General features: G+C 41.4%; 4 protein-coding genes and 1 long non-coding RNA gene across 14 annotated transcripts in view; 4 read left to right on the top strand and 1 right to left on the bottom strand.

Annotated features, from left to right (window-relative positions):
* LOC309335380 (uncharacterized protein) overlaps window positions 1-3,291 on the top strand; it is a 10,878-nt gene extending 7,587 nt beyond the window's left edge. For both annotated transcript variants that reach the window (XM_081850428.1, XM_081850427.1), the window contains exons 2-4: window positions 1-138; window positions 827-1,312; window positions 1,981-3,291. The exon at window positions 1-138 is cut by the window's left edge and continues 24 nt beyond it. In XM_081850428.1, coding sequence (XP_081706554.1) covers window positions 1-138; window positions 827-1,312; window positions 1,981-2,310 — 954 coding nt within the window. In that variant the 3' untranslated portion in view covers window positions 2,311-3,291. The remainder of the gene's footprint in view (window positions 139-826; window positions 1,313-1,980) is intronic.
* A 26,773-nt stretch (window positions 3,292-30,064) lies between these two features.
* SLC25A48 (solute carrier family 25 member 48) lies at window positions 30,065-52,925 on the top strand. 7 transcript variants are annotated; one of them, XM_081850436.1, is made up of 9 exons: window positions 30,312-30,347; window positions 33,277-33,362; window positions 39,006-39,049; window positions 42,324-42,395; window positions 43,509-43,761; window positions 45,032-45,292; window positions 48,329-48,462; window positions 50,962-51,088; window positions 52,445-52,925. In XM_081850436.1, the coding sequence occupies exons 5-8, from the start codon at window positions 43,530-43,532 to the stop codon at window positions 51,079-51,081; spliced, it is 747 nt and encodes a 248-aa protein (XP_081706562.1). In that variant the 5' UTR covers window positions 30,312-30,347; window positions 33,277-33,362; window positions 39,006-39,049; window positions 42,324-42,395; window positions 43,509-43,529; the 3' UTR covers window positions 51,082-51,088; window positions 52,445-52,925. The 7 variants fall into 7 exon arrangements, with proteins under 7 accessions (XP_081706559.1, XP_081706558.1, XP_081706560.1 ...); XM_081850433.1 differs by lacking the exon at window positions 33,277-33,362 and having other exon boundaries at window positions 30,065-30,347; window positions 50,962-51,100; XM_081850432.1 differs by lacking the exon at window positions 33,277-33,362 and having other exon boundaries at window positions 30,065-30,347.
* Window positions 52,926-61,468: 8,543 nt separating this feature from the next.
* LOC309335389 (uncharacterized protein) lies at window positions 61,469-70,041 on the top strand. Its single transcript, XM_081850447.1, has 5 exons — window positions 61,469-62,637; window positions 62,738-62,770; window positions 62,861-62,887; window positions 67,580-67,714; window positions 69,816-70,041. Exons 1-5 carry the CDS (start codon window positions 62,542-62,544, stop codon window positions 69,936-69,938), a joined length of 414 nt encoding a protein of 137 aa, XP_081706573.1. The 5' UTR covers window positions 61,469-62,541; the 3' UTR covers window positions 69,939-70,041.
* Window positions 70,042-72,045: 2,004 nt separating this feature from the next.
* On the bottom strand, window positions 72,046-80,719 carry LOC309334818. Its single transcript, XR_014153284.1, has 3 exons — window positions 80,043-80,719; window positions 73,501-73,657; window positions 72,046-72,740 (listed from the first exon to the last, which is right to left on the bottom strand). It is a non-coding gene; the product is annotated as an uncharacterized lncRNA (long non-coding RNA).
* A 1,908-nt stretch (window positions 80,720-82,627) lies between these two features.
* On the top strand, window positions 82,628-96,928 carry LOC309335367 (F-box/LRR-repeat protein 21-like). 3 transcript variants are annotated; one of them, XM_081850387.1, is made up of 7 exons: window positions 82,628-82,830; window positions 83,636-83,721; window positions 86,348-86,447; window positions 91,445-91,904; window positions 93,152-93,274; window positions 93,748-93,919; window positions 95,070-96,928. In XM_081850387.1, exons 4-7 carry the CDS (start codon window positions 91,533-91,535, stop codon window positions 95,711-95,713), a joined length of 1,311 nt encoding a protein of 436 aa, XP_081706513.1. In that variant the 5' UTR covers window positions 82,628-82,830; window positions 83,636-83,721; window positions 86,348-86,447; window positions 91,445-91,532; the 3' UTR covers window positions 95,714-96,928. The 3 variants fall into 3 exon arrangements, with proteins under 3 accessions (XP_081706513.1, XP_081706514.1, XP_081706515.1); XM_081850388.1 differs by having other exon boundaries at window positions 86,353-86,447; XM_081850389.1 differs by lacking the exon at window positions 86,348-86,447.
* The last annotated feature ends 28,136 nt before the right edge of the window (window positions 96,929-125,064 follow it).

Raw genomic sequence — 125,064 nt, forward strand, 5'->3', positions numbered from 1 at the left:
AACTCAGAGGCTAAAGTAACCCAGGATGAAAGGAATTATAAGCACAAAGCACGCTGCCGATTCATGAGGAAACAGAAAAATGGGATTTCACCCTGGAAGAACACTGGGAAGTTAAAGAAAAGGTTGCAGTCAAAAGAGGTATGGCCTCCTCTAATTCTGTGAAAAAAGTGCAGGCACCCTCCAGGTCCTAGCCCTTCAATGTCAGGGAGCCGACAAGGAGAGCACGTCATTCACAGATGAGAGAAAAAGAGTGAAACACTTGGCTAACTTACAGTTAGTTTCTTTATGAAGGAAAGCAGAACAAAGAACACAGAGAGACTTCTACAGGTTGCCCCTGTCTTAGTGACACTGTTGTCCAGACTGGCTTGTGGCTCCCCTTTCACTCCCTAGCCCTCTATGTCAGGCCCCTCCCTCCCTATAGCATCCTCCAAGGGACCCTCTCTATGCCTGCCTGGCTCTCTGCTCAGCAGCATGCAAAATATGCCTCACTGGGTTTAAGGCAGGTTTCTCACCCAGCCCTACCTAGAGATGCCAGAAATTGGACCTGGGACCTTTAGCATGCAAAGGAGATGCTCTGCACTGAGCAATAGCGCTCTCCCCATCTCACAATGTTCAGAGATGTAATATTGGTTTCAGCATAGAACAAACTGCAGCAGAGTGGAAACAGTGTTGCATGAGACGGTTACTGGGAGGAATGGAAAACAATGCATTCTTACATCTCTGCTTACAAGTGGTGTGATCATTGTTATTAGATAATAGATCGTTGATGTATGAAATTATGATTGTGGACCTTTCAGTACGTTAACCTTTGTCATTTTCTTTCTAGAAAAGCCAAGAAAGTTTGAAAGAAACAAAGGAAAGAGCACCAACTCTCTCCTGTCAAGAAACCTCCAAGTCAGTTGAGAATAGTGCTGAGGATTTCAATACCGAGTGGACCATTTTTAATGACTTGTTCTTCTCAAGTGATGTGGCGCCCTGTAATGAGTTCATACCTTATTACAGGACATACTCAAACCTTGTGGAAATCCCTCTGCAGGTAAATATAGAATTGAGCCATGAGAACGCAGAAGGAGAAGAAGTTCAAAGCGATGGCTGTGTCTTTAATCCTAAGTATGAAGATGAGCCTCTAAAGGACGTGAGTCTCACCACGGGATATTTTCCATATTATAGAACATATGAGGAATACTTTGGCAGCTCAGATCTTCCCAGTGAAATACACAGTGGAGCAGAGAGCGAAGGGAGTGTGGCAAACAATGCAGAGGAAATCAAGAGTGAAATTAGCTGTGAAACTGAGGAAGTATCTGAAGGTCCTGTAAGTACAAGAAAGGCCAAATCTTACACTGAACCCAATATCATACAATAATTTCCTTTATATCTTACTTTTAAAAGACACCTGAAGGCAGCCCTGTTTAGGGAAATTTTTAATGTTTAATGCTGTACTGTGTTTCTCATATTCAATTGGGAGCTGCCCAGAGTGGCTGGGCGGGGTATAAATGATAAATTATTATTATTATTATTATTATTATTATTATTATTATTATTATTATCTTTATGGATGGCAGAACATCATTTTTGTCACTGCTCACCTATGAGATTTAGGGCCTAACTGAATGTTACATATAAATATGTGTATTAAAACACTTGTAGTCTTTTTTAAAAAGAGAAAAGCCAATATGCAAGTGGGCAATTTAGATGTGTGAGGTTGTCTAATCACTCCCTGGGAACTCTATACTCTTATCTGTTTATTATTTTGGAAGAATTATTGCTTCTTTTGTCAAATTCATTATTTGTTACAATATTTTCATGCCCATTAGGGATACATAAATAATAATGACAGAGAGGTTCCAACTCTCACACTTCACAGATCTGAGGCCCACAGATTTCTGAAAGAGCATCCCAAAGTAGTCCACAGTTATTAGGGACTGGTCCTTAGTTCACATAATCCATGAATTTTGATCATGCACCCCTTTATGTTTTCAGGATATTCAGGAAAACTGTGAAACATCAGAGGATACCAGCCAATGTTCTGAGAGTCTTCAGTTCACTGAAAACCAAGTATTAACTGACTCCATCGTTGAGTCCTGCGATTCTGACCTCTCTCTCTTCGATGAAATTTTAAACCTGAGGCAATCACCTTCCGACAGTGGATATTTTCCATATTATAGAACGTATGGGAAATTGCTTCTCGGTCCAGAAGCCTCAAGTAATGCGCTCTGTAGCAGCAGAGATGCACTGGAAATGTTTGGTATGGAAAGTGAAGAAACTTTACCGGAAACTAGGGACAATGAGAATGGCTGTTTGGTGTGCTGACTCCACTGGGATTGAAACCACAGGCATGGTTTTAAGGACTCTTACCATTGCACGGCCTAGTAATAATTTATATTGAAACATTTTAACAAGAAACTGTTATTCATATTAAGTTGAGCCATTGAAAAAATGGGAAAAATGTTCAACTAGCTTTTGCTTGAACTTGGAGAAATTGACCATCTCTGGCAGAAGATAAAGGAGATGAAAAAGTTATCGTTTTTTTTAAAAAACTGCCAACCCTATAGATGATCAATCAGACTCTCAAATTGTTGAAGGAAAGAAGAATTTTGTCATGATCAAGGCAAGCTCCCAAAATACGCCCCCCATACCACTGTTTAAAATAAGAAGTTGCTAATATGTGGTTTGAGATTTAGCTTCTCTCTCTACCACAAAAACTCAAGCTGAGAAAATCTGAGAAGAGAAGTCTTTCTGCAACCAAATAGTTCAGGGGCAAAAAGTGTAGAATTTGCATATTGAGGCATGGAGGATAATATACTGCAGATGAAAAACTAGTGTACTTAATCTAATGAGCAATCATTTCTGGTTGCTGCCACTGACAATTCCCTCTACAAGCACTCCTGTTACAGAAAGAAGACAGGGACAACCTGACCAATTCTCCATCCTGGCCAACAGCATAACAAAGATTCAGTATGTAACAGAGGTGTTGTAATTGCCCACTAAACAGCAACTTTCAGTCTGTAGGAATGAAAGATGCATTATTCATTGCCATGTTTACCAGCTGATTCTTTGTCAGAGTTTAGAAAAATGTGGGAGAAGAAAGGAGAGGCATGGAGCCTTTGAAGAGGATGTAGAAGTCTTCAAATTACTAGTATGAATGCTGATAAGACATCTTTCAAGCAATTTTTCTCCATGATAAAAAACAACAAAAAACAGTTCCTGTATTTTGTTATATTTGATATGAGCTATGGATAGGGAGGGACTATTTTGTATAAAAACTTAATAAATACAACTATTTATTAATGTGCCATGTTTTAAAATGTGTGTTCTTCGAGACTGTTCATAAATAACCCAATATGTTCTAGCAACCACATAATTGGACAAATTTTTCCTCCAAGAAGCCCAGAGCAGCTTAAAAATGGCCTTGGACATTTTTGTACAGGATCCTTGTACAGGATCAGACCTGTTTAAAACTGCATCATGTGCTGTAAGCAATTCCTTAGGCATAAGCAATAAGCCCAACTGGTTTTAGGGATGCCAAAAAATCTTGTGGTAACTAGAGTTGCAGCCAAAATTGGGAACGGATAATGGAATCTGTTTTGATTTTGACACTCAGTCACTTTCAAATACAGTGGTACCTCGGGTTACATACGCTTCAGGTTACACATGCTTCAGGTTACAGACTCCACTAACCTAGAAATAGTACTTGGGGTTAAGAACTTTGCTTCAGGATGAGAACAGAAATCATGCTCTGGGGGCGCGGCAGCAGCAGGAGGCCCCATTAGCTAAAGTGGTGCTTCAGGTTAAGAACAGTTTCAGGTTAAGAATGGACCTCCAGAATGAATTAAGTACTTAAGCCAAGGTACCACTGTACCTTGCTCAACTGCTTTTTTTCGGGGGGAGTGACGCAGGGGTATGCATACCCCTAAACATTTTGTGAATCTAAGTTTGGCCTCATTGAGGGGCAATATTTCAATCTGAGTAGGAAAATGAGACTACCCCTAAACATTTTTTTTAGAAAAAAAGCACTGCCTTGCTCTAAGATTCTCAGTGGTCCCACTGTGGTCCTAATCTTGTCAACACTCAGCCTCCTAAATTTTCTGTTATAGGGAATGATGCTGAAGAGTTGTACAAAAAAAAGACCCCTAAAAGATTATCATGAAGCTTAATTTTTGCATTTCTAAACATTCAGAGGATCAAATAAAGCCCTCATTTCTAGCTACGGGATATACCGTATCTAAAATTAGCTCCTCTATACTGGCTTTTCTGTATGATTTATGTGAACAATGAATCTAAGAAATCAAGGATTTTGGAGATAAGTGCATTATAGGCTTTCTGGATTATGAAAGTAAATCTGAAGCAAAATCATTAAGCACTTCACTTCACATTATCATATGGAAAGTTATTTTTTAAATATTTCCCCCATGGAACCATGCAATGGCAGAATAGAGATCATTAACAAGAAGGCTAACTGCAGTTTCCTTGCGTAAAGAATACTCACTAAACAAATTTTCATTTGTGTTGTTCTATGTAACAGAGTTAATAGAGCACAGGGTGAATTTCTCAAAACTTTCTCAATATGCCAGCATTGAATTAGAAAAGGGCATGTTATAGCGTTCACCAAGGAAAACGCCTCATTTGGGAATGACAAATATGTCAGTAAAGTCTTGGCAGACTGGAGCTTGTTTACTTTTATCTTTCTACTTGAAAAATCCATAATTATTGCTCTGAGACCTCAATATTTCAATATTATTAGTGGTTCTTTCAAGTTTCCAAAACAATCCACAATTACTTAGAAACACACCATGTAGTTTCCATTGATCTCATATAATCCTTTAATCTCATGAATCCACAAAGTTAATTTTTAAAAACAAGCCTCAACAAAATGCTTTCTTTTAATAATGAAATGGGTTATATTGGTGGATCTTCAGGGACTTCTCACAAGAGACTGGATGGGCCTCCATTTTGAATCAAAATGAAAAAGTACCCATCATCATCACCACCACCACCACCTTTTGTTTCCCTGTTAGGAGTTTGACTTCCATCAAAAGTATTTAGCTAGAGGGGTTTTGTTTGTTTTGTTTTGTGGCCCAGTCACTATCTCTCAGCCAAGCCTCTGACCTCAAAGAATTATCAGAGGATACCTTGAATCCCCTAGGCAAAGTGGGAGGGAAATCAAAATAAATAAACCATTCTTCCCTGTTTCTTTATCTGAAAATAAATGCAGGGAATATGGCTGAATCTAAATTGCCACTGCTACATACCCAGTGTTTATTGAAATGGTTTTGACATTGTCCAGGTATTATTACCCACAAGACTTATCTCAAGCTCTCTGTTATAACATGATGGAGTGCTTCTAATCTCATGCATGCAATACATTCCCCATATATTTGTCATATATACTATCTGGGAGCAGCATCTCTGCAAGGTTTCAAGCAGGGGATTTGCCCTGTCCAGAGTTGCCAGGTAGAAATGGGCAGATCTGTCAGTTTTGGATTTGCTCAGTTGCTCATTTTCCCAATAAGTTTCTACTTTAAAAAAAAAAAAAGTCCTCATGCATATTCCTCAGCATTGGAGTGCTAATTTCTCCTGATATGCAGATATGTATGCAGTTTTGCCTAATAGGATTCATTTTTTGTATTTTATTTTCACAAATACAGTGGTACCTTGGATTAAGTACTTAATTCGTTTCGAAGGTCCGTTCTTAACCTGAAGCTGTTCTTAACCTGAAGCACCACTTTAGCTAATGGTGCCTCCTGCTGCCACGCCACTGGAGCACAATTTCTGTTCTCATCCTGAAGCAAAGTTCTTAACCCGAGGTACTATTTCTGGGTTAGCGGAGTCTGCAACCTGAAGCGTATGTAACCCGAGGTACCACCGTATATACATTTACCTGACTGGAAAATTACTTGACTGGAAAACTGCATAGCAAAATTCAGAAAAGTATAAATTTCAAGGAATGGCTGGGTTTCAGTTCATATAATGTTTCAGAAAGTATGGATTAGGTAGGTTCATTTTTAAATACAAACTGAATTGAATTTCTCACCCGTTCCTACAAGCCAAAGATTGGATCCTGGACCTCCTGCTTATCTTGGTCCAGAGTAGTCTTGGCTATCCCCTGTCATGCAAATCAGGTTCCATTGGAAACCTCATGTGCCTTCTGGGACTTGAAATCCCTCTCAAAGTATAGAAGTTCTCTGTTGGACAATGGCCAGACTGCCCTGTTTTACTCTGCTTTAAACCCAACTTTAATCCTGCACTGGAGGAATATAATTTCTATCCCCGTCTTCCAGGAGCAGCTGGTAGGAGCAGCTCCCCATGCCTCACTCCTTCCCTTTCTCTCAGTAAGTGCAACCAACCTTCTTCGTTGTTGTTGTAATTCTCTCTATCATCGTTATCATTACCATTCAACAAAACCCACATTTCTGCCCTTTCTGGAAGACATGAGGTCAAATTACATCAGATCTTATATTCCTTAGGTCATCGCATTCCAGCTATGTGGCAGTTTCCATTACCACATGCAGTCATGGCAACAGAAATATTTTGTAACGTGGAGATTCCGTGCGCTCCTCTTCTGCACTGCACATAATATAAGTGTGTTGATCCACTCAAAATGTGTCTCTGTTTTGTTCCCTTTGATATTTTTAGTTTAGTAGTTAATTTTTACCTCAGCTGTAATCGCCAGGTCCTCCACATGTACTAATGTGACTCCTACTCTGTGGAGAAACTGGAAGATGAACTGAGCCCTACCCAGGTCACCTCACTGGCTGCCACTGATGTCTTCTTGGTTGCAAGCATAGTCAGTCACAACACAGAGGTGTCAGCTTAAAACTCAAGTGGCATGATGCATCACAACTTCCAATAGCTGCCCCAAAATAATCTTTTTCTTTCTCCTCTTATTTGGCCAATGTAATGCCACCAGGAAACAACAGAGCATGTCAACTGCAGTGGAATCGTGCTCCTCATGACTGATGAATAAAAAGTTAACGCAGGGTCAACCCACCCGTGAGGCAAGGCGAGGCAGTCACCTCAAGTGGCTGAAGCCCCAAAAGTGGCGCCCCTGTGGAGAAACAGCAGTGGAACTGATTTCTGGAGAGATCTCACAGAGCACATGAGATCTCACAATATTTCAGCAAGCTGGCACTTTGTGGCCCTCACTGGGGCAGCATATTCCCATTTTGCCTCACACAGTGAAACAGGATGTGCCATCCCTGAGTTAATGGCAAGATTCTTGCTGATACAAGCAGTTTTTGAATCCATACTCCATAAGGGCATATTTAATGAAATAACCAGTTGTGCTCTGGGAAGCGTTGGTGCTGGTGTCCACTGCTCCAGTGAGGTTTTCTCAGACCCCAGAGTTTTGAAAATGAAAGTGCAAAGCAAGCTGCAGAAAACTACCGTACATAAAGAGCTAACAGGGTGAGTTTTAGGCTGTTTAACGGACTAAATGGTTACACCGAAATGCAGCGCCAGTACATCTAAGCTCTTGCCTCTCCCCGTGAATCTGACTTAATAACTTAGCTTTGAACTCTGGTTAGAAACTAAGCTTTGGAACGTCACACATATCACAGAGCTGCAGAACTTGGCATTCAACAAAAGAGGCTTATAGAGTTTTCCCCTTTCCGGTTCGTATAAAAATGGAAAGGATTTTTTTATTATGAAGCTGCCTTGCATCCATTCAGAGATTCCCTTGTTATTTGGATGGTTTTAAGAGCAGCACCTTGACCTGGGATTGCTTTGTCCATTCAGCACTAAATGAGCTTCAGCCAATGCATTTCTGCACTATTTTCACTAACAGCATGTTGAAAGTACCTTGGAATTTTGCACAGATCTGAAAGCTCTGCAAAATGTCAATTTGGAACTAGGTTTGCTTTTTAGATCCTGATTCACATGATTTGTTTGGTTCCTCCAAAGGGAACAGCTGTGACACTTCTTGTGGTTCAATTTCAGGGATGCACTTTTTATGGTTGAACCATTCCACAAATACATTTGTTTAGGAACTCTGGCTTGATTGCCAATAATTCCGAATAAGAGATAAAACAGTAATCTCTCACACTGGGTTTGTGTGTGTGTGTGTGTGTGTGTGTGTGTGTGTGTGTGTGTGAGAGAGAGAGAGAGAGAGAGAGAGAGAGAGAGAGAGAAATCTATTAAGTTATTGGGTAGAGCAATCCAAACTATAGGAAGCCAGTGTAATTTATGCCAGACTAAATCAAACCAGCGAAACCAGGGATGCGGATGGCACTGTGGGTTAAACCACAGAGCCCAGGGCTTGCCCATCAGAAGGTCGGCGGTTCAAATCCCTGTGACAGGGTAAACTCCCATTGCTCGGTCCCTGCTCCTGCCAACCTAGCAGTTCAAAAGCACATCAAAGTGCAAACAGATAAATAGGTACCGCTCCAGCACGAAGGTAAACTGTGTTTCTGTGCGCTGCTCTGGTTCGCCAGAAGCGGCTTAGTCATGCTGGCTACATAACCCGGAAGCTGTACGCCGGCTCCCTTGGCCAATAAAGCGAGATGAGCGCCGCAACCCCAGAGTCGTCCGCGACTGGACCTAATGGTCAGGGGTCCCTTTACCTTAAATCAAACCAGCGAAATTTACCCCTATTCCAAACTCAGTTCAGCAGCAGGCCATCCCAAGCCTGGCAGAGGGAAAATAAGCCTTTAAAATAGGGGTATACTTGTACCACCCTTTTTGTCATTATATCTTTTGCTGAGTTAGTCACATGACCAAGCTGAATGGAGTTTCAAATTGGGTACCGGTAAGTCTCCCCCTGTCCACTGAAATTAATGAATTTAAGTAAGTCATGCTCATTAATTTGAATGGGTCTACTCCAAGCTGTGATAATCCTGGATACAACCCCATATGTGACAGGTAAGCAGCAGGCCATTTGGACTGAATCAGCTTCTCCTACATCTCTCTCTGCTTTTATGACAAGTTTGGCAAGATACGAGATCATCGCCCTTATTCTTTTTCACTTTTGCGCCGCTTACTGCTTCAAAGGGAAAGCAAGTGGCTTGCCGAAAGTCACCTAGTGACTTTATAATAAAAGAGAGGTTTGAACAAAGGACTTCCTAATTCACAGCTCACAGTGAGTCAGAGTTGAAAAACCAGGAGAATATAAAAATACAGGATGACTGGAATGAATCTCCCTCCATAAATATAGCAGTCTCTAAAGGCATTGCTGAGACCTCTGATTAACAGCTCCCGGAATTCCCTCACCACCTGGAATCCTTTGACTTGCACCAGACCTGCAGATGATGAAAATTGCAGTCAGAGTCAAAAGAAAGGTAGCTTCTGCATCATGTTCTCCTCTTGATCATATTGGTTCAGACTCCTTTTATATATTCTACCTTTAAAGCTCAGTCCAAAGAAAAGAGTTGCCCTGAATTTGGAGTTTTGTGCTTTTTAAAATACTTTTTTTAAAAAAGATAATTGTAAGTGGACACTTGCTGGGCAACTATGAGTAGAAACATCTGGGAGACGTAGAGCTAATTCTTATCCTATGCAGTATTTATGGTGCCTGGTCATATAACATTATTATCTCAGGTTTAAAAGGAGAAGAATAGAAGCACACAAAATGAGACAGCCCAGCCAGCTATGATCCTTATCCCTCCTGTACCATTCTGTACACAATAATATGATTCCCATAAGCTCTCTTGTCTCCCCATCTATGGTGCCACATGCAATGCAAGCTGTTCCCAAAGATGTGAAGATGTCCTGATAACTAGTGGGCCTCCTGCTTTCCAGGTTTGCAACACAAATAGTATTTATCCTCAAGCTTGTACGCCAGAGAGAGTGTGGGCTGCAGGATAACTGCACGTAATTGTGGGCAGGAGAAGGGCCTCACATTATCGGGAATGTTGGAAGATGTTGTGTTGTGTCTGGCAGTGCAGCAGCATCCCCAACTGAGGGGAGAAAAATTCTCAGCAGAAGCTGACAGAGATCTTTGTGACACACACACGGAAAGGAAAGCTCATGCTGAAGATTTTCGTGAAGAGGAGATGGCTTTAAAAATAAACAAACACATGAGCACCCTTTAGGCGTTATCTCATTTGACTAATACCAACTTGGCCTAACGTATCACACGCATCATCATCAGTCTTCACCAAAGAAACACTTATTTTAATGAGCCGTGCTGTCGATACTGCATTGCTGTGAAGGACCTTAGCTCTCACTGCAACTGAGAGAAATGTTCCCCTAGGTACGTACTGTGAGAGCAGCTATAAATAGCCTTTTTTATGTTTGATTAACCACAGTTAAACATTTTGTCTGAACCCTAAACTATGGCTAATTTGAACTATGGTTTCTTGAAACAAGCCAGCTTCATAAACTATGGTTTGAAGCTGGCTTCTTTCAAAGAAACCATAGTTAAGATTAGCCACAGTTCAGATGACACAACAAACTGTGGTTATTCAAAAACAGATGCAAACGATTTCAGATGCCTCCTCATGGCACTGCCAGAGGAGGATGTGGGCAGGAAGTGTGGCCTGAGGCTCACCAAGTCTCATTTCTATCATGCTAAATCATAGTTTATTGTGACATCTGAATATAGCCTTAATTAATCAGTTTTCTCTTCTTCAAATGGCTCTGGGTATTATTCATTTTTAACAGTTATAAGCATGAGGTATAGTATCCAAGCTTTTATTATTATGTGTTAAGGGTTTACTTAATTGTGTATTACATAGATGCTTCCTTTTCATCCCAGAGCTCAGCTAGCAAAGAAAAATAGGAATTTTTAAAGTGATTTACCTCCTGCTTATTTGAGGCAGATATTCAATAGCATTGGATGGGATTACACTGTAACTTAGTCCTTGGAGGACAATATTTTCTTACTCTTTTTTTATTTTTAGACCAGTCCTAATTCTGCTTCCCTGGGAGTAAGCCTCATTGAACTCAGTGGACTTAGTTTGGAGGAGACATGCATAAGATGACACTGTTGGTTGTGGGGTTGTGTGTCAGTGTCTGGTTCCAAATGAGCCTCGCTAGCATCTAATGGTTTATGATGAGAGATGATTAATGGTCCTTATTCTTTCTTCCCCGTTTTCCTTTCATAAATATTTATATCTGGCAGATGTATCCCCACTGGACTGCTTCAACTATTAGGTCTTAGTCATCAACGCACAGCTGAAATATTACGCAGCAACCTGGAGGATGCTTTTCAAAAGCACCACATGTTATGTGCAATTGTATCTTTACATCATTTTTATGACACTGTTAGACAAAAATGTTTCGTTCACATAAAATGAACAATGAAATAAAAATATATAAAGAGTGAGAACTAAAAAAATGACATTAAATGCTTAAATAAGCTATTTAGAGCTAGTTACATCACCACACACAGTCAAAGCCACAGAATATAATTTAAATAACCTTTAAAGATTACAGCTTTTCTACTTATGGAAATATCGCTCCAATTTGTTTGGGGGGGGGGAAGCTTGCATTAAGAGAAGCTTAGCCACTCTTTTACATCATCTGCTTAAGATGTGAAGATCTCCTGTTAACTGAGTTAATGCCTGTTCATAGGTAATTTATATGACTGTCTCATAAATTAATCAGAATTTCATTTGAAAAAACATATGGTGCTTTGAAAAGCATGATCCTCCAGACAAAATGGCAAATAGTTTCTGTCTTGTTTCTTATTGGCAGAATTTATTTCTACTCAAACCTCTGAGACCCAGTCATTTGATGATGGGAATAAATTTTCTATGCCATTGTGTCAAGACGTGTCAAGCCATGGAATGTGAAGGGTGAAAAACACCCCCCCCCCGTAGTTGCAACATAATCCTATCCATGTTTATTAAGAAGTAAACCTCACTGAGTTTGTGGCCACTAATTTCCAGGTTAGTGGGATAGAACTGCAGTCCTGGTTGGCATCCGTCTATCTCAGGAAACAATGATGAAGTGCGCCTTTGAGTCAAACTGTTGGAGAGTTACAGCACCTGCTGTGGTGTAGAGATTGATACAGGAGAGACATGTTTTGTTGCAGCTGGGGCAGATGAAGGAATCTGGTTGTGCTATTGCATATGCACCATGGCGTTTCTCCTCTCTGCACTCCTCCCAGAGGCCATTCCTCCTCTGGTCACTTCTATGGATAATGACCTGTCTGTCTGTCTGTCTCCAGGCACTGTGGTTGTCTGCAGGGGATTCCCACATGGAGGGGTTGATGTTTCCAGCCTTCATATCACATTTGCAGATGTCTTGGTAATGCAGAGTTAGTCTGCCAATGGGCCTGGGGCCTGAAGCCAGCTCTCCATAGAGCACGTCCTTGGGGATACGACCATCTTTTATTCTGTGGACATGGCCAATCCAGTGTAGATGTAGCTGAGACAGGAGTGTGAACATGCTGGGTATGTGGGCTTAGGACAGCACATCTTTGTTTGAGACTCTGTCCTGCCATGTAATGCCCAAAATTTTCCTGACGCAGCAGGCGTTGAGGCATCGCTCCTGATGGTTGTAAATTGCCCACGACGCACTGCTATATAAAGCAGCCTGCTTGGCATGCAAGGCTGGTATACCTTCATCTTGGTATTGGACATTAGCATCACATTCTCCCATACCTTTTTGGAGAGGTGAGCCATTGCCGTAGCTGTCTTGCCAACACGTTTGTCCAGCTCAGTGTCAATGGAGAGATTACTGGTTATGGTGAAACCCAGGTAGACAAAATTGTCTACCACCACAAGTGTGTGGTCCCCAATGCTGATGTGTGGAGTGCTGGCGATGCCCTGACCTAGGATGCTGGTCTTTGTCAGGCGGATGATAAAGCAAAACCCCCTGCTGGCTTGGGCAAAATGGCCAATGAGTCTATGCAGAGCTTCCTCGGAGTGTGTGGTCAAGGCTGTGTCATCTACAGACAATGTGTCTCAGATAAGGACCTGCCACACATTTTTCTTGGCACTGAGACATGTCAGGTTGAACAGACTCCCATCTGTCCTTGAATGGATGTACACACTGTCAAGCTGAAGGCATATGAGAACAACCTATTTCTTTGTTAAACAGGGTAAGAAAAGGGGAAGCCAGTTTACTTTGTTAGCTGGACTTGCTCAAAAGGAGGCTTTACAGCCTAATTCCTATGCTTTCAGTTGGCTGTCAAGAAGGGGATTTTAAAACTCTTCTTAACTCACACATGTGGATGCCTGGAGGCATAAAAGGGAATTAAGATATCCTCCCCTACCCATTAAAACCCATCCTATACAGCTGACCTAAATCTTGCTCTTTAAATTTCCACCCACTGGAGTCTGGTGAAGCTCAGCTATTGATTCATGTGCCCCTTAAAAAAAGAAAGGAAAAAACAAACAGGGTCTCCAAATTTAACTGGCTGTAGCGGAATTTGAGGGAAGCTAGGCAGTAGTATATAAGTAAGGAACACATGGGGAAGAGCCCGACTCCATGAGTGCAAGGCGAGCCCCAGTTGACAAAGCTCCGTTATGGGAGAAAGGCAGCGTAGAAATGGAATAAATAGAAATGAATCAATCTACATGGTGGTGGTTGCATATTCACATGTAGGAGCTCACTCTCTATGTCACTACAAAATTGTGTTGTTTTTTGTCATGGGGGAAGAACAGTTTTATTCTATTTGTTGTAATCAGAACTTGAATAGCACAGAAGTCCTCTTGAATCAGTTTGTTCCCGTCTTCGCTTTTTATTTGTTACAATCGGTTGAAGAAAGCAGGTGAACAGGTGCTGGGGCTTGTTTGTTTATTTATTTATTTTAGAATATGATCAAAATATAAGCACACACTGCTGCCTAAAGGATATCTGAGGAATGACTCAAAGCAAGCCAAGGGAAAGTACTGGTGCTCTGGATATATTGTATGATATTTGCAAATATACATCACCAATCTAAGCAAATAGCCTTGAATTTTAAAAGCTCCACAGTGTGTTCAACTTATGTTTCAGTTACAATTTTTTTTAAAAAACACACACACACCCAAACCCATCAAAACTTAGAGAAACAATGATTTTAGGCAATGCTTTGTCAACAATGCTTTGAAATACAGAAAATTAATATTTCCAGCATGATTCCCTGTGAGCTTGATTTCTGGCCTTTATTCTCTCAAGCCAGTCCTGCTAGTAACATGCTTGGGATTGGGCAGAATCCCACCCTGTTCAGCGTCACTGCACCAAACATGGAGGGCTTCTTATGAAGGATCAATAGAGTGCAATGTGTCTCCAAACCACCTCAGGAGATGCTGGGGCATTCTCTCTCTCTCTCTCTCTCTCTCTCTCTCTCTTTAAAAAATGATATTTATTCAAATTTTAAAGGTTACAAAGAGAAACAAAAAAGAAAACAAAACAATACATAAAAACAAGTCACATCAAAGAAAAAAGAAAAAAGAAAAACAGATAAAAAAGAAAAAAATACATACAATCAAAAAAAGAACAAATCAAACCTTTACATAACTTTCTTTCTTTAGCTTGTTTCCTTGACCTCCTCACACCTCCCCTCTATGTATTCTAGTTCAGTTAAATATTTCAGCAAATCCTTCATCCTTGTTTTTATCCTAATACAGATAGGTAGCCGTGTTGGTCTGCCATAGTAAAAAAAAAATATAAAAAAATTCCTTCCAGTAGCACCTTAAAGACCAACTAAGTTAGTTCTAGGTATGAGCTTTCGTGTGCATGCACACTTCTTCAGATACACTGAAACAGAAGTCACCAGACCTTTCTATCTTAGAAAGGTCTTCTTAGAAAGGTCTGGTGACTTCTATTTCAGTGCATCTGAAGAAGTGTGCATGCACACGAAAGCTCATACCTAGAAATAACTTAGTTGGTCTTTAAGGTGCTACTGGAAGGAATTTTTTTATTTTGTTTTATCCTAATAATTTATCTTAATATACTGTAATTTTACATTCTCTTCTTTCACCAATTAACCATCCATTTTTACTTTATTTAATCTTATATCTCATTAAAACTAATATATTTGAACTTGATCTCTTAAGACATTTCCCCTAGGGTCATAAAAATTTCATTCCACGATTTTTCCATCTCTCATTAATTTCTTTTTTTTAAAAAAAATCTCCATATATACACTTCAAATTCCCAATTCTCTTCCACCGTCTCCCCTCCCCGGTCTCGGCCCCTGCCGTCAGTTCCATCAACCTCCAACAGTCCATCAACCTGGAGATCTTATATCCGAGGCTCTTAACTCTTCTTGACGTCCCTTCTGCCGATCTTCTTGATAATCTTTGATGCTAAAAAGCAGATCTCAGGGGAGCTCCAACCCAATGATGCTTAGATTCCTTCTTAACAAGTCCGCCAGATTTCCATAGTTGAGGCTAGGGCCCACAAAGTATTCCAAATCTTGTTTCACAATTCCTCGAAGTCCAAAGGCCCCAAAAGCTCCAAGCTCCTCCAGGCCCAAATCCATATCCCAAAAGTCGATTGATCCCTGCATAAGGGGATCTCTCCCACTTTCCTTTTCCAAACCATGCCAGGCTCCCATCTTTACAATCTGGCTTTTCCTAGTTACAGTCATATAGGGCTTCAACTTATAATCCTCCATTTGCCTCTGTAGGGTTAAGGCTCCCCCTTGTATTGCATTATATTCAACAAGAGCGACTTTCTCCTTCTCCAATTCATCAATTTGTTCAATTAAAATAGATTCCTGTGCCGGATTTTTGTCAACTTCTGTACTGCTGCCCACTTTTATTCCCAAGATATCAATATTGGTAGCCATGACATCTATCTATTTATGCAACTTTCCCAACAAATAGAATGTCCTATTCAGTATAGAGATTACTTCTTCCTTAGCCGACATTCTTGAGATGTTCAAGGTCAAAACTGGTTTCCCACAGTCTTTATCTGAGCAGCTGCACTCTTGTAACAATGTCCCAAGGCTCCCTCTAGAGGAAGCCAGACTTCATTTGTATCAATCCTTTCCAGTACAATTCCAAAAGTAAATTTAGTAACAATTTTTAGTTACTTTTTCTTCTTTTTAAGCGCAGAAGCAGACAATGGAAACAATGTCCTTCTTTTAGACTAGCTGTCAAATTTATCCTGTTCACCGTCGATGGGCTTTTTGCAAACTGCTCCCAGGTTCAGAGACGTGGTGCTTCAATTTTAAATTTTCACCTTCTCCTACAAATTCTCCCCCTGCTTCCAGGGGGGATTAAATAATTTCAATCAGTGGAGTTTTGGTCCTTTACATAAGACTTCCCAAGACCTTAGTTAGCAACTACTTTGCTTCAGTCTATTTACAGAAAGGGAAGGTGGACTTCCTGTTTGAGCCTTCCCCGTTCGGTGCCAAATTAACTTATTTAAAGGTCCAATTTTCCGTTCTACTCATGGGTTGTTGTTTAAAGTCCAATTGTCCACAGGAAAAAAGTCAGCGCTCTCCGACAGCAGCAATGCGGCTTCACTCCGTGAAAGAAGCGGTCGATTCAAAGCACCGCGCCGCTCACCCCACGTCGCTCCGGATTCCCGTTGCCGGGTCTCCCCGCAAGTAGGGGGGGTGCAAAAGGTGCCAGCCGAATCCCAAGTTCACAGACTTCTTCTGCCTGTGATTTCTGGGGGTCTCCGCCTTCGCCGTGGCGGTCAGACCCTATTTCTCACGGAGCGGGTTCCTCCCGATCGGAGGAGCTCCGCCATTGCCGGAGGCGCTAACCCGGAAGTGTGATGCTGGGGCATTCTCAATGAATTTGTCTAATGCTGGGCCATTCTCAATGAATTTGTCTAATCCCCTTTTAAACCCTCTAACTTTATAGCCCTCGCTGTGTCTTAAATGGCATTGTTTTAACCATGTGAAGAGGTACTTCCTCGTGTCTGTTCTGACTCTCTTGCCATTCAGCTTAATTGGCTGACTCCAGGTTCTAGTATTAAGATAGGAGGAAAGAAATCTCCCTGTAGGCAGCTGATTGGCCACTGCCAGAACAGAATGCTATAACAGCAGCAGCAACAACAACAGTAGTACCCCACCCATCTGACTTTTCTGTGATCTTTCAGGGCTATTTTTATATTCCTGTCCACTGTATAAAACTTTTATAAACTAAAAACCAGGGAACCAGGCAGAGGGCCTTCTCAGTAGTGGCGCCCGCCCTGTGGAACACCCTCCCATCAGATATCAAGGAAATAAGCAACTATCTGACTTTTAGAAGACATCTGAAGGCAGCCTTGTTTAGGGAAGTTTTTTTAATGTTTTATGTTTTACTGTGTTTTTAATATTCCGTTGGGAGCCACCCAGAGTGGCTGGGGAAACCCAGCCAGATGGGTGGGGTATAAATATTTATTCAGTCAGTCAGTCATTCAGTCAGTCATTAAAACATTATAACCTTTCCTCACAGGAGCTGTGCCCTGTTTTCTATAGTTGCCCCTTTTCTTACTCAAAATCTGCATCATATCCATGAATCTTCAGTTTCCTATAAAATACCTGACATGCACAGAAGTGGAGAGAGAGAGAAATATATGGCCACATGGACACCCTCTATGGGTAAGTGCTGCATTTTTAATGGCAAAGCATTTGCTCCTACTATTCTGGGATCTGTAAATAGCTACTTCTGCAGATTCATAATCAATTATTTGTTTCTGATCCTTTGTACGTGTGATATGATCCATTTTGGTCTGCATTTGGTTGGTGCAATGGAAGGCTTGGAGCAGGTGTGGGGTGCCTTCTGACCTCCCCATGATATTGAACTACAGTTCCCACCATCCCATGTCATCTGCCATGCTTGCTATGGCTCATGGGATTTGTAGTTCACCAACTTCTGGAGGTTTGAAGGTTCCCCATTCCTGGCTTAGAGGATACACCAGTCAGGAAACCTGACAAGTACTTTATTGTCGCTCTCAGTCAAGAGCAGAGCAAAACCAGAAAACTTTTGACACTACACAGATACAACCAAGTCCAGTGCTACCTAGTGGCTAAACTATATAATAGCACCATCCCAACAGAATTCCTGATTTCAAGAGTAAAATGGACTATAGTTAAAGTACTACTGCACTTTTAAAAGTACATAAATACGTTTGACCCCTATCCTTGCTTTTCACATAATTTGCAGTACATGCTCTCCAAATGCTTTGTATTTCAGCCTGCAATAATCCTCTGTGCACATGTTGTGCCTTTCTGTGGAAAATTACCTTTCATTTTTGAAAGATACACCCAGCATTTGCCAGGAATATTCTCTGTTAGAATTAAACAATAAAAAGTTAATAATGGGATAGATAGACTCCTGCCTTTATACCACAACAGGCAAAGGAAATGTACTCTGTGTTACAGTAATACATAGCATCCAATAATAAAAAATAGCAGATGTTTATAGTTTATAATCAATATTATTTATACCCTGCCCATCTGGCTAGGTTTCCCCAGCCACTCTGGGTGGTTTACAGCATATCTAAAAACATAAAACATCAAGTGTTAAAAAAATAACCTTGAGGTAACATTGTTACTGTGGCAACAGGGAAGGTGTGCGGTTATTTGTGGTAACAATATGTTTCCGTGGGTTTAGGTGGCACACATTTTATGGTTATACAACTGTGGCTAAAGCAAAATTTTGGGAACAGCAGCTGAAATGAGAGGAACATATGAACAGAAACAGATTTGTAGCGAATTTCCACTGAATTTTTTGCAGAACTGAACTTTTGGACTGTTGTGGAGGTGGCCTTTTGCAAGAAGATCTTCCCATTTCTCTCCCAACTTTTCATTAAGGATAGGTTAATTTGTGGAAGTAATAATGGGCAAATATCAGAAACCTCGTTAAAAAGTTGGCTACTCCCTTTGCCCCACCTATTAAAAAATAAACACTCCAGTACATCAAATCTCAGGTCCTAACACCCTTGCTCTGCATTCCAAATTGCAGCAAGTGAAAAGATGCATGCTTGAGTTGCAAGATGTGAATAAGAGGAGACACCACAGGAGGGAAGGTTTGTGCTTAGTGACAGAGCACCTCCTTTGCATGCACATGGCCCTGGGTTCAATCCTAGGTAGGGGTGGGGGAGACCCCACTCTGAAACCCTGGAGAGCCTCTGCCAGTCTGTGTAAACCAGGGGTGGGTTACACTCAGACCTGTGGGGACAAATGCAGACTTCAGAACATTCTATCTTGACTCAGGACTCTCCTGGGCCATGTTCCTGTCAGTTTTCATTTCTTAGTACAGAAAGTATTGATCTGATGTGTAGAGATCTTTCCTATTCTGATTAGTTCAGGAGGATTCTGGAAGGTTTATTTCTATGTGAGAGAAACGGGAAGAAGGTTTCTGATAGAAACCTTCAGTAGAAAATAAAGCTCTGCTGGATGAAGTAAAGGTCAAGGGACCCCTGACCATTAGGTCCAGTCGACTCTGGGGTTGCGGCGCTCATCTTGCTTTATTGACCGAGGGAGCCGGTGTACATCTTCTGGGTCATGTGGCCAGCATGACTAAGCCACTTCTGGCGAACCAGAGCAGCGCACGGAGATGCCGTTTACCTTCCCATCAGAGCGGTACCTATTTATCTACCTGTGGTCTTTTTTTTTGAAACTCTGCTACATGTTTAAGTTTTTTCCTCCTCCGGCGCTGGTGCGACAGTTCCCTCCCCAGTCAGCATGGCTTAACAGTCCTGCTCCACACACCCCATCTGCCTGGACTATTTCCTTGAATTATGATAGTGTCTCTAGCTTGGATGGATGAATTGAAGTGTATATAAAAAGGGGGAGTATTAAAAAAAAATACTGGCCTTTGCATAACTGTAATGCAGCCTACTGTGCAAAAGTAAGAGTTGCATCCATTGCGCTGCCCCTTTTTAATCTCAACTGCTACTCCACACTAGCAAATGGTTGCTCTTGATCCTGTTAATGCCCTCCCTGAATCCGTACAAATGTTTCTCCATGCAGATGTGAACCATACTCATAATCCTACAGACAGCAATGGCCATTTGCTTTGAGGCTACACTCCAAAGCACACTTACCTAGGAGTAAGTCCAAATGAACTTATTTTGGAGCAGGCATGTTTAGGAATTGAAAGCAGAGAGTTTAAACAGTTTTAAAGATAATTTTGCTCACATTTATCTGCCTTGGGGATCTTGTAACCTTCCCTTCATTCCTCAAATAAAAGAGCAACAATAGGAGGGGAGAGAAATGTAACTCTGTAAGGAACCAGGGAATTTGTAGTGCTGAAATGGACATTGGATATAGGGACAGAGTCACGTCTGAGACTAAATAGGAATTAGAGAATGTGTGTTTTCTCCTAAACAGAAATGGCCATTTTCTGTCTATTCTGGTATTTCCTTTCTTCCATAAAAATTCTCAGTGCTATTCAGGGCTTTTCATAAGTCTCTAGGAACTCTCCTTTTTAAAAAAAATGCCTTGTGATTTCACTGTAGCACTGTATTTCCCCCCATTATTGTTTGCCAATATGTCTGTGGGTAAACAGAAACATTTGCCTTCAAGACAAGCCAGCTTCTCCTTCCTAAACGATGACCTCAGGCTGCCATTGAGCCCCATGTTGGCACCAACACAATCCCATCCATGGAAAGCAAACAACAGAGTGAGAAAGGGGGGAGAACGCTTGGAGAGGCAAACATGGATGGAGCTATATTTAGCTTTGACAAATTCCCACAGACTTATACTATTCCTGAATTAAATATTTCAATAACTTTAAAATTGGATTTGCTTTGGCATTTGAAAGCCCTTCTCCCCAAAGCTGTGCATATAAAGCTACTTAGCTAGCTTGGTAGGTTTCTGGATGAAACATCGGCTCTGGATCCATTCCAGTCCGGCTTCCGTGCTGGTCATGGGACTGAGACGGCTCTGGTCGCCCTAACAGATGATCTCCGCAGGCAGCTGGATCGAGGCGGGTCGGGGCTGCTGATTCTTCTAGACCTGTCAGCAGCCTTCGACATGGTCGATCACGAACTCCTGGACCACCGCCTTGCCGACGTGGGGATCCAGGGCACAGTCCTTCAATGGCTGCGCTCGTTTCTCTCCGGTCGGGGACAGAGGGTGGCGCTTGGGGGGGAATTGTCATCCCGCCACTCCTTGGTGTGTGGTGTGCCCCAGGGTGCAATACTCTCCCCAATGCTTTTTAACATCTTTATGCGCCCCCTCGCCCAGCTTGTCCGGAGTTTTGGGCTGGGCTGCCATCAGTATGCTGATGACACCCAACTCTATCTGTTGATGGACGGCCACCCGGACTCTGCCCCAGACACACTGATCAGATGCTTGGAGGCTGTGGCTGGATGGTTACGTGGGAGCCGGCTGAAGTTAAATCCTTCGAAGACAGAGGTCCTCTGGCTGGGACGGGACGACAGGGGGCTGAGGGGGCAACTCCCATCTCTTGCGGGGGTGCAATTAGTGCCAGCACCGTCCGTTAAGAGTTTGGGTGTAATCTTCGATACCTCCCTCTCCATGGAGGCGCAGATTGCAGCTATAACAAAGGCGGCATTCTTTCATCTCCGCCAAGCTAAGCAGTTGGCTCCTTACCTCTCACGCCCTGACCTAGCCACTGTGATCCACGCGACGGTCACCTCCAGACTGGATTATTGTAACTCGCTCTACGTGGGGCTGCCCTTGAGACTGACCCAGAAACTCCAGCGGGTGCAAAATGCTGCAGCGAGACTCCTTACGGGGTCTTCGCTTAGAGATCACATTCATCCGGTGCTATACCAGCTGCACTGGCTCCCGGTGGAGTACAGGATCAGGTTTAAGGTGCTGGTTTTAACCTTCAAAGCCCTATACGGCCTAGGGCCCTCGTACCTACGGGACCGCCTCTCCTGGTATGCCCCACAGAGGAACTTACGATCTTCAAATAAAAACATCTTGAAGGTCCCAAGCCACAGAGAGGTTAGGCTGGCCTCAACTAGAGCCAGGGCTTTTTCGGCTGCGGCTCCAACCTGGTGGAACGCTCTCTCACAAGAGACAAGGGCCCTGCAGGACTTGACATCTTTCCGCAGGGCCTGCAAGACAGAGCTGTTCCACCTGGCCTTTGGTCAGGGCGCAGCCTGACTCCCTCCTCTGGCAATCTTTACAAACTTTAGTTTATGGTTGCCATCAATTTTGATTTTAATTCATTTTAATCCATTTTTATACTGTTTTATAATGCTGTACTGTTTTAGTGTTGTTAGCCGCCCTGAGCCCGGCTTCGGCTGGGGAGGGCGGGATATAAATAAAATTTATTATTATTATTATTATTAGCAAGTAAATATGTTAGTGAAAGTAACATGCAAATAGGCATTGTATTATTATTATTATTATTATTATTATTATTATTATTATTATTATTTGTTAGTTGCTTTATCTTGACCAGGGCAAACCAAAGAAACTTATAAACAGACAGACAGACAGACAGACAGACAGACAGATGAACAATGAACACCTCATAGATACATTAAAACCAAGGGGAAAGAGAAATACAATAAAAACATCCCACCCACTTCTAAAAAGCCAAAGATAGCTAAAGGCCAAAGGCCTGGTTATAAAGGAAAGTTTTTGCCAGGCGCTAAAGATATATAATGAAGGTGCCAGGCAGGCCGCCCAGGAGAGAGCAGTCTATAAATATGGAGCCACTGCAGGAAAGGCCCATTCCTGTGTTGCTGCCCTCTGTGGAGTGGGCAGACATAGAAGGGCCTCAGCTGATGAGTGCATGGTAGGGTTAGTTCATATGGGCAGAAGTGGTCCTGGAGTTATTACAGTCCTGAGCCATTTATTGGGTAAAGAAAGGGGCTTGCCAAACAAAATGTGCACATTAGTCATAGCTACATACAGAAATGTGATTATCAGGAGAAATTCAGACATGAATTTTCATGCGGATTATAAATAAATTGGAAAATTCTGTGGAAATGTGGAGAACTGAATTTAAGATTGGAAACATGAGAAATTGACAGCCTTGACTGTCCCTGGGAGTGAGCATTTCATATCAGCATCTTTAGTGTGAATGTCATCATGAGCTCTATGCAGAGATTATTTGTGTGCAAACAAAGCGCTGTTTGCAATCGTCCTTAGTCCTGCCTCAACAGCAAATAAGTGGTATAATACTTCCAGTAAGGCAGGAAGTGATTGGGAACCTTCTGGTTTGCTCCCAACAACAAACACCAATCTCCCCCATGACAACTGAATGATGTCAAATAACCAGGCCGGCAACAACCTGAATAAGGATAAGCAAAAGGTTGGGGTCAAGAGAGGAGTTTCCAGTTCTTCTGCTTTAAAGTTTTCTCTTTCCACTCATACAGAGGTAAGAGATGCCTGAGAGCGGGCCTACAGTGAACTCATGCCTGCAGCCAAAAACTAGCTGTTTTATTTCTACCCCTCTCAAGTTTTCCTTCGTGATAGATCCCAGGCTTAGAGGCTTTGGCTCAAGAAAGCTCACTTCTAGACACATCTGCAGAAGGAATTGCAGCACACACAGGAGACAGCTCCACTTTGTATGTGCAAATTATGTTAGACTTAATTCTCTTGATCATACTGTAGTTCTGTGAAGTCTGAGCGCAATAAACAAAAGTCTGCTTGACAGCTACACTTTTATATGGAAAGAATTTGGGATTCAGAACAAAACACAACATCTCTGGACATAAAAGCACAGAATTTTGCACCCAGTTTGGAATGGAGAGCTTCCTGTTGTTCCGCTTCTGGCTATATTACAGTACTGTGTGCTCCAGTGTGTCTTAAAACTCAGCAACGATGATATGCTAATCCCGTATCTCTTTGGTAATCTCCAGGCTTCTTATTAGAAAGAAAAGATGACTTTGAGTTCCACTTGGGACAAAGGAATATTTTCCCTCTGTGTATGAAGTCAATATAAACAGAGAAGGGAACTCTGCCCAGAGGCTGGAACATGAAAGAAATCCAGGACTTTAACTGATGAATGTTATGAATATGGGAGTAGAATGTGTTGCAGTAAAGCAGGTGCAGAGACATGAATTATAACTGCGGATAAAGGACCTGAAGGCCTTGATGGCATCCAGGTGGCTTTCTTTCCCCACCCAGAGAGTTTCATATCCTCAGCAGCCAACTGGATTGAGAGCTTAAAACATCTCCATTAGCACAAGTTGTTGGCAATGCAAGTGAAGGCAGGAGAAGAGTGGAACTGGACAACTGGGGAGAGAGCCTGTCTGCCAAAAGTCCAAATATCCTGTACTAGTTCAAGCTCTCACACTAGTCCAGACTCCTACATTAAGGCAAGTTCTTCAAGAGTCCATACCCAGCATGTATTAAAGTATTGAAGGCAAAAAAAGAGGAGGGGTTGCAGACAAAGTGTTGTTATTATCTTTCCTTTGCTTCAAGACATTTGAGCAAGTCGGTACCAGAGTAATAGCTAGGCTCTGGCATTAACTGACACGTTGATGAAAATATCATCTGCTGAATATTCTCATGTGTCTCATTTGTCTTTTTAAAGAAAATTTAGCACTTCAGGGCTGAGACAGATATGACAACAGAAGGAGATCTCTGATCTGATCTCCCTTTTTTTAACTTTACAACACACACAGGGCCCTCTGGGTTTGGATGCAAAAGCAGAGCTGGTAAAGATGCTTAATTCTTTTATCGACACCAGTTTCCTGATTAAATTGGCCTCCTAATTAAATTGTCCTTCCTCACCTGCTGTTATATCCACAGCAGGGATGATAAATGAAGATACAGCATTCTACCTGTATTCCACCCCCTGTGTAGTTTTGGGGGAGTGGGAAGTCCACCCCACACTTGTTTTGTTTTGGGTTTTTTTACATACCGGTAATTTCAGAGTGCCAGTCACGTATTTAATTCCTCATCGTGTCTTATTTACCAGCCCTCAGTTGTATTGGACAGACTTGGTGTTCACTAAATGGGATAATAAAGGCCCAGGGAAAATCAGCTCTTGCTGACAGCAGATGGCAGTGTGCTAACAGTTTTCCTTTCTTTGTTTCTTTTTCATTTCACCTGCTGCTTGAGTCAGAAGCAGTTTGTGGCTTGTCGCTGATGGCCCAAATGCAAAAGGCAGACAAATTCCTTGCAAGTCATGACTTGGAGCCTAACTACAATGATGCTAAATGCATCACTACCAATAGCAGGGCAGGGGAGGGGTTTTCATGGATATCACAGCGGCGATTTGGAGATGTGAAATCACCTTGCATCATAGTCTTGATAAAAAGTGGGTGTTCACTATTAAATAAACAAAAGCCACTGATGTGGATGGGCAGTGACCCATTTAATATCACATGTAGTTAGAGTTTTAGGTTTGTGGGGTCATCAGAGCCAGGATTTCTCTTTATTTAAGTGAACTTTGAGCTAAGTTTACAGGCACATAAAAACAGTTGCACATGTACCCCTTTCCTGGGAAAAGCAGCATTTCAAGGTGGAGTGTGTGTGTTGTGATTATCTTATTAAATGAAGTTCAGTGAAAATGAATCAGTTTTTGGAAAAGTTGCAAAAATATGGCACATGTGTTTTGAAAGTTTTATCTAGGCAGCTTAAGGAACCATAAAGTAATTTAACACATATTTTTGAGCAATGGTGTGCAACGATTTTGGTTTCCCTCAGTTTCTCATTTGTCCAATCTTATGCTCCGTTCTTTACATTAGCACATCGGTTTGTGAATTTTTTAACTCCTCATGCAAAATCAACAGCATTTCAGTGCGGTTTTCTCCTAATATAACATTTGTATGCAATTTTACCTATTAGACTCATTTTTACAAAGCAATTTTTTACTCTTCACAGATATATGCTTTTTTAATATACCTTTTCTCCTAGTGTGTGACTTTTTGCACACATTTCCTGGCTGGAGAACTGCATTGCAATGTTTGGAGAAGCCTGAATTTCACAGGATGGCTGTCTTTCAGTTTGCACAATGTCTCAAAAAATGTGAAATAGTTAGAACTGAATTGAATTTCTCTTCCCTGTCTGCTCAGAACTAAGAGATGACAGAATTCAATCAGTCTTACCTTCTGGTATTTGTGACTGGCAATATGTCTAAAGAGCTGGAAAGGCGAGCCTTATTAGACTTGCTATGTCAATTATTCTTGAGACGGCTGAGAAGATATTAGAGAAGCTGTTAATCTGCTGATGTAATAAAGTAAGCCCATTGCAGAGTATTATCCCTTGGCACTTTTTCTCTCACAGACATTTTTGACAGGTCATCTTTCCTCTGAGCTGCTGTTGGACAGCAAAAACCAAACCCCCTCATTTAATTTTAGACCTGTACTATATTTCCAGTTACTGTTTTCTTTCACTGTATGTAATTCAACTTCATGTTGCAGAAGAGCTAAGAATAGTCACCAAATCCATTCTGGCATGACTTGAAGTGTGGGCACAACAGGAGTTTGGATTGGGTAAGAACTCAGACTGTCACAGCAGAAGTCTGGAACATATTCTCAAACAGAAATTCAGAAGACTGGTTAACCAAAGTATGGGGTATAGTGAATATGATAAAAGTGACCAATCGGATAGGGCAAGAGGGGAAGGCAGTTTTAGAATGCTTTATAGAAGAATGATATATGTTCATAATGCATTGGATGACTAGACACAATCAAATGCAACTCACACATACAGTGGTACCTCGGTTTAAGAACAGCCCTGTTTACGAACAATTCGGTTTATGAACTCCGCAAAACTGGAAGTTGTGTCCCGGTTTGTAAACTTTACCTCGGTCTAAGAACGGAATCTGAACGGTGGAAGGGCCTCATTAGGGAAAGCACGCCTCGGTTTACGAACGGTTTCAGTTTAAGAACGGACTTCCAGAACTGATTAAGTTTGTAAACCGAGGTACCACTGTACTTTGTTAGGTGTGATCTATGATCATTATCAAATGCACACTTATTCTTAGTCTATATGGCCATGTATATGATAGTATAATTATTAATGGAAAAGGTAATCTTTTTTCTTCATTTTTTAATTATCTTTCCTTCCTCTTTTTGCACATACATTATATAAATATATCTTCCTTCACTGGTACTGTACTTTTTTACAACCATGATCATGATAATGACATTCAGAAGATGTCACACAGTGGTCTCTCACACATTTTCCATAGCTGACTTTGTTTTAGCAACTTGTTCATGTCCAAACTGTATTGTTTTAGAAAACCCCAGTGAGATCATTTGCTTTCATGGTTGTGGCTCTGTTGACTGGCCTGCTTCTTTACACCTCTAGAGATTATTTCTCTAAAAGCTTAACTTAAATATGAATGCACTTAAATGATAAGTGGTTGTTTTCTTAACAATAGTCACAGACGTGAGGAAATAAGCGTTCACCCTGGGTCTGCACAATTCACAGTTGGAAATCTTTTACCTTTGGGGTAAAAAGTAAAGAACTGAGGTCATCACATTATGAAATTAAGTGATCTTAGTTAATGTGCCACTGGTTTTATCTGATAATGTATAACTATAGGTCAAGAGTGAAAATCCTGAGAGTTTGGTTACTACTGTGCTAATGAATCCCAATCCACATTCAAAGTATTAGCACTGGGCTCCGTGGATTCTGAGTAGCAAAATGTTATTTCCATCATGGAAATTTTCTTAAATGCACAGGCCAGGGTAGGGGATGCAGTGCTGAGTTTGGGAGTGGGAGCCTCAGATTCAAATGTATGCCTAGCCATGATTGAACTGGGTACATAGACATTTTCTTACAAAGAGGGGCAAATACCCCCACCCCACCCCACCCCAATGAATGTGCAGAATACAATATCCAATTTCCTTAGATTTGCTTTTTGGGACAAAACACATACACAGTGTATACAGTGAAGGAACAGCACAGTACACATAACTCTGTGTGTATGCTGGCTTAACCATTTTGCAACCTCTGTGATACAGTGATACAGTTACTTTGTATTTCATAATTCTGAGATTAGGAAACCTGTTTTTCTAGTTCTCAGTAACCTGGCAGCAGCTGATGTTGCTCCTAAAATATGCCTCAGTTTAGCAATCTGTTTCCAAAGAATTCAACCCGTTAATTTGCTTGTTGCTTGTCCAGTCTCCTTCTTTGCATGACATTTGCACCACTGTCCCAATAATGTGAAAAGTAAGCCAGCAGATCTAAGCAGTGTGTGCATATAGTGAAATGTACACAGGAAGAAATTCAGCAGTAACAAAAGCCCCATATGGAATAAACATGTGTGAGGGTGGACAATTGTATTGCACCTGCTGGTCCAACCACTGGCTTTCATATGTTCACTTGAACCTAAGAAAGGAGTCTACATGCGCTTCAGGGGTCACTGATGCAAACAAAGGTTGTAGGACATGTGTACTGACCCAAAGCACATACAAGATGAATGGGTGCAAGATCTGTCCAGGCATTTGGGCGAACAAACAGAGGACGCAGCAAGTATGACAAGTTCATATCCCAAAGGGACTGCTATCTAAAACAGACCTGGGGAAACAACAATATTAAATAATTAGCTGAGCACTCCTTTTAGAAATGCATTTTGTTGCAGCAAAAGAGGAAGAAGAAGAACAGAAGAGTTTGGATTTGATATCCCGCCTTTCACTCCCCTTAAGGAGTCTCAAAGCGGCTAACATTCTCCTTTCCCTTCCTCCCCCACAACAAACACTCTGTGAGGTGAGTGAGGCTGAGAGACTTCAAAGAAGTGTGACTGGCCCAAGGTCACCCAGCAGCTGCGTGTGGAGGAGCGGAGACGTGAACCCGGTTCCCCAGATTACAAGACTACTGCTCTTAACCACTACACCACAGGTGAATTGATTATGGCACTAACTTCCACATCCAGGTATCTATTGGAAACACCTTCCTGTCCATCATTACATTTTGCTGGAAAAACAATTAAGAGCATAGGTATATTTCTGATTATCAACAACAATCCTCCTAGAGTTGATGGCTGGGGATGGGTGGATATTAACAGAGGAGCAAGTAGGCCCCATCGCAGCCTACTTGCCTCTTCACCAACCTCTGCGAGTAGAGAAGAGCACTGCTGCTGGGGAGTAGGGGGCTCACTAAGCAAGCTTCACCTGCCAAGTGGGAATGTACCACTAGCAGCAACCCAGGGTGTTTCACAGCACTGGCAGCTTTGCATCTGCTGGATGCAGATCCTTGTAATCCCTCCACAGCCCTGATCCTCAGGCTCCTCAGCTGGGCCAGCCTAGAGCTAGTGCAGCAAAAAATGTGGGGTGGGTGGGAACTGTCCCCCACTCGCACTTTCCACCTTAGCCAGCAGGAGTTGGCAGGGCTGCAGCTGAAGTGGTGGGTGCCAGACCCTCCCCAGCCCCCCACCAGGATTGCTCTGTAGCTCAAAATGAAGCAGCAGCAACTTATCTGTGTTAAAGCTAATGCTGTTTAGCCTAAATTCTCTTTTGGCTAAATTTTCCTTCCTATTCATCCAGAGAATTCAGGACAATCTTCTTGAGTTCTTCTGTTTTCAGGAGGATACTTAAGTTAAAGATTGTCAACATCTTTTAGAAGCAGAGTGCTCTCATGTTTCTGTAACTGCTTAGTAATGTTCACCCTATGGGTGAGGAGGTGAGATGACTTTCATTTCATCCCCGCAAATATTGCTGGCCACTTTGGGTTTCTTATATGGTTATGTAATTCCAGCTATATGTCCACCAGTGCCAGATTTACGCAGGAGCTAAACCAGCTATAGCTTAGGGCCCCACTCTCTTGGGGGGAATTTAAAAGAAAAAAAAACCTGGATGTACATTTCCAAAATATAAGATTAAAAACAAATAAAATAAAACCTACCTACAGCAACAGTGTTTTGTGTTGGGTAGGCTCCTATGATGTAAGTAATGGGCCCTGCAAATTGTTATTTGCACATTTGTTATGTGCAAATGGCTTTAGATACCTATTAGGTCCATAAATTACCATATAGCATATATTCAACACAAAAAAACAGCGATAATTTGTTGTTGACAAAGGACAGCTGGACATATAAAAGGCCCCATTACCTTCAGTAGCTTAGGGCCTCATCAAACCTAAATCTGGCCCTGATGCCCACCCATACAATTGTACTTTTGGGTTGCAAACCAGCACGCGTGCACACGCACGCACACACACACAGAGAGAGAGAGAGAGAGAATGAACTTCCCTTTTTCAAAAGCAAAAAACATATATGTGAACAAAGCAACTTAGTTATTAGCATTTAATTGGTAACATATCCAGACTGTTTCTGTAGCCTTTGACTCTTGTGGCACTGTCCCTTTAAACTGGGTGAGTGTGATGTCACTGTGGGCTTTGAAGGCACTTTGGGAGAGACACAGTGTGAGAGGTTGGAATCAGAGTTGTTTCAGTTCTGAGGCTGCTGAAAGTTGTCAAAGAAACAAACCGCTGCAGTCACTCTGGGACACTGTGGGATGTGGAAAAAAACAGGCTGAAGGAGGCAGATTCAGATTCTCTTCTGTTGCTTGCTTGGTGCTGAAGGAGCTGAATGTGAACTGCAAACTGCCCAAGAATAAAACTGAACAGGACTGCTTTTTTAAAAACAATAATAATAATATTATGGGCAGCCTTCAGTTGGATGATTTTGTAGCTGGATGGGTAGGAGGTAAGTGAGCCTTGTGGGGTGCTGTGAAAAAGGATCAGCAGAGGGGCACATATTGAGCTGAATACTAGTTAACTCTGAGCTTGGCTTATGGTACACATGACATTCTGTGTAAGTGTTCCATGTATGTTAATATGTCCAATTTTGGAAGAAAAATTCTGAATTCAGCAGTATTCCTTGTGCCTCGTGAAGTTTTATCTACTTGTTATGGATATAAAGACCTGTGTGTGTGTTTGTGTGTTTGTGTGTGTGCCAAAGGTAGCATACTCACACTCACAGGTAATGTATGGTTCAGATAAAAAAAAAGTATACTTCTGGGTGAAATACCATTATTAGCATATCCTAAGTCAATTAGCTATGGAGACAGAGCCCGATGTTTGGACAGCTGGGACATTATGTTGGCCAGTCAAAATGCACCATTCATCCACTCCCTTGCCCTTCATGAACTCCAGTTCTTTCTAGAAATCCTGATAAGAAAATATGGATAATTGCCAGCATTTCAAGTCCACTTTGTTGCCTGTTTTCTCTGTGTGGACAAAAAGGCTGATTGCCTCCCCTCACTCTTCTTGTTCAGTTGGATCCAGAGGTACTGTAAGGCCCTACAAAAAAGAGATCATTTCCTCGGATTTCCTCTTCCCATGTAGCTCCCTATCCTCCATCAAAATTTGCTCTGGAGATGTGGGGGAAACATAAATACCAATGGGCTTGATTCATAGATCCAGCGGATTTTTGTTCGTTGAATGTTTCAGTTGATAGAAAGAGGGAAGCAAATTTCACAAATTTATCTGCCAGCAGCCTACTCCACAAAAACTGTATCAGAGGCTCAAAAGAAGACCCCTTACCCCAAAAAACACCATGAGAGGTAACATGGGTAATTTGAACTCCTGACCTTCCGATCGGCAAGCCCAAGAGGTTCAGTGGTTTAGACCACAGCGCCACCTGCATCCCTAGGGCATGATTAGGGGAAACTAAGTGAAAATCACCTTTCCCTCCTCTAACTGAGAGAGCTTCTGCTGGACTGAAGCCAGATCTGCAAAGAGATGGAGCCCTTCCAGGAATGGAAGAACCCCTTTTGCAAATGGAAGGGCTCTGCTGGCTTCACGCCAGTTGTTTTTCCGGATTCCTGTTGAGAATTGAAAGGCAATGCTTGCCACAATGGGCTACTAATAGTCCATGAGTAAATGCACACATACATGAAGCAGTCAAAAGTGGTTCTTGTGGTGACAAGCGCTGCACTGTACATTGATGGGTAAAATCTCTCACCAGCTCCCTTTTTCTCAGAATTTACCAGCTCTCCGAGCAAGCATTTGGGAAAACCTCATCTGTTTTCTAAAAACGTGGACCACAGGAGCCACATGCACCCCAGGAGATCACCTTGTGGCAAATGGTGAAATTTGCCATACATGCACAGCTACTGAGAGCTCAGATAGACAATTTGCCAGATTAATTTTTTTGTAAAACTGTCCAAAGGAAACATTCTGGACAGGAAAAATTACTTTCTGTGCTTTTCTCACTGGAGGAATAGTCATGCAAAAAGTTGCTTCAATTTAATGAGCTCTTAATGCATTGCAGCCCTTGAGATGAAGCTGAAGACAGGAACAGTCATAGCTCAGTGCTAGCAGAGCATCTGCTTTGCATGCAGAAGCTTCTAGGTTATATCCCTGCCATCTCCAGTTTGGGCTGGGAATGTCCCCTGCCTGAGACCCTAGGGAGCTGTTGCCAGTAGACAACAATGAGCTAGACAAACCAGCAACTTATGTTCCTAGAAGGAATCGGAAATACTGGTGTGTGTGTTTTAGTAGAAAGGTCATATTGGGTAGGATGGGCTTTTGTCCCTCCAGTAATGGACAGTTGATTCAGTGAAGGCTTATGTAAGCAGAATGGAGGGAGGAAAGCAATTTTTGCATATTCCCTCTTCTCCCTGCATTATCTACCACCTACCCCTCCAAATCTGCCTGGTGGATTGGGGGACTTTTTGAACCATGCGAGAGGTGGCATGTGGGTGAAGAGGGGAGGGCAAACTGGGATCAATATTCCCCTCCTTGTTCCATTGACAGGAGCCTCTGATGGATTAAAGAGCCTCCCCGTAGCAAGAAGCAGAATTAGATACGACTAATGTATTCCCGAACCTTTGTTCATGTGTTTACTGTATTTTCCAAGTATGACACAAAGTAAGACCCTCCTGGAATGTATCAGGGATTTGTGGCTTTCTCCAGAAAGGAGAGCATATGAAATGTCTGTGATAGCTTTGCAGAGTTTCATTGAGCCTGATCCTCCTTTGAGCCAAAAAGGGGGTTGGTCTGTCTTATCCCATGATTCTTTGTACTGTCTGAGGCAGAATATGCACATATTTTCCCCCTGTGCAATGTGAGAGCTTCCTCTCTTCATCAGGCCCTCATATGTTCATTAGGAATATCACTGAATCTTAGAATTGTCGAGCTGGAAGGGAGCCCAAGGGTCATATTGGTGGTGGGTGATGAGAGGATTCTGCTTCACAGATTACAATGAAGCAGAGAACTGGAAGTACGAGTGGCATGTGCTTCCTTTGGCGCTCTCCACCAAGTCATAAGATTCGAAGTCACTGAAGAGATGAGTTATAGAGAAGAACAGGAGTACAGTCTTCCTTGTTTTCTTCTTTTGAGGAATTTCCCTACTCCTTAGATCGGGTTGCCACATTCAGTGTTTGGCCCTCCTTCTCGGGCCTTGGAGACGGCCTTAGATCTCAGGTCCAACAGCTTCTCCATTGGCTTCCCCACTCTCTCATACCCAGTTCCAGGGCTTGTCCCTCATAATGATGTGAATGCTTGTGCTCTCTTGATATTGACTGTTCGTGCCTTCCTGCTTTTAAGAGGTGCAAAGATGTATAGTACCAAATTGTAATCTTACCCTTTCAGGAGAACCTGAGGTGACAGCCTCTTATTGTTATTTCCAGATTAAGAGTTCAGGCATGCAGGTGTCCCAGGAAAATGTATGAGATCTCCTGAAGAGGCTGCAACAATGTCCTTTAGTTTACCAGAAGTGAGCATAGAAGGAGGTTGGGGTGGAAGATGGACTGGGGGTGTTCCTGGTAACCCTGTTGAATTTCTTAAGCAGGAGAATCATGTGCACCATCTTGAGCTCCTTGGGAGAAAATGTGGTATATATAAATCATAGAATCGTAGAATTGTAGAGTTGGTCATCTAGTCCAACCCCCTGCAATGCAGGAATCTCAGCTAAAGCATGTAAATACATACATACATACATACATACATACATACATACATACAAAGTGGCAAATAGAAAAGCCAGCTATCCCAGGACTCTTGTTTTGCTAATTAACTCTTATAAGAGAGACTGTTAGTTACTTTGCAAAATCCTTGGAGTAAGAGAAATAAGGCTATTTTTCTCATTGCTTCTTACCCTAAGATGTAGAGCTTTTGTAACAGGTGTAAAATTCTTATATTTCACTTGATGAAAGAGTTAAGGAAGGGGGAAGTCTTCAAATTATAGCCTAATAGTGTTTATACACACACACACACACACACACACACACACACACACAGTGGTACCTTGGGATGTGAACGGGATCCGTTCCAGAGCCCTATTCGCATCCTGAACAGAACGTAAGACACAACTGCGCGTCTGCACGTGCGCGTGCCACCTTTTGATGCTTCCGCGCATGCGCATGACGTCATTTTTAGCGTCTGCGTATGCGTGAGCGGTGAAACCCAAAAGTAATGCACTCCATTACTTCCAGGTCGCCACGGAGCGCAACCCAAAAATACTTATCCTGAAGCGTATTTATCCCGAGGTATGACCGTGTGTGTGTGTGTGTGTGTGTGTGTGTATAGTGCCATGCTCATGCAACATCCTCTTCTGTTTTTCAATGGGCAAATGTTCATTTGGCAAATAGCACAGCCTGCCGTCTTGCTATTACCTCCCAAGGGAGCACATTTCATGGCCACCAGCCTTTCCACCTGATTCTGTCTAGTGGCAGTCCCAGACACTGTAGTGGTTGTTTATACTGTAAAGCTCTAAAATGACAAGGTAATTAATGGTAAGGAAAATGTAAATGACCTGTCACCTTTACAGTAGACGCAGGATCAGTTCTAGTGAAGATTTACTAGCGGCAAGTGTTGTTTACTCACATTACTAAAAATAAACTCCAGTTGCACTGTGTGTACACACGTTAAAGAGGGATGGTCTGCCTTGCATGCTATCTTTCTAGTAAATGCACAACATATTTACCATGCTAAAAAGATAGCGTATGAGAAAGCTCTTAGGACCACTGAGTTGATGGCTGATGTAATTCAGCTTCTGTCCTCTATGCGGAAGAAAATCTAAGCAAAGTAACGTAAACATTCTCTGTGCAATTTATCTGTTTAAAACATCATAAAATCATACAGGATCATTTACAGAGATTCTGAAAATTAGATAAACAGGTATGACAATGAAGAGACATTAACAACAACAACAACAACAACTATTTATACCCCGCCTTCCCCAGCCAAGGCCGGGCTCAGAGCGGCTAACAAGCAATAATAAAAACTTTTTTTTATTTTTAAATGATAAATGGGTTGGGTCATGAAATTCTGTGAATGGAGTTCCACTCTTGCAATGCTCCCTCTTATAGATACAGGGAGAGGCAATTTCCATTGAATGGCACTACAGTATATATATTTATATCTCCACTCATTAGTGCATATTCACTGGGTACTTTATAAACACTTTCAGTCCCTGAAAATCTACTCTGGATAATTGGGGGATTCTTCAGTCCTACATGGAAGGTGGTATAGAAGCTTGAAGCAGAAAGGTGGGAAATTTGGCCAAAAATTAAAATAAATCACCTCCATCAGTGAGAGTCTCTGCTGGATCAAAGGCTCTCCAAGAATGAAAGATCAATTCTGGATCCAAAATTCTCTCTCCTATTCCACCTACAATTAATTTTTAAAAAGAAAAAGGGGGGAAGAAGATTGTTACTTCAGGTACAGAACTACTCATGTTCTCAGACTTTGCTTAAACAATATCACAAGGAACAGTAACTGTTCAAATTTAGGCAAATGATAAAAGTATGGTTTTATAAGCAGGTGAGACTGATGGTCCAATGGTCAAGTGCTGTAGAGGGAAATGAGGGGCAGGTAGCCCAGCCTGATCAGATCTAAAATGTGCTGCTAGTGATCTTATAATAGAATTCCAAGAACTGATCTTATTACCACCTTGTGATACAACCCAAGATCTCCGTGGTAGAACATCTGTCCTGGACGCATGAAACACCAGGTCCAATCCCTGGTGTCTCTATGTAGGGATGGAAAAGGCTTGTGCCTGACACCTTGGAACGCCATTGCCAGTCAGAGAAGACAATCTTGAGCTAGATGGGCCATGGGTTAGATTCATTATAAGGCAACTTCCCTATGTTTCTGATAGATAAACAGAACACAATTCTTGCATAGAGAGAGCTATTGATTAAGTGTGGAACCTAAGGCTTGTATCCCATGTAGTGCTAGGTAGCTGCAGGGGCGTAGGAAAGGGGGGTCAGGGTTGGGTCGCCCCAGGTGCCATCATGGAGGGGGGTGACAAATTATCAAGGAACAATTACTGCCCTACTAGGGCGGTTCATAAAAAAAAACTTTTTTTAAAAAAATGCCTGCTCCAAAGGTCTTATCTTACTACACTAGGGATTATATAGCTACAAACGAAATTTCATGCATATCAGTTAATATCTTGACCCTCCTCCACGAAAATAGCTGTTTACTTGGCCTTTTTCCTATGTCATGAAGGCTGAAATTTCAACAAAGCACACACCTTTGCTAGACACTTTTCGGGCACCTGCTAAAAGCCTTCTTCTTTAGGCAAGCATACCTAGATGCTTAGGAAGTTGAAGTAATTTTAATCTTAATATTTTAGCTTTTGTATGTTTTAAAGTAGGATTGTTAATTTTTCTTGATTTTATTGCTGTGGTGTTTTTTTGTTTTGGTAAACCACTCTGCAGGTTTTTTAAAATAAATTTTATTAAATAAATAAACAATAAATATAAATAAAATAACACAAGCCAAAACACAATCCATCCTGTAGCTTTAAGTATCTGTCCATAGTTGCATTCTTGTTATCAGAGGCTCAGAATCCACATTCCTTTGTAAGAAAATGTGAAATAACGTAAAACCATTTTTGCAGGCAAAAAAAAAATCAGTGTGGGGGGCGTGGCAAAATATTTTCCCCACCGGGTACCACCTGACCTTTCTACGCCTCTGGGTAGCTGTCATAGAATCATAGAATTGTAGAGTTGGAGTCATCCAGTCCAGCCCCCTGCATTGTCCCATTGGTGCAAGGATTTATTCTTGCGCAATGGGACTTTCCCCCTCTTTCTTCCCACACCTCCTGTGCATGCCCTGTGCCCTCCCCGCAAAATCTGCTCTGGAGCATTGGGGGGAAATCCCAGAACAGATTTAGGGGGTATGTAGGGGGAGGAGAAAAGGAAAAGCACCATTGCGCAAGTGGAAATTCTTGTGCTGACAGGATGGTTATGCAGCGCTATATTGGATACAAGCCTAACAGTTTCGAAACATTGGCAATATTTAGATCCTTGGTGGAAGGCAAGCCAAAATGCCAAGGTGCTAATTGCTTGGCTTTTAATCTAACAGCTAAGCTGTAGTTGCCAGATATCTCAGTTTGAGAATAACAACCGCAGATACTGATGGGTTCAAACTTGTTCTATAGATTGGTTGTCAGTACATCATCTGTGACTTACCTGGCTAATGACCAAAGACAAGAATGTTCATTTCCTCATCTGTATACTTAAATAAGTTTTGTCATAGCACTCGCTCAGAAAAGTTAACAGTATATTTGACTCCACCTTGGTATGTGCTAAAAGAAACACACCTTTGGTGCAGGAAAGTATAGGTAGCTTTCTCTGACTGAAAGTAATTTGATGGGAATCCCTTCCAATTAAGAGAATGCATCACATATGACAAAAAAAAACCCAACAACCTGAAAAGGGTAGAACTAAATTTTACTCGGGATATTGAAATTAATGGGCTAAATCTGTGATGTTCATTCATTTCAGTGGGTTTGCTCTGAGTAAAACTTAGTTGAATACCACCCTAAAACAGGAAACAGTTTCCAGATGGTTTCCAATAATAGTTGCCAATAAAGTTGATCAAACTAATTGGTTTCAAATTGGTAGGCAAATTCCTGCCCCATTTATTTACACTGATTTACCAATTACATTGGTTTCAATGTTAACTGAACCAAATAGCATGGTAACAATTGGGATCCTCATCAATATTGTACTTAAAAACCTCCCCAGGAGCAAAATCCTCTCCCGGCACCTTACTTCACTGATTACGATGATGCATTAGATATTTTCCTGCTGAATGAGAAACAGGTGGGTAAGAGTTGAGAGTGTTAGCTCAGATTTGGCAGCCTCCTCCTCTCGCACAACTACTGTCTTATTGAAAAACTCTCAGAAATGCTCCCAAGTAAGCAAAAAAACCCAAAAAATCTACACAAAACTGTCATTTATTTTCTCCATGAGAAAAATCTGAAAACTTAATTTCTATATGCATGTTATGCACGTCTTATCCATATTATGTTTAATTATTTGTCTGTATTCTCAGTGTCTCTTGGCAATTTTGAGTCATCTTGATCTCAAATCGGGTGAACACTCAATTGGATGTAAAAATCAATGTTAAGGGTAAAGCTTTCAACACATCCTGACTTGTAAAAGAAAGCTTCAGAGAATCTTTCCAAATACATTCTGTAGATCACTTTTAGCACAAGTTGTGGAGGGTTATGGGCTACATAATTCCTCACAGGGAAAGTACCGCCTGGATAGGTGAATTGAAAATAGGCAATATTTAACTTCAGCTGATGGTCTGTCGTTATTTCATTCATGCATTTTTCATGGCATCCAAACGATTGTGCTCAGGAATATTTTTCTAGAAAAATAGGTGCCAGAACTCACCATGAAACCTTCCTCATTCTTCTGAGAGGTGCCAGAACTGAGTTCCTGTGAGTTCTCCCTGAAAAAAAAGCCCTTATTATGTTCTGACACACAGGTTGGAAACTGCCGGCTCAGGATGCAACCCTAATCCTGGCTAGGCTTAAGAGAGTAGTGGGGCCATTGCTGCATCCACAGCCCCACTGAGCATGGTGTCAAGGGTGAAAGGGAAGGCTGATTGCTGCACCAACCTGGATATGACACAGTGAATGGACCCAGACTGGACCCTATGCTATCATGTGGCAGCAGTGGGGCTGGCCTGAGATCTATTCCAGAGCTTTCTGTTGCCTTCTGTCAATGGGGAACCCACCAGCAGCACTTTCACCCACCTGTTTGGTGGGCAGAAGGGTGGCTCTGTGCTAGAGATGGGGCATCACTCTGCAGACAGAAGTTGACAGAGCTGGGCAGAGGAACCCTTTCACCCAGCCTGGTCCAGAGAAAGTACGGATTTGTACTGACAAGCAATTCCTCTGGGGTGCTTATGCAGCGACCATCTATGGTTCATATTGTTTTCTCAGCTTGCATAATTCTGCTGGTGGGAGCTGACTAGGAATTTACAAAACAGAGAGGTTTGTCGTTTGTTCAGATGGCAACCCGCCCCCCTGGTCATGCTTTGAGGTAAACAACAAGATCCATTTTTAAAAAATGACTTGTTTTTTATTCAGTTGTTTTATTTTAATCTCCAGGAGCTGCTGCTGTAATTGTGGGACATCCTCTGGACACAGTAAAGGTAAATACTGTTGTGGTTGTTCTGAAATCAGTTTAGTATACCTCGGGTTACAGACGCTTCAGGTTACAGACTCCACTAACCTCAGGTTAAGAACTTTGCTTCAGGGTGAGAACAGAAATCGTGCTCTGGCAGTGCAGCGGCAGTGGGAGGCCCCATTAGCTAAAGTGGTACCTCAGGTTAAGAACAGTTTCAGGTTAAGAATGGACCTCCAGAACAAATTAAGTTATTAACCCGAGGTACCACTGTATACAAAACAGAAAGAGATTATGTTACAGAAAACACAGGTACTCTTTGTAGTGAGATACGTAGTGAGAATCTTGCACACCGTTCAGAGATTGAGGTGGTGTGCAACAGTGTGTGTGTGTGTGTGTGTGTGTGTGTGTGTGTGTGTGTGTAAAAGGACCCCTGGACGGTTAATTCCAGTCAAAGGCGACTATGGGGTGTGGCATTCATCTTGCTTCAGGCTGAGGGAGCTGGCATTTGTCCACAGATGGCTTTCCGGGTCATGTGGAAAGCCTGGGGCAGCATTTCACAAATGCATGAAACACCCCCATAGTTGTGTTTAGGGTTGCCACCTTTTCACTGACCCTGCTCTTATGTCTTTATTTCAGAGAAGTCACAGAAATATCAGTGAAGTTTTCTCCATATTTTACCCGCTTATTTTCTTTCCTGCTGTTAATTCACAGAAGTAGGACTAATTTAAAAATGGCAAATCCTAGCTATAATTGGCAGGAAGTTTAGTACAGTAAAGAAGTAAGTTGCAGGTGTCTGCACAATTTATGCCTGGGGGGGGGGGGGAGCCCATATGCCTTTTTTGTCCTGTTTCTGCAATGTTCAGTTCGATTTATTGTATTTAGCGAGCAGTCATTATACACATAAAATTAATAACAACAAGAATACTGCTAATAATAGTGGTTTACATTTTTACTCCCTGACCTCTACAGGATAAATCATTTCCCATTCCCCCTTTAAGTTTCATTACTCGAATCTGTAAAGCCTTGGTAGAAATTTGGATGTTCTAATCTAAAGAATAAATATACCTCCCGATATCAGACAACAAAAAACAGATTTTTGCAAGAGATGTCCTTCCCTTCTGCGATCTTAACAATGGGTGGATGCAATTATTTCTAAGGGCATAAGAAAAAAGGCAAAAAGGGTTTCTGCAATGTGAATCAGAAATGAAGGTCCATGTTATAGAAAACTGGTAGCTGCTCCATTTGGGGGGTTCTTCTAGAGATGCCTTACATTTGTGTGGTTGTTTCCATGGCTTGAAAATATCCAGTGCTTTTTTTCTTAAGAAATGTTTAGGGGTACTCTCATTTTGACTCAAGAAAATCACCATTTTATACTTCAAATCGGGAAAAATAAATACAGTAAATGGACAAAGATTCACAAAATGTTTAGGGGCATGCGTACCCTTACGTACCCCCAGAAAAAAGCACTGAAAATATCTAAAGAGAAGCCACTGTGACTGCAGAAAGCACCACCAGAGTTCAGCTCCTGATTCAGCATGCCACTGCGAACATTATACCATGGATTTGCCGTGCTGCAACCCAAGGAGCACTTTGATGCACACAGATGTCGCTGTAGGTTGCAAAGAAGCCGTGATCCATGTGAGACTCAGCCCTGAGACTGGGTGCCTGTTCCAACCATGGTTTACAGCCTTGTCCATTTTACGATGCAGAAGATGCTAACTGTTGCCAGGGCCAGGATATTGCAGGAGACTGTTCCAGCGTGTAGCAAGTGCTGTCTTCCCATGAACAGGGTTGTGGCTGTGCATGCTTGGAGGGTTTGAAAGCGAGAGGCGTCAAAGTACAGTGCTTGGCTGAATGCTCTCCCCCCCCTCCTTCCTGTTGTTGCTGTGCCAGAGGACTAATCGCATTTGTGTGTTTACAATTTGTTGTGCTGTCCATGAAGCAAGCATCGAAGGAATATGTGCCTTCCAGTTCTGGCAAATGGATTGTTTCATACTGTCGCTGCTGGTAGTGCGTGCCGCGAGCCGACAATAGGTCTTGTGGGAACATTTTTGCTACGTTTCCTACATTTGCTTGAGCACAGCCAAGAAACAAGCAACGCATCTTTCAAGGCTTAAAAGACAACTGTCAAGCTGGCACCTTCTTTGCCCTTGGATCTGGATGCAGCAGGGGAATAGCAACGAGGCAGCTTTGTTGCATTTCCAAATCAGTGGGGGGAAGGGAAAGGTCTTAAATGGTGAATGGAGAAGTGGAGTCATAGAGTAATTCAGTATTTACTGATGAACATAGCAAAGGCGCATCCTGAAGAATAGGGGGGTGAGAATGGGGAGCCGTGAGGAATAGCTTGGTGCATTGAATGTGGATTATGTTCCAGTACATCAGGTCTCTTCAAACTAACAAGTAAGCCATGTAGGCCGTGCTCAGAGGGAGTACTTTGACAAAACTTTAAACCCCATGAGAGATCTGCCAGCCAGAGGGCTGATTTCAGTGAACAAGAAATTAATGTGATGGTCAGTGAATAAAAGGAATTTGGAAGGTAGCTTAAGCAAGCATGACCTGGATTTTAATGTAGCTAAACCAGATTGCTCTTATGGTTTGTGTCTGTGTATGGGTAAGTATGGGACTCAGCTTTTGCTTAAAGCCAGACAGAGACACTTAAGTGCAGCCCAGCACTCTAGTTTTTGATGAATCATTGAGTAACAAATCTGTTAAATGATATGATATAATTAACCAAGCAAATAATAAAATAAAGAAGTGAAAAAGTAAAAGATTGTGCTAAATCCCACATGTGCTGTCTCCCTCTCTCTCCTCTTTTACTTTTTGGTAAGACAGTAGTTAGCCTGGTATTCTATAAAGAATTTAAATGCTATTTCCCAGACTGATGGATCTATACAAGATTCATTCTCATAAATAATATAGGATCCTCCCCATTTTTTTGCCAAAAATAAATAATTTTATCCTACAATGTAGCAGTATATAAATATTTTATATTGTAAACTGTCCTGTGTTCCTCAGATGAAGGGCTCTATAGAAGTAGTAGTAGTAGTAGTAGTAAATACGGTAATTCCTACATTCAAAATATGTTGATAATAGGGGCTTTAGATATCACATTGTGGTTAGAACTGCTTCTGGTAATGCATAGACTGGACAGAGAGCATAATTTGTTGCCCTGATTTTTCTTTGGAACAAAGCAAGAATTATAGTCAAATAAAAGTGGACATTGTTTGTAAAGCATGTGCTCTCGATTAATTGGAAACACATTTCTTTCTGTTTAATTTCATAATTGTGTTCTTCTGCAGACTCGCTTACAAGCTGGACAAGGCTATGGAAACACATTTAAATGTGTTCTCACTGTCTACAGGAATGAAGCTGTAAGTATATAATTTTGTCAGAATACACCATGACAACTCTAGATTTGAAGAGGCCCTCAGCATAGCAGCCTCTGATCCTATTCTGCTAGTGTCTCCCCCACCCACCTGCTCACCATGGCAGCCTTAGCTGTTGTTGGGTGTTAGTAGCAGGCAGTAGTGTTGGTGATCAGAGTGCCAAAAATGGGTGCTGAGCAGCGTTTGGCCCAAGCAGGACATGTCAGGTGCTGAAACTGTCCTTGGAATATACAACACTAAATGGATCAATGGTCTAATTTCATGTAAGGCAACTGGCTCATGATTCTGCTAACCGACATGGCCCATTCTGTGGTGACTTGAGACAGGGCCTTCTTGGTGGCAGCACCCAGATCAGACAGTTCCTTCCCTGAGAAAATGTGATTGTCCCACACACTGTCAAGTTTGAGATATCAGGTAAAAAGATTTTTGTTGGAGATATGCTTTTCATTCTGGGTCTTAACAGTGTTAAAGCTCCACCGCTGCATACCCTCCAACATTTCTCCAATGAAAAGAGGGACGTCCCATTCCATAATGATAATTTAACTATTTATACCCCACACAACTTACTGGGTTTCCCCAGCCACTCTGAGCAGCTTCCAACATATACAAAAATGCAATAAAACATTAAACATTAAAAAAAGCTTCCCTGTACAGGATTGCCTTCGGACGGCTCAGGGGTCGGAGAACTCCAAACCCTCCAACATTTCTCCAACAAAAATAGAGATATCCTAACATAGCCTCCAACACTTCTCCAATGAAAATAGGGACATCCTAAGGAAAAGTGGGACATTCTGGGATCAAATCACAAACCAGGACAGCCTCTGTAAATCAGGGATGTCCCTGGAAAATAGGGACACTTGGAGGATCTGCTGCTGTATGATGTCATTATTTTAGTTATGCTGTTCTTAAACGTATTGAGTTACTGTGTACAATTGCTGCACTTGCTATTGTGTTGCTCAGTGTCAAGAGGAAGGGAGGTATTGTTGTTTTTTAAAGCCATCACTCTTGTCTTATCTGGGTAAAACTGTGATTTTAAAGCTTTCTGGAAGGAACAATCATACACATTCTTATTCACATCCAACTTTCTTTCATCTGCAGGTGGCTGGGTTCTTCAAGGGAATGTCTTTCCCACTAGTTAGCATTGCTATCTACAACTCAGTGGTATTTGGTGTATTTAGCAATACCCAAAGGCTCATTAGCCAACAGCGCTATGGGAATTCTCACCATCCTCCATCACTTGCGGACTTGGCTTTAGCAAGCATGGCAGCAGGGGCTGTTTCAGTTGGAATTGGTGGTCCAGTTGATCTGGTAAAGATAAGGCTGCAGATGCAGACACAAGCATTTATTGCAGGTAAAAGAAAATCAATTTTTTATTTATTTTTAATCTTCTGTGTTTGTTTCTAGCTTATACTTTATCCCACCTTATAATGATATGTCGGTGGTGTTATAGCTAGATATGACCAACATATATGGCTCATTCTTGTATATAATATTTTTTTACTCTACCATGTGTTCTCATATGTGTAGAATGAAGTATACCTAACACAACTCTCATTTAGCATTTATGGACCAAAAAAGTTTAAAATGCTTCTAATTGCAGATGGATAAATATTTAGCCACATGAAGGTGCAAAGATTATTCAGAGTCTGGACCTCAAATTATGTGATGGAAAACATACAGTGAATAGAAGCAGTATTGTGAGGCTCATTCATCTGATATGAGTGGAGAATTTCTCCCGCTCTTTAATTTCCGAGCTTTGAGCTACAGAGAACTACACAAGCAAAAAACAGTATCTGCCACAGTATTGTTTTATTTATTAAAGCAGAAAACAAATAGAAAACAGTAGGTTTTTTATAAGCTGTTAAGGCCAGAACATGAGTATGACAAAGAAAATCTGAATGTATTGTACAGCTCATTTTGAAAAGTGAGCTGTTGTTGAAATGAAAAGATTACCATCAAAGCTGCAGGCAATTTTCCTTCCTCCTTTTTTGCCATTGCTGTCAGTTTTCTCCCAGTGCAATATTAAAGAGGGATGTTCCCAAAACTATTTGTCCTACAGGCAAACCGCATCGCATTAGTCACATGTTTAACTTAGTGTGATTAGCACTTAATCTGACCAGTTGTACTTTAGAGAGCAGTTTCAGGGGCAAAAGGCAGACCAGGAAAGGGTAATTGGCAGCAAAAGTTGGAATAGGACCAGAATGGGAGCAGGTTCCAGATTAAGGTTCTGCAGTGCAGATACTTTTTATTCAAAGTTAACAGCAGCTGGATCTAACACTTCTGTTAAATATGAAAAGTAGTTTGGACCTTAAATTGCAATCCCAAGCACCAGAGCCAGCACTGGGTTTGTAGGTAAGGTGCCCCCCCCACCTTCCCAGAACCACCTGGGAAGAATCATAGAGTTGGAAGGGACCCTGAGGATAATCTAGTCCAACCCCCAGCAATGCAGGAATCGCAGCTAAATAATTCATGACACGTGGCCAGCCAACCTCTGCTTTAAAACTTCCATAGCAGCTTTTAGTCAGACAGAGATTGTCAGAACGAAAGAAGGAACACATGGAAAGTGATGTTCTGAAGAATACCAGGTAACTTGATACTAAGCATGTTTTTCCTTGCTCCAGCAGCCAACCTAAACCTGAAGCACAGAGCGGCTGGCTTTTCAGTAGAGACTGCTTACAGAGGTCCAGTTCACTGTGTTGGCATGATCCTTCGGCAGGAGGGCTTAGGGGGATTGTACCGTGGTTCTTCTGCCATGATTCTGAGGGATATTCCAGGATATTGCTTATACTTCATCCCTTACACGTTACTTTGTGGATGGATCACTCCAGATGGGTGCCTTTCTCCGAGTCCCTTTTCTGTGTGGATGGCCGGTGGCATTGCAGGTATGTCCATTTCTGTTCTCCTTCACCAGAAATGATGCTGTCTAGAGGCTTGATTAAATTTGAGCTCATTTATTCATTCCTAACATGCTTTTTTCTGTAGTGATGGCAGTGTTAGTGGTAGCCCTAGAAGTGTTTTAAATTGAAGACATATTGCGTTTATCACATAAATTGCTCCTAGGATTGCCATCAGTATTCTGAAAAGTTTTAATGTGCTTATCTATTATATGAAATGCACACTGTGCAGGGAGAGGCCCAGAAAAATATGTTATTACTGTGCAATGCACTGATCAGTGTGCATAATTTAGCAGCTGTGTGCTGTGGCTGATGTGGCACAAGGCAATGAGGTGTCTGGCTGGCTGCCTCCTTCCACTTGGTGGCCCATGCCTTTTGAGCAGTAGAGTCACAGTGGAACGGAAGAGAAAAGGTGATGAAAACAGGGCACACAGTCAGAAGAAGCTGACATCTGACTGACACCTTGAGTCCACCAGCCAAGCCAAGCTCATCTCACCTTAAGGATGAGCTAGCTCAGTCTCACTCATCTGCTTGGTGCCTGCCTAAGTCCAATAATTTAGTTTTAATTATTTAATTGGATTTCTATACTGCTTAATCAGCCACAGCTCAAAGTGGTATACATGGTTGCTTCGAAAACCTCCTTTTAACAACAAAGGGTCACGGCAAAGGAATGGTATCCACAATATACAAACCACTGCTCCAAAACCCCACAGACCCCCTTGACATAATTTAAAAACAATGGGAGGACAACATAGACTATGAGATTAACCTCACCCAATGGACTAGAATGTGGTCTAAACCTCCTTTTAAATCCATATCAGCAATAAGGAAATGACTCACCCTGAAACTCACTTACAGATGGTACCTAACACCATGGAAACTGATGCTAATACGCCCAGGAACCTCACCAAAATGCTGGAGAGGGTGCACCTCCACAGGAACATACCTCCACATGTGGTGGGAATGTCCCAAAATCTGGACATCAATCATACAAGAAATAACTAAGCAAGCATTAGAAGTCACCCCAGAACTGGCCCTACTAAACACCTTCCAAGATAATAATGCCCACTCACATCATAAAGAGCTCATAACCCACCTATTCTCAGCAGCCAGAAACATCATGGCCAGACACTGGAGAGACCTGTCAGGAGTAAACATGGACCATTGGTATCAAATAGTATGGGAAACAGCCTTATTAGAAAAGCTAACCAATACCCCGAAACTGACATGGGGACAAGTAGAAGAAGATGCCTTCACCCCGGTTTGTTTCCCCTTTATCACATACATAGCCCAACAAGACAACAACAAGAATCCCCTGACAGCATACGAATCAATCTGGCTAACCTGATTAAAAAATACACACTCACACCCCACTCACACACAAAAACAATTCTCACTACAGCCAACCAAAGACAACCAGCCACACCCTTAGCCACACCCAACCTCTCTCACCACCAAGGAAATACAAATGGATAGTAAGAGAACACATACAAGTAACACTGACACAACCCCTCACACACACTAAGTAGAATAATAGAAGCATAACCACCCCACCCCACCCCACTCACCACTCCCACTCCCCCACTTCCCCCCTTAATTTTTTCTTCTTTTTCCTAATTGTTTAAACCAATTCATAAACCAAGAATTTATACATTGATCACTAATAATGAAACATATGTTCTAGATATTTTCCCACACTTATTGTGCTGTTTTTGTGATATACAAATGACATGAGAAAACTTGGTATGCTTATTGGTATATTATTATTCTTGTTTATAAAACCCAATAAAAAAGTGGTTTACATGGAATATAGTGGGAGGAATTCAACGTTTCGCTCTTCTCAACTTTCTGCCAGTGCAAGCATTTCTGCTTGCCAGAAGGAACAATCCTCCTCTCCTCTCCACCATGAGATATGTGCGGGGTGGGGGGTTCTCCTGATAAGCCAGAGTGGATTTTGGGGGAAGCTTGAGCTTTGAGGGAAAATCCCAGAACAGCAGAGAGCAAGGATTGTTCCATCTGGCAAGCTGGCATTGAATTCCTCCCTATGCATTTTTATGAGCATGGATCTTTCATTGTAAACCACCCTGGTAATTTCTGTAGAAGGATGGAGCATCATTTTACTTAGAAAATATAGTTTACTCCACTGTTGGCTCTCTGTTACTGAAGAGCAGAAGCCCAGCTGAAGAAAGTAAGTTAAGTGACAATTCCGGCACATTAACACCATCTCACTTGAAAACAAAGTAGCTGCCAGTTAACAAGAAGAGGACCACTAGTACAGGCATAGGCAAACTCCGGCCCTCCAGATGTATGAGACTACAATTCCCATCATCCCTGACCACCGGTTCTGTTAGCTAGGGATGGTTGGAATTGTAGTCCCAAACATCTGGAGTTTTCCTATGTCTGCTCTAGTATTTCACAACACTGGCACCATCTCAAGTCACTGTCCTGTAAAAACACATTTAGCCCAATGTGAAAAGCCCCAGATTTAACTGTAGCAAGCAATCCATATTTATGAAACTGTAGTGCATTAACATTTCACAACAAATACTACATTCAAAACTCTGCAGTTCTTAAATGTCACCTCTTTTTAGTACTGAACAGAGAAACACTTAGGAGAAGGGGGGAAAATAAGTCATTGAATAAAATAGGTCAAAATCTACTTCCTGAAATCTCACTTCCCTGCTGTAGCAAGAAACATTGACAAGCTTGTCTGAAGCATATGAGGTAATTTTAAATGGCAAGCTAGGGCCACTTCAGAAGTGGATATATTTGTTATTAAGTACAGTACACCCGTCTACCATTCAACAAACAATGAGCATGTTGTATTTAGACAAGCAAGCCAAGTACCATTAGCTACCAATCTAACTTTATTTTAACCAGGTAGCAAAATTCACATTATCTTAAGTTTCATATTCTAGCATATTTTTTATAGCTTGACTCCTAAAGACGACTACCATTCTCTTTGATGAAGGTGGTCAGAAGGCCTTTTGTATTCATATCTAATACTTTCCCCTTTTCTCGTAGGAGCAATATCTTGGGGAACAGCCACTCCTATGGATGTTGTCAAGAGTCGCCTTCAAGCTGACGGGGTTTATTTGAACAAATACAAAGGAGTCATTGACTGTATCTCCCAAAGTTACCACAGTGAAGGTCTAAAAGTAAGCACTATCAAAATACTAAATATCAGGAAATAGGTTTTGGTAACAAGTTGCATGTGGGTGTATTGTCCCCATGGCAGCCCTTATTTACAACTTAACTAGCAGAGTTATGCATAATGAAGAAATGGAATTCAAGTCCAAATGGCCTTGAATATCCATGATAACCATCTTCTGCCTCCAGTAAATGGGGCCTACCCACTTTTTTATTTTCAGGGCCCACCTTATTTCTATGATTGTAAACTGTTTTTAACATGGTGTTTTATTTGTTGTAACTCACTCTAGGACCTTAGGGTGGGGGGTAAGGTAAAGGTAAAGGGACCCCCGACCATTAGGTCCAGTCGTGACCAACTCTGGGGTTGCGGCGCTCATCTCGCTTTATTGGCCGAGGAAGCTGGCATTTGTCCACAGACAGCTTCCGGGTCATGTGGCCAGCATGACTAAGCCACTTCTGGCGAACCAGAGCAGCACACGGAAATGCCGTTTACCTTCCCGCCGGAGCGGTACCTATTTATCTACTTGCACTTTGATGTGCTTTCGAACTGCTAGGTTGGCAGGAGCAGGGACCGAGCAACGGGAGCTCACCCCGTCGCAGGGATTCGAACCGCTGACCTTCTGATTGGCAAGTCCTAGGCTCTGTGGTTTAACCCACAGCTCCACCCGCGTCCCTAGGGTGGGGGGTAGGTAATTAATAATATTACTTGCCATGCTGTGGTGGCAGACTGCACATCCCCCATTCTCATGGACCATAATTTTTACAGACATTCCTTTGCCAAGTGAAAAATGTTGCCTCATGTCACTTGAAAATCATGCAGACTAAAGAATTACAGCTTGAAGTTTTGCTCATTAACCATTGCTGATCATGGAGCTGTTTATAACTGATAAGAAACCACTAAACAAGGCTAGCTAGTTGTTCTGGTCGATATGAATTATCCTCATTTTGTGATGTGGGAAGCAGGCACGTGGAATGTCAGTACCAATAAATCAGCACTTGCTTATAGATGATTAAATCCTGCTATCTCAGCACTTACCTCAATCATCATCATCCTGTTTATCTCAGCTCATCAGCCTTAGGATGCTGCCATGAATATTCCCACTGCGAATTTATATTGCCTGCAGCCACCCACAGCTGTATAAACAGATATCATCAGTGGAAAACAACATCACCCCAGACAACTCCTTGTTGTCTATATGGCATCACAATTGTGGAAACTTCTCCTTCTGAAGTTTGTCTAGCACCTAATTTATATATTTTCCAGTGCCAGGTGAAGACAGTTCCCTTTCCACAGTCTTTTGGATAGGCCTTCTGAAAATCTGAGACCCTTATGACGGATGGGGGTGCTGATATGTTTTTAAATGTAATTTTCATATTGTGTTTTATACTGTTGTGACTTTCCCTGTGATCGATTATGATGAGGGGTGGAATATTGATTTATTTAACTTATTAAATAATAATAAATAATAAATAATTATTTATACCCCGCCCATCTGGCTGGGTTTCCCCAACTACTCTGGGCAGCTTCCAGCAAAATATTAAAATACAATAATTCATCAAATATTAATAACTTCCCTAAAGTAACCTGGACACAAAACTGCTCACTGACCAGTCCTTGTATCCATTTCAAATATATATATTTTAAAATCATCTTTTTTAAAAAAAACCACTTGGGCGGGAAACAACCTTGTTCAAATTCATTTTGGCTCTATGCCTATAAACATAAAAGCACAAAAGAGAAAACCGTCAACGAGGAGAACAGACATGGGAGGAAAGATTCTCCTGAAATCCATTGTCATGGACTGGCTGGATGCAGAAGATTTGTGGAAGGCACCAGGCAGGCAACCCCCAACAGAACCACATGGGGATGAAGGCTCAGACACACAGGGGATTGGTGGTGGAACAGCAATGAGTGGTCAGAGGAAGAAGGAGCAGTCATTGCTGTTCCACCACCAATCCCCACGACGGGATGAGCTCCCATTGCTCGGTCCCTGCTTCTGCCAACCTAGCAGTTTGAAAGCACGTCCAAGTGCAAGTAGATAAATAGTGGGAAGGTAAACAGCATTTCCGTGCGCTGCTCTGGTTCACCAGTAGCAGCTTAGTCATGCTGGCCACATGACCTGGAAGCTGTATGCCGGCTCCCTCGGCCAATAAAGGGAGATGAGCACCGCAACCCCAGAGTCGGTCACGACTGGACCTAATGGTCAGGGGTCCCTTTACCTTTTAAGCATATATTCAACACAAAAAACCGTGACAATTTGTCGTTGACAAAGGACAGCTGTAAATATAAAGGGCCCCATTACCTTCAGGAGCTTAGGGCCTCATCAAACCTAAATCCGGCCCTGGTCATTTATTAATTATCACAATCCTTTTAGAACATTAATGAGAAAACTGGAGTCTCCTGATGTCTAATTCCCATTTGTTAGGTCCTATTCCAATTATGTTCTGTCCAAAATGCAAATTGATAAGCTCTTTTGCTATAAACCTTCCTTCTTTGTTCTGAACAGGTCTTTTTCAGGGGCCTTACAGTGAATGCAGTGCGAGGATTCCCAATGAGTGCTGCCATGTTTCTTGGATATGAACTTTCACTCAAAGCTCTAAGAGAACAAGCAGAAGCAAATCCTTGAATTCCAGGTCAGCTGCATGGTAATGTTTTGAGATTTCATGCTTTTTCTGTCTATACAGCTAGGGAATTATTGCAACACCAAGGTAGACAGTGATGCTACATATATTTATTTGAAGGCAATTTCCACTTAAACCAGTTAAAAATACTTTCACATAATTGTCAAAATCCAGCACAGACTTGAATGCTCTCCAGCACATTAAAATTAATGTAAAACCAATTAAGGTTGTATTCCTGCATGGTCTGCCTTGCGAATGAGTCTCATTCAACTCATTGAAGTTTACTTCTAGGCATGTGTGCATAAGATTAGACTTTAAATGAACCAGATCGGCTAGGAATGGAAGAGATATTCAATGTAGTACTTACGTAAAGTCGAATCTACCAAATATGCACTTTTTGAAGCAATATATGAACCAAGACACACATTTGCACTACTCTGAATTTTGTGATGCAGTTCTTCACCCAAACAATATTTACAGCAATGCATATATTAGGGGAAAGTATGCATTACATGAAAATATTAGTGAAAATGACATCAAAAAATTCATTACAGTAGGGGAAATTGCTTACAAAAAATGGTACATTGGTCAAAACTGCGTATAAAAATATTTTAATTAGGAGAAATTTGCATGAAAATTGACTTTTCATGAGGATTTCTTTTTTAAAAACCTCAAATTGCTGCAAAATGTGGAGAACGTAATTTAAGATTTGAAAATGAGATATGGCGAGAACTAAAATTGACAGATCCTTCGACCCCTTAACCTTTGTGTCGGATTGTTGCCACTAAGTCCACCATTCCCTCATTTTCAGACAGAAGCACCATTCTTTATATAGCTAAAACTGCACTGTGCACACACAAGAGGGTGGTATCAGCTGGCTTGAGAGATTCCCAATGTTTGCAGAAGTAAAAATAAATAAATAATAAAAAATAGTGGAGGAAGCAAAACCCAACAGCCTTTTGGGAACATAAGCTGCCATACAGTGTCAGAACACTGGTCTTACCTACCTATTGTCTACACTGACTGGTGGCACCTGTCCAGAGTTCCAGATGGGTCTCACCCAGCCTGACACAGCATAGTTCTGGTCATGGGAGTAGCTTACTCAGGACGGGCCCATCCAGTAGATCTGTTGCAGGAATATTGGTCATGTTTCTGGAAGTTGGTTTTGGCTTTTCCAAGAAACTAGTTTAAGCTTTATAAGCTCTTAAACATTCACAACCAGTTCAACCAGAGATGATGCAGGAATTCCAAATTAATGTGTGTACCACAGGCACCAGCTACAGTACAATACCAAAGTCTCCAAAATGTTGCTGTATGTCAGCAGCTTGTGGGATTGCTTTTCTGATGACTGTTTCTTTTGATCCTAAGGGAACTTCTGTACTTGACCACTTCCTGAGCCAAATCAACTGCACGGCCTTGATTTTACCAACATGGAATATGAAGTGAAGAAATTTCATCAGAGAATGCTCTGTTCACGATGAGTGATTTTTGATATGGCACATGGACTGAAGAGTTTCGAGGATGGATCAGCTGAATTCTCATTCAAATCCTCTCTCTTCTAAAATGTTTTGTTCTAAAGACAAAAACAATTTTAACATGCTCATGGTTGTCTGGCAATGATAAAAAACATTTATTGGTGAAGTAAGAGTCCAACATGTTCTGCTGGGAAACGACCACAGATGTCACTTTCTAGCACCATCAGTAAGTAGTTAATTGTGGTCCTTGAAGAATCAAAGAAAATATATTCCCGTGTACCAAACTGTCTTCCTGTTTGTTGCCATGTGACTAGATACTTTATCCACTGTAAGACAAGAAAGAATGTAATAACCTCATGAAGAGTTTAAGCATTTATGTAGCAAATTTACACTTTTGATTCTTTCCCCCCATCCCAAATGTAACTCAATGTGATAAACTTATTTGTACTGTCCCATGATGTTGCGCTCTCTGACATTTTATCTTATGGAGCATGGTTCGTTGCACCAAATGAGAATCCAGATGTAAGCTCAAGTAAATCAGGTGGAATCACTGTATATCTGCCATCCATTCAGCACTGCTGTGGGTATCTGACTCCTAGTTGGCTCCTGTTAGTAAATGGGTGGCAGAGGAGTAATGCATGCAGAATAAGGCTAGGCTGCTGTTTTCAGAATTTCCCCTAGTTAGCCCTTCTTAGCCAAGTAAAAACCAGTTTCTCGATTAGCAGACCTCAGTCTCAGACATTATTTCTCAATTCAGGATATAAGAAATAAATGAATGCATCAGTTTAGTTGTGACAGGTATCTGATGAGAAAATATAGGAGAGGATAAAGGTTATGGGTGCATTTCTGAGACTAGAGAATTTGAACAAACAGGAAGGGATGGTAAAGGAGTAGAAGAAATAAAACCTGCTTGATCCTTTTGCTTTACCAAAATAGCTAAAGAACACAGTCTGTAGACAAATTGGGCAACATAGTGCTTTTCTTTAACAACTGGAATGTTATCTGCTGCTGCAACTAGACGACCAGAGAAAATGCTTTGGATAAAATATCACTCTGAAATAAAAATTGTTTTACTATTAGCACAGCAACACAGCTCCACTGAACCCCAAATATACTGTAAATTGTGATCTTTGTTTACGTAAGGGGAGTAACTCCCTGTTGATGTTGTTGGAAGCTTCGGCAGCCTTTGTTATGGTGGAACATACTATTCTCTTGGACCATTTATCTGTCAAGAATGGCAGTACAGTACCCCTGTTCATTTTGCCCAGTAGGACCCAGAGGATGCTTATTGTGGATTATTAACACTGTCACCATTTAACTTAGTATGAACATACTGGTTAAGAACATCTAATCTAGGACTCACATAACCTGATGGATCCTGTCTTCCTACATCATCCCATGCTACACTTGTGGTTGGGAAATCTAGCATGGATCTTTATGCTATCAGTGCACCAGATTAGGACAGTGATACCTAAGAACAGGGCACTTACCACTGTTTCCCCTACCCTACCCCATTGATCCACTTTCCTACTGAAGTGAGGAAGACTTTGCTTGACTGGTTTTGCCAAAGAAATAGTTTCTTTATAATTTTAGTGAGATCTTAAATTATATTTTAACAGACCTGGGGTGGTTAATTTTAGTGGGACACATTTCGTGTTTTATGTGAACTGCTTTGTACATTTAGGAACCAGACTTTACAGTGTTTTAATTTAAAAAGGGTTGTAACCAATGTGAATCATACTAAGACTAGACCCATTGAAATGAATGGGCAAGATAAACTTAGGTTCATTCATTTCAATGACTCAGAATATAATTTAGCTTGATACAACTCAAGGAATGAAGCCGAAAGTTGGAAGGCTCAGGACATATGAAATTAACTACGCATTGTGTGAAGAAGTACGGTAGTTTAATTTATGGTATTTTTAATTTAAATGGAGATTAGACAAATTCATAATATCAATTGTTACTCGACATAATGGCTATTTTGAGTACAATATCAGAAGCAGCAAATCCCTGAATGCCAGATGCTGGGAAGCACACAACACTCACATCATGCTCGTGGGCTTCCCATAAGCACCTGGTTGGATACTGTGAGAACAGGAAGCTGAATTAGTTGTGCCTTTGACCTTTTTTTTTTTTTTTAATAATATTTATTAAGAATTTCCAATTATAACAATATAAAAAAACAAAACATCCAAATTTAAGATCTTATTTTCCATAACATCTTTCCAGGACTTCCCCTCCCCTCCCCCTCTTGTATTCCAATTCTTACAAATAAATTCAGCAATTTATTATCCCAAATTTTAACCTTATTATCATTAGCCCAATTTAAAAATATTTTCCCATCTCCTAAGATCGACCTATTCCCTTCCGCGCGTTCCCCCCTTTAATATACATAATAGATTAAAATATAATAAAATAAAATATGATTTTGATTTTACAGCCTTTGGATTCCAAATCCCTCCCCCTTTTCCTGGTTGCGTTTCCCGTATTGATCAACATCTGATGTCTTCCTGGAGTTCCCACATTTATTTAAGCCATAGTCCTTTACCAGTCTTCTTTAATTTTAAATGTCCAATCTTGGAAGGAGTCTATCTCAAAAAGGCCCATTTTTTCCATCCAGATTTTTATATACTTGGGAGTAAAACTCCAATTTTATTTCTTAAACCTTTCAAATCTGGATTTCCCAAATGTTCCCACTTCCAACTTTGTCCAATTCTTATTATTCTTGTTGTTCTTGTTGGTCTCTCTCCTCTTTCTTTTCCTGTTTTCCTGCACAAATGTTCTAATTCCAAAAGCTTCTAAATTCCGCTGCAGAGGCTCTGTTATTCAGGAACGAAACATGATGCCAAGTCCCTTCCATTTTCAATAGATAAGTCTATTGTCTACTTTAGTGTGTAAGCCTCTGTAGTCAAAATAATGTTCCATTTCTGCAGTTTCCCAGGAGATAAAAAGTTCTGTCAAATTCGATGCCAACAACTTGTAATATCCCTCGGCTCCTCTAGGTGGATTATAATAACTCAGTTCCCTTCCAGATCGCGTCCACCAGTCAAAGTAACTTTATTATTCCTTGTTTTAAACATTTTGTATCCAATTTGTAGCAAATATAACCGGCAAAGTCCTCGTAACAAAGTTCTCATTATTGTTCTTCTGCTTTGACAGCTCTTTGACAGCTGTCAAAACCTCTCCTTGTCTTCTCCCGGCGCTCTCACTAAGACGCTCCCAGGTTCCGGGGGGGGGTGTTGCTTTTTGAATAAATTCCACTTTTCTCCTCCAGCTCAATCTTATAATTTTCCATCGCGAAATTTCATAACTTTATCAAAATAAGGTTGCGCTCAATCTTAGATGTTAAGTCCTTTACTTTAGCTCCTCTACAACAGGGGGGGGGGCTGACTTCCTTTTTATACCTCCCCCGCTCGTTCCGAATTCTTTGAAAAATTTCTCGCCTTTTTAAATCCAAGTTCCGATTACTCACGGGTTATGCTTTTAAGTCCAAATTTCCAATGGAAGAAGTCAGCGCTCTCCGTCGAATGGCATGCGGCTTCGCTCGGCAGGGGAAGCGGAGGACTCAAAGCACCACCACCCCCCTGTCACCCGTTCCGCAGCCTTTAAAAAGGCTCCTTCGCGGGTCGGGGGGGGGCTCAAAAGGTGCCAGCCGAGTCACCATGTCCATGGGTTTTAGCGCCCATGGTTTTTAAGGGTCCCCGCGTCGCCGGTGCGGCAGGACCCAGCCCCTACCGAGCAGGCTCCCTCCGGAGCTCGGAGGGAGTCCGCCATTCGGCGATGGCGCCAACCCGGAAGTCCTAGTTGTGCCTTTGAGCTTATCCAGCTGGACTCTTCTTATATTCCTCTGCTGAATTTCTAGATGACAAGTACTTAGAATCATTAGGGACAGGTCCATATCTCAGGAACCCAGGAAACTGCCTTACAGCGGCTCAGACCCATTCATCCACCTAGCTCAGCATTGTCTATGCTTGTTGGCAGCAGTTCTCCAGGGTTTCAGTTTTTCCTAGCCCTACCTGGTGATGCCAGATATTGAACATGGGACCATCTGCATGGGTTCCACCAATGAGTGGCAGCCCTCCCCTCTTCCATTTCATTTCCCTCTAAGCCCACTTTAAAACCACTTGTCAGCATTCTTGGTAGAGCTAGATAAGATAGACAACCCTTGTGCAAATAGGTTTCTGTAGAATTCAGGAAATGTCTTTCTCCCACCCTGTCATGAGATTCCAGTGAGCTGGGACCCTGCACATACAAGCATTGCGAGCCAGATTTCTTTTTACTGACTTCAAAATTATCCTAAGGTCTGATGTTCTTCAAGACGGGCCTGTCAATTTTTCAAAGAAAAAAGTGTAAACATTAATCTAAAACTGGAAGGAGTGTTGGTTCACTGAAGATGCAATCGTTAACTTTTCTTCTATAAGCTTACATATCAACTGATGGTCAGTGCCAGTGTAAACTGAATTTCAGAATACAACACTTCCAAAAGGGAAATCTTTAACTCTTTGTATGTTTATTTTTATCCGTCATTTAGAGAAGGAAGAAAATAGGAGAACAAATGACATTTGCAAGGGGTTATTGACCTTTTAATTTCTCCTGTAGCTTGTATAAATGCACAGAGGGAATTCATATTGTCTGGAACATGAAACATGGTATATCCTCAAGTTGTCCATTTCAAATCATGGATATCATGGCTGTTTTAGGAATGATGTATGACAAGAAGAGGGAGGCCATTTTAGTGATCAGTGGAAGTCAAATATCTGTCAGGTGCCATGTGGCATATATGCATACTTATATGCCTGGGATATATCCCAAAATATGCCAGGGAACTACTTTTTGTAATAACAAAAATGTAAAAAAGCAAACAAAAACCAGTACTATTGTGTTTTAACATTACAGGTTTTTACCATTATGGAAATTAGCTCTCTTTGTGAATTCTTTTGCCTCTAGCTTAGCAGTTGGATTTTTGCTCCAACTTGAGCCATGCTGGACTTTCATACATGGCATTCTTCAAACAAGGGCAGGATTTTACTAATTTCCTTTAAGATATAACTTGCAAAATTTGCAGAATTATGTTCTAGAGAACTTGGTTCAGATGGGTAGGTTTGTATCTAAGTTGTTGGAGCACGATAGGGTTGTCAGCTTTCCTTTGCTTAGGCCACATGCAGACCTCCCGCCACTGCTGCATCTCCTGCGCTGTTGCACATGGCCGGGGCAGAAGGTAAGCATTGGGAAGATCGCTGAAGTTGATGCAGTGGCCAGGTCACCATACAGCTACAGTGTGACCACCTTGGGATCTAATGAGCTGGCTGGCTCAGCCTTTTCCCCTCCCTGCCCCACTTCAGAGCCTTCCAAGAGCAGGCTGCAAACCAAAAACACTCTCACCTAGCCACACATTTGGTGATGCCCTCACTGATGGTGTGATGCTTGCAGCACTCTGTGGGTGGTGGGAGGCCAATATAGCTAGGAGAGCTGGCCAGAGGGACACCTCCATCCAAACCCACACCCACCAAGTGCAAGGTGGGGGTTAGATTGCTCTGTTACTCAGAGTACTGCAGGCATTCGTGAAGATAGACCTACCCTATCTTTTAAATTATTTCAAGTTGATTTTTACTGTGGTGAGTTCCCGAAGATAAGAATATAAGATATATCCTCCTTATCCTCATGCATTTTGTGCTAGTCCTACTCAGAGTAGATCCACTGAAGTTAATAGATAAATTAACTTCTGTGTATTAATTTCAGTGGGTTTATTCTGAGTAGAATCTTGGAGCACAAGGCTGCTGCCAGGAGAATTTCAGTACTTATATCAATATGTTGTTTTACAGTTCTTACAAACAATTGCTAGTCACATCTACTAAGCGGGAATTTGCTATTCATTTTTGTTTCAAACTGAGATTTATACCACACCCTGCAAGAAAATTATGAAGGCTAGGTATGTATTGATCACTGTAATTGTCCAACAAATAAAGAAGTATGTTTTTGTTTTTACTGCTTCTGCGTTTCTCATGAATAAGGGTAATCCAGAGTTGATTAATGGATGGCCTTCCATTTGGATTTATTCATAAAATAAAGAATGGTCTTATCTGAAATGAGGTATCTTTAAACTTCTGTACACTAAACTGTAGACACAGTTAGTTATATGCTGCCTGTTTTTAGTGTTTTGTTCTTTGAACTTCTAATATAGTTTCTTTAATTTGCTTTTTTATAATCAAATTGTGGCAATATTGTTTTTGCTCTTGCTGTTATTTGATCACAATCCCATCTTTTGGGGTGGATTTTTTTCTGCCTCTGGTTTTCTACCTGCTCCTTCATTTCCCTTCTCATTCTTCGGTGACTGTTCTTGGATAGATTCCGGTTTGAATTATAAAAAGAAAAAGTACTGCATCTAACAAACATTTCTTGCGATTATGTACTTACATTTTAGAGTAAAAGATAGATAGGTGCTTCCAAGGAGTAATGGCAGGGTGACAAACCTCCCCCTCCTAAAAACCTACAAAAGAAAATGGAAAGGAACTCATATCACCACCACTCATGACCCATTTCACTTATTACATTTCCCCAATCTCTATTTACAGAGTTTGCAAATGTGGCATGTACAAGTACAGTGAAAGGCATAATTCCAAGTGCTGCTTTAAAGCTTGGGAGTGCTGAAAGTGAACCTTCTTATACACCAGGCATCCCCAAACTCAGCCCTCCAGCTGTTTTGGGACTACAATTCCCATCATCTCTGACCACTGGTCCTGTTAGCTAGGGATGATGGGAGTTGTAGTCCCAGAACAGCTGGAGGGATAAGTTTGGGGATGCCTGTTTTACACAAACCTACCCAGTTTTTGAAGGGACGCGGGTGGTGCTGTGGGTTAAACTACAGAGCCTAGGACTTGCCAATCAGAAGTCGGCGGTTCGAATCCCCGCAACGGGGTGAGCTCCCGTTGCTCGGTCCCTTCTTCTGCTAACCTAGCAGTTCAAAAGCACGTCAAAGTGCAAGTAGATAAATAGGTACTGCTCTGGCAGGAAGGTAAACTGTGTTTCCGTGCACTGCTCTGGTTCGCCAGAAGCGGCTTGGTCATGCTGGCCACATGACCCGGAAGCTGTACGCCGGCTCCCTCGGCCAGTAAAGCAAGATGAGCGCCGCAACCCCAGAATCGTCCGCGACTGGACCTAATGGTCAGGGGTCCCTTTACCTTTACCTTTACCCAGTTTTTAAGAGCTTCGGAAGCCGCCTTGCTCAATCCCCTCTTCATGCGTTACATGCAGAAAGAAGGAAAGTGGCATGCAGTGATCCCTAAGGCCTGCCTTTTCTTTAGTTTGGCCATCTGAGTTGGGGAAGCATAGGTGCATTTACTTCTTCACATGGAGATTTTGACAGATTCTGGAGCCCTGGGAAATCAAAGCACTAGGATCCCGAGAAGCCTCTTGATCAACACAAAAAGGCTTCCCTGCTGTCAACCAAAGGAGCAGTGCATGTTTCATGGGGACAGGGCCAAAAGCTTAGCCATATAGCCTCTCCCTGCTCACTTTCTGTCTTGAACAATACAAGGAAAGGGTCTTGTGTCCCACCAATCTCTGAGGTGCATTTAAAAAAAAAAAAATTATTACTTTTAAACACTACAAAAAAAGAAAGAAAAAAGAAAAAAGAAAAAAAGACAAGACAATACAATATAAAAAGATTACACAACACTAACGCAATAAACAAAACAAAACAAAACAAAAACAGTTTAGCACACATCATACAATTTCAGTATCTTATCTTTCATTCACTTGTTTCAACGACCTCCTCACACCTCCCTTTTTGTATTCCACTTCTATTAATTGTTTCAGCAATTCCTTTCCATCTTCCTCTATTTTCTGTCTTATAATTATCTCCGAGGTGCATTTGAATGGGCACTCAAGATAATAAAATAAACAAGGAAAGTAAAGGAAAGTAGAACAGCAGCATTAACATTCACCGTAAAATATAGCACAGGATATAGAAGTCACCCCATGAAACAATTCACCTTGCGTGATAGATTTAAGAATAGCAGTATGTCCATGTCACGCCATCTTGGAAAGGGAAATTTTAAATCCAAACATATTTGGGAAGGAAAGAAAACCCAGACTAATTTATTGGGAATATGTGGTTAATTTTATGAATCTTTTCTAATTCTCCCCTTAAAAGAATTTCTCAGAATCTCTTCTTTATTTTTCCTTGTGTTAACTAAACATTTGTAGAACACTTGTGAGTTTGATTTCTTTTATCTGGGCTTGATCCAGACATATCTTTCTGCAAAACGAAGCGCTCCTTAAATTTGAGGAAGAGAGTCAGAGCATCATTATGACATCATATATATTTTTAAAAATTAGTGAGAAAATCAAGGAAGGATTATTTTTGATTGACTTCAAAGATGCATCTGATAATATGAAAACAAAAATTGCTAAAATCACCCTGCCTTCAAATTATTCAACAGAGACAGTTAAAATCAGTGGGTAAATTCTTGGAAGTTTAAATCACAAGGATTAACAAGTCAGAGGTTTCTTCTCTTCCCCTTAATCATTTAACGCACAATAGAAGCACTGACACAACTGATATCAGATAAGACCACCATTTAAGGTATTCCAGTTAAGGGATGTAACTTTAAAATATAACAATAACAATAACAATAACAATAACAATAACAAGAATTTATTTATCCCCTACCCATATGGCTGGGCTTCCCCAGCCTCTCTGGGCTGTTTTCAACAAAATACTAAAATACAATAATGCATCAAACATTAAAAGCTTCCCTAAACAGGGAATTCAGATAATATTGTTACCAGTTTGAGTGACCCAACTACATTATTGGCTACTCCTGTTAAGATTATACTAGGCCCTGCTTGCGGATTTATGCATAAAAAGGTACAAACAACACACTCACATCAACAGGAACTTCTTCAGGGATAAAGGCGGGTTCCTTGCTCCACCCCAGGAAAGCTGCTCAGTCTTGTAGGCGAGAAGCAAGCATAGAAACAGGGAGACATGGACAGAAAGAGGGAGGTATTCTCCTTGCAACAACTCTACGGGTGTCAAACAGAGCTTTAAACGAGATAAATGCTATAAAGAGATAAAGTGAAGCAGGCAAAAGGAGCAGAGGATGATGAATTTTGTCCTCAAGTTATTTTTCATTTGGCATGTGTCACAAGCCTAGCAACTTGACGGATTACGGATTTTCAAAATTTATAAAAATGTGACATGCGTAGAATGCCTTATCCATAGGCGAGGGAAGACAGGTTCTGCAACTTGCACAGCCCAGCAAATTCAGGGTAGAAAGGTAAGTATCTTAGAAGCAAGACGAACCAATTGTTCTGCAATTATATAGGCTCATTTTGACCAACCTGCTTCATCACTTACTCAGCTACTGCGTACAGTGAGCACCTTGACAACTTATCATAGTGGTATATATCAAGTTTTGGGACCTAATATGTAATCCAAGTTCTTCAAGACAGCACTTGCAAGCTTCTTTGATATTAATTCAAGGTGCAGTTTTGCCAAGCACAGTAAGAGAACAAGAGTTCTTCAGTTGTCATCAGAAGAAAATTCCATGATGTTGTAGGACACAGTTTGGAATCAGGTGAAATGCTGTATCTTCAGAATGAGGCTGTATACATGCAACAGTTTTTCAATATTGGGTGGAAGTTTCAACTGGAAGAATCTACTAAGTATGGAAAATGTGCCTACTTTCATCAAGATCATACACTGATGGCTTCCTATGGTGACATTATTCAATCAAAGTCAATTTTATCACCGTGTTAAAAGTTAAATAAAATTTTCCCTGTCTGAAGGAAAACCACAAACACAGATGACTCATTTCCAAATTTACTAGAACTAAAATGTACCATTACCTTAGAAGAAGCGGAAATGGCTACTGAGTTTCAGTTCTGAGACGAGTCTTTTCCCCACTTCTTGTGAAAAACGGAATTTTGATCAAATCTCAATTTAAAGGAGTCTCTCTAGCAACTTTGCTGGCATCAAACAGAATGAACTCCACAATGCTGTCTTATGTGGCTTTTTGTTGTTTGAACATAGTGAACCAGTGCAATGTCAATGAGTTCAGAAATAAAATAATTAGCCTTGTAAGTATATACAGCTTAATATTATTTTTAGATTACCATTATTTTCTATTTACAAAATGATCGTAGTTATAATAAAATTGTTATAATATTGTCATTTCAGAATAACAGTAAAACCTGCCTGAACAGAGAATTTGTAAGTGTACAAGTCTTTTTTGCAAATATTATTTTTACAGATATTTGAGCCATGCTGATCTTTAATGCTCATTTTTCTCCACCTTTTCAGGTAAACTTAAGTCTTCCTACTAAGTGGGTAAGAAAACAATTAAAACACTTAAATTACAAAAACCTTGGAAGATTGAAGCCCTTGATTTATATGCATTGTTGTTCTTAACAGTTTGTTATCACCTGTTTAAAATTCTTGCAAGAATGAACAAGTTAATACCAATAATGTTATTAACATGTCTATTTGGAATTGTTATTAATTAGCAGGAGTTGAGAATGTTGTTCCCAGATTAGTTTAAAAGGTGTAAGAGCATTTTTTAAAATTATAATATGTGTAAGAGTGTCGTCGTCATCATCATCTTCTTAAATAAACATAAAACTTAACTGGTTAGACCTGGATTTTATCTTCCACAAGCAGAAATGCTTCTTCTGTTTCACAGAATGTTTTTGATCTAGCAGAAGAATGCTGCTGATGGAGAGAGGTAGATGATAGCTGTCAATTTCCCCAGTTCCCTTGGAGCCTCAAACAACACCTCCCACCCTGCTCCAGAGATCCCACACTGCCGCTCTGAGGTTGTTTCCACTGGCGGAAGTGAACTCTAGATCCAATTTAATAAGACAGACCACCCCCCAACAAATTATTTTAATTAATTAATTAATTAATTTTTATACCGTCCTCTACCCGAAGGTCTCAGAGCAGTTCACATAAATTTATTGATATACCACTATTCATTGAAAAAAATGAGAGTGGTTTACAACATAAAACCATACAATTAAAACCAGTAAACACCAATAAAAATTATCAGCAACTTAGATATGTTAAACAGACAGCATGCAGTCACTCTGCTTTCAACATATACAGTGGTACCTCAGGTTACATACGCTTCGAGTTACATACACTTCAGGTTACAGACTCCACTAACCCAGAAATAGTGCTTCAGGTTAAGAACTTTGCTTCAGGATGAGAACAGAAATTGGGTTCTGGCGGCGCAGCAGCAGCAGGAGGCCCCATTAGCTAAAGTGGTGCTTCAGGTTAAGAACAGTTTCAGGTTAAGTACGGACCTCCAGAACCAATTAAGTACTTAGCCTGAGGTACCACTGTACTGTACATCTACAGTATATATTCGTGTTGAATTTTTTAATATATGGAAGTGGAAGCAGTGGGTTCATTAGATTTCTTTTCCAGACAGTTGTTGCAAAAAAACCCCCCCATTATCTGGATCTGCTAACCAACTATATCAAAATCAACACCTTTCTTGAAATTGCAAGGATGAGATTTGCAAATGAAATTTGAACATGTTATACATTTTGGGTTATGAAAAGATTAAGACAAAGGGGTCTTAAGAAGTGAAATGTGGCCCAATGGCTTTTGTTGATCTTACCAGCATGAAAAGTGCATGGTTCTGAAATATGAAATATGCATCAGAGTGAATAAACTAGAAACCGTGGCAGTTTTTAAATTTCACAGAAATCAACAGTGCTGAACTCCTCTTATGAATAGTACTTAACAGTGCTTAATCTGGATGGATCATACTGTATCATTTTTGTAAAATATATATATGTTTAAATATATCTAAAATACTACAGCCAAAAATGCATAAAACATGAAACAATAGTCCCTCTTGCTCCCTACAAATGAGGGGGAAAATCTAATATTTACAGGAAAACTGTCGGATTTTGTCAACCTGTCATACATTTTAAAAAAATAATCTCTGAGTGACAAAGGACTAGACCATGTTTTTCAAATGGATTCTCAAAAGTATATGTTATTTCTAAATTATTATTTTTTTAGTTTGGCTAATTCAGATTTAGAATTATACAACTGTTTTTGGTTTTGGTAAAGAAGCTTTAAATGCTCTCTTGAAATCATTTTAAATACTGCATTAAACTGAAGACTTGTAGGTAAAATGACATAACTCTTAATTTCAAAATATTCACCAGAGCTAAGTTTTTTAAAAAACCAAACATACTAGGTTTGGATGTGAACCATTCCCCCTGCTATGCCTTGAGAACTGCATTCAACAGATGCACAATCTCATCCTATGCAATTATTTAATTGGAAATAAGATCCATTGGGTTCAATGGGGTTTACTGCTAAGTAATTATGCAGATGGCCTCAACCCTAGAGGCTAGGCTTTTAAAAACATTTTTATGGCAAGCAGATGGTCCACTCTGTTCTAAGACCATTTTCTTATGAAGGAACCGTAGAGAGCTGTTTATCGGACTGGAAATGTTATATGGGATAAGTGCATGAACGATCCAGTGTCTGCTTCTTGGAAACAGAAGGTCCTTCTCCGATGTTTATAAGACTGGCATAGCTTAGCTTATTTTGGGAGTTTGTTGCCTGGCTGAACAAATACATGGGAGCCCAATTTAAAGACATGTAAGTTGGCATGATTTGAGATTTTCAGAATGAAACTTAAGTGGCCCCTAGGTGACCTATGCACTTATATGTTAAGTATATTAGACATCCAATATATATATATATTTGCAACAGCATTTAACAATCTGTCTCCCTTACACTTCAGACCAGATAATTTTATGTTCTTACATATCTGGTTTCCCTTTGCTCTTTAAAATTTATAGAAATAAAGATCAGGCCAGGCCGGGTGAAGGCTATAATTAGTTATGACATCAAAACCCATAGCTGGTCAGTTCAGAAGTCAAATCTGAATGGTTGAAAAAACTACTGAGTGGCTGACTTGGCTGCAACAGCAACGTCCCATGTGCATTCCAAGGTTGGGCACAGCACGCTTCTGTTGTGGGGTTTTTAAAAGTAACCGGTCTAAAAGTGGCTACCATAGGGAAGCACAGGGTCTACAGAGGAATTGAACACAAAGTACGTAATGTAGAAATGTGAAGAATCATCTCAGAGGGCAATAGCATGTCATCAAGAAAACCTGTTGTTCTGTGGGACTTTCTCTACCCTGATTTTTAGCTGTGCTACCACTCTGTCAATCTCGATTAGTAGTACTGGCACTGAGTACTGCCTAGAGAGTGACAGCTCATCATAAAGCGGGAGCCACAGCAGTGTTTGCAAGTGCGTGGACTGGACAGGAAGATAAAAATAAAAAACAGTTACAGCAGGCACCCCCAAACTCGGCCCTCCAGATGTTTTGGGACTACAACTCCCATCATCCCTGGCCACTGGTTCTGTAAGCTAGGGATGATGGGAGTTGTAGTCCCAAAAACATCTGGAGGGCCGAGTTTGGGGATGCCTGAGTTACAGGATCTGTTAAAAGTTCAACCAAGATGATGCTGTGAGAAATAAATGGAGACAATTATGAGTTCCAACAGAGCAAGTCTGGCCATCCCTAATTGTTACACAGTGAGTTACGCTTCCGTTCACTTAACCATTAAGGATGGCTGAAATAGAAACACACACTAATAATACATTTGACCATGAATGACAATGTTAGCAATAAAATGGTAGTTTTATATTATGAGAAGTATGCCACAATTTCTGATCCAATATCAGAAGAGTGACTAGTGGGGTGCCACAGGGTTCTGTCTTGGGCCCGGTCTTATTCAACATCTTTATCAACGACTTGGATGATGGACTCAAGGGCATCCTGATCAAATTTGCAGATGACACCAAACTGGGAGGGGTGGCTAACACCCCAGAGGACAGGATCACACTTCAAAACGACCTTGACAGATTAGAGAACTGGGCCAAAACAAACAAGATGAATTTTAATAGGGAGAAATGTAAAGTATTGCACTTGGGCAAAAAAAATGAGAGGCACAAATACAAGATGGGTGACACCTGGCTTGAGAGCAGTACATGTGAAAAGGATCTAGGAGTCTTGGTTGACCACAAACTTGACATGAGCCAACAGTGTGACGCGGCAGCTAAAAAAGCCAATGCAATTCTGGGCTGCATCAATAGGAGTATTGCATCTAGATCAAGGGAAGTAATAGTGCCACTGTATTCTGCTCTGGTCAGACCTCACCTGGAGTACTGTGTCCAGTTCAAGAAGGACACTGACAAACTGGAACGTGTCCAGAGGAGGGCAACCAAAATGGTCAAAGGCCTGGAAACGATGCCTTATGAGGAACGGCTAAGGGAGCTGGGCATGTTTAGCCTGGAGAAGAGGAGGTTAAGGGGTGATATGATAGCCATGTTCAAATATATAAAAGGATGTCACATAGAGGAGGGAGAAAGGTTGTTTTCTGCTGCTCCAGAGAAGCGGACACGGAGCAATGGTTCCAAACTACAAGAAAAAAGATTCCACCTAAACATTAGGAAGAACTTCCTGACAGTAAGAGCTGTTTGACAGTGGAATTTGCTGCCAAGGAGTGTGGTGGAGTCTCCTTCTTTGGAGGTCTTTAAGCAGAGGCTTGACAACCATATGTCAGGAGTGCTCTGATGGTGTTTCCTGCTTGGCAGGGGGTTGGACTCGATGGCCCTTGTGGTCTCTTCCAACTCTATGATTCTATGATTCTATGATTCTATTCTATGCATATTTCAAGTCCTAATCACGGTTTTATGCAGTGTTTTTTCGGGGGGGGGGGGCGCATACCCCTAAATATTTTGTGAATCTTTTTACTTTTGTCCATTCACTGTGTTCATTTTTCCCAATTTGAACTAAAAATGGTGAGAGTACCCCTAAATGTTTTTTTAGAAAAAAAGCAATGGTTTTATACCATTTTCTAATATAAAGAATGGGGTTATTACTCTATTTGATATTCTGTTAGCAGAACAGTATGTTTTTTACACAGTTGTCATTGATATAAGTGCAGTTGGTTTTGATGTTAAAATAGTACTTATGTTTCTCAGACTGGTTGTAAATGGTCATGTCTTGATAAAGGATTTGAAGCTATTCAGAATCTGAAGCCAAATTCCAGGTGTGCCGAGAAGATTAAGAGCCTTAATAAACGTTATACACAAATCAAGAGGAAACAGGCATGCAAGGTAGGTGGTGTATTCCTGTAAATATAAAATACATACAAGAGTTTATATATTTATAATACTTAACAAACACAGCTACATTATTATTCACCATTTGTATTTCTAAGTCTTGCCCTTATATCTTTCTAATTTCTATTTGGTTCTACACTTATTAGCAGTTCATACAATTCTGCGACAGTTTTCGTATGAAATCTAGATCTTTGTATTAATTTCTCAAATGGGGTTAATTTTCTAGTTATTTTTTCTTTTAATAGCTTTTAATAGCTTTTTTTTACTGAAGAAGTAAGAGTTTTTGTCATAGTAGTAAACTGAAGACAGTAAACGGTACAAAAATAAAAGCCACCCAGGAAATGGCCTCTTCAGAAGTGGCTCCCCCAATTAGCCTTCTCAGACGGGCTCACCTAGTGTCATATTTGTGGTATTTTCAGCATGAGGTAAAGACTTTTCTGTCCACCCAGACCTTTTACATATTTAAGGAATCTGGGTGTCTGTTTTTTAAAATCTATTTATAATTTTAAAACTGCTAAAAGTGTAAAAGAAATCTATTATCTTAATAACTAGCATCCTAAGGGAGGCCCACAAGAATTCCAGAACAGTGAGATAGTCACCAATAACGCCTGTTCATATGGTTTTGAAGGACAAAGATGGTGTTCTCTCTTTTTTAAAAAATGATTTTTCAGGTTTATACCTTTCAAAAAATTTACAGACATTTTAACATTTCAAAACTAGACTTCCTTTCCCCTCTTTCTGAGGTTCCTTCAATTTATTTTTAATGTTTTCTGCACCTCCAAATTAACTTAATTTGTGAAGTTGAGAAAGATGGTGTTCTCAATAGGTTTGAGACACTGTAGTGGGGGGAAAGGAGCGTTGATGGTCTGTCATGTTGAGCGTGTGAAGTCCTGGCTTCACCATCAAACTACTAGTTCCTATAAGATGCTAAATACAGTATGTGGGATTTATGTAAACTGAAAATGGTAAAATTGCCATGGTGGGCAAAGGGAAGGCCACTCTGATAAAACTTCCCTTCCACATATGCCACCAATGCAGCAGCTTGGTCCTATTATTATTCACTCAGAAGCAAGTACCAAGAAGTTCAATGGAACTTATTCTCAGGTAAATGTGCAAAGAACAACAACCTGTTGTTTTACCTAACTATCATAAACCCCAGGGACCATTTTATTCCCTGTCTTCAGAGAAAGAATGTCCCTGCATAGTGAAGTTTTTAATATTTGATGTTTTATTGTGCTTTTCATATTTTGCTGGTGGCTGCCCAGAGTGGCTGGGGCAACCCAGTCAGATGGGAGGCATACTGTATTTTTCCGTCTATAAGATGCCACCATGTATAAGATGCCCCCTGTTTTTGGGCAACAACCAATCGCCAGTACACCCTTGGCACTATCCATGTATAAGACACCCCCCCCTAATTTTTGACATTTTTTTTAAAAAAAACCTAGTCTTATAAACAGAAAAGTATGTTAATTAATTAATTTTTTGTTGTTGTTGTTTTCCACCAAAACTGTGTATGCCTAGTGATTATGCAGTTTTCTAAACACCAAAATCATGCACAGACTGAGCAATTGTATATTCCCTTTTCCAAATATTTCAGAATGCTTCACATCCTTTCAACACCTCTGCAAAGCTGTCTCATGTTACCATCAGAACAGTGCAGATGGGGACTATGACTGAAAAAATGTGACCTAATTCCACTTGATGCCTTTTTTCTATACATCCAGGGCTGGAAAGCAGTGCATACACAATATTAGCCACAATCTATATCGATCCTGTCATTTCTCATGAAATGCTGCATTTTGATGCATCTTTCCCCCAACTTGTTTCAACCAGAATTGAGAAAAAATGCTCTAGGTATGTTTTAAGCTGTACCCAGTTTTGGAAAAAAATGTGGGTGGGCTGAGAGAAGAACCTGGGAACTTCCTGACTGATAATCAAAGGCATTCATCACTACATCACACTATTTCTGTTTGCTTTTGCTAAGCCAGGAAGGGAAAATAAAAAACACTTGAATTTCCGTGTGCAATAAATCTGTCCTTTAAACTTGCTTGATAAAATGTATTAGACCATTCATCATGTCCCCCCCCCCCCACAGTCTGTAATCTGCAACGCAATGTGTGACAACTCCACTAGCGGAGATACAGGGAAATTTTTCAGCGAGGCTATAGAACATCTTCAAGCAGTAACACGGGAGAACATGAGGTGGATCTCAAATTAGTATTTGCTGTATTTGAGACATAAGGCCATACCTTTCAGTAACTTTCTGTAAAATCACAGAACTGCCATATACATGTGCAGAGAATAAAGATTTTCATATTTTAGCTTTTTATTCCTTTTTTATTTTCCAAATTATTGTGCCAAGAGCTTTCTCAGTAAACAGGCCTAGGATACGCCAGGTAACTCCCTGTGGAACACGCTCCCACCAGATGTCAAAGAGAACAACAACTATCAGACTTTTAGAAGACATCTAAAGGCAGCCCTGTTTAGGGAAGATTTAATGTTTGATGTAGTACAGTATTTTAATATTTTTTTGTTGGAAGCTGCCCAGAGTGGCTGGGGAAGCCCAGCCAGATGGGCGGGGTATAAATAATAAATTATTATTATTATTACTTGCATATTGAGCTTCCATCATGATCTCTTTGAAAAAGTTTGAGGACCTCTTGAAAATAATCAATTTGCACAATGATACTCTTTTCTAATGAGAAACCCTATTTTAAAGGGCATTTCTTGACCATAACTGTCAACCTTCCCTTTTTTTGGTGGGAAATTCCCTTATTCCAGCACCATTTCCCACTGCTTCCCACTGCTATCCCGGATTGTTAGATATCCTGTAGACTGTCCCAGGGACAGGTGAGGCTGCTGATCCCTTATTTTCAAATCTGAAAGTTGACAGCTATATTCTTGACTAAGAGTTTCACAACCTGATTCTTCCAGACAATGCCTGGAGCAGGGGTCTCCAAGCTTTCCTTGCCTCAGGCCGGGGGTCTCCAGGGATGACTGCACAGTGGGCCAGAGGGCAGGGGAGCGCATGCCAGTACATGCCCACACATGCTATTTCCGGCGCACTTCCAGGTCAGAGGAGGCCTGTGCGCGTGCACGCCAAGCTATTTCCAGTGCTCCTCCGCCCTGGAAGTGGATCCCCGCACCGCACCGTGCCGGTAAGAGCGGGTGGCAGTGGGCAGCAGTGGGAGTCACCGCGGGCTGGATAAACAAGTCCCTCGGGCCTTATTCGGCCCCCGGGCTGTAGGTTGGTGACCCCTGGCCTGGAGTTTACCTGGATTACAAGTACACAAGAAGCCAAACTCCACACGGGGCAGAATTCAACTTAGTGCTAAGAATATACTGTCAACACAAGCATTTTTTATTGCCCAACAGAATGATCTTCCTCTTCTTCCCAGCGCACTGATCTGGGGATTCTCCAAACTCTCCAGAGCAGATTTGGGGGAGAAACAGAGGGTGAGGTGAAGGGGGGAGCCCTGTTGCACTAGCACCTTGAACTGTCTTCTGCTAGTGGAATGGGTACTTGGATTGGGACCCAAGCATTTTATTCATAATGCTTCATATCCTCCAACATTCCTCAGATGAAAATAGGGACATTTCTCACACACACCAATTCCCCCCCCCCCCCCCGGTCTACAGAGCATTTCCTATCAGAAGTGCTCCCACCACTACGTCACTGGGACACAGCACAAACACCCTCCACCATCCTGAGAAAACTCCTTAATCCCGATTTTATTTTTATTCTGTGGCATCTGTCCCAAATCAAAACTCTGATAACCCAGTGCTTGTGAATTCATCGCCCAGATAACACTGCTCATAAAGTGCAGCATAACACATTCTATGAAGCCTTTACAGGATGGATCACCTAGGGCATCTACAGGGTCCTGCCTGGTGCCGAAATCAGGCTTGAAAAAAGCCTTGTAACTGTTGCCAATAGGTGGTTTTTTCCAGTACGTATTGTGACACAAGGAGGCAATATGGGTGGGTTAAAACTGGGGAGAGTTAATTCCCCTCCACCAAAAATTCACCTCTGCCATCATTAGGCTTGAACGAAGCATTCTATTGCAGCCAATAGAAGACTTTGTTCAACCCTCACCGCAATCAAGGTGTTTTAGTGTGTGCAATTTGGGAGGTTCTTACTAGGAAAGCAAGAACTAACTCTTGCTTCCCCAGCTGCCACTGACACCAAAATTGCCCTTCTCTCACTGCATTTAGGCTCAAAGAAGTCCTCGTATCACCTACAACAGAACACTTTTTTCAAGCCAAATTGCTGCCAGAGATGTGTGTGCACATGTGACTGTGGTGCACATGTGCACAGTTGCATGTGTTTGGTTGTGCACATACATGGTGTCTATGATTGCGGAATGTTTTGTTTTTGTTTGCCGGCTATCTAGGGTCAAATTTCTGTTTGGGCTCTCCAATAGGTTCACAGGCATACATAACTTGGATACACTTTGCTATCTACTGTTGATCAAAGCAAAGTTGCAATTCAAGGCAGACTAGACTATCTGCAGCAGTAAAACCTATCGTCATCCAGTCAGCTGCTGCTTACTATTGTGTAGTTTTCTTTAGGGTACAAAATTGCTAAGATTCTATAAGGCAAACTGAGTTTTGCAAGATCTACTAGATAGATTAAGTGAACAGGAACAATGGTGCTAAAACATATTTTCAGCGAAAACAAACCATCTGTTATCTTGATGTCACAAAACTTTATGGATTATTCAGTATTTGCCATGCTACTGATTCTGACATTTCCCAAGATAAGATTAATCTCTCCTTTTTTAAACCAAGTATAAACAAAGGTTGGCTTGACTTGCATCACTTAATCCCCCGGAACTCTTTTCTTTTTCTTCGTTCCGATTGTACATCCTCTTTCACAAAATATGTGTAACTCGGCAATTTTCTATAGGATCATTTTGAGATGGATCTGTGGGTGTGGGTCTCTTTTTACAGGAGCGGTGCCCGCTGAAAGTTCAGGGCTGACAGAAGCAAGGATAAACCATTCAGCTGGAAGTGTAACCTAAAGGCAAAGTTGGTATAAGGAATGAAGCATCAGCGCATCAACTACCTTTGTGTTCATTTTAATACATTAAGAGTTATTAAACTCTTCATATTATGTCTGAACAAAGCAGTGCAAATGCGAATTCTGACACATATTGGGAATTACCCAAAACTGAAGAACCACTGAGACAACAGACTTCCAAGCATGCAATGGAGATTCTTTTTCGGTCCTCTGCAGATCCCCATTCCCCCTCAAAATCAGTTCTGGAGGGGTGGACCACCCCTTGGGGGGCATGCAGGGAAGGAGAGGAAATGCAAGTGCTCTTGTGCTAGCAGAATCCTGGATACAACTCATTATTTCTTGACACCAGCACCACCAGCAAAACTAGCTATACATAAATTATCAGTTTCCTTCAAATGTTTTATGTTTTGTTGCCCTATAGTTAAGCTGCCGTGCTCTTGGGCTTTTAAGCTTCACTGTTTCCAATTTACCAAACTTTCCTGATAGTTTTCTCGTGAACATCCAATAGGACCAGCAGTTCCTATAGTAGGCTGGGTGTGGATGTCTGGAATATCTAAACAAGCATCAGTCCATGCCAACAAAAATAAAACATCCAAGAGCACCAAAAGGGCATTTGGTAAGAATCTGAGCAGCTTGCCCAAAGGAGACATGCTTCAGAATTATTTTGGAAACTATAAACAAGAGATGAATGAAATAGTAACATCCTTAAGGCAACTGACATTGGATAATGAGAATCAATCTACTAACTTGTTAGTACCTGCTGTTTTGACACTGTTCTTTCCCTAAATGCCCTCTGGTCTCTTCCCAGAGAATACTTTTAATCACTTGAGACTCTTACAACATCCCATCTAGCATGAGCCAGAAAAAAAGGAATCTAGAGGAGGCCTTGACACACAGGGTTTGGTTCTTCATAGCTAAAAGAGCAAAGTAACCATAAAAGTTTACAAAAGCCCTTGCCTCTTGAAGTAGAGAACCCCTCCCTACGAAGACACAAAGCTCATGTTTTCTAGTAGTCTACCAACAGGCAAAACACTGAAGGATGGAACTGTTGCTAGCATTTTAAACAGTTATAGGGTTCTTTCTGCACACTTGGGTATAACGAAGTATCTGAATCGCCTCCCACTGCCTCCTTGATCATGGGATGGTGAGGATAGTCATCTTCCCTTCCCTTTAAAAATACATAGAGCTGAAGAAGGAAGTTAGAAGCGTGACACTCCTTCCCACTTCCTACTTCAGCTCTATGCACTTTTCGAGACTCAGATTAATTTTACTGAAGTGTCCAGAGAGTGGCACCCATGGGAACGAGCACTTCCTATTTTGTGCAGTGAGACTTCAACTTTCTCTCTCCCACCCTGCAGCCCTCCACACATCCTCAAAATCTGCTCTGGGTGGGTGGGTGACTCTTTGGAGCAGATTTTGGGAGTGTGGGGAGGAGTGGAAGGTGAAGCCCATTTCAGAAACGGAAGTCCTATTTGCAAATGGTCTGCTTTGTGAATGGTAAACTGAATGAGTGGGCAAATATTGGAAGTTTGCTTCGAACCAAGGCCCGAGAGTTGCAACGTATGGCTGGTCTTCAGCTGGCAATCTGCCAAGTAGCAGACTGAGACCGTTACAAAAGAGGTGACTGTGTGTCCCGTAAGTCTACCATTATTTTACTTGGTCTTAGAAACAGATCATTAATTTGCATGGGTCAGATACATTACCATCATTGAAAGAGTTGTTTACAACCCAGTAGTGTTCCCATCTCAGTGACCGGTCCCAGTCTGTAGCCTGATCCCTGACATTCCTCAAGGGAAGGATCAACTCTGGGTTTCAAATGCTTTGGTGAGATATGTGCTTTACATGCAAAGAGAAGGGAGTCCCCACGTCAGGTCCCAGTGTTATGTTCCAACAGCTTGTGTACCATACACATGCAACATTGACATCTGCTGGATAATGCCAGTCACAGCAGCCTTTCCTTAGCTAAGGTAATTATAATTCCATAACTTTTTCCTGTATAGCATGAGCAATCTTACTGTGCTAAAAAAAGGAGTGGAAGGTGTCTGTGATTACTGAGAATTCAGCTCAACATTACAGGTGAAACAATATGACATCCAGGCAAGGTCTTCTGGCTCCAGTACAAAACATAATAATAATAATAATAATAATAATAATAATAATAATAATAATAATAACAACAACAACAACAACAACAACAACAACAACAACAATAATAATAATAATAATAATAATTTATACCCTGCCCATCTAGCTAGGTTTTCCCAGCCACTCTGGGCAGCTCCCAAAAGAATTATGATCATAATAATTTAAAAAATGATAAAACATCAGACATTAAAAACTTCCCCAAACAGGGCTGCCTTCAGATGTCTTCTAAAAGTCAGATAGCTGTTTATTTCCTTGACATCTGATAGGACAGTATTCCACAGGGCGGGCGCCACTACTGAGAAGGCCCTCTGCCTTAGAAGGATATGGCAGTCTAACTGCAAACACCATTTATAAGGATATTGGCATGTCTTGCTAAAGTGCATAGTCTCCTGCCAGCACTGGAAGGTTGCACTTTTGCAACCATAATGTGGTAGTACCCCCTTGTGGCCTGCCACAGCACTGCTGCTTCTTAAACATGAATTGTTTCCAGTCGCAATCAGGGTGTCTGGGAATGAGAGTTTGAAAGTAACCTTTTCATCATTACGTATTTGGTCCTCCAAAAGTCACAGGACCACCTTCTATCGTATATACTAATGGCAAATTCATTCCAAGCTCCAATCATCATGCAGCCAGTGGTACCAACCACTAACCACACACAAGAGGAAAGTATCGGAAGATTTAAGGGAACATTAAGGTTTGCAAAAGTACCAGGTCACTTGCTTGCTCAGATGCAAGGGAACATTGAGTGTCCGTCGAGGGCAAAAATCTGGAAGAAAACTGAGAGAAGTGGGAATGCAATGGTGTATGCTAGAAGCAATATGTTTTGTGAGAGGAAGGGGAAACTCTATAACGTGGCTCTGTCCAGCATTTCATTCCACTTTGTCTGGGTTCTGACTGATTGATTTATGAGTAATCCAGAGACAATAAAGTTGCAATTAAGTCTGCTTCCCATCTCTCCCACTGAGGTGGCCTGATAGTTATGGGAAGAGAAAGGATTCAGATTATGTGACTTGTATGTAAAAGGTAATCCAATTACATTACAGAAATATAGGGACACAGACTCTTAGCTGGCTGAGGATTTATCAATTCCAGCCTGTATTGGCTAGTCAAAGCCACTTGTAGGATTTGAAAGGATGTTTATTAGTACAGAGTAATAAGAATAGAAGGATGGGATCAGCTCTCTGTACAGACTGGAAATGCCCAGTAGACTTTTACTGGGATTGAAATAAGAAAAAAGGAGCTTTTACTGAAAATTTGTAGGACAATTTATGACTATCTAAACCATATCAATTAGTATCCACTAATATAAAGGAATGCTCATTAAAAATTAAACATGGAGGGCACTATACACTGGCACAGATTTATAGAAAAACATCTGGACACCCCTCATGGGGTCAATTTCAGCAGACTACTGGCACAGGGGCCCAGTCCAGCTCTGGAACATCTTTTTTCAAAATAAAAGCAGTCAGATTGAGCATACTTACTTAAAGACAGGAATGAGGTAACAGTGTAATTTGGCACTTATCATAAGACTTTTAGCGATAGCCTGGGTAAGTGGTTTGTTTTTAAAATCTGTATCTTGACACGTGGCAAAAAAAATACTCAGGGTTGTTAACAAAACATAAAACCCATAACAGCAAATCTGTAAAAATTCAATATACTGAATTTTTCGCCCTATAGGATGCACTTTTCCCCTCCAAAAATGAAGGGGAAATGTGTGTGCGTCCTATGGGGCGAATGAAGGCTTTCGCTGAAGCCTGGAGAGCGAGAGGCGTCGGTGCGCACTGACACCTCTCGCTCTCCAGGCTCCAGGAAGCTATCCGCCCTCCGGAGAACGCCCCGTGCTTCACACAGGTGTCGGCAAGCCTTGCGCACCCGGGGGATCTCCCACCGGGCACGCAAGGCTTGCGGGCGGCAGCCTGCAGCCTGGAGCACGGGGCACCCTCCGGAGGACGCCCCGTGCTTCGCGCAGGTGTCCGGAAGCCTTGCAAGCCCGGCGGGAGTTGCTGCCGGGCTCGCAAGGCTTGCAGATAGCAGCCTGTTCTGGGGGCGGGGGGCCCCCTGCGGCTGGGGGGGGAATAATTTTTTTTATTCATTCCCCCCCCCCGTAAAAAAAACGAGGTGTGTCCTATGGGTCAGTGCGTCCTATAGGGCAAAAAATACGGTATTAAAACAATTCAACATAATGAAATGGGCAGAAAGACTATGTGCTGAATTATCAACAATCTAAAATCTTCAAAAACTCCCAATAACATTTGTTTAAAAACAGTTCCGGAATGCAATTAATTTTCATTTGGTTGTGGGAGTAAGATGGTCTTCACACATTTTCTACAAGAAGGCCTGATGAATGTCTCTAGAATGGAGTTCCACAATATGGATGACAATATCAAAAAAGCCCTGGCCCTCAGGCCTAAGGTCAGGGGGGGAAATGTGACTAGAAATTAACCAGAACTTGCTGGAAGTGCAAGTCAAAAGAAGGAGACTTCCATCATATGTGGTGGGCTTGTGAAAAAGTGAAAAGGTTTTGGGGACTTATCTATGATGAATTAAAAAAATTTTTGAGATACACGTTCCCTAAAAAACCTGAAGCCTTCCTTTTAGGGATGGTCGGGAAGGAGATTAGGCAAGAAGACCAAACTATGTTCCAATACGCAATGGTAGCTGCCAGGATACTGCTAGCGCAAAACTGGAAAACCTCTAATATTCCAACCATCAGAGATTGGCAATCTAAGTTATTTGAGTATATAGAGCTAGCAAGGATGACACAGAAGATCAGGCATCAGAAAAACGTAAAATTTATTAATGATTGGAGCAAATTTTTCACATACATAGAAACAAATTTAGGAAATATTAAAATTACAGTAGGTGTTACATAAAGTCTGAGAGGTGTAGATAAAGGTGATAAAAAGACACCGCAGGAACATAATGTGGGAGTAAAGCTCAAACCGTGTTGGAGGGAAGTCAACCACTGTTATGTTATGGGTGTGTGTGTTTTTTGTTCGTTTTTTTTTTCTTTGTTGCTGTATATGTTGTTGGGTTTGTACTTTTGTCTTATGTTATTCTTTGTTTGTTTTCTTTCTTCTTTTCTTTCCTTTGAAAAAGAGCTTAATAAAAAAAAGAAATTAACCAGAACCCAGTGAAGTTCTTTCATGATGATGGTTCCTGTGCCTTATACCCTAAAACAAAATATCAATAGATTTTATTTATTTATTTATTTATTTATTTATTTAATTTGTATACTACCTTTTATCCACAGATCTCAGAGAGGTAATTATTTTATATTTGCTATTAATTACTTTGGAGAAGGAAAACAATTGCTATTACAGCTACTGTGGATACAATGATAAAGGGGGTTAGAAAATATGGGAAATATGAGTGTTTACTTTTTTGTAACACAGTTTCTATTCATTTTCGTCTTTAAAATTTTTAACATGGTTGCATTGAAATGCAACAATTACATAAAAATAAAAATAAAACAAGAAACACTCAAACGTTTCTGAATATACTAGCCAAGTTGTAGCAAAATGTAAATACCAAAATGATTACAAATATGAAACAATGTATAGTAATATGTATTGCTTAGATTGGTGGCCATAAATAAAAGACATTTTGTATCCATTAGAATTTATAGAAAGAGGAGAGGGAGGGGAAAGAGGAAATACAGTAAAAGGAAAGATGTTCTTCATGCATGTCAGACTGTGCTGTAAACTATGGGTATTGTTCTCCCATATGCAGGACTATTTCTGTAATCAATAAATCCATATCACTGCATAAAATTTGTGTTTCTTTTGGCCTCTTGCTACTTTTAAATTATTGTGTCAGTTTTTCCCAATAATGCTGTTTGCCAGATTACATTATGCCATTGGTCCATAGTTAACAACTGTAATGATTTCCATGTCCTGGCAATAGTTGTTCCTGCAAGGGTTTATAGATGTGTTGTGAGTTCTGTTTCCAACATCGTATGTCCATATTTGTTGTTTCCCATCCCTTGATATAATTTGTCTAATATACAGTAATTTGTTTAAATTATAAGTAACACAAATGTATCCCTGTCATGTTTTATGACTTCCCTGATACTGTATGTGTGAGCTGGAACTGGTCTGTGACCGAAATAATAAATTCAATCAATGATAATAACTTGAATGCCTAAGTATCTGAAGCTTTTTCTCACTATTGGGATTTGTAATATTTTGGAAGCTTCCTGAAGTTGTGGGGGAGCATGAAAGAATATTATTTCCAATTGCTGAAAATTTACCTTTAAGTCCAGAGACATTAAAAAACGGTTTCCAATTCTATACTCAATAACCTTCCAGTGTTAAGCAAGTCTGATGCAGATAAAACCAGACCGTTGGCATAAAGTCCCAGAATGCATTCCATTCCATTGATAGTTACACCATATCCTGCCAGAATTTGGCATAATTTCATTGCCAGTGGTTCTTTATTAGGGTATTGTTGGTTTTTTAATATCTTATGTAGATTGTTCAATTTCATTGTTCTGTCTGGGACAATGACAATAAAGATTATCGTATCGTATTGTAAATAATGGGCAAACTTGTTTTATCTCACGGCTAAGTTGACATGAATATTTATTTTGTACTGAAGCTAGGTATACCATGGAGTAGGGTTGTGCTAAATAATGGGGATGTGTCTTTAATAATTTCAGGAAAATATTTGGCAAGCCTAGTTTCTGTCACTGTTGAAATTATGTGACAATAGATTTCTATATCAATTTAAGTTCAGAAAGCTTATTTCATGCACTACAGTACATGCTGTTTGTCTTATCAGACTTACCTATTTTTAAACAGGTGAAAGAACCCATGGCATGGATGAACTAGCATTTTATTTATAGAACTGATGTTACATCATGCTGACACATCATGCTGACCCTTTTCTTTAAAACTGCCTATATTTTTTTTAAGCAACACAAAACTTCCTTGAAGGCTGGAAAGTACAAACTGTATATGTCTTGACTCTCTTTATGATGCAGTTTTTTTATATAAGAAAACCCCAGAGATACAATTCCTCTTTTCAAAAAATAAAGAACTAAATAAATTGCCAAGACCCACTAAAGAACATTGCATGGCACACAGCCCTGAACACTGCTGGTGACTAACAGAACTACTAGCCAGCGTTCATGAATGTTGACATACTAACCTACTTTGAAGGTATTAATGCTGCTACCACTTCTGTCTCCTTGGCAATTTCAGCTCATTAGAACTGCAGTATCTAATTATAATAAGGCCATTATTTCAATTTTAAAGAATAAGAATAGTGTTCTGAAATTTATTCCTGTTAACTAGTTCATCTGAATAGGTATATTTATGTGATAACAATCTTGTGCAGCTTTTATTGCCTTTCTAACCCTGAACTATTTATATTTGCACCAGACAAGTCTGTGCATGACACTGCAAAATAAACTGCAGTGCAAATTTTCATCCTTTGACTGTTGTGCATGTGGAGGTCTTCTTCTCTGTGCACATACTTAGTTCAATTGGGGTAAAAGTAAGCAATTAAAGAGGCAATTTCAAGTCTATACGCAAATGACTAAAGGAATTCATGGATTGCATCTCCTTGATAAATAATTTATCAAGAATGAATCATTGTTTGTTTTGGTACATAGAATAATAGCAGAAATGCTACTAGAAGTCACCCACCCCAATCCAATAGCTTGGTGATGAGTGCATTGGGATGTAATGAAAGGTCGAAATTTAAATATGCTATACCTCCAAATTACTCCTGAAATGCTTTGTGCTACATTGTGTCTGTTTGCCTTGGTGTAAAACCATGCAAATGCATTGGTCTTTAGGAAAATTGGAAGCACACTAAGACCACCTCTACCCCCAGCTATCTATCCCCAGGTGCCATATAAATGTGCTGCCCTTTTACAGCTACTGAATGTACCAGGGTAGGATGTTGATTATTTTTCCTCTGATGATGTGTGATAGGCTCCTGATACTTTCTAAAGGCAACAGTGCAGAATTTCAACACATTTCCAGAATCATTAAAAAAGGTATTGGGTGAAGAACTAGATCCAGCCAGCAGGCCCAATCCTGAACTCCCCCACCCTTTCCTTGCAGGCTTTGACAAATGAGTGGCGCTCCTCTCCACAATGGCAGCAGGACTCAATAATAATAACAATCATTTGTGGGCACTGTTCAAGTTATACATGTGTAGGACCATCCTTCACATCGCTTTGTTGGTTTTGGTTACGTCTTTTGTGTTTTCATTTTGTATTTTTATGTTGTGAATTGCCCTGTGATCTTTGGATGAAGAGTGGTATACAAATTAAATAAATAAATAAATAAATAAATAAATAAATAAATAAATGCTTGTGCTTATAGCAACTTGTGGCTTGCTGTAAGCACCAATGAGTTAATCGGTTTTGACAACAAGTCCACTTTGCTCAGGGTTTCACTGCACCATAGGGCTCCTGCTTGTTTATTTGTAGCTGTGTCACTATCTCTCCTACATCTGATGCCACATGTCAGCAAAGGAGGTAGTAGGTATGGTTTGGGGAAAATGGACTCATAGGTAAAAATGGGGGGGGGGCTGTGCTAGGCGCAGAAGTTCTCTACCCCCTAGAAAAGGCAACCCATTTCTCAGGAAACGAGTCAGGGGAAAAGGGAGGGGGCTGTTAAGGCAAGCCTGATGTTTTGGGTGGAATTCCAAAGTCCCTACAGACTTTGCATGATGATATTCATGCATTCGAATCAACCTATTCCTTACAGCTGCACTCAACCAACCACATTGGCTCCACCCTGCAGCCTTCTGATGTTCACATTTCCAACAGCCTCCTTTAGCCAGTCAGCTAAACTGGGGAATGCTCCCCATTTTAATATCCTTCCAGCACATGAAGCGACCACTTAATTCAACTGATTTCATTCCCTAGGCAGGGATGTGGTCCAGACGTTGCTGGACCACACACTGTCCCCACCCAACTCCCATCTACTCTGTATTGAAACTGTGTTCAGAAGTTCCATTACTTGCGCATTTGCCAGCCTGGCCAAATGGCAGCCCATAAATTTAACATATACACAATAAACGCCCCTGCCATTGGCTATGCCATCTGAGACTAGTAGAAGTTAGGCGTCCACAGCATTTACCCAATCAAAAGTGCTTCGGCTCCAGCCCTATGAAGTGTTAAAACACATGCACTCAGTCTACAAAATAATTCTCTAACAGTGAAAGCAGCAGATGCCCTACGGGATTTTTTTCACTCAGCTTCCTTTTCCTCCTGTTTTTAGCCTTCCATCAGCATGACCAAATGACATCTTCGTCACAGCTGCTCCTATTGAGAGGCAATAATTCTCTAACCCTATTAATAACTGCGCCTGCTACCCTACCTCTGCTTCAGAAGTGTGTATTACACACGAAAGCTCATACCTTAAAAGCTTATATTTAGTTGATCTTTAAGGTACCACTAGAATTATTTAAAAATATTTTTTTCATCTTGTTATTTATTATGCTATCCTAGTGTAAGCGGAGTTCCCTAAAGCTAAAGCACAGGCCTTTCCTACCATTTTAAGCGTCGCCATGGCAACCCCTGACAAGCACAAAATGGTGGCGGGAGGCACGCAGCCCCGCCCACCCCCGCACCAGACCTCGGTTCCAAGGGAGGGAAAGGCTCGCCTGTCGTAAAAAGAAGGCGGCGAAGCGGCAGAGTGCGGAAGTGAGCGACGAGGAGATCGAGATGCGCACGCGCCGGAATCTAGGTCAACGGAGCTGGGCACGCTCGCGCATGCGCCAGAGGGGAAGGGAAGGAGGCGAGGGTGGGTGCCGGTCAGGCGTTGAGGCAGCTCCTCCTCCAGTCCGCCGCCGCGGAAGTGACTGGGCTTGTTGTGGGGTCGAGGTGGCGCCGCCGACTTGTTTTTCCTTGCCTCCCTCCTCCGCCTGCCCGCCCGCCCGCCACTCGCGTCCTGGCACGAGCCTTCGGGATTCTGAGGTGAGGGGAGAGCGGGGAGGGGGCGCCTTGGGTGCATTAGCTCCTGCGCCACAGACGCAACAACAAGGCCCGTTTGGGGGGAGGGCGGGCGGGGGGCCGCGGCGGAGAAACGGCCGCGCGCACTTTCAGGGCCTGGAAGGCGTTGGAGGCGCGACTGAGCCAGGATGCGGGAGAGGAGCAGCCGCCTCCGCCGCGAGTCCCCATTGGCCCGGAGGGCGGCAGTGGGGCGTCCGCTGGGATCCCTCGCGCCTGGCAGAAGTCACGAAGCCTGTTTGGAAGTCGGTGGCAGCTCTCGAGGGAGGGAGAAAGAAGCGCCTTTTGGTGGTGGTTGGGGCGGGGGGGGGGCACGAGGAAGAAGCAAAGCCGTAACCTTCCTAAATCATAAAGCGATGCTAGTAATTAGCCCTTAGCCCCCTAATGCACCCTGAGCTGAAAATCTGCTTCTGACGTAAAAGAGTGCGCGTCCGTGTACGCCTTGAGCGACTGTTTATAAACAGCCCTGCAGCTGCTGACAGGTAAATAGACTTATCTGCCTTTCGTTTGCCTGTCAGTGTGCTCGCAGCCAGTGGGACAAAACGGCGCAGTTGATGCGCTTTCGCTGCTGGAAGCTTTTCTCTTTTTTTGCCAGGAAGATTTTTTTAAAGGGAGAAAAGAAAAACAGTTAACCCGCACAGCTAGTATTGGGCACCTAATGAGTTGTTACTTGATACTTAACATTGTGCTCTTGTGGCTTAGTACACGGCTCTTTTCTTCGGAGGGGAAAGTGAACTGTTAACTTGACTCAATTCTGATTTTTGCCCAGCAGGTTTTGAAAAACAACAGTGTTGAATGAAAACTCTAGGGACCTTCATTGCAAGTTGGAGTGCTTAACACTAGACTGAACAAACGACAGTAGGTAGCTTTTTATTTCACAAATAACTGCAGGAGCTAATATATCATGAAATTTGTTTGCTAAAAATGCATTTTCTGGTATGTGTCCAGTGAGCTTGTCATTGAAAGACAGCTTAAGAGTGGTGATGTTAAACCCAATGTCAATTTTCTTTCAGATGGTAGAGATTTTAAATATCCTGTTTGATTCTTTGCTTAGTTCTTGAAGATGGTCAGTTTTTCTACACCAATTTTCTATGCAGCAGATAAGGATAGTAGGACTGTTTACATCTTCACATGGATTTTACTGCAGAACTATGAGTTCCAGTTATTAACATATATCTGAATCTAGTGCAAAAGGTACATAGTCACATGGTAAACAATTGTGTGGAAATGTGTCAACTATTTTTTTATTTTCTTTGCTACCATCTGAAGATCACAGGGCAATATACAACTAGAAATGGCAGCTGTTTTTAAATGAGTTATAAAGCAATATAACATGATTATGTTTGCACATCATTCTTAACAGCCATTACATGTTGTTTCCTGATACTTCAGTCCAGAATACATTATATTTTTATTTCCAAAACAACCCTCAGTTTACATTTGAGACATTAAAACCTGTAACTTGGTTCTCAGTGTCTAAGTTAATACAACTGGGTCACAGCAAGTATGCTGTCTTCATGTTAAATAGTTGTCGGAATACAAGATGACTTTAAACCTGTATAATGGAAAACTAAACTATTGACAATACATAATATATATGGTAATGTGAGTTATTATGGGACAACTTCTTTCACCTGAGCCTATACTCAATTATTTCAACTGTCTGTGTTTTGGATTGGACATTTATCTTGTCCTCTTTCAAAACTGTACTGTGTCATGACAGAATTGAAAGTTAGTGAAACAAGCAGTTTCCAGCATATCAGTTTGACTTGCAAATGGCAAAGTTTGTGTTCATGAATTCTCTGAAAATACCATGAATTGGGTCAAGTCATCCACTGTGTTTGCACATGCCACACTACACTTACCAATTTCTATTCCAGCATTTGTACTTTAGCCAGTTTGAGATCATTGGCTGAACCTCTGAGAAAAGGAATATTCTCTTAATTTCTAAATTGTACTTAAAATCACCTCATCAAAAAAGGTGTACTTCTGTAAGATCTAGAATTCTTGGGTTTTTGTTAGATATGGCACTGTTGGGATTTTGTCCTGATCTGGTGTATGGCTTTCTGCATGATCATCTGAAGGCACCCTTGATTTTTATGAAATTATGCCTTATAAAGAAGCAAAAGCAGTGTGTGTGTCCTTTTTAAAATACCATTTTTTAAAAAGATCCTCTGCAGAGTCACCCAAACTGCTCTATAAATGCTCAGTATTCATTAATCGGTTTTGGGGTCTTTGCATGATAAATATTTTGTTTAAAACTATGTGTGTTTTTTATATAAAAAGAAAACTAAATCAAAGTATTATATAAAACAGAATAACCCGTTACATAAAACCGTGGCAGAATTAAAGCAGAACTAAAAACGCAATTAGGGAGCATATGGTGAAAAGTGTGTTTTAATACAAAAGAATTTAAACAGCAGTTGAGTCTGCTCTTCAGGGTTTTCTTTTTAATAGGAAATTTTGGGGGGAGGGGAAAGATTGTGGCTTGGATTTTATGTACTGATGGAAAGAGGTGTGCAATGAGTGACTTTCCTCCTTCTGAAAAGCCTCGCCACAAGGCTCAGGGGACTGAGATTGCTGAGGGAAGTCACCGAAGGCACATTCAGTGAGAATGTTGTCTACTCTTGGAAGGTGCCTCCACCTTCTTGCAGTTACCTTCAGTCTCCTGTGCCATAGCTCACCCTATTCAGTAAAGGCATTTCAGGGGACTGCTAGGGAAAGAAGATGGAAAAGCCATCTTCTGCTCTTCCCCTGCCATCAGGAGTTGGATTCAAGCTGTTGTGTATGCAACAGCAGCATCAGTCCTTGGGGAAAGGGTGAGGGCGGAACTGTGGTGGCAAAACTCCAGATTGCTTTTTGCACTCGGGAAGTATTTGTAGTTTAAAGGGATCAGTTGAATCTATAATGGCACCTTATGAGAATAAATGTTCATAATTTTTAAAATAAAAAGGTGCACACACTCCAGGATCTTATACATAATTTATCAGGTGCAGTGATGAACTTATAAGGTGTTCGTTGGATGGAGGATTGCAGATTGAATGTTAAATATTTTCCACTCCTAAAACTGGAACTTGGTTTCCAAGGAAGAAGAAAATTGATTTGTTTGGTACAGTGGTACCTCCAGTTACGAACTTAATTCGTTCTGGAGGTCTGTTCTTAAGTCGAAACCATTCTTAACATGAGACGCGCTTTCGTTAATGGGGTCTCCTGCTGCTGCCACGCCGGCGGCATGCAACTTCCGCTTGCATCCTGGGGCAAACTTTGCAACTAAGGGCATCTACTTTTGGGTTAGCGGAGCTCATTACCCGAAGCATTCGTAAGGAGGACAGTACGTAACCCGAGGTTCCACTGTATCTTCCTCTCTCTGTGTCAGAATAGGTGAAAATCTGAACTCGGTGCAGTTGTAGTTCTTAAATTACAAACTCACTCTGAAATTCTGTTTTGGCAAACTAAATTAAAATTTCTTTGATATTTTACCTAGCCTAGAAGTGCAAGCAGACAGATGTGGGTGATTGACTCATGGACGCAGATAACCCAGTTCATTCATCCAGCGTTAACTATAATTTGGACACATTCTTTAGGTAAGAGAATGTTGGTACAAAAATGTATTGTATAGTTTGCTTTGGGTTTAACATTGCCATATTAGTAATAGCTGAATGTTATCCATAAATATTTGTTCATTGATGTGCTTTCTGTGCTTTGTGCAGCAATAAACAGGCTATCTATGCTATGATATCCATCATGTTCTGTTGCTAAATAAACCAGAAATATGTCTTCTGTATGTTTTTGAAATAAAATGCAAAAGAAATATCAAGAAATATCAAGACAACCACTTCATTTCAAAGAATTAATAGTGAAGAGTATTTTAATCTTCAATGAGATATTAATGTAACTTTTTTCCAACTGTTACTAACTTTTAAAATCCAGTTCCAGGTGTCTGCATCTAATAATATATCTACAACCAAAATACCGCCTTAATAGTTAAAATACAGTGATACCTCTAGTTACGAACTTAATTTGTTCCAGAGGTCTGTTCTTAACCTGAAACTCTTCTTAACTAGAGTCGTTCTTTCGCTAATGGGGCCTCTTGGCGGCATACAATTTCTGTTCTCATCCTGGAGCAAAGTTCTCAACTCGAGGTAACTCTTCCAGGTTAGCGGAGTTTGTAACCTGAAGCATTTGGAACCTGAGGCATTTGTAACTCGAGGTACCACTGTATATTCATTCGAAGAGTGCCTAACCAGAGCAGATTCCCATCCATGTTACTCAGAAGCAAAACCCACTGTATTCATGAGAGTTTATGTTCCAGCGATAACATAAGGAGAGAGCTGTTGGATGAGACCAAAGCTCAGCATACTGTTTTCCAGCGTGACCAGCTAGAAACTCCACAAGCAGGGCATGTAGAAATAGCCCTCTCTTGTATTTGCTCCTGAACAACTAGTGTTTTGTGGCAGGGATAAATAATCATCCTAACAAGTAGTCATTGACACATTAGTCACCATAAGCTAATCACTTTTAAAGCCCTCTAAAGTAGTGATCATCACCATAGCTCGTGGCACCCATTTCCTTTAATTATGCTCTATGTGAAGTATTTTATTTTTTCAGTCATAATCTAAACAGCTTCCTTGGAAACGGTTAGATTGTTCTGAGAGAGGGGGGAAAGAACCCTTTCTCTGTGCCCTTCATCCACAACATGCTTAATTTTTAAATCTTGTCATAACCCCTTCCCTGGTCACCTGTTTTCTGAAGACCCCAAATGTAATCTTATTCTTGAGTTTTCGCATTCCTGAATAATTTGATCTCATGCACTTTGATGATCAGCCTTAACTCTAGGTTATATACAGGTATGAAAGAATTAGAAAGTATTGGCTCAATACTACTTCTTAGGAGATCCTACATTTTATTTCCTTCCCTTGTGAGAACTGCTTTCTTCCCATAAGTGTCCATAGGATTGCAGCCTTAGTTCCCTTTTTGCACAATACTTTTTGGAGTATCTTTCCCTTTTCTGAACTTTGCCTAACTGCACAGAGATTCATTAGAATCTATTAGAGCCATTGCAGCTTTCCTACAAATGAACAAATTTAAGAAGCAATCATGGGAAGAAGTCAGCACTACTGAATCCCAGCTTCAAAACTATTCTATGATTTGTTGCTGGGTTGGCATTCCATTCCATTAGTCCAAAGCTCTTTCAAGGCTTTTAATTTTCCTACTTGTTGCAAGCATGTTAATACAAATTGTGCTTAGCTTACAGAATGGAAATTGCCTGGTCAGCTTGCTTGGCAGGCTCTCCTTGCTACTAAGTATTGAGGGGACATCCCTGAGCTGCTGCCATTTGCTGCCCTGTCCTCTGTATCTGGTTTCGTTCTGATATAACACTGGACACACCATAACTGAGCCTGGGTGAACCTTGAATTGTTTATCATATTTTCAGTACTTAAACAGTTGTAATTTTCTTAGTTGAAGTATAAAGGCATATGTTTGGATATAGTCAGGTTTGCCAAGCTTTTATAAACTGCATGGTACATTCTTCTGTGTTAGAAGTCTTGCTCCATTGGTGTTTTTCTTTCATGAAATTAATCAGTTCCAGATATTTTGAATTTCAAACCACTAGTAGGAAGTGATTTACTTGCACAAGTAATAGTTCCAAAACTTGACTGCGTCCCTCATATGGGTTTCCTAGACTTGGCAGGTCGTTTTTTCTTTGGTGGATGACTTCATAGGTCAGCCATTCTTCTAGGACCCCACCCTGCTCTCCAGTTAAGGAATCTTTTCACACAGACAGGATGACTCATCAATGGGATGGCTGTTCTGACACCATAAAGGTACTTGTGTTAGACAGGAATTTCCACATTCTCTAGAGATATGTGTGCAAGTGCACCTCTAATTCAAGGCTAGGTGACTTGCACAACTAGCCATTAAGCTGTAGTTGACTTAACTGGGGGGGGGGGGCAAGCTTGAATCTATTTGGAGACACTTTGGTTCACATGCAATGTTTTTGTCTTAACTATTAATTTGTTCAGAGAAAAGTACTAACTACAGCTTTATAATTTCTAGATGTGCAGAATTAGTCGTTCCTACAGTATTGCTCTGCATTCTGGTCAAACTGGCTGCATGTATGTAACCTGAAGCATATGTTAACCCGAGGTACCACTGTAAACCATTAGCTATGAATTAGCATGGTATGCTAACACTACCATTGTCACATGCTCTCATTTGTTTGTGAGGTAGATTATAAAATGAATACAGTGGTACCTCGAGTTACATACGCTTCAGGTTACATATGCTTCAGGTTACAAACTCCGATAACCCAGAAATAGTACCTCAGGTTAAGAACTTTGCTTCAGGATGAGAACAGAAATCGTGCAGCGGCGGCAGCAGGAGGCCCCATTAGCTAAAGTGGTGCTTCAGGTTAAGAACAGACCTCCGGAACAAATCAAGTACTTAACCCAAGGTACCACCAAGGTACCACCGTACAGCAGTCGCAGCTTTATAGTTTGTGTCATTTTATAGCTATATATTTTGGTTGCTTTGTCAACTAAGTATCAGAAAACTATACTATGACTTTCACAGCTGATGTTTTAGAGATGATACTGTAATAGTATCTGAATATTATTACTAAGACTGTAGTCCTAACTTTGCTTACCTGCGAGTAAGGCCTGTTCAGTCAGAATTACCTCAGAGCGGACTTGTGTGCTGTAAATTGTCCTTGTTTGCTAGTAATGTTTTGGTGATTGGAGGACGCATTTAATTATCCCAATAAATGACTGATACTAGCAGCCAGGGACTCCAGCAGCATTCTTTGGGAACCCACCCCCACCCCCACCCCCACCCCCACCCCACCCCCACCCCCCGCTTGCCTGCTATTCATCTTCTCTGAATATAAGTGTTTCTTAGAGCAATGTGAACCTTCAGCTTCAATATACTGTTTATCTTTCCTCTGGAAAAACACTGTCTTTCAGCATTTGCCTGCTCTTTATTTAAAAAATGGATTACTTAACTGGTCCAGGCCTTCGCCAGGATTAGAGAACCACTTGTTCTAGAGCATAAAGGTTGATGAACTCCATCTTGGCTCATACTTAAGACCTCTAAGCTTAACTCCCCCCCCCCCCCAAAAAAGCCCCAGCAACATTGGGTTACATAGAGTGAGTGCTCGTCCTACTTAGAGTAGACTCATTTAAGTTACTAGGCCTCACTAACTAAGATTCATTAATTTTAATGGGTCTACTCTGAGCAGAACTAGCATTAGATACAACCCATTGTTCCTGTGTTATATGTCTGTGTTGGCTGCAAATGTCTGTAACCTATACGGTACAAGATTATCTTTCTTGTCCTCATCTTACATTGCTAAAATATTTTGGGTTGTATCCAATGGTGTCACTCAGCAAGGTGAAGGGGGAAAACAATTTCTAGCAATTCCCCATTCCCCAAGTCCTAAATACAGTATTGAATTATAAGATTCTCCAGAACAGATGGGGCAGGGGGGAGGAAGGGAGAATTTACCAAAATTGTTTCGCTCTGCTGGTGAAACGTTCTGCTGGTAAGTGACACAGTTGGACACACCCCTCTTTGTGGAAGATTTAACCTTTAAGATTAAACCTCTTAATATTTTTATCATTAATGAAAGGATTTGAACTTCTACCAAAAAATTATAATTCACAAAATTAAAAACACCTTTTCAATTGATATAAAACTTTCATTTGGTTAATCTTAAACAGTGGGCTGGGACCTACTGATGGGCCCTGGGCCACTTTCAGGGAGGCCACAGCATGCCCAGTACTTGAACTACTCTCTTGGCATACCATAAGCTTTTGGTTGAATCAGTGTCAGCACAGCCACCATTTTTGCATGCTGAGTAAAAGTTGCCAGGGATGCAAGTTAATAAATATAATAGCAATAATTAACTAGGAATAGAAAGGAAGGGAATTGGGTAGAAGTGAATGTAGAAACAACAGAATGGAGGAATGGCTGTTGGAGATAAGATATGAGCTGAGTGCGAAAGGAGAATGGGAGAAGAAATTACAGGAGATGAATAAAAACACCTTTAAAAGGCATGTATAAAAGGGGGAAATACCAAAGAAAACTTATTTCCTGTTTCTGCTTAAAATTTGGAAATGGGTAAGTTGTGATACTCTAGAGCAAATGTCAGTACTTATTTTAGGAGAGCTGAGCTCTGGAACTCCTTGCCACAAGAAAAATACTGTAGCCATATGTTTCATATATCACTTGTCATTAGAACATCATTCCCAACTAATTATGTCAAAACTGTGCTTATACCTGCCAATATTTTTTGACTAGCTGTGCAGCTGAACATGCTTGCAAACCTCCCTGTGATTGAGAACACTACCTTATCACTGTTTCTGTTTCTGATACAGAGACTAGTAAGTGCCTTCATTCCAAATAAGAGGAGTGAAACATGCGTGTGCTTCTCTCCCCCCCCCTTTAAGTTTAAGTCCTTATGCATTGTTTTGAAAACTGGGACAAAGGATCAAACAATATTATAGCTTACAAAAGCAAAGTTGCAAGATATACTTTGGAATTCTAATTATTTTGTTTGTTACGGCCCTATGTACTTTTATAGAGATCTACAGTACTTGAAAACTTTCAGAAAGCTTTGCAGCTTCTATACATCTCAACAGTATTGTACCTGAAATCATTTTGCTCTCGGAATGAAGAGGATCAGGCAGACAGCTAAAGCTGAAAATCCAGTTCTTCAAACACTACAGAGGACAAAAAAGCAGAAAACTGGTTTTTACAGCACTCTGTTTGATACATCTCATCCTTTTACCTTGATGGACTGGGGAAGTCTGCCACACCACGTAGTCTTGCACATCTTCCAATGCCTGCCTCTTGTTGATCGTGCCCGTGCATCTTCAGTTTGCCGGAGATGGAATGAAGTGTTCCATATTCCTGATCTCTGGAGAAAGTTTGAATTTGAGCTTAATCAGCCTGCTACTTCATACTTGAAGTCTACTCACCCAGATCTTATTCAACAGATTATTAAAAGACATGCTGATCATTTGCAGTATGTCAGCTTCAAGGTAAAGAAGCCTCTTTTGTGTTCTAGTAATAATTAAGAATATTTTATGTGCATTGAATTTTAGAATATGTATTTGTCAATTTTAAAGAAACTTACTTGTTTAGGCTAGTGTTTACTGTTTTTTTAAGTGTAGAAATATCAAATAGAAATGTGCTGGCAACTGCAAGTTTTCTATGTCTCCAATTCCTATCTTCCCAGGGAAACCAGTGTTAAGAGATAATGTGGGCATCTCCTGGATTCAGGATACTTTTTGTTGTTGTTAATTAGGTAGGGTTTACTTTTCAAATGCACCTTCAGCATTATTTCTTTACCAATTTCAGTAAGTGAAGTATAGTGTATTTACCACCTACTTGGAGCATTTCAGGTAGAAATGAAAAGTAGAGAGCCTGAAACCAAGGAGATTCAAATTCAGATTTTGGACCAATCACAATCTCTTGGCTTAACCTACTTCACGGTGTTCTTGTGAAGGTAAAGGAATAGATTTTCTACATCACCTTGAACCAATTTGGAGAAAGGGTAATACTGTAATAGCTTCAGGTTGTTATTATTATTCTTATTTTGTCACTTGAAGATGTCTAAGTGACTTACATTAAAGAAAAATATATGCATATATATAATGCTGTTGGAAAAAGGGAGAGATTATATAATAGATTAACATTTCATATTACATACAAAAACAAACCAGCCCTATAAACAGTAACAAAAACATTGGCAGTACTCAAGCAATAAACAAAGCAATACTTGCACCCACTAATTAGCAGATAAACAAATCTCAAGCCCCTCGCTGGTCCAGAAACCATTCACTTCAACCAAACAGTTCCTCTCCCACCTCCCCACCAAGAAGTCTGGCATCAGGTGGTCACTGTCAACCTGCCTTTGGATTAAACTGAATCACTCCAGACAGCCTGGAAGGTACACTTCCTTCCAGCAGGTTTGGAGTGACATAGACTGCTTGCATTCCTTTTTCAAACACAGGGATGCTGTGTTTTATGAAATCAGCACTAAACTCTGTGTCATGCATGCAATACATAGTTGCTGCTCAAGAATCTCTGGGAAGCATTAATGAAGTTGCAGTACAGAATTTTGGACAGGTGTGCTCACTAAGAATCAAAAGTGCTTTGCAATAACTTCAATGCGGAAGTACAAAGCAGCACATGGTGCTAGTACTCATTGGCTCTCTACATTGCATAATGAATATAATTCAATGTAATGTTGATTTTCACTAAAGTATTGTGTGTTGCCTTACAGGTTGATAGTAGTACAGAGTCTGCAGAAGCAGCTTGTGACATCCTATCTCAGCTGGTGAATTGTTCTATCAAGACACTTGGCTTGATTTCAACGGCAAAACCAAGTTTCATGAATGTTTCCAAGGTAATATTCCATAGAGTTCTGAACTTGAAATTATGTCTGTAAATAAAATGAGGTGGGACCTGTTCTAAAAGTTAGGTTTACTCTGCATGTCATGAATTTCTAGGGTAATTAGGGGTGAGGTTGGGCAAAGTTGCTAATTGCAGTGGCACGGTATTATTGGGACTTCAGTACCAGATTTTTATGCAGGATGTAAAATGAGCATGAGCTTCAGGTTTCTTTTAAAATAACATTTGATTGGTCAATGTCAAATTTTTGACTTCCGTTAATTTATTTATTGTAATTTCCAGTACTCAGCCAGTCAGCAAATGGAGTTAGGAGCTTCCACTTCATAGTGGCCTGTCTGCCAGTTATTTTTTATTTTGTTTGTTATTTCCATACATTTTTCCTTTGAAAAAAACAAGATTTGGGGATAAAATTTTAAAAGTCATATAACTGCATGCCAATGTTTTCCTTCTCTTTTTTTGTCTGAATAGGCTCACTTCGTATCAGCTCTTACAGTAGTATTTGTCAATTCCAAGTCATTATCTTCCATCAAGATTGAAGACACACCAGTAGATGATCCATCCTTGAAGGTCCTTGTTGCAAACAATAGTGACACTTTAAAATTGCTCAAAATGAGCAGTTGCCCTCATGTTTCACCAGCTGGTAAGTAATCTGAGAAAACAAAAAGTAATATAAAAGTAGCAGTTCATGATTAATTCCTTCAATTAACATTTTATTTATTTAAAAATCACCTTCATAATTATCAAGGTTCCCTCTTACTTTACCAAGTTTATGAAATTCTTTTATCAACTTTTGTCTTTCTTACAGAAGAAATCAACTGTATATATCATTATTAGCATTACATCTGAAAGAGGATTGTGGCTTGTTTCACTCCAGAGATGATTTAGCCCTTATGGTTGGGTTGCAGCAAAACACAAACATTCCCAAAGCAAGAGCCATCTGTGTGTTGACAATGAACTATTAACTTTGATTTATTAAGCTATGTGGATGCTGCCATAGTCTCTGCTACTCAGATGAAATACCTTTGTAGGCCCAGCATAATGTTTGGAGACTGAAAACAATTAAGAAAATCACAGCTTTATTCTCCATAGACTTCAAATTTTGGTGAATGAATTTCACTAATTGACTATGTTAAGATTTGAGTCCTTTATGCTTGTGTTGCTTGCTTTGTTAATATACTGACAAGTACTGCCTTTCATAGGTGTCAAATCCTTTTGGGTAAATAAAATTGTTGTGAAGGTTTTTGTTCTTGAAACATACTGAGAGAAAATATGCATACAGACAGCAGACTGTACAAAAAAGTTACATTTTGAAATGCAATTATTTTTCTCAGTGAGCATTTACATTGCTTTCCATTGTGATTGGAACTTCCAAAAACAGTTCTTTACAAGCATTATTTCGTATCCTAGACGTATCCTAGACGTATTTCGTATCCTAGACGTATTTTGTATCTAGAATGATTGCTAAAATATCCGCTGAACAATATACAGACCTTCTTACCAATAATCCTCATTTAAAACATACATAATAATAATACATAAATAAGTGATGCATTCAAACAGATATACATGGCAGGCAAAATCCTAGCCCTTATTATAGGCTACGTACATAATGGCACAATCTTATGAAGCTTCACATAAAAGTTGTTAGATAACAGCCTAAGAACTTGATGCTGGTTTCTGATAATTGTGATGTCCTGGAATTGGGAATGTTTTTCAGCATGGTAGAGGTAAACTAAATTAGAGTCTTTCTTTGTACTTAACTTTTCTTTCCTTCTTTTTGTCATTCCTAGGAATTCTTTGTGTTGCTGACCAGTGTCATGGCCTTAGGGAGCTCGCTCTTAATTACTATCTGCTAAGTGATGAATTGTTACTGGCTCTTTCAAGTGAGAAGCATGTTAATCTTGAACATCTCCGTATAGATGTTGTGAGTGAGAATCCTGGACAGATTGAATTTCACACTATCAAAAAACAAAGCTGGGATGCTCTCATTAAACACTCCCCCAAAGTCAACATTGTGATGTACTTCTTCCTATATGAGGAGGAATTTGATGCATTCTTCAGGGAGGAAACACCTGTAACTCATCTTTATTTTGGCCGTGCAGTAAGCAAATCAATGCTCGGACGTATTGGACTGAACTGCCCAAGGTTGATTGAATTGGTTGTCTGTGCTAATGGCCTACAGCCCTTGGATGATGAACTCATTCGCATTGCTGAACGCTGTAAGAATCTAACTGCCATGGGGCTTGGTGAATGTGAAGTTACATGTCGAGGCTTCATTGAGTTTGTAAAGATGTGCGGAGGCAGGCTTACCCAGCTGTCCATTATGGAGGAAGTGCTTATTCCAGACAATGACTACAATCTGGATCAAATTCATTCTGAAGTTTCCAAACACCTTGGAAGAATGTGGTTTCCTGATATGATGCCAACATGGTAAAAAAAAAACAATGAGGCAAAAGACCAAATTGGTCAGAACTGGCTGTACAGGGTGTTGCTTTCTATGCAAATAAGGAATCTTAAATATAAACATACTGAATTATTTTCCTCAGTTAATTGCATACCGGCAGTACTATGCCAATCATAAAATGGAATAGAGTATACTGAATAGTGTATACATTGAAAGTATATCCATTAAGTGCTTAGTTTATCCTCCAGTTAATTGGAGTATTTTTAACAGATTTGTATTAAATTGTTAAGCACGTGGTTTAGTACAAGTTACTTTTGTACTAGTATTTTTGGTGTGGCTAAACACTTTGGCCTTCTTGGTAAACTTCTGCCTAATGGGTGTCTGGATTTTGAGTTAAAGTGCTGTTTCTCCTGTTACTGTTCCTTCAATTAAAACCAGTGGTTATATACAACTTGTAAACAACAACAGCTTATAGTATGATGCCTGAGGCCTATATTTGTATTAGTATTGTGACAATGCTCAAGCTACAACAGGACAACTGTGTAAATGCACTATTTCACTGTTTCTCTCCCCCCCCCAACCCCCCTAACCATCTGAATGCAGCCCTGTTTAGGGAAGCATTTAATGTTTAACAGACTATTGTATTTTAATATTCTGTTGGAAGCCGCCCAGAGTGGCTGGGGAAACCCAGCTAGATGGACAGAGTATAAATAATAAATTATTATAATTATTATAACCAGTTGAAAAATTGCTTATGTAACTGTATAGAAAACATTGGTCAATACATGTCCGAGAGCTTACGGTTTTTCTAGTTACGGTTGGGTGGTGGCACTGCAGATGGCAGCCATAGTGATCACAGCAAAGGCAGTTCGGAAACATCTCAGCCTTCCGCCACTTGTAAATTAAGTTATCCTCTTCAGCAATCACTGCCCGTACATGTGCTGTAAGCACAGCTTGAAGTGTGGTAGAATTGCAAGTTCACTTTTCTCCAGCAGCTTTTCTCATCTTGCCAGTCTGATGCAATCAATCATTTGATTTTTCTTCTCTGCCGAACAACCCACAGAGAGAACTCTTACTACTTCCTGTACACAGGATTCCATTATGTAAATAAAACAGATACCAGCATTGAGAAAGGATAAATAATGTATGTCTGTATAGTGTTGATGCTACTTATAAGTGATGCCTCTCCAGGAAAATAACTTGTGTTTCTGAATGTTCTGATATTAAAGATACTGGTTACCCGAACCCATAAGTTTATAGAGATATTTCCCCTGGTTGCATTTGTGTGCATGTGTGTGAGAGAGAAATTCCCATCTTTTCTGGTTGGAGCCTCTCAGGTTGTGCTCCCCTTACAGAGAAAAAACAGTTCTTTCTAACCTCCCAACCCACTACTGAAGCTCAGGGTTCTTGCATCTTAACAGTTGCCTTGGTACTGCTGCAGGATCTGAACTTATGCACGTGTAAGCAACTCATTGCTAAACAAACAAACACCTTTAGTACAGAGGGGAAAGGAAGAACCATTTGAAAAACCCTATTGGAAAAAGTTTGGCCAGTCTGCCCACTTGTACTATATTTTGGTATTTCTGTTTGCTCCTGCCATGAAAAGTACTTCATGTTGAAAACAAGCATGTCTAGGTGAAAGGTTTGATCTACTTTCCCAGATGCACCATTTTTCTATTGGTTTCCATGGGAGAGTGTGAAAACCTTCTCCTGTAGTTTGAAGTTGTGCAGATGACGAAATTTTTTATCCTGAATGAAATACAGAGATTGCTAGCCCAGAGATGTAAGCAAGACTGCTGTGTATTGCGCATACCATTGTATGCCACATATCTCAGAAATAAGCAGAAATGGTCATGTTTAAGGGATGCCTGATTAGAGGTACAATCAGAAGCTCTGCTCTCTTCATTCAATATTTGATAGTACACACCTTTTCTACTTGGGAAGCAGGTGTTTAACTTCAGCTCAGTTCATGCTATTTTATTTCGTGCAATACTTTATTTGGCAGGCACATTTTATCAGTTGGAGCAGGAATTTGATTGTATACACTTAGTTTAAAGTCCCATTAAATTTAGCGAGATTTACGAAGTAAACATACATAGGATTGGCTGCATGATTCTGCCTAGATTGGCAGCTGGGGTTTTAGTAGAGTGGCATAGAAATTACCTAAGCCTCCCACATAAGATCAGTTCTGAGTGTTTCATTTTCACATAACATTTCCAGCTCTGAGCCTTGGGTGTAACTAGGAACCAGGCTTTGCTGATGTCAAGTAGAATGTTACCTTAACAAAATTGTTAAACTGTAACCATGCAAATCTCAACAGCTGAAATGGATGTTCAATGCATGTAAGCACTGCGTTACGCATAAACAGGGTAGAATTTTAGTACAGCTTTTGTTTGTAACCATTTATGCACAATTTCAGTGTAATCCTATGGATGTTTATCCAGAAGTATGTGTGTTTAGTATTGTAGCCTTAGTTATGTGTTGTTCACATAAACTAGAGAAAGCAAAATTGTAAGATGAGTGAACCAGTTTCCTTCAGTTCATATAAATTGCTCCAGTTAAAGTACTAATCCACTTTATCACTACAAATGGGAAGGGCATTTTTAAAACTTTAAAACTAGGGTGCAGTTGGTGAGGTGTGGTTGGAAGAGCAGCAGAGACCAGGGACTTTAAGGTAAAGTGGAAGACAGCTTGTCTCCTGATGAGCTTCTTGAATCTCAGAACCATATCTCACTACCTTTATTGCGCAAAACTTCTTAAAAACAAAGCCTACAGTCGTAAGGTTCTCCAAACTTTTAACCAAAGCCATCTGTTGTACATTATGGAAAGCTATAGAAGTTTAATCCTTGGTATGTAAAACAAAACCAAGTAGAGCCATTTCTACAAATAATTTTTACACTGCTTACTGCTATTTGAGCAGTGATATATCAACTAATGTATAATGTTGTAAATAAAACTATTTCAAAACTACGTACATGTAAAGAAAATAAAATGGAATGGAGCTTATTCATTTCAGTTAAGCAGGGCTAGCATACTGAAAGATCTGCTTCCTATACATGTTGACTATATATAGTATGTGGGGAAATGTACATTATGAAATTTGATTTTTGACACGTGGAGAAGAGATGGAGTGTTTCATTTTGCTTTTCAAAAGTCAAGGAAGGTTTATCTTTGCTTTTCACTAAAAATAACTTATCCCCATTCCTGCCATGTAGGAATCTGCTTTTGAAACCCAGGGCAGCTTCATATTGCAGGTTCAATGAAAAGTAAAAATTGTGCTGGGGACAGGTAAAGAGACCCCTGACAGCTAAGTCCAGTCACAAACGACTCTGGGATTGCGGCACTCATCTCACTTTACTGGTCGAGGGAGCCAACGTTTGTCCGCAGACAGTTTTTCCAGGTCATGTGGCCAGCATGACTAAGCTGCTTCTGGTGCAATGGAACACCGAACCCAGAGCAGCGCACGGAAGCGCCGTTTACCTTCCTGCCCAATTTATCTACTTGCACTTTGACGTGCTTTCGAACTGGCAGGTTGGGGTAGAAAAGTCTTTTAATGTAGCACTAATGTTGTTTTCTTTCTGTTCCCAGAAAGAAACAACTTGCACATTTTAAGTAGAGGAAAGTGATTACAACCTTTTTATTGCCTGCTGCAAAGCTCTAGAATGGACTATTTAGGGATAACTTGTAAGGAACAACTTCTATATAGTTATTTATGGGTGATAGCATTTTGCATCTGTATTAAGGTTATAGATGCAGCTCTCTGTTTTTGCTTTTGCAGATACATTTTGGCAACAACAAGGGTTGGGGAGCTCTTAACTCTTCCAACTTTTCTGTATGAAGAGTGCTGTAGTTTTAAGTGGACCATACTGAAACGAACATCTGGCTAGAACTGATTCCCCAGGGCTGGAAAACACTATTTCAGCAGCAGCTAGAGCTCACTGCCATCATTCTGCCTGCTGAATTTCAAGCACAAACTTGCTACTTCAAGCACAAATGTCAGTTTGAGGAAAGAAAACTACAAAAGTATATAAGCTTATGACTGAAATGTTTAGAAGCAGATGGAACATACAGTGATGAAGGTACTAATACACTGAAACAGTTCAAGTTGTGTTGTAGTTCCATATGGCTTCCTAATACTAGAATATGAAATCCAAATTTGGATGAGCCTTAATTTGGATCCAAAACTGCACATCTGAATGCAGAGGTGTGGAATCTGCAACCCTATAGAAATTTCTGGACTACAATTCCCATCACCTTTGACCATTGGCTAGTTGTTTGGTGCAAATGGGAGTCTTAACAACATCTTTGTTGTTGTTGTTTAGTCGTTTAGTCGTGTCCGACTCTTTGTGACCTCATGGACCAGAGCACGCCAGGCACTTCTGTCCTCCACTGCCTCCCGCAGTTTGATCAAACTCATGCTGGTAGCTTCAAGAACACCATCCAACCATCTCATCCTCTGTCGTCCCCTTCTCCTTGTGCCCTCCATCTTTCCCATCATCAGGGTCTTTTCCAGGGAGTCTTCTCTTCTCATGAGGTGGCCAAAGTATTGGAGCCTCAGCTTCATGATCTGTCCTTCCATTAACATCTAGAGAGCCACAAGTGCCCCATTTTTTAAGACACCTATCCACATCATCTACATTCTGACACTACTTATCAGATATAGCTTGATCACAGTTGTGGCTCCAGTGGTTTGTCATCAATTTAAATGAATAGCTTATGTGCTCTGGCTTCTCTAAAGAGCAATATGCTTGGGTGAACCGCCCTGAGACCTCTGGCTATAGCGTGGTATATAAATTCAATAAATAATAATAAAGCATGTATTAACAGTTCATTCGATCCTTCAGTATGTAAACTGTAAACATTCAGAATATAGTTGTAATTGAAAATAGAAATCTACAAGCAGGATGCATATGTTGTTGAGGTAAATTGCTAATATATCAGTCACTAATACATTTTGTCAAAACAAAATAAAAAAATTCCTTCCAGTAGCACCTTAAAGACCAACTGAGTTAGTTCTAGGTATGAGCCAGCTGCCACCACCAGATGTCGTTTGGGGGCCTGCCATCAAAGCCATCTGACAGCTCATCCTCACTTTCATTATAATTACTCAGCTGAAGATTGCAGGCTGATTCACAACATCAAAAATACAATATGAGAATACAAGATATATAATAAAACAAAAATGAACCAATAAACATTCCCCAGACAAACACACAAATATATTTCCAGTTTTAAAAGTTCCAAGTGTGTAAGGTCTGTGTTTTATGCGTTCCAGTTCACCAGTGTCTGGAGCAGTTCCAGCCTAGGTTTTGCATTTCTCATGGACTTTTCTCATGCCCAAGGTGCATTAGAGCTTGTTCCTAATAAGGGACATCTTTGAGATGCCCTCTGACATTTAATAATAATAATAATAATAATAAATTTTATTTATATCCCGCCCTCACCAGCCGAAGCCGGGCTCAGGGCGGCTAACAACAATAAAACAGTACAAAAGTACAGCACAAACAACACTCTAAAATCATTCATTATAAAATTAATTAAATTCAAGCCACTGGCCACCATTGGGCCAGAGCTCCACGAAGATTGCCGAGGGAGGGAGTCAGGCTGTGCCCTGGCCAAAGGCCTGGCAGAACAGCTCTGTCTTGCAGGCCCTGTGGAAAGATGTCAAGTCCCACAGGGCCCTAGTCTCTTGTGACAGAGTGTTCCACCAGGTCGGAGCCACAGCCGAAAAAGCCCTGGCTCTAGTTGAGGCCAGCCTAACTTCTCTGTGGCCTGGGACCTTCAGGATGTTTTTATTTGCAGACCGTAGGTTCCTCTGTGGGGCATACCAGGAGAGGCGGTCCCGTAGGTACAAGGGTCCTAGCCGTATAGGGCTTTAAAGGTTAAAACCAGCACCTTAAACCTGATCCTGTACTCCACCGGGAGCCAGTGCAGCTGGTATAGCACCGGATGAATGTGATCTCTAAGCGAAGACCCCGTAAGGAGTCTCGCTGCGGCATTCTGCACCCGCTGGAGTTTCTGGGTCAGTCTCAAGGGCAGCCCCACGTAGAGCGAGTTACAATAATCCAGTCTGGAGGTGACCGTCGCGTGGATCACAGTGGCTAGGTCAGGGCGAGAGAGGTAAGGAGCCAACTGCTTAGCTTGGCGGAGATGGAAAAATGCTGCCTTTGTTATAGCTGCAATCTGCGCCTCCATGGAAAGGGAGGTGTCAAAGATTACACCCAAACTCTTAACGGATGGTGCTGGCACTAATTGCACCCCCACAAGAGATGGGAGTTGCCCCCCCCATCCCATATCGTCCCGTCCCAGCCACAGGACCTCTGTCTTCGAAGGATTTAGCTTCAACCAGCTCCCAATTTGTTCCCAATTCATCCTGGGCTTCACTGTTAGCAATAGTGAACCCTGGTGTGTAGGCAGGTGGATGGGGGAGATCAAGGTTGCAACAATCACCTTAAAAGCATTCACCAAGAAGTAGGTTCTGTCTGTACCCTTAAAGTAGTAACCTTTGGACTTAACAGGAGTCATGTATTACGTCAATAGGCATGGGAAACCATTAAGGCTGCAGTCTTACAGATAGTTGAGACGTCTGATATAAGTGGGATGCACTTCGAAGTACATCTGCATTGCACTGCATTGTAAATTAGCCAAAATAGGACTGCGCAATCTAGCTCAGCTACAAACACATCCTTCATATTCCTCTCCAAACATTCCATAAACCCTATGCTGCGATGTAAATAGATGTCTCCCCAATGATGAACATTTGGATGTGCATGCTCACTTTGATCTGCATACGGGCAGTGGGATTGTGCAGAATAACCTCCTGCAGTCTTCCAATACATGAGAAAGTTAAGCACTGGGGTGGGGTATAAACAAACCATAAGAGTAAGCTGTTACAGGTGGTGTTTGTGGGGAACAAATACTCATAAACCGTATGCTCTGGAATAGAATGGGCTCAGAGGGAGCCATAGGCCCAAGTGCCAAGCGTTCCACCCATTAGCAGTCCTTGCTGAACACACACTTTTGCTTTCCCTTTTAAAAGCATCCTCAGATAACAAGCCGGAGGTGATAGTTTCCAAGGCAACTGGTACCCGTGGGAAAACAAGCAGAGGTTTTCTGCTTCACACCCGTACATCAGCAGCCTACCCACCAATGCACAACCTTATATTGTGGGCAGTCAGGGAGCAGGCCGTGTGAATGCACACATGCGCAGTGTGTGTGTGGGGGGGGTCATAATTGGGAAGGGGCTGTAGGACAGTGGCTGGCTTCTGCTACACAGATTTGAGCTCTCAGGCCCAATTTACATTATTTCCAGTTAAAGTTTCCATGTAGGAGGGCTAAGAACAGCCGCTAAGAGCTTAAAGAACCAAAGTAGACAAGACCATGCTTGATGGATTCAATGCTTTGATTCAGACATGATGCTAAGCACGATCTGTCACTACATGAGGAAACCCTGGGCTTACATGCTCCCATCACATGCCCCGATTTCCTCTCATCCGTTTGAATCAAGAGGCAAACCGTGGTCTGCTATTGCATCTGAAGTGGGAGGAACTGATGCAGAACGTTATTTAAAAGCAGTTGACTCTCAAAAGTAAGACTCCTTCCAGTATGTTATGGTTTGCCAAACAAATTACCCAAACACATACAGCTGCTAAAGGAAAAAGGACACTATATATTTATGTATAATCTGGCCCTCATTACTGAACATTTCATTTGGCATTTCAGAGGAAATGTTGGATGTAACTTCTTCCTCTGCTCCACAGAGTCATCCCATTTCAACCATGCATACATCCTTCCTTTTTAGCAATTGAAAACCCACCCTTTCATCTCTATCCCTGTTTTACATCTTTGCGGGCCTCCTCTTTATGCTATCAATTACTTCAGCATGTTCCCCTTTGGCCTTTTGACGGAGCTGGCCTAACCATACAGCCATAAGAGTCCCACATAAGTGGGTGCTTGCTGAACTAGAGCCAATGCATGAATAGAGTAAAGCAGAGATGAATTTTTGTGGCTAAAGGTGAATATTATTTATGTAGAAGAATTAGTCTGTCGTGCACCATTTTACTTCTATTCAAGACTCTCAGCAGTCACTACATGTGTTTTAAGATTCTTCATCATCTGGCAGCTACGTGATCTAGCCAATCTGGAATGATATTAATTCACATTGATGTCATGTACCATGTGGTCGTGTCATGTGATGGTACCAGAAAGATGGCAGTCTTCCTGTTGTGAGAACATTCTCACCCTGCTACAAAGTAGGCTTAATTATCATCAAAGCAGAGTAAGTACATTTCACAGAGGCGGAGATTTCCCCTGCCCCCAAGCCACACACACTGCCCATTTCAGAATCTAGTTTTTTGTGCAACATTGTTGGGTTCATTCTGCACAAAATTTCCAGGGACCCTGCAGCCTAGGAATAAAGGCAGGCAGCTGCAGGTGAACTTATGAAGATGGCAGAGCACTGGGCAGGGGTGATCAATGAGCAGAATCTGAGCCTCTCAGAGGAGCTGGGCAAAGTCACTGGAAAAAGCTCGACATTGATGTATTTCAACAGCAGGATTTCTTAGTGTCCTCTGCTGTTGTAAAAATGCAAGGTGATGTGGCTGAGAACAAAGTCATTAGGCAGTCCCTGCTCTCTCCCTTGTTTTCTGCAGACATAATTGATGCTTGGAAAGGAAGGTGATGAGTAGCTCTCGTCTCCTTGCTTCACTTTTCCTGTGTTGCTTTTGCCATCTGCCTATGAGCATTTCAGTGGATGCCTTGGTACAAAGCTTTCTATTTCAGATACAAGCCAGGTACTCCTGGCGCTGGGATGCTTTGAAGCAAAAATCTTTTGAAAATAAGGGACGCCCAGGTTTTTTACTGCTGCAGGCATGGTCGTCATTTTTGCAGTCCGAGAAACACTCTGGCTATATTCAATAATCGTCAGCAGGGGGAGCAACATATCTCCGTTTGTACTTCATTCTACATTTCCCACTTTCTTTTCCTGTTTGGATTTTAAATGATTGTTTAAATGATTCTTTTGATATTCTCTGCATGATACGTCTCCTTTCCTGTTTCATTTCAGGGATAGTGACACAACACTGGAGTACTTAAAATTAACTGTCATGTGTTTTTTTGCCTCACAAAGGCACAACATCAAGTCCATTAGCATGCTGCCAAATACCTTCCAGTACTGATAATTAAAACATACCTTTGCAGGCCAGTTTTTTTATTAGCCTTTTTGGCCATAACTGAACTGTGATAAAAGCACATGAGAAGTTTTAATTTTAAAAATGCTGTCGTAGATGTTGACCAAATGTATTATTTATTTATTTGATTTACGAATCATTTCTCAGGGGGCACTCAAAGCGATTCACACTATAAGCCATTTACAGTGTGTTGCTATATATACAGCACAGGTCAACAAAAGCGCTTTGCAATAAATTGCTAGATATAAAACACAGGTCTGCACAGTTGTAAAGGTGTACTTCTCTGCCCACTCCAATAAAGAAAAATAAAAATGGGTGACGTGGCCCTACTCTACCCTCCTAGAGGAAGAGAAGTGCCTCTCTAGAGGTCAGATATTGGGGGTGGCAGAACAGAGTATGTCTCCTGGCTCTTTTCCCTAATGGCTGCTAGAAAAAGCACCTGCCTTCCAGCCCTGAAGTGTCCCCTCACCCTGGACTATTGGGAAGCTGCTTCACCAGGTGATCATCCCCATAGCTGTCAACCTTCTCCTTTTTTTGCAGGAAATTCCCTTATTCCAGCGCCGTTTCCCGCTGCTTCCCGCTGCTATCCCGGATTGTTAGATATTCCGTTGACTGTCCCTGGGACAGGTGAGGCTGCTGATCCCTTATTTTCAAATCTGGAAGTTGACAGCTATGAGCATCCCTCATGTGGGAGGATGAGGAGGGGAAAGGGGATTAGGGAAGTTTGTCTTGGACCCAGTGGTGGACCTACATTTTGGGGGACCTGAAGCCTGAACTCTCATGATGGGGCCCTTCACTATTAGCAATGAGATCTGGGTAATACTGTTACCTTTTCCAATGGGGTTGTTCCACATCGGATTTCCACACCTTTACAACATATGTGCTACTGACTGTCAGACTTTGGAATTGTTGAAATATATACCAAATCTCTCTCTCTCTCTCTCTCTCACACACACACACAAACACCAATTTGAGCTATGTGACTCATATTGGGTCTACTAGACCCAAAATTTTAAAGCAATGTGGACTAAAGTCACTTCCTGCATTCCTCCAGGATTAGGGGCCCTGAATCTTAAGCTTTATTAGTTTTATCCACCCCTGTCTGGACTCCCATCACCACAATGGGCAGGGAAAGGAAAGTGCCACCACTGGAAGAGAGGAACCTTGTAGGGGGAGCTCTGAGTTGTCCCATGTTGTGCTGCATTGCGTTGAGCTCAGGGCCAGATTTAGGTTCGATGAGGCCCTAAGCTACTGAAGGCAATGGGGCCCTTTATATGTCCAGCTGTCCTTTGTCAACAACAAATTGCCGCTGTTTTTTGTGTTGAGTATATGCTATATGGCAATTTATGGACCTAATAGGTATCTAAAACCATTTGCACATAACAAAATATGTATTTTATCAAAGTAATTGTTGAACTGAAATACAGTGGTACCTCTGGATGCAAACGGGAACCTGCGTCCCCGGGTTGCGATTCGCTGCTTTCGCACATGCGCATGACATCATTTTGACCGTCTGCGCATGCGCTAGCAGCGAAACCCGGAAATAACGTGTTCCATTACTTCTGGGTCGCCGCAGCGCACAACCCAAAAATACTCATCCCGAAGCTACTTCAACCCAAGGTATGACTATACAATTAAGAAGAAGTATATTAACAGTGAAATACATCATAGGAGCCTACACAACCCAAAACACTGTTGCTGTACGTAGGTTTTATTTTGTTTTTTTATCTTATATTTTGGAAATGTACATCCAGTCCCCCCCCTTTAAATAAGCTATAGCTTGTTTACGTAAATCTGGCACTGGTTGAGCTGCTTCAGCCAAGGGAGGCCCCTATCCACCCTGCCGGTGCCAGTTGCATTTAAAGCCACTGCCCTGTGGGTGGTGGCCAGGGCAGGATGCTATTTTGCCCCCACCCAACCTTCTGCCTGGGGCACATGCCCCCTCTCTCCCTGCTTGATCCTGGCCTAAATGTACCTGTGGGAACCCACATCAGACATTTCATTCGCCATGTGCATGCTTCCAAAGCAGCCTTCACTAAGGAGGGGAATGATGCACTTTAGTCAGAGGCAGTCAGGTAAACCTTTACCTGTGCATTTCTACATAGCTATGGTTTTCTACACACCTAAACCTTATATTCCTACGCATGCACACCAATGAGCCAGTGTGGTGGAACGGCAAAAGGTCAGGCTAGGGCTTAGGGGGGACCTGTTTTCAAATTGCCCATCAGTTTCAAAATTTACTGGGGATCCTTGGACCAGCCTCTGTCTCTCAACTCAGCCTACTTCACAGGCTGGTTGTCATGGGAAAAACGATGGGGACCACGTATGCTGTCTTGAGCTCCTTGGAAGGAAGATGGAATATAAATACAATGAATGAAAAAGTGCCCTGTGACACACTGATTCAGCAGGGTGAGCCATTGTTCAAATCTTAGTATCTTGCAGATCTCCCCCAGTTTTAACACCCTGCCCCCACCGCTGTTTGTACAGCTGGTAGATTCTTTGCTGCCAGATGTTCTTTCCTTTCGGTTCAAAAGGTGGCCTCGTCTCGTGCAGATCACTTCAGCGGTGCAAATAATAAAGGGTCCCCTTGTTACCGAAGGCTGAAGTTGCAGAGAATACAGCTCGTTCCAGTTCCATCGCTGGTGCCTCTTGTTTTGATCTTCTGCCTGACAGACCTAACGGACCTTGGCATGCATTGTTGGCCCAGAGGCAGTGAAAACTGAATGAAGTCAGTGAGAAAGTTATTTGAATATCTTTGCTTTGTTTTAGATGTACTTGCACTGCGCTCCACTTCTGATGAATAGTCACACTACACTGAATTAGCTTAGTGAAGCAAGTGTCACTGGTCAATGATCATGAATAGGACCACTTCTTCATAGCATGAATGAGGTAACTAGTCGCTTTAAGGAGGTTTATCAAGTGGCAATCATGGCAGTTTATGCATTTTTCAGTATTGCAGCTATGCCTGGCAGCTTCCAGTGGCTGTAGGGAGCATTGCATGGGACTCAACATACAAGCCACTATTTTGTTTGGAATAGAAAACTCTCAGGATGTGTCTACAGACTTCCTTTGAAACTCCCCCATGGGCTATGAGCTCTATAACCTGGTATATGCAAAGGGGAAAATGTGCTAAGAGGAAGGCACGTTTGACAAACCCTCACCGTGATCAACTGCTGCCTGGAAACTGATGTCCGCACTGTGGAAGTATGTGTGGATCCAGAATTGGCCTCCACAGTCACTTAAGGACTCACTGTTAAGACTGTATTCATGGAAGATGTAGGGATATCGCGGAGTGGGGAGTGGGGTCCGGAGGGAGCACACTTCCCCGCCAGCAGGCAGCCACAATCTGCCTGCACGCGTGACCTTGGGGTGCAGGGCAAACCCTCCCCCGACAAGCCACAGCTGTCTGGTACATCGTTCCACCTATGTCTGACCTTTTGCGGTCTCAGAAGTCAGCGGTGTCCTGTCTGTAACTTTTTCCCTGAGACCTTTTGTCTCCATTCGTCATACACTGTGCAAGGGGAAAATGATGCTGTGGAACAGGTGCCAAAATAGCTTTGTACCACCCCACGATCTCGGGATGGAAGATGTGTAAAGCTCACAGCCCAAAAATGTATTTGCCTGGCTTGCATATTTGTCTCAATAAAAGGAGGCTCCACAGGAATGGTGGTAGCTCGCTCGCTTCAGACCACCTGTGCGCAGCTCACATGATGATCAACACCTGTCTTGGGCCTTCACTTCATAAGACAATCTTACTCGGCTACGAGCGATCACCAAAGATATGCAAGATTGGTTGGCATCCAACTATATTGGGATACAGTCATACCTCTTGTTATGTCCACTTCAGGTTGCGCATTTTCAGGTTGCATCCCGCGGCAACCCAGAAGTACCAGAAAGGGTCACTTCCAGGTTTCGCTGCTCAAGCATGCACAGACACATAAAATGATGTCACGCGCATGTGCAGAAGTGGCAAATCGCGACCCACACATGCACAGACGTGGGTTGCATTCCATTCAAGTTGCAAACGGGGCTCCGGAATGGATCCCGTTCGCAACCTGAGGTACCACTGTACAATGGAAGTGTGCAACTTTAGGGGTGAAGTCAAACTGTTGGAAGATTGCAGCGTCTGCTGTGGCTGTAGAGACTGATACGGGACAGACATGTTTTGTTGCAGCAGGGGCAGATGAAGGCATCTGGTTGCATGCTGATGATGTACCGTGGTTTTCCTTCTCTTTGTGCTCCTCCCAGCAGTCATCCCTCCCAGCAGTCATTCGTCCTCTGGTTACTGCTGGTTACTCTGGTTACTCCTCTGGTTACTGCGTGACCTGGCAGTCTGTGAGATCTGTGGGAAAGTTAAGTGTGCCTAAATTCTAGGAACTTCAGCTTGTCAGAAGCTGCATTTTACTGAATCAGGTATTTGGTCTAACTCAATATTATCTACGCTACAGACAAAGGTGTCTCCAGACCTGTCTGGAGATGCCAGGAATTGAACTTAGAACCTTCTGCATACAAAAAAGATACTGTATGGTTCAGCTATGGCCCTTCTGTAGAATTCAATAGGACATTAACTGTGTGTTAAAGGCTATTTGATGTCCATGGGACTGCATCTTCAGTCAAACTGTTTGCTCAACTAGCCCCAGGCCATGATTTTTCACCTGTTCCTTCTAAACTGGAGTGACCAGGAAAAGAACCCTGGAGCTTGTGCATGTCCCCCATGGTCTCAGCCACTGAAATAAGGTTCATGGCTCCATAACAGCCAATAATTCTGTGGCTGCGATCCCTCCCACACTTACGTCCTATGGAGCTCAGTGAGGCTTGCTTCCAAGGAAACACACAACAGATTGGGCTGCATTTCTCCTTTCCTTTTGTTGTCCTCTGACTCATATTTTTTTCCCAGCCTGCAAGAGATTGATTGCAGCTTTAATGAAGGGCCTGCTCTGTAGGAGGACAGTGGCGCTGTTGATTTGCTAGATTAGCCAAACTCAATTTATTTCCCAGGAAAAAAGTATTGGTATTTCCTTTATACGTGGGTTTAATTTCCTCGCTTTCAACATGGATTAAGAGTCAGCCCTGTCACGTCCAAGTTGCTCTGCCTCGTCTCCCTGTGAGTGGCTAAATGCACATTTTTATCCATTTTAAACAACACTATGATCCACCAGTATCTTAAAGCTAAATCATGATATGAATAACATGCGGAGCCGGTCACCAACATTAACCATGTATGATGAGATCACTTCCAGTAAACCCTTGAAATATAGTAATGTGAGAAACATCTGGATGATGTGCACTTGCACTGCGCTGCACTTGATTTAAACTTGGAAGCCTTGGACCAAGGGGGATGATGTATTTATTCATAACTTATGCTCTTTTCTGGAGGTTTCCATGCAATCGACTCATTAGACATCAAAAGCTGGGAATGTCTTGGACTTCTTGGTTCGCGTTATTTTACAATTCCCATTCTGCTTTAATATATTTTCTAAGTGGGCCTATTACATATCCCACTGCTTGTACTGCAAGGAGTCCAAATAACTGACTTCCAAAAGATGAAGCATTGCAAAAAACATGCAAGTAGCAGACATTTGCCGACCGTGTTCATGTGAGGGTAAGTTAAAGGAAGAGTTTATTGTCCTAACTCCTTGAGTCTTTAACAGATGTGGCTTTTCTTCAAGACCCCATGCTGACCTCCCACAGGTTGAACAGACCATGCCACTGCTGCCTATCACATGCTCAGCTGAGGGCTTTGGAACAGGAAGTCACAGACACAGATTTTTGAGCCATCATTGAGATAAAGTGGGAAAAGATGAACTGGACTTAGCTTTCGGTTGACCACAAAATAGGGTTCAGGAATGTTCATAACTTGCAATTCCCATGGGAGAATGATCTCTGAATTTCCACGTTTTATGTGGAACAGAGCTGAAGGGCTGCACAATATCTATCAGGAGCAGGGCCTTTTCATTTTGGACACCAACCTAGGCTGCCAGTCTCAGAAACCAGGCTGAATCTTACTGGGTTGAATCTTACTGGAGGTATAAGGGATGTTAAGGGAGCAGCAGTACTTCTGTACATCGTGCTCCTTCTAGAGTAGTTTGTCCACTTTTGGACTCCACCCTGCACTCAGCTCACACCTTTGTCTCCTAGAAGCTAACAGCATGTGACAGTGGCCACAACCTTGGAAACAGCTTCAACTGGCCGGCTAAATCAGGTTAAGGTAGCTGATGGGTCTCAAATTCTTCCCCTGCGTGTGAAGACAGGCTCTGGCGGATGGAGTGGACAAGACCAATACTGGGTCCAATGGTCAAAGAGGTGGTTTCAGTGGAGGGAAATTAGGGGACGATGGCGCTTGTCAACCTAGGAAGGTAGCCTATCTAGGAGAAGAAAAAGTTTGATACTAAACCTCCATTGCCTTGTGGGTATACTAATTCATGAGAAAAATCTATACCCTCTGCCTTGCGGAACATCTTCAGGAGAAGGTAAGGCTAAGGAGTAAACTCTACACAAAGCCGGAACGGAGTTCCTAAGATGGTTGGATGGTGTCTTGTATGCCTCCTTCAGAAGTTTAACTGCACCCCCAGAGGTGCACTCCATTGTCTCTCAAAACAGATGGATGCCAATATCTCTTTAGGGGCATTTGATTGACATTACTTATTTTAACGATAGGTTTTAATTGCCATTTTCATAATAGCTTGGGTTGTTGAGGTATCATTTTTTCACAGCCAGTATTCTTTCAAACACCCAAACATTTCATGCCATCTATGTGTGCAAATGGGATGATGAGCTCAAGGCATTGCAAGGTTCTTTCATGTTGTGCTTTAACTTTCTTTATGTACCCATTATTTAACTATCTAGTGAAAAGTATATACTTCTGGCTTATGCTGTTTCTTCTGTGTTCTGCATGGGCCATGCGAGACTAAGGTTGGCCTCCATATTCTAGAAGGAATTGCTCCAAAGGGCAACGAGGTCAGTGTTGTATCTGTGTGATTGTTGCTTCCAAACAGAAAAATGTACACAATATATTAGAGGAATGGCAGTGCAATGCATTGGTTACCATGGGAATTATGATATTTAGCAAACTGTACTATGGAAAGTTCTTAGTCAACGGCCAAAGGCCATGAGGCTTATTTAGTACAGATCCTGGCACTTCCTTAACAAACCTGCCTTCTGATTTTTCTTTTCTTAAATGTGGAAAATACTGAAAGCTTTTCTTTTCAAGTACCATACTTAACAGAGGGGAAACTTGCTGAAAAGACAAACGGTATATTTTCATTTGTACCTTTATACAAATGGGACAAATTAGATGTTCATGGGAGTGATTCTTTACATTTCAGCCAATGAGGTTTGTGCACGGTTTAATGCAATGGATAGTGTTATTTTAATGCATGGAGTTTAAGCTTTGTGTGTGAAACTGGTGCAGACGAATCACATCAAGCCAGCTTTCTTCCTCTTCACCCTTCCACCTGCACTTTGAGAAGTGGCCTGCGATGGCATTTGCTGTCGGATCACGATAGGTGAATCTATCAGTTTGGGTTTCTCTCAGTTTCTTAGTTCTGCACATTTCTGCATAAATTTGAGAATTTTTATTTATAACATGCTCATGAAAAACCACCAGCAGTTTAGTTCAATTTTCTCCCAGTATACACATAGTAAAGCATATTTTCCCTAATATTTATATTTCCCCTATTATAATATATTTTGTATGTTATCTTTGCTAATACAGTGGTACCTCTGGTTACGAACTTAATTCACGCTCTGATCCATGTAGTAGGAACACAACCCTATACCGTTTACTCCTTTGTATTTATATTCTGTGTACTCCAGAAGACTCTGCGAAGCTTCTATCCATAAAAATATATCAAACAAAACAAAATACAGAAGCTTCTAACTACATTATCCTGCAGGAGGTGGAGGCAGTGGAGGAAAATGAGATAAAATGTATAAAATAAAATTTTAAAAATCTCATAAGAGTTTTACAATAAATGCAAATGATTTAACAGGAGTTATTTTTGCCGCTTCATTGAGTTTTACTGTTTACTATATTGGCTGTTTGCAGAACCCTGCTATAATCTACTAACAGTTGGAGGTATAAATATTTTAACCAGGAAATGGGCAGAGCAGTCCTAACGATGATCAGAGAGGAGGAGCTACTGCCGCATTGGAGGGGGAGGGTGCCTTTTTTGCTGCACTAGCTTCAGGCTAGCATGACTGAAGGTGCTGAATCAGGTCCCCTCCAGGAATTAGACAGGCATATGATCCAATGGATCAATGGCCAGGCCAGTCCTGCTCTGGCCCCACCAGTGGATCTTACCCATTTCAGGATCTTACCCTGGTGGTATCCTCCCACGCATTTGGGCATAGTCAGGCCTCTGCTCCACAGGGAAGGGGAAGGCAGCCTAAGCAAGCATTCTGTGATTAAACTTCCTGGCATGTATCAAATGTGTTCCCAGCCATGTGTACCAACCCATGCACACACTCTGATATTTAAGTGTTCTAGCTTAAAAATAGCATGCTAATCCTCCCTATTGTTACCTTAGGATTTTTTGAAAAGTCAGCAAACTTTGGGTCCCTTGGGTAAAGAGTTCCAAATATCCCAAGTCACCACTGCAAAGGCCCTGCTCCACAGAGACATATATACCCCAATTCTAAGCTGAATATGTTGTTATGCTTTGAGAGGTGTATGAGAGATCCAGGCTTAAAGGTGAGCAACAGCACCTGAAATGCTCCCAAAACTTTATGATAGGCCATTGCAGTTGCAAGGGACTGGTTAAATATGCTAACTTCAGCAAATTGTAAAAAACAAACCAACAGACCACCACATTCTGCACCAGCTGCAGCTCCACCCCATGAAAAGTCAGTATGGAGGAGCACAGACATTTTTTCCTGTACAGAGAGCAGGAAAATAATTAGATATGAAGCAGCCCCAAAGAATAGAGTCTGCATGAACAGGCAAGGTTGAAGAAAGACAGATCTCTAGCAGAAACCTGGCACAGCAAAGGTATAATTACAAAGCTATGAACAAAGTAATCCCAGATTAATCATTCTATTTAATCATGACCCATCCTTAAAAAAATAGTAGTAGTAGGATATGGAACATATAATTCCACGTATGTGGTGATTTTCGAAAGCTTCATAAAATTAGGGCTGCACACACAACTGTGGGACCGTTGGCCAAGGTTGGGACAATTTGATTAGTCAAATGAGGTTTGGTTAGGCAAACTGAAAAAGGCAATACTTTTAAATAAATCATGGGTGGGGAAAGACAGGGCACTGAACTGTCAAGGGGAAAGGATGTGGGTAGCAAAGGCATGTCTGGGATTGCTTGATGAGCCTTCACAACATAAGGATTGGTGCTTTTTTGCTGTTGATTTGTTTATATGCAACACAACAAATCAGAGGCGCTTCCTACATTTGATGGGCCAACTGCATAACCTCTGAAAGGAGAATAACATGAATAAATATATGGTCTCCTTGGTGCCCATACACATTGCTAGTCAAAGTATTAGACTAAGAAGGATTTGTATTATATTATGGAGCTGCTGGCAATCCCTAGCACTGACCATTAATTACAATTGATGGACCCAGGATCATTTTTGACTGGAGGGTTTGCAGTGGGTGAGCCTCTGTCATTGGAGATTACTTTTCTCTCTGTGTTGCAACATATTCCTTTTGCACGCTCACTTAGAAGTAGGTCCCATTGTGTCCAGTGGAGCTTATTCCAGAGAAACAAGGGAAGTAGGAAGTAAGCCCCATGGAGTTCTGTGGGAGTTCTTCCCAGGCCACATGAGCTGCGCAGGTGGGGGGCTGTGTTGTGGTCCTTGCTTCCCAGTGCTGCACACTGCTGCTGGTTACTAAGAGGAGAGGGGAGTGGACAGCAGGGCGCAGGTGCAGTGATGGAGAAAACCCAGCGCCCCCACCTCTGAGCCTATCCCAAGCTCATCCCTGCCTTGCCGCCACCTCCCACACCTTGGTAACTGGCAGAATGGCATGACATTGGGAAGCTAGGATATGCTAGGGAAGCCCAACGACACAGCTGTACCAGACCCTATTGCTCCCAGGTAAGGATGGGCAAGTAGAGCCATTTCTGTTTCTCTTGCTCTCTCGTTTTTCCGGTCCTCAGATCAGTTCTCCACCTCATTTCGTGACTTTTTAAAGTCCCCATAAAATTTAATGCAAATTTCTCCTAATGTACACATTTATACAAAGCAATTTCCCCCGACGTAATGCATTTCTCTGTGTTATTTTCACGGGTACATATGCGTTTGTATGGACACTTTATATTAGTATATGCAGTTTTGCAGGCATTACCTGAGTGGGCAAATGCACCGCAAAATTCGGAGAAGTGCTCATTTGGAAAAAATGGTTGTGTTTCCATTCACATCTTGTTTTGTGATATGTAAATTACAGTGGTACCTCAGGTTAAGTACTTAATTCATTCCGGAGGTCCGTACTTAACCTGAAACTGTTCTTAACCTGAAGCACCACTTTAGCTAATGGGGCCTCCTGCTGCCGCCGCGCCGCTGGAGCACGATTTCTGTTCTCATCCTGAAGCAAAGTTCTTAACCTGAAGCACTATTTCTGGGTTAGCGGAGTCTGTAACCTGAAGCGTATGTAACCTGAAGCGTATGTAACCCAAGGTACCACTGTAGGTACGTTCACTTTCAAATGCAAATGGAATAGAATTTCTCCCTGCTCTTTAGGCCCAGCTGAGTGTGTGCAGATATACTCCCTAAGTCTTACATTGATTCCATTTGGAGTACTCTCTCTCTCCAATAAGAACATGGCAATTAAACATATGCAGTGGTACCTAGGGTTACATACGCTTCAGGTTACATACGCTTCAGGTTACATACGCTTCAGGTTACAGACTCTGCTAACCCAGACATAGTACCTTGGGTTAAGAACTTTGCTTCAGGATGAGAACATAAATCGTGTGGCGGCGGCACAGCGGCAGCAGGAGGCCCCATTAGCTAAAGTGCTGCTTCAGGCTAAGAACAGTTTCAGGTTAAGAACGGACCTCCGGAACGAATTAAGTACTTAACCCGAGGTACCACTGTATCTCTCATGCACTTTATCTCTCATAGCCAGTGTCTCCTTTGTCACGTGCTTTTATCAAACGTGTTCCTATAGCCAGCTCTGCAGCCCCTCCAAGTTGTGCAGGGTACACCATTATCAAAACCTTAAACTTGGCCCGGTAATATATTGGCCCTCTCATACCATTTGATCCGTTCCTACAATCTTGACCTGTGGTTGAGTCTAAAGCAGAGCAAAGATTTGCCATTTCCCAGTGAGAGGGAAGCTTCAGCCCATTTCATATGGAAAAAAGTAAAATCATCTATATACATTGGATGGGAGTGGCTTCTGTGGACTGTAAAAAAAAAAAAAAAAAAAAAAAGAGGTGGGAGAAGAAGCTGTGAAAAGGTTCTATACCCAAGGGATATAGACAATTACAAATGACAGTGTACTGGAAAGTATTTCTCCAGCCAAACAATCTGTAAATTTAGTCTGACTCATCTGAAACCAGACTAACAAGATGAGTTACCTCTTGTAATAAAAGAGTCCAACACATAAATATTCTTTTCAAGTAGCCACATTACTCTATGCGTAAAACATGTTTCAAAGCCTGCTGTGGGTATTTTCCATGAAAGTACAACCTAAGCACAATAATCCCAAGCTACTTTTGCTATGTAACATCTGCTCTCAATTTTCATGCGATTTATGTTACCATATTGAAAATAATATATAGGCTGAAAACCTAGTCTTGTGTTAAATAAAACCAAAAATTAACAAAATCCTTCATATTACTTCTTATGCACCAAATGTGTGTGTTTTGCACATTTACAGTGTGTGTTGAGGCGTGTGTGTGTTTTGCTTTGTGACTTGTATTCAATTAACTTGTGTTAATTGAAATTGTTAGATAATTTTATGACAAGCTTTTGCATATAAAAACATTAAGGGGGCATATTTTGACATCATGCTTCAGCGCTGCTACTGCTGAGGGTCCTGTTTATTTAGTGCAGCGGTGTGTGTTAAGAAGACTGATGCAGAGTGTTTCTGCAACAGCCTATAATCACTCTAAAGTCAACTTTACCATACATAGTTTATAATGATTTAATGCCAGCTTACATGTCATGCCTTCCCCCAAGGAATCCTGGGAACTGTACTGTAGTTTGTTAGGGGTACTGAGAATTATTTGCAGGAGATCCTAACCTAAGGAAGAAGAGTTCCTTGGAAAGAGAGGAGAAATGATGATTAAACTAGTAGTGTAGATATGCCCTGGAAAGGACATAGAAAGAGAATATGTTTGTTATGTCTGCTGCCATGATTTCTTCATCCTCTTTCTTTCGTCATAGTCTCATATTGTTTATATTCAGCAGCCTTTACTGCTGCCACATCATGTTCTAATATTATACAAAGAAATTGCTTACATCACTTCCTAAAATGGACACATGAGTTACCGTCTCACATTTACCCTTAATGGGTTCAGTTGGGGATGTAAATTAAAAGCAGTCCTTTAGATGCAGACTTCAATAGCACCAAGTCTTCTATTCTTGGAATGCAAATGGGTTGAGATTATAGATTGTATAATAACATGATCTGAATGTTTGTCTTGTTTTTTCTTTTTTAAACAAAAGACATTTATTAGACAGCGCTATGACATGTGCTTATGCTGAAAATAAGATGAAGGCATTCATGTGGTCCCGTGGCATTTTCCCAAAAAGTTGGGATTTAATGTTCTGTGTCCACAAATGAAATGAAAGGAACACATTAAATGGGAAATGGATGAGTTTCTCCCAATTGCTGTGTTACCAAAAGCTTCTGTACTGCGTTAGCAGTGATGTATTGAAATCCAAAGCACAATGGCTTCATACATTTAAAGCTCATTTCTGACTTCCATCCAAGAATTCTGGGAACTGTAGTTTGTTAAGGGTGCTGGAAATTTTAGCTCTGGGAGGAATAAACTAGTTTTCATGATTCTTGGATGTGCATGCTCTTTAAGGTAAAGGTAAAGGTACCCCTGCCCGTATGGGCCAGTCTTGACAGACTCTAGGGTTGTGCGCTCATCTCACTCTAAAGGCCGGGAGCCAGCGCTGTCCGCAGACACTTCTGGGTCACGTGGCCAGCGTGACAAGCTGCATCTGGCGAGCCAGCGCAGCACACGGAAACGCCATTTACCTTCCCGCTGGTAAGCGGTCCCTATTTATCTTCTTGCACCCGGGGGTGCTTTCAAACTGCTAGGTTGGCAGGCGCTGGGACCGAACGATGGGAGCGCACCCCGCCGCGGGGATTCGAACCGCCGACCATGCGATCGGCAAGTCCTAGGTGCTGAGGTTTTACCCACAGCGCCACCCGCATCCCATGCATGCTCTTTACGTGTGCTTTAAATGTATGGCGTGTACACCACCAGTCTTAGTATCATTTGTGAATGCACTCCTGGCATGTGTGTCATTTATTAGCCTTTTGGGCTTGCTACATCAAGAACTACCTGAGCCAGCTCTCAGACACCATGCTTTAAGCTTCAGTTTTGCACTGCAAGCAGCAGACTGATACATGGCAGCTGGCCCAGCTGCAGCAAGTCTCCCAGAAGCAGTTTCACTGCCACTTAGTGGAAGCAGGAGAGGCAAGGTAGGGTTGGGGCCATGTGGAAGCACTGATGGGAGCACCAGTTTGGCCAGTGCACCCGTGAAGCCCCAACCTCACCACCAACTCATCCCCTCTTCCATTAAGCAAAAATTATGCTGTTTCCAGGTGATGATGGCTGCGTCCTGTGTGTGGCTTCCTTTTCATGATACTTCCCCCCAAAGAGTGTAAGCTTCACTCGGGTCTTTGATGGCATATTTTATGGTATCGGGTTTATAATTCAATGGAAGGAAGTTGTATCACTCTCCATTTTTATTCAGAGGCTATAAACCTCTAGCGATTATTGCGCAAACACACCAGCTTCTGGAAATATGTTCGTGCATTCCGTTCCTCACACTGTTTTGTTTTGAACCACATGTCCCTTAGGTCACCTTTGGGAATTAAATCAAGGCAGGATGGGTTCCAGTTGCGGGGGGGCGGGGGAATAAGAGCTTTGTAAAGCTCCCATCTCCATCATTCAGCAGAGGTTTGTACAGATGATTTATATTAATGGTAATGGAAATTAAGCATGTAGAAGCCACAGGACTAAGACAAGGAACTTGTGTCAAAAAGTCCAGACAGTAAATTTATAGTAGAATGTGAAGAATTCCATCAGAACACATTTCAAGATTGTCTTTTGTAAAAACTGACATAGTGCCTTAAGTGCCCAAGGACACAAAGCCTGAAGTAGTTTCTCTCATCAAAAAGGAGAGACTTTATGAAGCGGAACATCAGCTACATCTTATTAGGCATGAGAAAGTCAAATAATATTTTTCAAATTACATAGAAGGAAAAAGCTTTGGCATTTCAAGTGAATATTATTGCCAATAGAATATGAGCTATTGTATTGGATATTATTTGCTCATATAAAATATAGGTGGTGGTTAGCAGAGGGAACTGGATAGCCTTTTCTTTTGTCCCTTCACAAATCTCAACAGAAATAATGGGGGGAGGGGTTGCCAGGATCTGGGTTTGATCAGATATTAAAGGATTGCTCTGGGACTAAAACTCAGAATCAAAATCCAAAACCAAAGTGGGCCAGGCCATTTTTCTTTTGGACTTGATCAGAGCTTTGCTTTTCCATGTAGGGTGGCACTTTCATAGAAGGGAATCTATCACCAAGAACGCTCTGCTCTCTAGGTCTGGTTAACATAAAATGCCAAACCATGGTTTTCCAAACATATCATAAGTAAACCACAGTTGTCCCCCAGACAGCAAGCAAATGTCGGCTTGTTCCTCTGAAGTTTTCATGCTCTTTTCTTGTAGTTTTGTAGCTTAGGGAGTGGCTGGGGTGGAGTAGTAAAAAAAAAATGATTAAGGAGAGGTGGTGGGTTCACATGTAACACCAAACCATAGTTAAACCAAGGTCCATGAGCCGATAACAAACCATGGCTCCATATCATGGTTTGTTTGTAGTGAACAAGGCATCGTTAAGCCAATGGGCAGGGTTCAGCCCAAATGCCAAGCCATGGTTTAATAAACCGCAGTTCAATAAACCAAGGCTTAGCATTATGTGCAGAAAACGTCTGCACAGATGTTACCATTCAGGTAGACTGAGACCAAGCATGCCTTTGGCCTAATTGAGGAGATTAGATTTATAGGAAGAGGTGCTCCCTAAACATTGTGACATGCATGTGGGAATAAGCACATTAAGTAGAACAAAATCTAATAAAGTGCCAAGATAGTGTTCTAGGATGGGGCCTCTCTTTCCTTCCAGGTTGGAGGGGGCCTGGGCAAAGTGTTTTCTAGAGGACCCCCTCCTCTGTCAATAGGCCCAAGTGGTGGCAGTGCTCCAAGTTCTACAACTCCCCAGAGTGATGCTAGGTGAGGGGCATTGTGGGAAATCAAAAGGTGGCTAGAGCCAGCTTCCTGGCAGTACTCAGGGCACAAGGTCACACACACAATAAATGATGGGCTCTAGAGAAAGTAAGGTCCATATAGTTAAAGCTATGGTTTTCCCAGTAGTGATGTATGGATGTGACAGCTGAACCATAAAGAAGGCTGATTGCCGAATAATTGATGCTTTTGAATTTTGATGTTGAAGGAGACTCTTGAGAGTCCCATGGACTGCAAGAAGATCAGACCTATCCATTCTTAAGGAAATCAGCCCTGAATGCTCACTGGAAGGACAGATCCTGAAGCTGAGAGCCCAATACTTTGGCCACCTCATGAGAAGAGAAGACTCCCTGGAAAAGACCCTGATGTTGGGAAAGATTGAGGGCACAAGGAGAAGGGGATGACAGAGGACGAGATGGCTGGGCAGTGTTCTTGAAGCTACCAGCATGAGTTTGACCAAACTGCAGGAGGCAGTGGAAGACAGAAGTGTCTGGCGTGCTCTGGTCCATGGGGTCACAAAGAGTTGGACACGACTAAACGACTAACCAACAACAACAGAGAAAGTATTGGTAGTGGACCCTGCCACTATGCTGCAGCCCCAACAGCCTCCCAAGGGTGCTAGGTGCTGACACCAGCTTTCTTTCTTTCTTTTTTCTTTTGAAACCAAATTTATCTGAAGGAACTTCACTTTCAAGATATGATGAGCACTGCAGCATAACTTTAGTAAAGTATTCATGCAGGAGCCATTTTGCTAAGAGTTTGATTGATTTGCTTGCAACAGGAAAAAGAAACACTCCTGCAAAATCGCTTTGGCGTTTTTAGTGAAAACGTAGAAGGAAATCATACGCTGCCCTCCCAGGGAACGGTAGCTGTCATTACCAAAGAGGGAGCCACTTGTCATGAGCTCATGTCAGTGTGTGGCAACCTCCTTGCACTTAACATCTGGAAATTATTTATGAGAAAAATCTCATTAATTCCTAGGCCACCGTGGCAATGCTAATTTAATTCATTTTTACCCCTTTTGGATTCACCAGCTAACATTCTGGCAACAGAATTCAAATGCAAGGAAGAGATGCCAACAACACGGAAGTTAGGAAATAAATGTTATTTGAACCCGCAACGTATATAAGTACTAAAAGAATACAGAGTAATGGTTAATCAAGAAACCATATGAAAAGGAAACAGATTACGGAACTGGAATAGGTGGGGAAATGTCTCTCAAATGACTTGTCCCAGGGAATGGAATGCGAAGAGCTCATAAAAAGAGGAACTGGCCTAGCTTTTGCTACATTTGGAAAAACGAGGAAAACTTGGAAGGCAAAAACATAATGAAAAAAACAAAATCCTGTATAGATGAGATATTTGCTGTGCTGATATTGGCGTGAGGGCCAGCTTCCTAATGCCTGAAATAAATGAAAAATAAAAGTTAGGGTTGCTTAAATCCTCAAGAAAACCAATGGGATTTAAATCTGCACATAAGCAGTGCCAGGGCCATTCATTTTGGTGGTGTCCTACTTACTAGGAACGCTGTCCAGAGGTTGCAGCAAGTTATGCATGCTTAAGACTCATGGCATTAGGATATGCACCTGGAGGTTGCAACCACTGATTTACATTGAGGAAAAGCAAAAGAAAGGTGGTGATGGCAAAGCAACTGTGATTTCACAAATGCACAAACATGCACACAAATGGCCTCTATGCTGTGGCCAAACACCAGGAAGGAAATTGGGAAGGATTTTCAAATGCCTTTCAGCTAACAAGGATAAGGGAGGGAGAACAGGTAGGAACTCCATCCTCATCTTCAGGTTCACCAGATGCTGATCAGCCTTGGTCTAGATGGCAGCAATCAACTGCATACAAGGCATTTTATTGCCTAGCCAACATTTTGAATACCATCAACTAGCACCTCTTTATTTAAACATATTCGGACATAAATCATAGTAAGGAAACACCTGGCTGCTTCTCTGGACTACATATAGCTGACAGCAGTCTTTGTAAACCTGATGCCCATTTAACCACAAAAGAGCAGATCTCCAGACTGCTTATGTTTGTTTTGGATTAGGACCTGCCTAAGTCAGTGTGCTGCAAGTCAGAAATGCATGAAATTCCCACATGCCAGCACTACACTCTACACCTGAAGGGAATGGGAACTGGTAAAGAGGAGACTGAAAGCAGCTATGATAACCATCTTCAAATATCTCAAGGGCTGTCACATGGAAGATGGAGCAAGCCTGTTATCTTCTGCTCCGGAGGCTAGGACTGGAACCAATGGATTCAAGATACAAGAAAGGAGATTCCAACTAAAGATCAGGAAGAACTTTCTGACAATAAGAGCTGTTCGACAGTGAAGCAGACTCCCATGAGAAGTAGTGGACTCTCCTTCTTTGGAAGTTGTTATGCAGAGGTTGGATGGCCATCTGTCATGTATGATCTAGTTGAGAGTCCTACATTGCAAGGCATTGGACTAGATGACCCTTGGAGTCCCTTCCAACTCTTCAAATCTATGATTCTATGAAACATCGATCTGGAAACATTGTGTTGAAAATGATAGCAGGTCAATGGCTTCTTTATTTTTTAAAGGTAAAGGTACCCCTGACTGTTAGGTCCAGTCACGGACGACTCTGGGGTTGCTGCGCTCATCTCGCTCTATAGGCCAAGGGAGCCGGCGTTTGTCTGCAGACAGCTTCCAGGTCATGTGGCCAGCATGACTAAGCCGCTTCTGGCGAACCAGAGCAGCGCACAGAAACACCGTTTACCTTCCCTCCGGAGCAGTACCTATTTATCTACTTGCACTTTGATGTTTTTCGAACTGCTAGGTTGACAGGAGCAGGGACTGAACAACGGGAGCTCACCCCATTGCAGGAATTCAAACCGCCGACCTTCCAATCAGCAAGCCCTAGGCTCAGTGGTTTACACCACAACGCCATCTGCGTCCCCTCTTTATTTTTTACTATGTGCTTATCAGGAATGTGGATAATATACTGTAAACACCAGTTTCAGCTTGAGGCCAACATGTAATACACTGAGCTTTGGACCAAATGTGGCCGAGGCTGTCCAATCTCTACAAATGGCCCAAGTATTCCAGTAACTGACCATCAGTCTTATTCGGTATCTAATGACTGATGACTCTTTCAAGCCCATTTTTGTGTCTTGTTCCAGCCAACACACATGGGCCCTTTCAATGTATTTCCATGCATCCAATCAGTTTTCTAATTGATTAAACATGTGTCTAGACTGAGATACAACACCTCTTGAGGAATGTAGCACATTGTGCACTGCAAACCATTACATGCTGTTGAGTAGTTATTTGGAACTATGCTGACCTGTTTGTGAGATCCTTTCAACATAGGCAAAACCACTGAAAAGATCAAAACACGTCAAAGATGGTCCTGACTTTTTACCTCTTCTACTGTCTAGGAAAGTCCTAGCAAAAGAGGATATGGCAAAGAATGACGTCAGCTCTTCATATAGTTCGAAGAATTCAAACCATAAGACTTCAAACGCCACAGTCTCTTGTGGCATTGTCAGGCAAGAAAAGCAGAATCTAATTTGCGTGTTCTGTTTATTTTACAGTTTAACGGACACAAAAGAACCTTAATTAGCACATCTCAGAGGTATAATGAACTGCAGAAGTGATGGTTCAGTTTGCCAACATACCATTCAGAAAGCGATTTTGCAGGTTCAGATGAGTAAAAGTAATAAACACCAAATCTGTCTGTCTTGATCATGCAGTGAAATATAGATGAATCCTACTAGAATTCTCTGTCGGTTACATCATGCTATTCATGTATCGTATATAAGAGTTGATGACTTTTTAAAAATGTAACCGTAGAAATTTATTTTCCCTTGGTATAAGAAAAGGACTGCAACAGTCTGCTATACTGACACTTTCTGGGACTTGGGTTATACACTTTTTTAGGGTGGGGAAAAAACACAGTGCAGTAAGACCTACAAGTTCCACATGGAAATGTAGCTTCTTATTCTCGGTATGTATAATACATTGCTTTATGGAGTCACCAGATTGCCAGCAGTGGACGGGAAGGGAGGGTATGTACTTGTCAAACATAATAGGTGAAGTATGGGGAATATTTTCTAAATTATATTGTGGGACTGAAATGCTTTCTGACCATGGCAGGTGGGTGTCAAGGATAAAAGCACTTAGATAACTTCCTGATGAACAAACTAGTTCTAATCACAATTATGCTGGTTGTAACTGAGGTAGCAAAGGATCTAAAATTGACCTAAAATTGTCTTGCCCCAGCTACACACAAAAAGCCTGAGGTCAATGTTCCTACCTCCATCTATCTTATGTTGACTTGGGTAGAAATTTGTTTTATAGTTTAATGAGACCATTTCACCACTAGGAACATTATGTTTATACGAGCCCATTATGTGGCTGGTGGAGTGGGGTGAGGGAATGTTATGTGCCCAATGGCTGGGCTCACTTGTTTAATCAAAATCAGTGAACCCTTGTCTTAAAGTAAGAGACAATGCCCTAATAAATTGGAATGGGTTCTATTATTCTAAGTAACTCCCAGATGCAAGGGATGTGGGTGGCACTGTGGGTTAAACCACAGAGCCCAGGACTTGCCGATCAGAAGGTCGGCGGTTCGAATCCCCACGACGGGGTGAGCTCCCGTTACTCAGTCCCTGCTCCTGCCAACCTAGCAGTTCGAAAGCACGTCAAAGTGCAAGTAGATAATAGAGGTACTGCTCCGGCGGGAAGGAAAATGGTGTTTCCATGCACTG

This window comes from Podarcis erhardii (genome assembly GCF_964252035.2).
Source record: "Podarcis erhardii genome assembly, chromosome: 2".
Taxonomy (NCBI): domain Eukaryota; kingdom Metazoa; phylum Chordata; class Lepidosauria; order Squamata; family Lacertidae; genus Podarcis; species Podarcis erhardii.

Excerpts from the sequence above, each read along its gene's own strand:
- SLC25A48 (XM_081850433.1), top strand. The coding sequence starts at position 30,302 with ATGGGCAGCCTTCAGTTGGATGATTTTGTAGCTGGATGGGTAGGAG. Across the intron at positions 42,396-43,508 it reads CTGTCTACAGGAATGAAGCT|GTGGCTGGGTTCTTCAAGGG; the intron begins GTAAGTATATAA and ends TTTCATCTGCAG. Across the intron at positions 43,762-45,031 it reads GACACAAGCATTTATTGCAG|CAGCCAACCTAAACCTGAAG; the intron begins GTAAAAGAAAAT and ends TCCTTGCTCCAG.
- LOC309335389 (XM_081850447.1), top strand. The coding sequence starts at position 62,542 with ATGAACTCCACAATGCTGTCTTATGTGGCTTTTTGTTGTTTGAACATA. Across the intron at positions 62,638-62,737 it reads GAAATAAAATAATTAGCCTT|AATAACAGTAAAACCTGCCT; the intron begins GTAAGTATATAC and ends TTGTCATTTCAG. Across the intron at positions 62,888-67,579 it reads TAAGTCTTCCTACTAAGTGG|ACTGGTTGTAAATGGTCATG; the intron begins GTAAGAAAACAA and ends TATGTTTCTCAG.
- LOC309335367 (XM_081850387.1), top strand. The coding sequence starts at position 91,533 with ATGAAGAGGATCAGGCAGACAGCTAAAGCTGAAAATCCAGTTCTTCAA. Across the intron at positions 91,905-93,151 it reads TGCAGTATGTCAGCTTCAAG|GTTGATAGTAGTACAGAGTC; the intron begins GTAAAGAAGCCT and ends GTTGCCTTACAG. Across the intron at positions 93,920-95,069 it reads CCCTCATGTTTCACCAGCTG|GAATTCTTTGTGTTGCTGAC; the intron begins GTAAGTAATCTG and ends TGTCATTCCTAG.